General features: G+C 39.8%; 1 protein-coding gene across 2 annotated transcripts; it reads right to left on the bottom strand.

The window, feature by feature from the left end:
• Window positions 1-38735: 38735 nt before the first annotated feature.
• LOC124790099 (cyclin-L1) lies at window positions 38736-108724 on the bottom strand. Of its 2 annotated transcripts, none has more exons than XM_047257663.1 (10): window positions 108401-108724; window positions 105293-105477; window positions 56240-56360; window positions 56078-56142; window positions 55768-55972; window positions 51621-51796; window positions 51362-51466; window positions 49770-49871; window positions 45898-46035; window positions 38736-39012 (listed from the first exon to the last, which is right to left on the bottom strand). In XM_047257663.1, the coding sequence occupies exons 1-10, from the start codon at window positions 108617-108619 to the stop codon at window positions 38871-38873; spliced, it is 1458 nt and encodes a 485-aa protein (XP_047113619.1). In that variant the 5' UTR covers window positions 108620-108724; the 3' UTR covers window positions 38736-38870. The 2 variants fall into 2 exon arrangements, with proteins under 2 accessions (XP_047113619.1, XP_047113620.1); XM_047257664.1 differs by having other exon boundaries at window positions 49770-49865.
• Window positions 108725-144179: the final 35455 nt, after the last annotated feature.

The raw sequence follows: 144179 nt of genomic DNA, 5'->3' as shown, positions 1-144179 counted from the left end.
CGTAATCAGTGCCGTTTGTTGCATTGTAAAATGTTAGTTACATCCGGAGATATTGAACCTAAAGTTGACGCTTGAAACCTCCGACGTTCAGTTGTGTGTTGTAACAAACACGGGCCACGGTCGGCGAGCAGCATCTGCAGGGACATGTTTACGATGACGACCGTGTTTCTCCTGATCTTACACCTCTGGACTTCTTTCTGTGGGGTACGTTAACCCTTTGTTTCCTGACATAAGAAAAAATTTGCTTTTTAACATTAAACGTCCCCTTTGAACAATTATACAAGACTGTGCTTAACCTGACACACAATATTTTGTTAGCGCAACGCAATCTGACTTTCAAAATTCCCTACAAAAGATTGGCCCTGACTAACATTAAACTATACCTTTCACAAATCACTTACCTCACAAAAATCTTCGCTGCTCAAGCTACTGCAATACAGCGAGCGCCACTACTGCCAGCTAAATAAAAGATTCAAACTACTGAAGGCACTAACTACTGATAGGGATAGTTAGCAAATGAAAGATATTAATAGAGAAGAAACAATGTATTTACCTTGATATCATCATATACAAATATAGCAGTTCATGACAAATTTCTAAACTCCGCCGCAATACAGCGAGCGCCACTACTGCCAGCTAAATAAAAGATTCAAACTACTGAAGGCACTAACTACTGATAGGGATAGTTAGCAAATGAAAGATATTAATAGAGAAGAAACAATGTACACTCCTGGAAATTGAAATAAGAACACCGTGAATTCATTGTCCCAGGAAGGGGAAACTTTATTGACACATTCCTGGGGTCAGATACATCACATGATCACACTGACAGAACCACAGGCACATAGACACAGGCAACAGAGCATACACAATGTCGGCACTAGTACAGTGTATATCCACCTTTCGCAGCAATGCAGGCTGCTATTCTCCCATGGAGACGATCGTAGAGATGCTGGATGTAGTCCTGTGGAACGGCTTGCCATGCCATTTCCACCTGGCGCCTCAGTTGGACCAGCGTTCGTGCTGGACGTGCAGACAGCGTGAGACGACGCTTCATCCAGTCCCAAACATGCTCAATGGGGGACAGATCCGGAGATCTTGCTGGCCAGGGTTGTTGACTTACACCTTCTAGAGCACGTTGGGTGGCACGGGATACATGCGGACGTGCATTGTCCTGTTGGAACAGCAAGTTCCCTTGCCGGTCTAGGAATGGTAGAACGATGGGTTCGATGACGGTTTGGATGTACCGTGCACTATTCAGTGTCCCCTCGACGATCACCAGTGGTGTACGGCCAGTGTAGGAGATCGCTCCCCACACCATGATGCCGGGTGTTGGCCCTGTGTGCCTCGGTCGTATGCAGTCCTGATTGTGGCGCTCACCTGCACGGCGCCAAACACGCATACGACCATCATTGGCACCAAGGCAGAAGCGACTCTCATCGCTGAAGACGACACGTCTCCATTCGTCCCTCCATTCACGCCTGTCGCGACACCACTGGAGGCGGGCTGCACGATGTTGGGGCGTGAGCGGAAGACGGCCTAACGGTGTGCGGGACCGTAGCCCAGCTTCATGGAGACGTTTGCGAATGGTCCTCGCCGATACCCCAGGAGCAACAGTGACCCTAATTTGCTGGGAAGTGGCGGTGTGGTCCCCTACGGCACTGCGTAGGATCCTACGGTCTTGGCGTGCATCCGTGCGTCGCTGCGGTCCGGTCCCAGGTCGACGGGCACGTGCACCTTCCGCCGACCACTGGCGACAACATCGATGTACTGTGGAGACCTCACGCCCCACGTGTTGAGCAATTCGGCGGTACGTCCACCCGGCCTCCCGCATGCCCACTATACGCCCTCGCTCAAAGTCCGTCAACTGCACATACGGTTCACGTCCACGCTGTCGCGGCATGCTACCAGTGTTAAAGACTGCGATGGAGCTCCGTATGCCACGGCAAACTGGCTGACACTGACGGCGGTGGTGCACAAATGCTGCGCAGCTAGCGCCATTCGACGGCCAACACCGCGGTTCCTGGTGTGTCCGCTGTGCCGTGCGTGTGATCATTGCTTGTACAGCCCTCTCGCAGTGTCCGGAGCAAATATGGTGGGTCTGACACACCGGTGTCAATGTGTTCTTTTTTCCATTTCCAGGAGTGTATTTACCTTGATATCATCATATACAAATATAGCAGTTCATGACAAATTTCTAAACTCCGCCACCTCTCTCCCCACATCCACCACTGCTGGCGGCTCACCTCCAACTGCCCAACGCTACACGCTGTTCACATCCAGCTGCCGCTGCCCAACACTACAATGGCAGACAACAATGCAAACTAGCCACAGACTGCACACAGCACAGCCAGTGATTTTCATACAGAGGTGGCGTTACCAATAAAAAAACCTAAACAGCCTACTTACATAGCCCCCATGCTCCCCACAAAAATTTTTACAAATGGGATTGGGCAGTGGCCAATACAGATTTGAAAAAAATTTTCATAATTACAATAACAAAGAAATCAAATGCACACACTTATTGATACAATGTTGGTCAAAAGCTAAAATTGTCTCACAGTCCATAAAGACAGTCCTAATCGTACATAACAGGAGAATAGCAGTGTTTTTCTCAAAGTCTGAGCAGTAAAAGAAAATGCACACAGAAGTAGTGGATTTTTATGCAGTCTTGAAAAAGTAGTGTTGTCCTTCCAACAGAAAGACAGTGCTGACTCTTGACATGCAGACAGGTAATGGGCCACAATGGAGCAAACCCACCGCAGAGTCAGTCGAAGTTTTGAAGAATACTGGTAGGTAGGTCATCACAGAGCAGACCCACTGTAGTCCTGGTAGAGAGTATTGGTACTGGTGGGCCACCAGAGGTGCAGACCCACTGCAGTCCTTATAGAAATAATGGTATTGGTGGGTCATCAGAGATGCAGACCCACTGTAGTCCTTGTAGAGATGGCCAGCAGCCATCTGTTGCGACTGTGCAGGTGCACAATCACCATCGAAGAGGCTTGCAGAGAAGATAGCAAGTCCATATACCCCCACTTGTGCACTCACAAAGTTTGTGGAATTGTCCTTAGACCCAGCAATGCTGTTGTCCAGTCCCTTGCTGAATTATTAACACACGTGCAAACACTATCAGTCCCTACTTCTCACATATTATCCATATACTATGACCAACAGAAATGTGTGCAGTGAAATGGAACTTACAAGTTAATAATATGATGAACTGGTGTCAATTACAATTTTATAACATAAGAATACAATTACAAAGGTACAAAATATATCATTAAAGAACATAACAATACAGATAACATTTGTAGTAACAAACTTTACAAAAGAATCGAAATAACATATACATCAGTGTTACAGGAACTATGACATAAGTGAACATATAAAATAATGAGAATAGTTTTCGAAACATTAATTTCACACATGAACATTGAAACAGAACAGAATTGTAAACAACTTTACAAAGAAAATAACATATTATTAATGCAACTTATATTTGAGGATAACAGTATTCCTCCTCATAGTGAATATAGCTTAGTATTAGAAGAGAAAAAAAATTCTATGAAACAGTACACAGAGACAGGAAGAAAACAAATACTCAAGGGTACACAAACACATAGTGGGATAACACCAATAGGAAAGGACAGGGTTCGTTTTCAGTGTAACATTTGGTACTGCAGTCCAACCCAAAACTTCATATATCTTTCCTCTTATTTCATCCTCTGTTTCCACCAAAAAAAATTCTATCTAAGCATGCTTTCTGTATTTATATGTTCACACATTTCTTACTTCAACATTTATTTCCAAGAAAATCCTACCTAAACCTGTTTTATGTACTTTTTTCGTATTAATTCTCAATGCATTTCTTCCAATTCATCGCAACTCATTCTCTTATACAGTCTACCCCCTCTTAAGGTAACTTAAATCTACTGAGCTCAGATGCTAAACTAAGGGACGAGGCAATGCAGCATCACATAACAAATCAACACAAACAGCAATGCAAAAAAATGCAAATTGGCAAAGCTAGCAGCATAAATGAGCAAAAGTCAAATTCAATAACACTATGCCTGGCAAACAGCAGCAACTTATACCTAAACATGACATAGCGCAAGCAGAAAAAATATTACACTAAACAACAATGCAGATAAGGGAAATGTATATTCACATCTTAATGTCTATGTAATTAAAGTGGTGCACCACAAGAAGTTATTCTACCAAAAAGTTACCAATTGCTTGAAAAGAAAATTATGAATGCAGTTACTAGTTCCTTCTTATTGTTCTTTCCTGTCCAAGTGCTCCTTTTTTAAAGAATGTGGATCATAAAATAATTATTTAATAGATCTGTAGACAGAAAGTGTTCACATTAGCAAATGCATTTCATTTTATAAAAGCAATGCTGCAACACAGCTGGAAACCAGATATCAAATGAAATAAGCAATTACACAAACCAAAGCATAAAAACATCATTCAATAGCTATGTGGCATTTCGTAAGTCAGTAGCTCTCAATTCTCGTAGAAAGACACTTGTCATTATCAGGTTTGCAGATGTAAAAATATTTCTTGTCATTTTATTAGGCATTTCAGTAAATATCGTAAATTAAGAGCTAGTGTAATCATATGTTTTCAAGTTCGACCGTGTCGTTTTTGCGATGCTTTCTCTAAAGGAATGACAATGGCCAGGATAATGGCGTTCCCTTTCTTTTTTTTTTTCTTCCTGTGCTCTGAAAGGCACGCGCTAATGACTTTTTCTCCAGGCGTCTGACACAGCTGGGTGCCCGCGACGCATTACGTGCAGGTGGTCACTTAACTTTCGTACGGAAATATTTACGACAGCAATTTTCGCTAAAGTGACAGTCTCACATAAAAATACTTCACAGGTCAAGAATTAGCGTTGCAAATCTGTAGAAACAAAATCCTATGAATATAACAGTGTCCAAAAAATGTTCAGTGGCATTGTGATACATTCACACATGATTCACACATGTCATAACTCTTAAAGTACGATTCTTGGTTTCCAACATCCTTTTTCACAAGTCAAGAGTCCCTACCCACTATTCATTACTCCTTACCTTATTACACATATACGTATCCATCGACACTCGTCAATATTTCGTCATTATAAATATGAAGCATAATCAAATAACTCATATAGTAGCCTCAGCCTATTAATCGTAAACATACCTCAGCAGCATAATACACATCGTCGTCGCAAAAATAACATCATAACACCTCAGTCAAATCACAAAATCGTCGTAGCTTCCTCCAATAATTAAAAAAAATTCTCTGCTCATGTCAAAAGTGTCATCTGCCTCAAACGTACTTTAAAAATCATGAATCCATACCAAATACATCATTCAAAGCTCTCATAGTATCACAATGGTTCCGAAAAAATATGAGCATTTCACAAAGTACAGACAAAATACAATTTCGTAAGTGTGAAGTTATCCAACTGTGTAATTGCGTAAACATCTGTCACTGATGTAATAAAAAAAGTTTATCTCTCAGTTACATGATCAGATAGCTGTGTAATTTGTGTGTTAGAGAAATATGGTACCGATGTGTAAAGTTGTATAAGCAAATACCATATTAGCTAGGGTTCCTTGTGGTTGCCACACACATGGTACACAAAGTAAGCGTGTACCCCCCTGAGGATTAATGTAATTATACCCTCAGGTGTTACAGATTACACCAATGGAATGAAATATATCACGGAAAACTTTCTTTGTAATTCAAAAATCTTTAAAAATAAATGTTTTAAGTACAAAATTAATCACTGAAATGCGTGTCCTGTAGCGCTAAATGTGCGTCTTGTTGCAACATAATCTGTGTGGAAGTGTCGTAGTTATCGTCCTCCGAAAGCTAAGTTCTGCAGAAGCCAATGTACTTACCTCATGATAAACAAAAGTGAAATGCTTTGCGTATAGATATCGTAGTTATAATGCTTATTGGCGTGATGAAGAAAGTACTGTACAGTAACGTAATGTTGTGCCACGAAAAAGGCTGTCTCATTGTTGCTATACCACAAAAGTTACTACTAAAACATGTTTTTCTTTCCAGAAGAATTTAGAAAACTGTGCAGATATAAAACAGATACACCGCAAAAGCAACATTGTAAATTGTCACCCATTAGTAGCGTCGTGATAAAATCGTGTAGCTGTCACATAAACTAACTATTGTCTCATCTGGTATCTCACAGAAAGTACTTTAAATCCGGAATGTATTTTCAAGTAAACCAAAATGTTGCATTAAAATCTCATTAGCAGTACTGGTAAATGTTCTAATCGTGCAACTAACAAGCAAGAATGTACACACACAATTACACTGTGTCGTCTGTTCGCAATAACAATGCATTCGTAATTTCTGTTTAAATAATTTCTCTTGGTTCTTGGCTGGATATTTAACTTCAAACATTGTTGCATGGTAACAGTTTCTAAAGCATACTAGTAACGTGAAGTGAAACGTTTTATGGCAAAGACAAAGTTAAAAGGCAGATTATCTGTCAATAAATGGTTTTACATGAGAAATGTGGTGTAAACCTTTACTCTTCCTAGTACGCAGAGTTTCAACTTCAACGCAATTATCATGTGGTATACGTCGGATTCTGTAAGGTCCATTGTAAACTAGAAAGAATTTGTGACTCAAGTGTTTCTTCTTATGTGACAATGAATGAGCTTTAATGAGAACTTTCTGACCAATACATAATTTCTTTGCATTTGCTTTACCGTTTAGTTTTCTCCGTTTGTCTGCTGCAGATTTTATATTTTTAAGAGCCAAATCAATTATGTCTTTGTGTCGAAGTTTACGTGTATTCGGGAAAGGTACAAGCTCTCTGATTCTGTTCGGAGGTTCCACATTCTTCAGTACAAGAGTAGGTGGTAAAGCAGTGGAATCATGAGGCATTTCATTCAGCACATTTTGAAATAAGTGTAAATATCTGTCCCAATGCTGATGCTTTCTGTGACAATAAAGTCTGCAAAGCTTATTGATTTCTTTCATAATCCGTTCAGACGGGTTACAATGTGGTGAGTACAATGAAATAAAAACAGGTTTGATTTTATGGTTGCGAAGCATGCGTGACCAAACAGCAGATCTGAATTGCGGTCCGTTATCTGAAATGACTTTGCTAACGTGTCCAACTTCATGTAAGAAATTTTTAACAAAGGCGTTGGATACAGACCGTCCAGTGGCTTTACGTAACGGTGTGAAAGAAACAAATTTTGAAGTAAGTTCAACAGCGACTAGAACGTACGAAAATCCATTAGATGTTCTGACAAGCGGTCCCAAGAGATCAACAGCCGCAAATTCTCTTAATTTAGAAGGAATAATAGGAAACAACGGAGCACGATGTGAGACAGTAGATGGTTTTGCCTTTTGACAAAGTTTACAAATAGACAAGACTCTTCGAATTCTTTTTTCCATATTGTTAAAATAACAAGTCGTTCGAAGAATATGATAACATTTTCGTGGGCCAAAATGTGCGTAGCTGAAATGAATGTACCAAATGAGCTTATTAACAAAATCGTCTGGAATGCAAAGTACCCATAGCTTGTCATCAACAGTGCAGCGTTTGAAGAGTATGTTGTTTCTAACCAGGTAATAATGCCGAATCTGTGTGTGTGTCTTTTCATGCCATTTGCTCTTGATGTCCTTCCAAATCGGATCTTTATCTTGTTCATGAGCAATGTCCTTTAAAGATGTGGTGATGAAGTTTTCAAAGGCGACTTTCTGAATGTAAAGAATACTGAAATTTTTCTGGAGGTTGCCTTCTGTGGTACTTTTCTCAAGCCCAGCCGGTGCGCGTGACAGTGCGTCCGCAACAATGTTCTCCTTGCCGGGAATGTAGACTATTGTGAAGCGGAATTCTTGCAGAAACAATGCCCAACGTTTTAACCTGTCATGATTTAATTTTGAAGACATAAGAAATTGTAATGCACGATGATCACTGTATACTTTTACGTGCTTACCAGAAAGAAAGAAACGGAATTTGTTAAATGCCCAAACGATAGCTAAAGCTTCTAATTCAGTAACGGAATAATTTTTTTCAGATTTTGTTAGCACTCGGCTAGCAAAAGCAATGGTTTTCTGAACAGTAGTGTCATTTTCTGTGGCTTCTTGAAATAAATGGGCACCAAGACCGACTTTAGAAGAATCCGTGCTAAGGCAGAAATCTTGTGACAGATCTGGATGAGCTAAGATTGGCGCGTGAAGTAACGCTTCTTTCAAAGAATTGAATTCCAACTGTGCTTGTTCGTCCCAGTTCCAAATAGTATTTTTTCCAGTGAGAGAACAAAGTTTTGGTGTAACAAGAATTTGCATATTCAGAAAACGACGGTAAAAATTTACGAGACCTAGAAAACTGCGGACTTGTCTTTTTGTGGATGGCACTGGAATAGCTCTGATTGCTTCTAACTTTTCAGGATCCGGCTGAATGCCTTCAGAAGAAATAATATGTCCCAAAAACCTCACCTTTGACCTACCGAATTCAGACTTTTCCAAGTTAACTGTAATTCCAGATTCTGCAAAAATATGTAACACGCTGTTGAGGATGCGATTGTGTTGTTCCCATGAGGCTTCTGCTATCAGAATATCGTCTACATATAAGGTGATGTGACGTTTTAAGAACTCAGGTAATATGGAATTTAGCCCGCGAATGAATGCTGCCGAAGAAATGTTCAAACCAAAGGGAAGTTTCCGAAACTGATAACAAACGCCGAAACAAAGGAAAGCTGTGTATTTTCTACATTCTGGATGAAGTTCGATCTGATAAAAGCTGGATCTGAGATCAATGGAAGACAACACTTTTACACCATTAAAATTTTGAAGAAGTTCTTCTAACGTTTGCGGCCTGTCTGTTTCAGGAATAATGATCGTATTGATTTGTCTCGAATCTAAGACAAGCCTGATCGATCCATTTTTCTTCTCAACAACATGTAATGGATTGTTGTATGAGCTTACTGCAGGCTCAATAATGCCCTCATTAAGCATAGATTGTATTTCTGTTCTAACACGGTCCCTATAATGCGCCGGAATTACGTATGGTCTAACACAAAATTTAGTATGCTCACGAACACGAAATTGGTATTGAAATCCCTTGATTGTTCCTGTTTTGTGAGTAAAAACTGTGGAATGTGCTTGTAAAATCTCAAAAAGGTCTTGCCTATCATTGTCATTACAATTCTCAATTGTTTGAATTTTATTCTGAATTAACTTATTAGTGTCAAATGCGCCGTCGATATCATCCCTGTCAGTACTTGCAGAGTGATTGTTAGTGTCTAGTTCCGTAGAAAAGTCCGAACTGTTGTCTAACAGAAGGTAAAGCCGATTAATTTCCTCGTCATGGTTTGAGAGCCAATCTTCAAATTTCAAAGCTATTGACTTACCTTCTTTCTCTAAACTTATTTCAGCATCGTGAAAGTTTAAGATTGCTTTGTATTCATTCAAAAAGTCTACTCCCAATATAATTTCCGTCGACAATAATGGAACAATGAGAAAGTTCATAGAGAAGCTGTGGCTTTGACAAAAGAATTCTAAATTGGTTTGTTGGCGTACATCTACACTTTTTCCAAAGATTGCACCTTGTAATTTAATCTTACGTAACGGAAGTGTGGGGCAATCGTTCGATTTGTTGCATTTGCTAAAGGCTGTTTCACTGATTACTGAAATGGGACTGCCAGAGTCAAGTACTGCCGTAAATTTTATGTCATTTACTGTAATGTGAATCACAGGATATACAATGTTGTTATGTTTTATGTCGTGTTCCTGGAGTAAGATGTCCCTAATGTCTTCCATTTTTACGTAATTACTAGCTACGGCAGCTGCGTCGTCAGTTTCATAAGTATGTTTTGTGGCTGCCAGCGGTGTGAGTCATTGCCTATTGTCTCTTTGTTGGCGCGCGTCGTTATTGGGATTTGGAGACCTAACTTCTACAAATTCACATCCTCGAGAGGGCCCTGCCCTGTTTAAATCCCGCCAGTTCTGATGCAATTCAGGTCTGTCGTTACGATCACATCGTCTGTCGTCATGTCGATAGCTTCTGTAGTTTCTTTCTTGTCGGTTAAGTGGTGGAGAATTTCTCCCTGAATCGTAACTGCGCGCTGGACCGTTGCGTCTAAAGTTATTCTGTCTCCCTTGATAATAATTGTTTTGGTTCCCATATTGTCTGTTTCTCTGATTGTCTCTCTGATAGTCATTACCACGGAGAGGTGATCTTTCCCTGTAATTATTACTACTCTGCCAACGGTTGTCATACGGGTGGTGTCTGTTTTGGTCACGATATGTGTTGTGAGAATAGCCTTGTCGTGTCCAGTTATTATTTCTTTCATCGTGGAATTGTGACAGATGTGACCTGTAATTGTTGTGCTCCTGTTTCCGCGTTCCCCGATTGTCAGTGTCAATTTCCAATTCTTGTAACAGACCCTGAAATGCTTCAATGTCATCTTTGCAACGTCCTGCTAAAATAATATGTCGTAAATGTTCAGGCAATTTGAGTAAGCAAATGCGGATGAGTTCTGAGGGGCTGTATGGGTTTGAAAGATATTGATTCTTATGCAACATGTCTTCAAAATATTTGACAAGACTGGAAAATTCAGATTGTTCAAAGTGTTTCATCATCATGATGCTATGTTTTACACGGTCTTGTGTAGCTTGAGACCAATATGCTGAGAGGAAGGCATGGTAAAACTCTCCTTCACTGTGGCAATCGTGAATTACCGATCGCATTCTTACAGCTGGTTCATTCTCTAAGTAGCCACACATAAATTCTAACCTGTGCTCCAATGACCAGTTGGGAGGGAAACAATGAGAGAATTGATGGAGCCACGCTTGTGGATGAATGTCGTTGGCAGAATTCTTAAACGTTTTGAATTTACGTGTAGTAATGAACAGCTTATAGTCAAAATCATCATGTCGGCGAGTCGCATCTCGGTCATAGTTACCTCGTGTCGGCGGTTCCATCTCAAAATTCGGTGTACCTTGCCAATTTCTTTCATAATTACCGAAATGCCCTGTGTTATTATTTTGTGGCTTTTGCGTATTTCTAAGTTCCTCTTCCCGTGTTGGAGCGCGAGTGTCTTCTGAAATACGTAATTCTTGTATTACCTGTGTCAGCTGATCTTGTACTTCCCGGATTTCTCTTTGGTGTTGCGTATCAATTTGATTCAGATTTTGTTTCAGTTTCCTAATTTGTTCGCTCTGTTCTGTGTCATTAAAGACTACCGGTTTTGCGTCATTCAGATTATCATCTACCTTCGTAGATAAATTATTTAGCTGATCCGAAAGTTGAACTACTTTCTCTGATAATGAACACATTTCCTCAGTGTGTTTTTCTGAACCAAGTTTCAGAGTGTCCATTTGTGTTGAAATCGAATCTACTGTGTCCTTTAAGTTATCCTGAGTTTTTGCAAATTGCGTAACCGAATCGGTAGATGCAACTGAGTCAAATTTAGCTTGCAAGGTCTCATGATTTTCATGAACAATAATTTGCAGTTCTTTTATGGCTGCTTCGTGATTCTGTAATGCATTTTCATGCCGCGAAAAAATAGGCTTAAAATGCTCACAAATTTGTGTTTTTACGTCATTACAGACTTTTTGACATTTCGATTCAATGTTATGTAACTCAGCAGTTAAATCCTCACGTGTTTGTTCGAGAGTTTGTTCCAATGAGTCTAACTTTTTGAGATTTTGTTCCACTGTGTCTAACTGTTGCTGTGTTTGTCTCTGGTGTTGTTCCATTGTGTCTAACTTTTTAAGATTTTGTTCCACTGTGTCTAACTGTTGCTGTGTTTGTCTCTGGTGTTGTTCCATTGTGTCTAACTTTTTAAGATTTTGTTCCACTGTGTCTAACTTTTGAAGCTTTTGCTGTGTCTGTCCCATTTGTTGTATTAATTGTAATAACAATGCATTAGTGTCTGGAATCTGTTCCTCTACTCTTTTCGGCAGTGCATTTGCACCGGCAACATTCACATTTTGACAAGCTGAAAATGTGTCTTGACTTATTTGAGAAAACGGTGAGGATCCAAAACCTGAATCTACAGTATTTGCGAGATCGTGTCGTGTCATTTCGGCTTCCTGAGGCGAGCTATTGCCGACCGGTCGATCGATAATGCTTCCCTCTTCACTAATTGTTTCACTGTCCACGCCATTGTTTGACGCCCGCTCCATTTCCCTGTGCACAGTTACCAAATTACTACTTTGAACATTAGTAAATTCATTACTCGGCGGCGCTGATAAGCTACGCTCGTCATCACTATTATTTCTCAGTTTAGTTTGGAGCCTAGTGTTACGTTTTTCACACGCCATTATTGTCACAGAATTTCACACGACAACACAGAAAAACACAATTTGAAGATCAAAAATAAGAGAACACATTAACATAGCACTAAAATAATATCTAGTTAATTGCAAGCGCAGCTGCGAAATACTTGGTGCAAATCTACATGCATGCCACAACTGTTTTACTATACAACAATGAAAGACTGCAACTACAAAGGAAATTCTCTCTACAATTACGCGCTAGCAATAAACAAAAGCTACACTACACTAAATACACAAACTACAAGAAAAAGTCAGAAGATTCCAGTGAGGTATCCTAGGCTAAGGGTCGACATATTAAACGTCCCCTTTGAACAATTATACAAGACTGTGCTTAACCTGACACACAATATTTTGTTAGCGCAACGCAATCTGACTTTCAAAATTCCCTACAAAAGATTGGCCCTGACTAACATTAAACTATACCTTTCACAAATCACTTACCTCACAAAAATCTTCGCTGCTCAAGCTACTGCAATACAGCGAGCGCCACTACTGCCAGCTAAATAAAAGATTCAAACTACTGAAGGCACTAACTACTGATAGGGATAGTTAGCAAATGAAAGATATTAATAGAGAAGAAACAATGTATTTACCTTGATATCATCATATACAAATATAGCAGTTCATGACAAATTTCTAAACTCCGCCACCTCTCTCCCCACATCCACCACTGCTGGCGGCTCACCTCCAACTGCCCAACGCTACACGCTGTTCACATCCAGCTGCCGCTGCCCAACACTACAATGGCAGACAACAATGCAAACTAGCCACTGACTGCACACAGCACAGCCAGTGATTTTCATACAGAGGTGGCGTTACCAATAAAAAAACCTAAACAGCCTACTTACAAACATTTTCTTTGCAGAATTTATGCTATTGTGGCCTCAAATGACGGTAGAATTTTTTTGTAAAATTTTATTTTATTTTGCACAACTTTTTTCTCTCCTGGTACTCAGAAGTACCGTCAGACTCCATGGACAGAATCACAACATGCGCAGAAAAACGCTCCAATTTTTATAACTTGTACTTTATTCCACGTAAATATTAAATATTTTTACATTAGAAAATTAATTAACAGAAATATGATATTTCTGATTTTTTTTTTAAATTTCGCATAAATTTATTCTAGAGCAACTTCACAATGCATAGTAACTTAGCTATACATTTTTGACAGTGTATACATATCACATATTTAGTGATACCTCATGAAATCGTAGGAAACAGTTCTTTTTTTCATTGCAGCACAAATATACTTTACATGTACTACATTGTGAATGTGGTCTCGACTGAATTTTATTTTTCGCACACATTTCGCATCGTCCTCTTTTACAACTGAACACTACAAAATGGTTTCCTCGGTTGCCAAGACGTACATTCTTCGGAACAGAAGAGTTATCCTTCGTTCTCTTTGGGAGAGTTATTTCATCTTTACCAGTGTTTCTCTTTTTGAGATTTGGCACTTGCTGTTCGTTCATTAGCCCTAGTGCCACAGCACGCCTGAATTCCAGCAGTGGCAGTGCCCCATGTAGATCACTGAAAATGACGTAAGCATTGACAAAAGCAATTTCTATTGCTCCACAGAAGAGACGGTGCCACCATTTCTTTCATCGCTTGTCAAGACCATAAGTTGAACGTAATCTGTCTGCATGATCCACACCACCCATGTTTTTATTGTAATCACATACAATACAATAACTGGACATGGTATAGTCATCTTAGTTCCATCTTTCTGATTTTTTGTCACTACGCTCTGTTCAGTGCCATGGAAGTTTGAAGCAAAATACACTACTTTATTTTCCTTCCATTGAAATACTGTTAGGTCTAAAGATGACTCTCTGTGATTTGATTTAGACATTTTTCTTTAGGTAAATTCCCTGGCAAACCTTTCCTGTTTGTTCTAATTGTTCCACAGGCAAATGTATTTACCGATTTCTGTGTGAGAAAAAGTGGACAGAACAACTAGTGAGAGGTAATGCATTGTTGCTACAATAAAGTGTTCACACAACCTGACGGTACTAATAAGTCCGCCTTATATTTTCCACTTTATCTCATTCACATGTAACGTAATGCTTCAAACTATTATAAAAAAACAAAGAAGGTAAGTACGTACAATGGAAAACTCAACGGAAGTTTCAATAAATTGCGCTCAAATTCAGGCAACACCTTGGAAACAAGCACATACAATCTTCTGCTTTCACAGCAGCGCGCAAAAAACAATTTCAAGCTCTGACCGCCAGAGAGGTCTATGTATTGCACAATAACATCTATGAAACAGTAGAGCAGAGTTACTGTTACGTACCGACAGGCTCTCAGATCACGAAACTGCACCACGAGAAAATAATGAAAGTCAAAACTTACTGGTACTTTTAAGTACCGTCAGGCAACAAAGGGTTAAAGGAGAATGTGTACCGTGATGTGCCTACAACCCCATAGGATATGAAACAACGTATTGTGGCAGCCTGCGGCGACATTACACCAGATGTATTGCGGCGTGTACGACATTCATTACGCCAGAGATTGCAATTGTGTGCAGCAAATGATGGCCACCACATTGAACATCTATTGGCCTGACATGTTGGGACACATTCTATTCCACTCCGTAATTGAAAACGGAATCCACGTGTGTACGTGTACCTCACCCCTCATGGTAATGTACATGTGCGTCAGTGAAAAAGACCAATAAAAAGGTGTTAGCATGTGGACGTAATGTGCTGTTCCAGTCTCTTCTGTACCTAAGGTCCATCACTGTTCCCTTTGGATCCCTACGTAATTCGGTGCTCTCCGATACACACGATCGAACAGCGGAGGAGTGGTACTCAAGCGTCAACTTTAGGTTACAATACCTCCGGATGTAATTAGCATTTTACAATGCAACAAACGGCACTGATTACGTATTTGTTTATATGTTCAGATGTGCTAACAAAACTAACGGGGTTCCATTTAAAAAAACGTAGGTTTGTGTAAAAAAACATACTTCCGTGCATTTTTTTTTTATGGTTTGTATTAACCAATTACACTAGCCCCTCTCCTCACGTTCGGTCTGTGGAATCGATTCGTCAGTATTTGATGTGGTTTACGAAATATGTCCAGCGGTAATGTTAGGTGACTCTGTGTGTGTGTGTGTGTGTGTGTGTGTGTGTGTGTGTGTGTGTGTTATTTATAAAATGGTCCAAATGGCTCTGAGCACTATGGGACTTAACTTCTGAGGTCATCAGTCCCCTAGTACTTAGAACTACCTAAACCTAACTAACCTAAGGACATCACACACATCCATGCCCGAGGCAGGATTCGATTCTGCGACCGTAGCGGTCGCGCGGTTCCAGACTGTAGCGCCTAGAACCGCTCGGCCACCTCGGCCGGCGTTACGATCCGTCTAGTCATCTCCAACTCCTGGTGCCATGCACTACTGGGTGTTGTTATGGTTCTCTGTTCTTTCAGAAATATTCATATACTTTCTTGAGTCCCACTGTCCGTCTTTTCCTTGGCTTGGCACTACGTCTTTGACCTTCCGTTCTTCCGAGTTTTACAGTTTTTCTAGTGAGGCTTCTGCCCTCATGATATACTCAGTGTATATATATATATATATATATAACCAAAATTAGTACTTAAGCTGGAATAAAAAAAGAAAAACAAGTTGAAATTGTTTTATTAGGTAAACAGAAAACGCAAAATTATAATTTATGAAAACTAATACAATTTAATAAAAAGAATATCAATGAGGAACAATCTAACGAACGCAATATACAAAAACATAGAATCACAAATGGACTTATATAAAGTTGTAACATATTTCGTCGAGAAAAGAGATTTTATTAAGAGCTTTCATTACAGCACAAATTTCCGTTTTTCTTGTACGCTGCAAAGCGTTGCATTGCAAAGATATCAGTTATTTTCTTCTGGTATTGTTGGCAATAATTTGCTCATGTTCTCTTTGCTTGTATGTGGTTTTCAAAAAAGAAATTCCTGGGTCACTCTTCCGCACTTTGAGTAATTTTATGTCATGTTGTCCATGACACTTACGCTCGCACTTTGCCGCACATGTAGGGACAAACTTTTTTTTTTCTTTTCATCGTCATTTTAGCCAATTATTATTACAATGTCTGTATCTTACACTACAATGTCCTTCAGACATGCACGCATGTCTGAAAGACATTGTAATGTGAGATAGAGACACTGTATAACGGACGAACAATCAGTTACGTCAAAATTACATTCAACTTACGTTATACATGAAAAGTGTAACAACTCAGAATGTGCCTCTCTTCTTGAATGACCAATGTGTACCCGCCAGTAGAAATGCTGACGTGACTGCTCTTGCCGTAGCGCATCATGAATTAGGCTGCAACCAAACTGACACAACTGCCCTCAAGCAGACAAATTGCGAGATAAGAGATGTGACGTTTTTTGTGTGCCTTGGGGTGCTTCAGACATACTTTTCAGTGACATAAACTAATAACTGCTATTTTTCGACTTACGTCACTTCTTGTTGGGGTGTGATATGCACAGGTTCCTCCTAAATAAATATAGGCTTTATGGAACTGATGATATAGCCAGTCAATGGATAATGTCATATCCAACAAAAAGAATGCAGTAAGTTGCACTTAATAACTTAATTCCAACCAATGTAACCAGGAGAGTGGTCTTCTGGCTGGGGAGAAATTACTTATGGCGTTTCACAAGGCTTAATCCTACGTCCACTATTGATTCACAAGGTGTATCAAAGTGGTATGGCCAAACTTTCAGGATGTATTTCTTACGAAGATGAATAAAATGTGCTATATGGACATGGGTCCTGAAACGCATGTTAGAGTTCATTTTCTGTTTCTCTTCATAATCACAGTAATCATGGTAACACACAGAAACAGAATGTACCGGATTACATGAAGCGTTCTTTTACACGAAATGTTCAAAATACTCTCTTGGTTACGTTTGGTTAGAATGTGTAGTAAGTTGTTACTCCTGGTTCACTGTCAATGTTTGTCGTTCTAATAGAACGAGGGTAATGTTGACATGTGACTCACTTAGTTGCTTGTGTTGACATGCGACTAACTTCATTCCTCTACTAGCATCAAGCACGTAGCATCACAGACTTAGTTTCTAGTGCAGGGCAAGGGAAGTGTACTCAAATGCGGAAATGGCCATTCCCTGTACGAATCAGCAAATGGTAATGGCAGTGGCGTTCAACTTTTGCATCGGGAGAGACGTCCAGAACAACGGTGTCCTGACAGAAGGACGTCTGAGGCATTTGATCGTCGTCTTAGAGAGAGAGAGTGTGTGTGTGTGAAATCTTATGGGGCTTAACTGCTAAGGTCATCAGTCCCTAAGCTTACACACTACTTAACCTAAATTATCCTAAGGACAAACACACACACACCCATGCCCTAGGGATGACTCGAACCTCCGCCGGGACCAGCCTCACAGTCAATGACTGCAATGCCCTAGACCGCTCGGCTAATCCCGCGCGGCTCTTAGAAAGAAACAGGTGGACAAATTCCTTGGCTTCCACGTTTTCCCGAGCTAAACCCACTAGAATTTTAATGGTGGAGGCATTTGAAAGCTCTTGTATACAAAATACCCGATGAAAGAGGTACAGAGTCTTGATGAACATACTGTGGGAGGCTGTGAATACGCAATTCTCCATCGATACATCAGCGCATAGAGGATTCAATGCGATGGTGGTTTCGTACATGTATCCTTAATAACCGACGGCATTTTGAACATTTCATTTAGGAAGGTGTTTCGTATTGTACTGATACTTTTTTTTCTGTATGCTTACCGTGATTAATGTGATCATGAAGGGAAGTATAAAATGAACTCTAACATGGAAATAAGGTGTTTCCAGAGTCATGTCTTCCTCTAGTTGTGGGGAATGTTTCCTTAAAGTTTGACCATACCCTTTTGTTGCACCCTGTATAAACAATCTTCCCTCTAAAATACAAGAAGCAGAATTAGTTCTTGCTGCAGAATACATTAGTATTATAATCAGTCCAAACAAACGTACAACAATAGAAGAAATGGTGACTGGTGTTCTCTAAGTACTGTTGAGTGGTTTCTGCAAACGGCCCCGCTAGCACTTCCAAAAAGACACAACATATTCAGTTCTGCACATCTAGAGGTCCTGCACCAATGACAAATGTAACGCATGGTGACGAAACTTTTAAATGTCTATACTGATGAGAAACTGAAATGAAAATAACACATTTTTTAACTTCTAAAAGAATCCAGTTCAGCCACGTTTGCACTTTGAATCATCCCAAATCTTGGAGAGAGAGAAATCAGTAAGTTATATTTTCCATATTTTCATTCAACGGAATAATGGTCTGTGGTAACTCATCTTTAAGAAAGAAAGTTTTAATTGCTCAAAAAAGTGCTGTAATACTAATACGTAATGCTCACCTTATACAGTCGAGTAGACATCTATTTTAGGAGTTACTACTTCACAGTATACAGCTTGTTCATAAATTAGTTATACGCAAGTAACCCTCTAAATTCTTTCAGTATCATTTCAGAACAACCTTTTGTTGCACTACCCTCCACCTTACACAATACAGTGGCTTGCAGACATGTATGTTCATGCAGAAGTAGATGAAGGCTGAGGTAAGAGGTAACTCCGCCATGATGCCCACAGTACCCTCCACTCGACCGGCCGGCGCGTCATCCTCTGCCGCATGACGACAGCACTTTTGTGAACCAAAACGAGTTAAAAACACAAATTTAAAGACGCTGACATTTCAATGTCTAAGGCCCAGTCTTCTACTGCAGCACCACAATATCACTTGAAAATGCCTTAGAAGGCGGAAACTAGTTGTGAACAAATAAAAACAACAAACGTGGCAAATGACAACTTCTTTTAATAAATGAAGAAATTTATCTACTTTTGTAAAATTTAATCTACAAATCAGAACCTAACTTGAATGAGCACAGAAAAGAAAAGAAAAAAAAAAAAAACAGCCAATGAAATTTTTACCAGATCTTTAATAGCGTAGTGCAGACAGCAAACTTTCAATAGTTGTATAATTACCCAATTTTCCTTATTGTACAATTTTTCCTTTTTACTCTTTCCACTCGATTTCTTCTCTTTGTGTTTGCCACATGTAACTTTCATGAAATAAATACGAGAAGATTATAAGAATGTGACAGTACACAGATTTTACTTGTCAAGAAAGTGTATAAGGTCCTATCACCGTGTGGTGAATGTAATGTATCGCCTTCAAAATAAAATAAGAAATGTGACTGAAAAGTAATGAATGTACTTAATTGCTCTGAAAACTAATTGTTCGGAATCGGGATGCATCACAGCGACCACAGCACGAGCAGAACAAGGAAAGAGGCCGCATAATGAGTTCAATTTTGATTAAGCTATCATAGTGTTGGCCAAAATAAAACTCCTCCGTTACCTGATTTCGTAGGAGTCAGATAAAAGAGTCGTTGTTGGGGAGCAGATGAGCTTGGTGACGGTAGACTGTGATAATATGAAGGAAGCATAATCAGTGTGGGATTTAAAACTCTCTCTTAGGCACACCATAATAAAAGCGCCCCTCCAAAAATATATTTTAAATTAAAATTATATAGTTTTTAAATCATAATGAGTGTGGTCTAAGTTGTTAATAAGAATTACATAATAATCTGAAATTCTTAAAACTAATATGCACCCGCAATTAAATCTAACTTTGGCTCAGAAGGGGGTAAATTATGCTGTCACAAAAGCCTTTGGCCACTTACCTAATCGCATCAAAAGTCTGGCAAATAGCCATATAGCATTTAAAAGGAAATTAAAAGAATTTCTTAATGGCAACTCCTTCTACTCATTAGATGAATTTTTGGATATAGTAAGTGGGTAATTTCCCGAACCCCATCAAAAAAAAAAAAAAAAAAAAAAATTAAAAAATATTGCGTGTCATGTAATATTTTGTGTAATGTAACGTCTTGTATAGACACCTTTTATTAACCTGACACGCTCCACATCATTACGAAGTGTCGTATTCATGATCTATGGAACAAGTACTAATCTAATCTAATCTAATGGTTTGATAACAGGAGTGGAGTTTAGCAAGGAAGTGCACTGTCCCCACTACTATTCATCACTGTTATGGATACTATAATGAAGAACGCCAAGGAGAAGTCAGGTGCACTGAATGCATTTGCTTTTGCTGATAACATCATGATATGGGGTGAAACTGAAGAGGAAGTACAGATCAGACTCGATGAATGGAAATCTCAGTTCCAGAAATATAACCTGAACATCAGCAAGACCAAGACTGTGGTGACGGCAGTCAACAGAGATGAACAATCAGCAAGTCTGAAACTAGGAGACCGATAAGTAGAGTGTGTGGACAGTTTTCCTTACCTTGGAAGTATAATCTCCAATGATAATTTGGGCGGAAATGAAATCACCAACAGCGTGCAAAATGGATCTGAATTCTACCAACAATAAGATCTCTTTTATGGGATGACTTGATTCCAAAACTGGCCAATCTGATGATGTTTAATAGCTACTTCATACCAATATTGACCTATGGTATTGAAACATGTACCCTTACAAAAAGAGAATCGTCAACGCTGCAAGCATCAGAGACGAAATTTCTTAGATCCACCATACAGAAGACCAAGATGGACTTAAGGGATGACGAGTTGAGGAAAGAAGCCGGAATAAAGACTTCCCTATTACATCGAATTGCCGCATCTAGACTTCGATGGCACGGGTATGTGATGAGAATGGAGCGAACTAGAACAGCTAAAAGAAATTTGGAAAGACAGGTGGATGGGAAAAGACCTCAAGGAAGACCTCGAACCCGATGTAAAGACTTGGTTAAGGCTGATCTACTGACCAGAGGATGGACAGTGGATGGCGTCCTCCGTGAACAGGACGGGACGAAGTGGAAGAGGCACATTACCAGTATCCGGGAAACTGGAACTGTTAAATGATGATGATGATGATGATGATGAAGAAGAAGAAAACTCTGCGTCTGACTTTTATGGCTGCGAACTTGTTAATCATATCTTTATAGTTGAGATGGTAGTCAGTTAAGAGGTCAGCTATGACGTGACGAATGGTCAAGCCGTTCAGTCTCTTCTCAGACGAGGTAGAATGCAGGTATGATTTCAGCCTTCTAAGCGCCGAAAACTAGCGTTCTGCTGAACATTTTGTAAGTGGCATATATAGAAACATTCTAAGAGTAATATCGACATTTGGAGACATGGGCTGTAACCTCTCCTTATGTTGAAATTTACTCATTTCGACTTTACATCACTAATCTCACAAGATTTCAAAAGTGCCGCCAAATGCACACATTCTCTTGGGAAGGAAGGTTCTAAATCAGTTTCATATGATGCTTCAGAAATAACGTCTGGTGAACTATTCTTAAGTTTACTAAAACCTATAAAGGAGTCTGAAAGTATTTTATAACTTTCCTTCCTCCTCACTAATTCAGCGTACAAGTTGTCGAGTACTGGGAAAAATGTTTCGACTCTTGAGTTTCTCCCAACCACTCAGAAGAACTTCTTCAGTGTCTGCTTCTTCATCACCATGAAATTTGCATTTCCTTGATCTTTTTTAAGTGCATTCGTAGTCCATATCAGCCATAATCCCTATGGATTGATTTTCACAATAGTCGAATATGCCACAAATAGAGCTAATAAAATCTACAAGTGATTCATTAAATTAATGCGCTATTTCAGTTTCAGTATTTACACTTTTCAGTTTCACATTTACACCGTTAAATCTCTGGAACGTTTCCTTCCAAACTGTCATCATGATAACTGTTTCTAGTCTACGGAGTTCATGTACTAAAACTGAAGCCTCATTTCGGGCAAGTGGTTTTTCACGGGTGTTATTGGTAACATATGTGAGGGCGTTGATAACGTTCTCCCAGTTGTCTTTTAGACTTACACATGCTTTCTCTCTTGCTGACCAACGCGTTTTTGATAAACGTTTAACTGTTTTGCTTCCTGGTTTCACGAAAGAAAGAAATTGATCCCAGCGTTGTGTAGGACCAGAGAAAAAATTAAAAACGTTTTGCACTAAATCGAAAAATGAACATACTTCCTAGCATCAACTTGCACTATTAGTACCAACTAAACTCACAGAATGTAGTAACATCAACGGAATTTGTAGACAGGGCTTTCAAAACGGCCTCAGCAAGGTTTTCAGGCTCCTGTTCCTTGTTTGGTAAAAACAAAAAGTGACGTTCAACAGGCTCACCAATCTCGTTCACATATCTTAGTACGCACTTCATCAGTTATTATGCAAGATAGATAGTTGGGCGTTCCTGTCCTGGATTTTCAAATCGTTCAGCGTGCTCTGGGACAAAAGGATCGAACTCGACTATAAGTTCAAGAGACATCATAAATTGCCCGTTATGTAATGAATGGAATTTTTCAACGTGTCCAACGAGGGATAGTCCGCCATTTATTAGCTTCTTCACTACTGCAAACATCCTTTTCAACACACTGCGTCAGCACATTTTTTCTGTCCCAACGAACAATTCCAAAATGGTTTTCTATCTTTCCAAGTGATTTTTTCCTTGTTGAAATTGGTAACGCAAAATTTTTGTGTTCAATTGATTTTTCATGATGAGATAAAATACGAGAAATATTTCTTCAATGTGAAATACCAATAGTAGCAATTGCGGTCTTCTATCTGAAAACTTACATGATGCACAAAAAATAGCACCAGTGCTACAGGAGTATACTAAGTAATTACACAAAGTTGATTCACTATTTAGTTAACGATAAAATAAGTTTTTGTTTACGCATCTGGTTTTAACACCTATTGACCTTCGTGAATTGGAAAACTCACCGTTACAATTTTGATTGATGCCACGGCGTAAAAGAAAGTCGATTGTTTATTCATTAACACACCATTCCGCAAGATCATCACTAACCTTCTTTTTCGTAATATCTGATTCGATATTTCGGTTTTTGTGAGACCCCAACTCAGGAACAATTTGTTTCTCTTCATTTTTAAATTTACTTCTTTACTTCTTTTATAACTGTAGCAGCACTTACTTGAAATCGAAACCGAACCAGCAACACTGTTTTTTGAATAATATGTGTACTCCACCAAGTGTCTTTAGAACATTAGCTTCTCGTTCTCGTTTTTCCTCCGCTAATTTCCGATAGACCATCCCACTTAATTTTCCAATTTTGTTTCTGTCACTATTATACATGTTAAAGTTACTTAACGAACCTGGCAACCAACACAAAAGAAAATAAGTTTGTAAATAAAAAGCATCGAGTACAAAATCATACCATACGTCACAAGAGTACAAAGCTTTTTACTTTAAACACGACAGTGATCAACTGACTAACTTACTTGACCGAACTGAGCTACGAAATGAAATCGTGGAGAAGACCAACAATGCAGAATAATTTAATTTCATTGTCACCTCTTTCTCTGTTCTCGATGAACAGATATTAGAAGCCGACAGCATTCTCAAAGCTCGTATTGTCATCCTGATAGCTAACTTTGAAACATTACTCAGCAATTTCACAAACACGACTCCATCCGGAAACTGAGTTTTCAATTTCCATTCAGTGACCAAGTAGACCAATAACACTTCATAGCTTGTATTGCCAATTGTCGTTCTTAGGGCTTGTTTAAACTACCAAGACATTTCACAATATTAATGATTTTTATCATTTGTAAATGCAGTTATCTTGAAACGTAGAATGAATAAAGTGCAAAAAATGCCGCCCTCTAAAGCTGCATCCCCTAAGCCCTTAACTAGTGGGCCCATATGTTACTCCGCCTCTGAATATAATATGAAAAAAGTTTTGCATTATCAAAAAACATTGGTCGGACCTTGTGACAAAAAATTTACACTGCAAGTTTCGACTTACGGAATCTGCGTATAATGGTGCGCGGAGCGGATGGCGTGCATATCGACACATCACCAAACCAATCGCTTCACAGCATTATTAGAAACTGAAAGAGAGAAAAATTTCTGTACGTAGCATTAGTTACAGGAACTGTATTCGATGGTTATGAAATAAAATATAAATTCATTAATATATGATCATTATTACTGTCGTAATTACATATAACAAGAAAGAGCGCCCTTGCATTATCGCGGACAGGAGACTATATAGGCCTTGGTTATTCTTTAATTGGAAATTAGTGATAAGATCTTATGGGATCAAACTGCTGAGGTCATCGGTCTCTAAGCCTACACACTATTTGATGTAACTTAAAGTAACTTACGCTAAAGACAACACACACACACCCATGCCCGAGGCAGGACTCGAACCTCCGACGGGGGAGCCGCGACGACCGTGACAAGGCGCCTCCGACCGCGCGGTTGGTTATTCCTTAAGTCGAAGAACGAAAATATTGAGTGATCACAGACATATATGTAATGTATGTTTGTGAGTGAAACAGGTATAATGTACAGTTTTATCTTTGAAATATAACAACAAATTAATTAATTACAAATCGCTTTATCTCTTGCATGTAGTACCAGCGTTTGCTAAGATACCGCTACCTCTTTACGTTTGAGCATAGAATCTGTTCTAAGAATCTGCAGCAGAGGGATGTCAGTTCTATTTTGTTGGTCGCTTCTACTACTCTTCTTGTACATATGTGTGACCTGTGCTTTCGTACAGCCTCTGAATACAGTTTTTTAATCGTGGGATCTACGATGTACTGTGGTTCTAATGGGAGTTAACTCAGCTGCAAATTATGTAGTGTCTGACTGGGATTCCATTGGGCCCTGGAGTCCTGTTTAATCCTAGCGATTTCAGCTGTTTCTCAGTACCAGTGTGCACTAAAGCCACTAATACCTATGTCGTTGAACTCTGTAGTGATACGAGAATTAATCTAGAGCACAACCTCTGAAACTCTGTAAAGGAACATTTGAAAACAGAGATTAGCATTTCTCCCCTTGTTTTGGTTTGTATATCATCCATGCTTCTGACAATATTATTAGAACTTCGAAGGGTTTCATGGGGTCTTTTGATAATAATTTGGTAATCATTGAAAGCATTTCACTTTAGACAATCAAACATGTTTTGTTTAGTTTCTCTATATGCTCTGTTTTACAGCTATTGTGCAGTACGCGACTTTTTTTTAAGATTCTTTATAGTGACTGTAGTCCATGAAAGATCTCATCCATCGTGAACTGTTCTCTATGAGAATGAATGCCACCTGGTGGCACTGTGTGCACACTGGACATGATGTTGTAAGGAAAATACAGGTTACAATAATTATAAGGTTCATGAAATATTTTTGAAAACTGGTATAAGTAAATGGCTAAACGCAACGTAACAAATGATATCAAATGTGCAAGACAAGCTCTCAAAGATTTTGTTTCTTTAATGTGTTGCTGGCAAATTAGTTCAGAAAACTACCGAAAAGGATACCGCCAACCTAAGTTGCTGAAAATGGCGGCGAGCCAGGTTAGAGTAAGCATTTTGTTGGGGGAAGCTAGAGACACATTCAGAGCTTGGTGTGAAGTGATGTAAAAATGACATGTCGCTTGATCCGACTATGAAACTTGATAGCAGTCGACAGGTGCAGAACTTTGTGCACGCCATATTGAATTTCGCCGTATATCAGGTATTATACCTCCATGTTTATGACAGTATGCCATTCCCAGAAAACAGTGCATTGAAGATTTATCGCAAAGTTCTCTCTCATGAGGAACTGTTCTATAGGTTCAAACACTGATGAACCAAGACATTGTTACACCTAAAAGTCAGTTAATGACGCATCAATGGTAAAAGACTTCCGGAGATCCTAACATCAAACATACTGTTGCCAAAAGTTGTATACGTTCACACAGTCCAAAGTTCTGCCCAACAGGGCTGCCCCATATCAACGATACTGTTTGTCATTTGTTTAGAACCATTTACTCATACAATCAGCACCTGAATACCAGGTTAAATATCGTTGCACAACGATTCATCGTGAACGCCCGTGCTGATGACGTTACCATTATAATTACAGAATCCTAAGAAACTGCAAAAGTAGCTGAAATAACGGCCTATTGTAAATAAGCTGCAGGGGCAACGATAAACAACAAAGCTCTTGTAGCTAAATGGAAGTACTCATCCCATTCCACATCCCTTCTCTGAAGTGTTGAATTGGAAGTGTTAGAGCGAAATTGAGAAAAACAAAAAATGAGTTAATTGATGTCAGTTCCAAAGGAATAGTAGAAAAAGTATAAGGTTCCCTGATGCAAAGGAGTGAATGTGTAAACATACTGGTCCTATCCAAATTGTGTTACGTTGCACACATTATACCTGTCAATAGAAAATATATCACACAAATCAAAAAGTCCATTGGCTGGTTTATTCGGAAAGTTGTGTTGTTTCAGGTAACCAGAGATCAAAACAAGTGCTGTATTTCTAGACTTAACATCTGCATATAATACTGTTTGGAGAGATGGAATAATTTACAAACTCTTAAGAGTGATTCCTTGCCAGACTTTAACATCCTTAATACGTAATATGCTGAGTAACAGAACCTTCCAGGTCACCCTAAACGGAAAGACAAGCAAAACAAAACTTATTAACAACGGGCTTCCGCAAGGCTCCGTATTGGCCCCTCTTCTGTTTAACCTCTATATAGCAGATCTCCCAAACACAAAGTCAAGAAAATTTTGCTATGCGGATGACATAGCACTGGCTACCAGAGACAAGTATCTCTTCAATACAGAGAAAGTCCTTAACAATGACGTCGAAATACTATACAATTATTTCAAGAAATGGAGACTCAAGCCAAAACCTAACAAAACTGAAGTATCTACATTCCATCTTAATAACAAAATGGCAAATGAAATTATTAACATAAAACTCGGAAACACCAACCTCAAATATAATAAGTTTCCAAAGTACTTAGGTATAACATTGGATCGCACTCTTTCTTACCGAAAACATCTGGACAACACCACTGCAAAAATTGGAACACGGAATAACATCATTCAAAAACTTTGCGGTACTACTTGGGGAGCTAACGCAAAAACATTACGCATCTCATCTATCGCCTTAGTGTTCTCCAGTACTGCGCTCCAGTCTGGATAAATAGCTGCCACACCAAACTTAATGACAGGCAATTAAATAACACAATGAGGTTGATTTCTGGAACTGTTAAATCAACGCCCACGTACTGGTTACCGGTGCTATGTAATATCCTGCCCCCGGACCTGCGTAATAAAGCGGCCCTACTGCACGAATTCAGAAAGATTGAGACAAAACCAGAACTACCAATTACAGAAGAATTCTCACAACTGCGACACACTCGATTGAAATCAAGAAAGCCACCCATACGCACAGCTGAGCAGCTTCAAAATAATAACTATGACCACATGAAACAATGGAGACTAGATTGGAACCAAAAGACAAATGACCAACTACAGACCTGGTTTGAGAGCTATAACTGCAACATCTCTGGAATGGATCTAAGACGGAGAACATGGTCCGCATTCAATCGAATACATACTGGACATGGCAGGTGTGCGGATTCACTACACAAACGGGGAAGAGCGATGTCACCAGAATGCGACTGCGGTGCCCCTAGACAGACGATCCAACACATCCATGGTGAATGCTCCTTGCGAGCATATGCAGGGAACTGGTCCGACTTCCTGGAGGCATCCCCATCGGCGCTAGAATGGATCTCAAACCTCGATATAACCTTTTAACTGACCAATATAAACATAAATTATATTCATGATTGTTATAAGATTTTAATGTCTAACACTTGATGTATTAATGTTGCATGTATAGCCATACACTAAATAAAATAAAAAAACCAGAGATCAACTGACAAAACCACATAACGAAGGTGGCATAACCTTAACAGGTTGTGAGGTAAAATGTTCAACCCTCATAGCAAAAAATCGCATTAATATCTTCAAATCAGCAGTTGGACTTACTAAAGGCTGGGTAGAGTATTCTGGCAGCAAATATAGCTAACATGAGTATACTAGCAAGCTGCAACGTATATTTTAGAGAAGACAACCAAGTAAGATTCTACACAATGAAGAAAATAATCGAAATCACTTGAGAGAAAAACTCCATGTCCCTCAGTAAATCAGATTAAATACAAAAACTTAAGCTAGAAAATAGTCTGGTCTAGTTTTGCAGATACATCCATAAGTTCAAGGTTGCATTCAGCTACCTACATTTTTATTAATGATATAATCCCAACAGCTGCATGACACCATAATAATACAGTAAAGCTGACTTGTCATCCATAGTGTGAAATGGTTCATACTGCCATACACCAAACAGTAGGCCTAGGTTGCACGAAAATTACAGGTATGTGAAACAGATAAGATTTAAATCAGCAAGTTTGCTATCAGTGACTGTCAACAAAAGAAACAACAAGAAAATAATGTACATGGTTGTCAAAGCATTCCCAGCATCCAAGACAATAACACTTATATGATTCAGATACTGTTTTATAAACTACTTCTTCAGTGAGGGAGGACACACTATAAATGACTTTGACATGTTGACTGCCATGGTCTGGTGGTGAAGCATCCCTCACTAAGTACGTGGCAGTGAGTGTGTTGAACACCACATGATGAATGAAAAGGAAAAAATCATCAACGATAAATGCAAAAGGCAAAAGATTTTACCATTTATACATCTTACTTAAATTCTGCATTTAAAATTAATGTTGTTCTGTTTAAGAGGCACTTTCAAGGGCTAAACAATGAGTTGCGAACAATGGACTCATTTGACTGTGCACAGCATGCTGCACTTTTACACAAATCGGAGCATTGTGGAATAGCTGGCAACGGGAGGCTACCCTCTTATCTTCAGCTAGGAAAGAGGTTTGAATCTGAGTGGGGTTCTGTAGAGTAGTGGGACAGGGGTGTGCCACATGGTCCTGTTTTAGGTCCACCAAGTTTCTTAATACATAAGGGGCAATCAAATGAAAATGAGACAGATGGAAAAGTCTTTCTTTTTTTATATGTCAGTCAATGACTCAAAGCCTCTGCTATTCAGTGAGTGGTATCTTTTTACAAGACGTGAGATGTAATGAAGATTATTTAGCAAATAGGGTAGTGTATAACATAAGCTTGTAATTTACAGAGAACAGATTTTTTGCTCAAAAGCAATCAAATGCAGTACATGCATAGAACAACAAAATATTCATTAAAGTCATACTTTTTAAATTCTAAACGTTCCAATTTGGTAGTTTCCATTCTTATGTCTAGTTTTTGAGCAGTAGTTTTTGTGGAGAGCTGGCACAGAAAGGTAGAGCTTTATTTAAACTCCTCCAGTGTAGGGATTATTTGTCAAAAGAACAATTAAATTTTCAAGAAATACTAAAAGTACACTGATCAGCTAGAGGTTATGACCACTGACCTACTATCAATATAAACCCATCCAGGTGATAACGGCATCTGCTAGTCAGACACACACCTGGTGCATGTAGTGTCAGTGAGCTTGCTTTCCATGTATAGAATAGGGATGGCGCACAATCAGTCTGTCTGACTAAGAGCAGAGTGTGATGGCCCCAAAGCTTGGTACAAGCATTTCAGAAACTGCATGACTTGTCAGGTGTTTGAGGAGTGCTGTGGTGAGTGTCTACAACACCTGGTGAAACCATATCCAGACATCATGAGGTTGGGCAGCCAACCCTCATTACTGATACTGGAAGTTGTAGGCTGGGCTGACTGGTGGAACAGGACAGGCAGCGAACTGTGTGGAGCTAACATCAGACCTTATTGATGCACAGTTTACAAGTGCTTCTGAACACACAGTGCACCGAACAGTCCTAACGATAGGCCTCCACAGCCGATAAAAGATGAACATGCCAATGTTAACACCATGACATCAGCAACTATGACAAAAATGGGCGCTTGACCATCAGCACTGGGTGTTGGCACGGTGGCAGAGCATTGCATGGGATGAATACCAATACTTTCTTCATCATGCTGATGGAGGGTGCGACTCCATTGTCCTCCAGGGGGACAGCTCCTTGACACATGTATGATGGGACGGAGACAAGTTGGCATGGGCTCCATTATGCTCTGGGGAATATTCACGTATGACGATCACGTTTCCTGATAGCAGCTGCATTTTTCAACAAGACAATGCACCATGGCAGGTGGACACCACCAGCTGTTAGGTAGGCGGTCATAAAGTTCCGAGTGATTACATTTAAGACATCAATTAACTTTCAGTGTGGTGTAATTTGATGTAATCTTCAAAACAAAATCCTACATTGCAAACTTTTCCCGAGAGTTTCCAGTAGTTCCGTTACAAGAGACTGCCTGAAATTTATGTACACCATCCTTTGTCTTTTCAGTGACTGACACAATGTGCCGGAATTATTAGCGGCATGTATGCTACAAGCTCAAGGGGTTTGTGGTGCCCACCATCATCGAACATGTAAAGATTGATTGTAACAAGAACTACTGTGATGGACTTCATGATTATCTTTGACTCACAAGGGGAGGCCGCCAATTGCGAAATTCAGATTCGATTCATACTGCGCATAATAAAAGCTCATGGCCAGAGGTGTAATGTGGCAAAGCACCAGGATGCACTTCTCAGCCGTTGTCGAGAAAATCGACAGTTAAAAGAAACCGTTGCAGTGAAATACTCTCTACGACTAGTAATTCTCTACAGCGTCGTGGCGCAGCGGTAAGCGCTCTGGTTCGTAATCCGAAGGTCGCCGGATCGAATCCCTCGCGCTATACAACTTTTTTTTTAGTATTTGTGTTTTATAATTCAAATATATATATAATTCCCGGCAATCAGTTGCAACAATTATGCATATAATAAGTTGTTGAAAGTCGTTTGTCGTGAAAAAACTGGTGACTTTGAACATCATTATGTTTTCCGCAAACAAAGTTGTATTTCACAAATGTTATTAATTGTCTTCATAATGTTAACTACGCATAGTTAACGGAAGACGTAGAAACGATATTCCGAAACGCATACGTATAGCGTAAGTCAAACGTTCGAATTAGAATAGAGACCCCACGAACACAAATTTGCTGTGGCAGGTATGAAATATTAACTACGTTACTCGCTCGTTACACTTGAATGACAGATGTTGAATGGGCCGAAACGAGCAGCCGCATAACAGCGTAGTTGCCTGCTAACTTGGAAAGAAGGTAGATGCGGTCCCTAGCGCAACTTATAACATTGTCGAAAAATCAGTGCGGACGGGAGAGCTTTGGTACACCCTGTTAAAAAAAAAAAAAAAAAAAAAAAAAAAAAAAAAAAAAAAAAAAAAAAAAAAAAAAACGGAAAAATGGAGGCGGTACAATTGGAGAGCGATCCGCCTTCACCAACATGCATAAGCAATTCATTAATACTTTGTATATATATATATATATATATATATATATATTTGAATTACAAAAAAACAAAAAACAAATTGCATGGCGCGGGATTCGATCCGGCGACCTTCGGATTACGAACCCGAGCGCTTACCGCTGCGCCACGACGATGTAAAAAATTGTTAATCGTAGAAAGTATTTCACCACAACGGTTTCTTTTAACTGTCGATTTTCTCGACAACGGCTGAGAAGTGCATCTTGGTGCTTTGCCACATTACACCTCTAGCCATGAGCTTTTATTATGCGCAGTATGAATCGAATCCGAATTTCACAATTGGCGGCCTCCCCTTGTCAGTCTGGTTTCAACCAGCACTTTATGTGTATGTTATGCCACTTATTGTAATGTGCTAACTTCAATAAAAGTGCTTTCTCTGTACATTGGCTCTTCACTTGGTGATCATTCTCCATCAGTTCGCCATGGGAACAGGAATAGCCACATTAGTGACCACTTATGCATTCCGTTGAACTGTGTTTGTGTGTGACACATTTGCATTTTCACGCCAAATCCTGCACAATGGACAGGCACCAGTATTATGACTTGGATTCCGCTGTGGGTGCGCAGACAGTGTTTTTAATAGTGACACTCCTACCTTTCAACGTATACAAATTCCGCACTCATGTGTGCCTACCAGCTCGCATCGGATGTGAATGTGAACTCTAACCTCTCCAGCTTGCAGCCACGTTGGCACGAACTGCACACAGGACATGTGCACTTTTACAATGTGCCGCAATATCCTGACTTGCAACACCATTGACCAGTAAAATGTGCATGCAGCTCTTGTTGTCACTATAAACTGAAGGTAATGGACCAGTGTGTCTTGAGCAGACTTGCAGGGTGCCTCGCAGATGTATACGCAAACCATTCCATCAAATTAGTGACTTTGAAAGAGGGCACATTTATGGCATGAGAGAATGTGATGCATCCATCTGGGAAATTGCTGCTCGTGCAGGACGAAGTGTTTTGGTAGTGCAACAAGTGTGTATAGATTTTTCACATAATGCTGTAGAACATGACAAGATGGGTCAGATCGATACCTCCTCCTAATGGCATTGCAGGATAGATCTGCATTCTCCTCTCAGTCCTGGCACAATAGTGGAACAGTATAACACATCGTACACTATCAGGGGTGATAGTCCGTGGCCATTTATTGTGGCACTGGTTACATGCACATCGGCCACTTCTCCACCCACTTTTGACAAATATGGAGAAACATGCCAGACGACAATGATGTATGGAACGATGTCACTGTGGACAGGAATAGCATCAGATAGTGTTTTCGGATGAATCCAGGTTCTGTTTGTTTGAAAATAATGGCCACATTTTGGTTAGCCACAGACAGGGGAAACAGCATCAGAGTGACTGCATTTGCAAAAGACATACAGGTGCCAACTAGGGGCTTTATGGTGTGGGGTGCTATTGGGTACAACCATAAATCACAGTTGGTGCATGTCAGGGACACGGTGACCGGTGTGACCTACATGACATCATGCAATCCGTAGCCATACCCTTTCTCTACAACACCCCAGACGTCATCTTTCAGCATGCCAATGCACGATCACATGTTGCCGTATGAACACATGCCTTCTTGGTGTCACAGGATGTCAGTCTTTTGCCCTGGTCCATCAGATCACCAGACTTGTTGCCGATCAAAAATGTTTGGGATATGGTGAAACAACAGGTGCAGCACTGTGGCCCAATGCTGGCCACCATAAACGAATCTTGGAACCAAGTGATGCAGAATGGGTAGCTATAATACAGGACGCTATCTGTGCCTTTATACGCGTTGATGCCATCACACATGGACCCTGTGCCTACTAGGCAACAGGGTGCATGCTGAACTGAGGTGACGGGAATGTTAACCATTTCTGCAGCACATACTAATGTACATTTCCTGTTAATATGAATGTCCTATCTCTAGTTATTCAAGGTGTTCTGCTTTTTTCTGAAAGTGAGTGTAATTGGTTCATCTTTGACAGGGCATTGTTTGCGATATACAAGGTGGTCCGTCACTTTCATGAGGACATAGAAGGTCGATCTGTAATTATCACAAAATACTTGCGGATGCCATCTGTAATCCTGCTGAGTTGACAGCCAGCTACTTTCATAGCATGTACCTCATTTGCCAGTATACCACTGATGTCTGTTGTATGAAAGGAACAAATAATGTCATCACTGATTACATGTCGCTTGTACACACCGTTTCTTCACTTTTGGACTTGAACGAACTGGTGTGCCTGTAACAAGGTAATCTGGATATCTGCCATTTGCAACAAGATGATGCTACCACACTGACTACCAAGCCATGCCGTCTCCTTTGTGCCCTACGCTATGTAACACCTCCACAGCTACCCTCCACCCCCTGTTCCACAAAGTCTTCTCGGCAGTTCAGACCTCCCGCATTTAGGCCTAAAGGCTGCTACTCACCTTGTCACTAATGCTTCATTTGGATAGGGGTTAAGTCAGGCTGTTGCTCCTGGATGTGCACATGCTTACCATGTCAATGTTGTAAAGTTTGATACCATGCACAACCTCCACTGGGTCAATTCAACATCCCCAAAGGAGAGTTTCAACATGTTTATCTCGACTTCAATGGTCCACTTTCACCTTAGATGGTTGCAAATACATACTTCTATTATCAACTGCATCGGCAGATGGGTCGTGGTTGTGCTGCTCCCAGACATTATCACTGACACTGTCTCTCACGCATTTTGTCACTTCTTGAACTGCTTGCTTCAGTTGCACATACTGGAAGCAAGATTTACATGCATTGATGTGTTGATACTCTTTTAGATTATATGGGCCAGAGTGGGTTTCATTACAATGACATTATTGTTGCAAGAAAAATATGAAAAAAAGGACAGATCTGAACTGTCACACCTAATCAGTAGTGATATACAAGAGGCATGGGCTAAAATCTTGTCTCACTCCCTTCTGAAGCACTTCTTCCCTTTCATGCCCCTCAACTCTTGTAACTGGAGTCTGGTTTCTGTACATGTTCTACACTGCCAGGAAAGAAATGCGACACCCTCAAGGATAAGATCATTTTATGGACAAGATGCCATGCAGTTCATAACTGTAATAGTAAATGATAAATTCAGACCAAATGAAACACACATCACAGTAAAGGGTACCCAATCAGTTCACAATGTATGCCTCTCTGGTGGCAATGCAGGCATGTATTCTTGTATGTAAATGACGATAAAGGTGCCGAATGGAATCCAGCAGTAGACTGTCCCAAGCATCTTGCGTCTTTTGTTGCAGTTTGGCAATGATCCTTACAGATCGTGGAGAATGAGTCAGTTCCCACTTCACCATGTCCCATATATGCTCAGCTGATAGATCTGGTGGTCTTGCTGGGCAGGGCAGTTGTACACCCTGAAGAGCACAATGTGCTGGAGGAGTCATATGTGGATGTGCATCATCCTGCTGAAAAAGCACATCACCTTCCTGTTGAAGAACCAGCAATTGCAATGGGATAACAGCCTGTGCAGTGTAGCGGGCACTGGTTACTTTGTCCTACAGAAACACCAAATGTGACTGCAAGTTGTAAACTGATTGCCCTCCACGCCATGGAAGCCTGGGGTGGGACCTGAGTGTCAAGAACAAATGCACTCCAAAATTCACCAGGGCTATGCCATATACAAGTATTCCATCACTTGTATACAAGAAAGCACTTACTTATTTTCATCACTGAAGACAACGGGCCACCATTCCACTCTGCAGTCAACTCTTACATCTATTCAACTTCCCGCAAGACCAGTATGCTCTCATTCATATGGTTGAAGCTGTTCAACAGAAGCATGTACTCATCTGTGGGGGCCTGGTTGTATAATAGAATGAGTAATACAAACACTGTTCGCCTCTAAACTCAGAACAGTTACTGCCTTCAGAATTGATATGCAGACAGACAGACAGGCCTCCTGAGCACCATGTGACTGACAGTGACCATGACAAATGAAAAGAGGAGAGGATGATGAATTGTGTCGAGGACAGGGAAGGAAAACGGCTGTGCCCATTCAAAGGAACCATCTTGGCATTTGCCTGGAATGATTTAGGGAAATCACAGAAAACAGATCTGCACGACTGGACTTGTGTTTGAACTGTTATCCTCCCAAATGTGACAAATGGATCACTAACAATACAACCCTTCATTATGCACGTTATACTGATAACCACTGGATGGTCCTTGTGGATCTTGCATTTATTTTTCTACTGGCAGTGTATATAACCTTTCACTCCCTGTATTTTACCCTTGCTATCTTCAGAATTTCGAATTTTGTATTCCAGTCAACATTCTCATAAGCTTTTTATAAGTCACTGGATCATTATTGCCTCACTCATTCCAAAGTTTCCCCAGAAGCCAAACTGGTCCTCCCCAAGGTCAGCTTCTACCAGTTTTTACTCTTCTGTAAGTAACGTGTTAGTATTTTGCCACCATGACTTGTTCAACTAATAATTCGCTAACATTCACACTTGTTTTCTTTGGAATTATTACATTCTTCTTAAAGTCTGAGGGTATTTCCCACCTCATATCTTGCATATCAGATGTAGTATTTTTGTCATGTCTGTCTCTCTCAAGGATATCAGCAGTTCTGAGGGTCTTGTTCAGCTTAAATCTTTCTGTGCTCTGCCAAATTCCACTCAGATACAACAACAAAAATGATCATTTATTAACAAAATTATTTAATTACAGATAAAAAAATCTACTCAAAAGTGCTGGCAGAAAACACAAACAAAATATGGTTTTAATTGGCAACCTTCAGAGCCAGTAGCTCCTCCTTCAGGCCGAAGGGGGAAGAAGAAGGGTGAAAGAAAAGGACTGGAAAGCCTTTCCTTCTCATTCTGTACAATAGGTCTCACCTGACCTGCGGTTCTGGGTGACTTTCCCGAAATTTATCCCTTTCCATACACTTTTCCAGTCCTTTCTCTTCCCCTTCAAACCTTCTGCCTGAAGGAACCATTGGCTCCAAAAGCTTGCCAATTACAACAGTCTTTTATGGGTGTGTTCTGCCGCCGCTTGGTGAGTAGACTTTTTATCTATCTAATTAAATAAATTCCTCTCACAGTATCATATCTCCCATCTAGATCTACTTCTCTCCCCTTTCTACAATATTGCCTTCAACCGCATTTCCCATGTATAGCCACTCTATACATTCCTTCCACTTTTCCCTTCTTTGCTTGCTACTATCATTTTCCATCAGAGCTGTTATTCAAAATCATACACCTGCTTCTGTCTTCTCCTAATGTCTCTCTAATTTTCCTACAGATAGCATCTTTCTTTCTCCTAGTCACAATTCTATAGACTTGTATTCATCCTCTTATCTTTTCCTGCTTACCAGCTTTGCACATCCTGTCAATCCATTTTTTAGATATCTGTATTCCTTTTCGCCTGCTTCATTTTTATGTTTTCCTCTTTCCTCAATTAAATTCAGTATTTCTTGTGATCTCCAAGGACCATCCCTTTATCTTTCTAATCATCTGTTGCCTTCACTATTTCATTCTCTCAAGGTGAACCAATCGTCTTCTACTGTACTCCTTTCCCCTGTTTCAGTCAATTGTTGCATAAGGCTTCCTTCCAAATTTTCAACTTACCCACATCCCATCTCCTTAATTTCCTAACCTTTTTGCAAATTCTTCAGTTTTAATCTACAGTTCATAATCAAAAAATTATGATCGGAGTCCACAGCTGCCCATGTGAATGTGTTAGTCTAAAATCTGGTTCCGAAATATGTGTCTTTCCCTTATAAAGGGTCTTTCATATAGTACACAATTTTTAAAGAGAGTGGTAAAATTTTGTTTTCAAGTTTACAGCACTGTATTAATTACTTTTAATATCAACTGTTATTCTAACTACTTGATCAATTGTTGTTTGCGTATTCCATGATCTGTTGCCATGGAGCGGTTCACAAAGGAGGAACATGTTATCGTGAAAACCCATCACAGAACTGGCAAATGCTATGCACAGAATGTTTGTAGACTTTGAGGGATCTTTGCACGTAATAATGCTCCTACAGCATCGAGAGAGCTGAGACTGATAACGTAATCAAGGAAACTGGGTCCGTTGCAACCATAAAATCGCCTGGATAAAACCATACACTTCATATGGAACAAAACATTGCATTGGTGCAGGGTAGTGTACTGTGAGCCTCAAAGAACTTTGAAAAAGGATCTTCATATACACCCGTACAAGATTTGGCTGACTGGGTATCTTAAACCTATAAATTATTCGAAACAGAAAAATTTCAACAAGTAGATTGTCACAAAACAAGAAGAGGACAACAATTTTTGAAGAAGAATAATCTTCAGTGACATATTTTCATCTGTGTGGGCTCATTAACCGAGAAAATTGCTGTATATGGGGCCAAGAAAACCCTAGGATGATCCAAGAAACGACGACAGCCACATGTATCCACTGAGAACCACAGTTTGGTGTGGCTTATAAGCAGGTGGTGTGAATGGCCTCTTCTTTCTTGAAAATTTCGACATTAGATAATGCAGCAAATGTTAACAGTGAAATGGTCAGAAACAATTTCTGGCCTGCTCTGGATGAAGGTGATACAGGCAGTATGTGGTTTCAGCAGGACTGGGCTACACGTCGCACATCCTGCTAGACAATAACTCTAGTCCATGAAAAATTCCCTCAGTCTGTTATCTCACTTCATGGCGACCTGGAATGGCCTCCCAGATCTTGTGACCTTACTCCATGTGATTTCTTTTTATGGAGTTGTGTGAATTCCAAGGTCTACCAGAACACACCACAAACCGTTCTTTAACTTAACATGTCATTAATGACCACAAGACACACGTCCGTGGGAGGGTCATCACAAACTTCATAGACCAAGTAACTGCCTGCCAAGACAGTGGAGGTGGACATATTCCTGATATAATTTTCCTCACTTAAATGGGAATGTATGTAGACGAAAGTAAAAAAAAAAAAATATTTTGATGTACTTTTGAGTTAATTATTGCATTTTTTTTTTAAATTGTGTAATATATGAAAGACCCTATACATCAAGTTGAAATCTTATAGTATCTCTTCCACATATACAGCTTTCTTTCATTATTCTTAAATCAAGTGTTAGCAATAGGGAAGGGTAGACACAAACGAAAAATTACTATAAATATAAATTTTAATGTACAAGAAATTTACAATTTTCACACAAAATATTAAAAAAAGTATCACGTCGCACTTCATAGTGTCCATAAATAGGCAGTCAAGTATCAGACAACTGTGCACATTGTCTTTGCTATCGACGCTCCTTTGGCCGATCTTCAACACCACGCGATGAATGTCTACTGCGTGATTTTCCACTAGAATAATACCTGTCATAATTTTCACCACGGCGACTTTCATGGCTTCGAGAACGTGAACGATGCCTCGTCTTCTCCCTGCAACAAATACTATCATTAAGTTCCTTATGAATAGATAATAGGTGATAGTTAGTGTATCTGTTAGATTAGCTTTATCATAATCTAAATCAAAACAAATTTGTAAATACTGAACTGAACCCATCCTCTTTTGTCTTTCTATCAAGTCAGTGTCAGATCTCTCTGCTGCTATCTCCTGGGCAAAACGGAGAGTTACACACTACTATGTCGTCGTTGTTGTTGTTGTTTGTGGTATTCAGTCCAGAGACTGGTTTGATGCAGCACTCCACGCTACTCTATCCTGTGCTAGCTGCTTCATCACTCAGTACCTACTGCAACCTACATCCATCTGGATCTGTTTAGTGTCTTGGTCTCCCTCTAAAATTTTCACCCTCCGTGCTGCTTTCCAATACTAAATTGGTGATCCCTTGATGCCTCAGGACATGTTCTAGAAACTGATCCCTTCTTCTAGTCAAGTTGTGCCACAAATTTCTCTTCTCCCCAATTCTATTCAATACCTCCTCATTAGTTATCTGATCTATCTATCTAATCTTACGCATTCTTCTGTAGCACCACATTTTGAAAGGTTAATACTATTCCTGTCTAAACTATTTATCATCCACGTTTCACTTCCATACATGGCTACACTCCACACAAATACTTTCAGAAAGGTCTTCCTGACATTTAAATCTATACTCGATGTTAACAAATTTCCCTTCTTCAGAAACACTTTCCTCGCCATTGCCAGTCTACATTTTATATACTCTCTATTTCGACCATCATCAGTTACTTTGCTCCCCAAACAGCAAAACTCCTTTACTACTTCAAGTGTCTCACACCCTAATGTAATTCCCTCAGCATCACCCAATTTAATTCCACTATATTCCATTATCCTCGTTTTGCTTTGGTTGATGTCCATCTTATACCCTCCTTTCAAGACACAGCCATATCGTTCAACTACAGGCCCTTTGCTGTCTCTGGCAGAATTACAATGTCATCAGTGGACCTCAAAGTTTTTATTTCTTCTCCATGGATTTTAATTCCTACTCTGAATTTTTCTTTTGTTTCCTTTACTGCTTGCTCAATATACAGATTGAATAACATCGAGGATAGGCTACAACCCGGTCTCACTCCCTTCCCAACCACTGCTTCCCTTTCATGTCCCTCTACTCTTATAACTGCCATCTGGTTTCTGTACAAATTGTAAATAACCTTTTGCTCCCTGTATTTTACCCCTGCCACCTTCAGAATTTAAAAGAGAATGTTCCAGTCAACATTGTCAAAAGCTTCCTCCAAGTCTACAAATGCTAGAAACGTAGGTTTGCCTTTCCTTAATCCCCATGTTCCAACATTTCTACGGAATCCAAACTGATCTTCCCCGAGGTCGGCTTCTACCAGTTTTTCCATTAGTCTGTTAAGATTTTGTGTCAATATTTTGTAGCCGTGACTTATTCAACTGATAGTTCATAATTTTCACATCTGTCAACACCTGCTTTCTTTGGGATTGGAATTATTATTTCATTTACTGAATTTTTATATTTCCTTCTTTTATCAATTAAATTCAATATTTCTTCTGTTACCTAAGGATTACTAATAGCCCTTGTTTTTGTACCTACTTGATCCACTGCTGCCATCACTATTTCATCTCTCAAAGCTACCCATTCTTCATCTTCTGTATTTCTTTCCCCCATTCTTGTCAATCATTCCCTAATGCTCTCCCTGAAACTCTCTACAACCTCTGGTTCTGTCAGTTTATCCAGGTCCCATCTCCTTAAATTCCCACCTCTTTGCAGTTTCTTCAGTTTTAATCTACGGTTCACAACCAATAGATTGTGGTCAGAGTCATTATCTGCCACTGGAAATGTCTTACAATTTAAAACCTGTTTCCTAAATCTCTCTCTTACCATTATACGATCTGAAACCTTCCAGTATCTTCAGGCCTCTTCCATGTATACAACCTTCTTTCTTGATTCTTGAACCAAGTGTTAGCTATGATTAAGTTATGCTCTGTGCAAAATTCTACCAGGTGGCTTCCTCTTTCATTCCTTACCCCCATTCCATATTCACCTACTACGTTTCCTTCTTATCCTTTTCCTACTATTGAATTCCACTTACCCATGACTATTAAATTTTCATCTCCCGTCACTATCTGATGAAATGTATGATGAGATAAAAGAAATTACTCAATCTCTTCATCATCTGCAGAACTAATTGGCATGTAAACTTGTACTACTGTGGTGGGCGTGGGCTTCATATCTATCTTGGCCACAATATTGCGTTCACTATGCTGTTTGTAGTAGCTTACCCACAATCCTATTTTTTTATTCATTATTAAACATACTCCTGCATTAACTCTATTTGATTTTGTATTTATAACCCTGTATTCACCTGACCAGAAGTCTTGTTTCTCCTACCGCTCAACTTCACTAATTCCCACCATATCTAACCTATCCATTTCCCTTTTTAAATTTTCTAACCTAACTGCTCGATTAAGGGATCTGACATTCCACGCTCCTATCCATAGAACGCCAGTTTTCGACGTCCTCCTGAGTAGTCCCCGCCCAGAGATCCGAATGGGGAACTATTTTACCTCCGGAATATTTTACCCAAGAGGACGCCATCATTTAACCATATAGTAAAGCCGCATGCCCTCTTTCCCCTTGCTTTCAGCCATTCGCAATACCAGCACAGCAAGACCCTTTTGGTTAGTGTTACAACGCCAGATCAGTCAATCATCAAGACTGTTACCTATGCAACTACTGAGAAGGCTGCTGCCCCTCTTCAGGAACCACACTTTTGTCTGGCCTCTCAACAAATATCCTTCATATCACTGAAGCATGCAAGCCTACCCACAAATGGCAAGGTCTATGGGTCTATGGGGGGGCATAAATAAGTAGGTTTGTCTAATTCAACCACCTGAGAGGATACACTTTCTGTATGTCGCTCATATGTCCAACTCTCATATTATGGCTCAAAAATTGTGAGCAACACAAAACACTTAATTTCATCTCTCTCTCATTATCTGTTTTCTTTCCAGTCTCTTTGGGACATACGCACTTGTGCCTCCCATATACAGCAAGTGCTGGTAACATTCCACATGTAAAAACAAAGAGGGAGAGACTATGACGACTTCAATAGGATGACAAAAAAAATTGTGCAAATACAAGCTGTTCCATGGATGCAACGAAGGTATGGTCCCCTTAGCTCACTCACAGGTTATCCGCCACGTGGCCATATTAACCCCTGAATATAAGAACCCCTGCCCCCTTTCTCTAAGAGCCTTGATGACAAAAATTTATTTTTTAAAATAGTCTGATTAATCATAATTAAAAAAAAAAAGTTTTACTGACAAAGTATCTGCCTAAATAGCAAATGTTATACCTATTCTAAATTAACGCAATTTACTGATTTCTACACTTCGATAACACAAAGAGAAATTTCTTCAGAGAAACATTGGATTTTGCTTCTATACTGGCTTGAAAATGTTACTGTCTCTCTTGCTTTCAAACTCATCTGCCTGCCACTCTCTCACTGGCTATATAGAATCAGCATTGGCCACACCCCCCTCTTGTTTCCATCATATGGCACGGATGGCAATGACGACACTGCAGCACAGAATGTGTCAGTTGCCTTCGGCTCCTATCTAGCCTCTTACTATCTCTTGCAGACACGAATATTATTTTTGAGTATTTGTCCAACTTAAAAGTTGGTTCAATTCCTACTACAAATGGATCCACTCGAACTGTGGTTAAAAACATGATAGATGTTCCTAGAGTGCCAAGGTACATGGTACTGATTCCCACGGTTGGCAATACCACTTCATTTGCTGCCCCGTCTCTACTCCCCCCTTCCCCTCCTCCTGCACTCATTCTAGTTCTCAGTCAAGGGGTGTCATTGTTTCATATGTGACAATAGCAACTAATATATGAATAAAATATCGCAAAAAAGTTCAGTCCAATTCTTGAGCTTCTGCTTGCCTCGTAATGTACTGACCTCTGTTGGTACTAAATTAGAATTATAATAATAGTAAGTATCTGTTGGTACTGTCTCCACAGCGGGTCTCGCCATCTTAATTTATTCTCATGAGAACAATTAGTTTAATATTTGTTTTAGTTGTTAGACAGTTCATTCTGAATCTGTATCACCATCATGTGCTAAGGCTGATAAAAACCTGGGAACGTTTTTACCTGATATTCTAATACGTGAACAGGGACTGAATTTCTCATCTGTGACCCATTTAGTAAATGATTACGGTCTCTTCTAATCAAATAAAATATCAATCTAGGTTCGGAATCAAGAAACGTTTTTTCATGGACAGTATTTTCACAACTGAATGTTACCTTTACTTAAAAACCAACATTAATGTTTGCATGTGGTATCTATACAAGTATGAGAACTTTTATAGCAAACATGTTCAAATGCAACTAAAGGTTGCAAGATGACAGGTTTTAATACTATTTCCTCCTGCATTTCACAAAACTGTCCAATTTTAAACAGAGCAACAGATTTGTTGTACTGCAGTTTCTTGCGATCCCTTGCGCTAATGTTGCGCTAGTCAAATCTCATGTTGTTGTTTGAGCGACACTGATTCTGCATCAAGCACTTCAGAATATCAGACAATCTTGGGCCTGTTCGAATGCAAGTATTGTCTATCCATAACAGCCCTTCCAAATTCGAAATAAATTTTCACGTAGGATTTAATGTCCTGTTGAGGGCACAGTCACTGGGGATTGAGTACAAACCCAGGTTGGTGAAAGAAATGGGCTATTGCCTTTCAAAGAAACCATTTGCCTCAAGCAATTTAGGGAAATCATGGAGAAATTGCATCTGCATGGCTAATAGAGAATTTGAACTACTGTCCTCCCGAATACATATCCAGTACCTTATTACTGCACCACCTCACTCTGTAACAACTGTTTACATATACAGAGTGAGGCAGCTGAAGTCATAACACCCTTTGTATCTCCCCAACCGTAATAGACACAAAGGTGCCGTTTGGACAGTGAATTGCAGGGACAGGGGCTACTCGAATACATCACAATTCATGTTTGTGCTATTTTTTATTACAGAGATATGAGGCCATCTTTGGTTTTTTTTTTTTTTTTTAATGGAACCCTATGTTAAATTTTTGCATAACATGATGGGCTTAAAAAGACGAATAGGTGAATAGTTTTTGAGACACAGATAAGTTCTCGTATTGTGTTTGTCCTTCGAAGTGGCGTTGTCCAATGCGACCTTTCCTGTTGTGTAGAGTACACGGTAAACGTCGCGAGTCGATCCTTACACAAACATGCCCATTTACCTGACAATAGTAATACATACTGCGATATTTTGTGCAAAAATTAACTGAGGATGTCGCGCAAATATTATTCAGTTATTTGACACCTGTGATACCAAAATAGTAGACAACATACAGTATTAAAATACAACAAGATGTTAATACGTTTTAAGTAACAGAAATAGAAATACAAATGTAAATGAGGAGGCCCTTATTGGTCACAATTATTTTGTAGGTATTTTTTTTTTTTAATCTGAAAATATTTACTATTGATCACAATACGAAGCAAATACACACAAAGATGCTAAATACATACTATACATGACATAAAACTTTACTGGAGCATGTGCTCAAAATGCTTCCCCTCTGCTGCAATGCACATTTGTAGTCGGCGTTTGAATGATTTGTGAATGGCTGCGAGACATATTATGCAAATTCACATTATCGTGGTTGGTGAAAGTCGCTTCATCAGTAAAAAGCACCTGTTGAAAAAACGTTGGATCATCTTGTAGGCACTGCAGAGCAAACCGGCAAAATTACTGGCACCGTTCGAAATCCACACCGGAGTGTGCTTGATGTATTGAGAGGTGAAACGGGTGAAATCTATGCGGGTGCAATATGCGTAGATCACTTCTCTGACTTATATCACATTCCGAGGCGATATGTCGCGACGAAACAGTAGGGTCGTTATGCGCAAATACTAGAACGCCCTCTTCATGTACCTCGCCAGCTGCAGTTTTCTGCCTTGTCCTCTGCATGGTGTTCCATATCCCGATTCACGTAGTTTCTTGCAAATATGTGCACGGAGCTGACGTCTAGGACGCTCCCAATCAGGATACAGCTCTCCATATCGCTTTATTGCTCTAACAGCATTTTTTCTGCTTTCACCATACACTAGAAGCATATCTAACTTTTCATCGTTGGTGCACATGTCTGTTCCAAGAAACTGCGATGGAAATGCAATGTCTCATTACCCCAGCAGCACATGTATACCCTTCTCTCCAGATACTAGTGCATCACCTTGCGGTGTTATCGAGAGGCAGGAAAACAACGCCTTCCTCGTTAAGTTTCTCAGTGTTCAACAGGAAAGGTTGCATTGGACAACACCGCTTCGAAAGACGAACACGATACAAGAACATATCTGATCTGTGTCTCAAAAACCTTCGCCTAAATATTATGATATACACATATTTGAAACAGTCTTTTTAAGCCCATCATGTTACGCTAAAATTTAACATAGGGTTCCTATTACGGTTGGGGAGGGAGATACAAGGGGTGTTATGACTTAGCTGTCTCACCCTGTAGAAGACTGTTGCGCAAAAAGCTACGAACTCGGAGGGAATACTTTTTTATGTGGTAGGTTAGCACAGACCAGTCTTAAAAGAAAGTCTTTAGGTGTTATTGCTCCTAATTACAAAGTTAATTGGTCCTTGTGCACTTTTTCCATGAAAATCAACTCAATACAGTACACGTGAATGAACAGCAAGTTCTTCGATTATACAGAAATGGTACCACATTCTGCTTGGTTAACTGTTATGCACTTGAGGCCAGAATAAATGGTAATGCTGAACTATTATGCATGGTTTGTATACATTAATATAGAAATGGGAGTATTATAAATCTATTACCTGGTTGCTTTTCGTGACTTGTGTGGTGAAAGACTTGGAGAACGAGAGTAGCTGCGCCGACTTTTTGTCCACTTACGATTCTTCCTCTCATGGGAACGCGACCGAGACCGAGATCTTGATCGAGACAGAGATCGTGTCCTGCAACGGAAGGAAAAGTATTTTTTGTAAATCAGCGAAACAGCGTAATTTTCTGAGTCAACAATTTCCCCACAATTCTGATAGCTTATATCCTGTAATTCAAAGAAGTGAAAAAAGGAAAACAGTTTATTGCTAACTGTTTCTTATTAAAATTTTAACACATTTTGACTCCGTTAAGGATAATAGTAATTTTTTTAAAAAAAAAAAAAAAAAAAAAAAAAAAAAAAAAAAAAAAAAAAAAAAACTGATAACTTCAGTAATATGCAAATGGCAATTAATAACTAAAATGTGGATTCTAAATAAAGGTAGAGAGAAACTGGTAATTTGGAAGTAAAGTGGCATCTAATTTTTACTGCTTTTTCAATAACTGCTCAAAAATACATGAGAATAGGAGTTTAGCGAACAGATCATAAATGCTTCATCAATAAGGAAATCCAATGACGGACAGAACAATGTCCATTGTGAGAAACACAAAAGTAAGTTAGTCCATCCTCTGGAAGATGAACTGCACAAGGATCAACAGTTCACTATGAGACTTCTGTCTGTGCACTTTTCAAACATTTTTCAGTCACTGCGACATGAAACTGACTCCCCTTGAAATAGACACAGCATTCTCTGAAGTAGATGCACACACCAGCACAAAGCAACATGAATGGCAGCCCAATTCTGATGACTCAATCTACTACTGTGTGTGGTGTTTTAGGTCTGAGAATATGTACCAAGTACAATTCAAAGAAGTGTTGTGGAGCACAGAGGGTAGCATTTTCATGTTTGACAATGATCGGCTGACATAGTCACTGCAGTACAACAGCTCATTTGACACTGGTGGTAAACACTTCTCATACCCATAAAGTCATACCCCACCTCGTATGATTCTCACGTTTTTGTACCTGAATATTTTATTTCTTTCAATGGATATGCAAGATGAGAAACACCAATTATAACTCTGTTGTTTTAACAAACAAATGGTAATGATGTTAGAACAAACTTCAATATACATACAAGAAAGTTTACATTTTGTGTCATCTCAATTGACCAACAGTACTTACTTTCCTGGCACATGAGTTCTAAACCCGATCTCATCAAGGTAAGTATATACTACACTCCATGACTGCAACCAATGAGTTCCTGATCTCACAAAATAAGTAATATTAAACAAAAGTAAAAACTCAACCTTCTGGAAACCTGTAATCATAAGACAAAAGTTCATTTTTGATCTGGTAATGATCCTCAAATGCTTGAATTTTAATTTTGATTTGAAGCAAATTATAAATGGAGGACTCAACACCGATTGAAGTTTACATTCCTCTTAAAAGCGCCATTATTTTAATAAATGGCAAACAAATTTAATTATACACTGTATTCCCAATTATTTGTGGGCGGATCATTCACCCTTTAAAAAAAAAAGGGGGGGGGGGGCCACAAATGCCGCACATACGGGGATCATCAGCAGCGGAAGATTACTCCGCTGAATGGTGTCTGGGTGCACACAGACGTTTGCCACTGATGCTGCTGCTGCTCCTGCTATTACCCATCCACTAGCCACTGTTCAGAACATGCACTTGAAAATATCTCAATTACTCACTCATCTTGTTCCCCACATTACCCTGAATAAATGGGAATATACAGTATTTATGCACATCAACATTTTCCAGGTATAATCTTCAATGCAAAGTACATACAAGGTTACACACAAATAGGCTGTATCAATGTGTCCTAAGGCCTACTGAAGTTTCTCCCAATTTGCTCTAAAGTTCCTACTGAAAGAGTTTCTCGCTGACTGACAGACCGCACGATGTTGCTGAGTGGCACTTGTTTCCTTTCAGTTTTCTTTGAGACAACAGTTGATTAATTATTAATCTTTTACAATGCATTATAGAGAAAACAGAATCCTCTGCCTCTTGATATAGAATCAATCTTTGAAAATCCAAAGGTGTTTCAAAAAGAATGATCCAATTTTGGACAGTAATTATTACCAAACATGGGACTACCTGCAAGTAAATAAGTGTTCTTTGAGTGGGTGTGGCCTGGAGTTTAGAAAATTGTCCCTAGATCTCAGTCAATGCATCTTCCAAGTTTGCAATCACAAGTAAGATAGTGTCCACTCAACAGAAGGTATTTTGTGCACTATAATTTGGAAAGAGTCAGTCAGTGATTTCAGCCCAGTGAGCTACTAGTTGGCATTGATCCGCGTGCAACCCCCCCCCCTCGCCACCCCACACAAAAAAAAAAATCATTCATTGTTGGTATCGCCAATTTGAAGGGACTGGATGCCTGTGCAAAGGTAAGAGTCCAGTTTGAGCTCACACTTCTGATGACACGGTGGAAAGAATTCAGCAAACATTTGAGCAGACTCCACAGAAGTCTACTCCCCCGCAAGCAGAGGACTGGCAGGGCCTCATATGATTGTGGTGAGTGTTAAGGTATCATTTGGTCTATCAACCATACAGACTACAATTACTGCAAGCACTTCGGGTTTGTGATTTTTAAAAAAAAAAAAAAAAAAAAAAAAAAAAAAAAAAAAAAAAAAAAAAAAAAAAAAAAATTAAAAAAAATAAATAAATAAAAAAAGACGGGTTGAGTTCATCGATGCTCTGCCAGAGGACATGGAAGACAATAAATTTTTACCATGGCTAATTTTCAGTGATGAAGCAACATTTCATGTTAGCAGTAAGTGAACTGACATAGCGTGCGCATATGGGGATTCCATAATCCTCACAAAATTACTGAATATGAAGGGAGAGGCACCTGAAGTGAAGGTTTCTTGTGCCATTCTCATGAACAAGCGTACATCCTTGCTTTTTTGAGGAAAACACAGTAATTGGAATGAGCTACCTTCAAACGATACAGAACTGGCTTTTTGCACAACTTCAGGAGGGCTCCGATGACTTAAATTTACAACAGGATGGAGCTCCACCACACAGGCACAACATACATTATTTTTTCAATGACACTCCACCTCAATGCTGGGATAGGGCGCACGGGACGCTGAGACACTGCCTTGCATTCTTGGCCTCCCAAGATTGCCAGGCCACGACCCTATGTGATTTTTTTCTTGGGGGAATACGTGAAGGAAAGCACATTCACCCCCCTTTTACCTCATGACATAGAAGAAGTGGAGAACAGAATAACAGCCACCATAACTTCTCTAAAATCAGATTGTGAAGAGTTTATGACAAATTTAGCTATCTGCTAGATGATGTTCATGCCGGTGGTGGTGAACACACAGAGCATTTGTAATAGCATACCTAAAAATTTTATAGTTTTTTTTTAGTATTTTGCAATTTATCCCATGTTAGTAGTATGTTTTTATCAATAAATATAGAGTTTTGAAATCAGGTCGTTCTTTTTTAAACACCCTGTGTAATGTAAATGGATGAATAAAAACCTATCTCACCAAGCAGCAGCAGGAGAACACACACACAAAGGTAAAGAAATATGCAAGCTTTCGGTGTGTGTGTGTGGTTTGAGGTTTTCGGGCGCTAAACAGCGTGGTCATCAGCGCCCATGCAAGCTTTCGGAACCAGTGGCTCTTCCTCTGGCAGAAGAGCAACTCAACCCTTCTGCCAGTGGCTCACTGGCTCTGAAAACTTGCAAATTTCTAAACCTTGATGTCTGTTCTGCCGCCACTACGCAAGTAAATTTTTTGTACACCCAATTATGTTACTTTCCAATGTAAGGTACTTAACATTAAAACACTTAAATTCTAATTATGTACTTAATGTGTCCCCTACCTGCTGGCTTTTGACTTTTTATGTTTCACTGGTGGTGGTGAATGACTGGGAGATCTCGTACGGCTTCTGCTCCTGTGTTTGTCTGAACTGTGATTACTGCGGCTGGAATAAACACAAAACCCTGCAGTTCAAGCAATATAACATTTATTTAGTTCTCTCTCTCTCTCTCTCTCTCTCTCTCTCTCTCTCACACACACACACACACACACACACACACACACACACACACACACACACACACACAGAGAGAGAGAGAGAGAGAGAGAGAGAGAGAGAGAGAGAACATCCGCAAGTTATCAGACAATACTTATTTTTAGGGCCAAAAGAGAGAGAACGACGGCAAACTTAATGGTCAGCCAACAACTCAGACTATTAACATCAAAGCTGCGAGTACGAGGGTAAATCAAATATAAACAGGAACTTAGTTCCCAAAGTTGTTAGGGCTGAGCCTACGCTTCTATTGTGCTAGGGTTAAGTCCTCAGGAGTGGGGAGAACAGGACTTCTACATTCCCAAATAATTCGTCACTAACACTCATTGTGTCTGAGCAAACATTGCACCCCTCCACTGTGCAACACATAATTATGAAATTTATTACTCTTGCAAGAGTTCAAGAGATGGAAATTTTTCAGAGATTAACTGCACAGTTTGGGGACCAAACAATGTCAAAGAGTCGTGTGTGTGTGTGTGTGTGTGTGTGTGTGTGTGTGTGTGTGTGTGTGTGTGTGTGTGTGTGTGTGCGCCTCTGAAACAAATACTTCAAGGAAGGACAACAAATGGAAAATCAGGAACATGATCACAATCCTTATACCAGCACTACAAATGAAAACATTTGTGCAGTTAGAGACATTCTTTAACATGATCGACAGGTGAGAGTATCAGAAATTGCATTGGCCTAACAGGCCAGATTAATTTAATGGAGCTGGAAACTGATCATCACAAAAGTGTGATTCAAGAGACCACCTTCCTTCACGACAACACCAGGACGCATACTTCAGCTCTCATGGTCTCAAAACTACAAGAAATACACATTGCCTCATTGTCAGCTAACAGTAGAGGCATCATTCAAACAGAATTTGTACATCCAGGCAGAATAATAAATTTGCAGTACTGAAACACTTCCTTATTTCAAACCAATTAGTTTCCCTTGACCTCATCAGCTTTTCATAATTTTTTTTTTTTTCCTTCTTCCCCAATACAACAACACTATAGCAAATGCAGTAACTGTGTCGTCCTGTTTCTCTCTAAAAAGCTTGACTCAATGTTTGAACAACCTCCAAATTTTCCAGGTTTGTAATGTATCCTCAAAACCGAACACACACCTGAAGCGTGCAAAATTCGATTTGATTTAAAAAACCCTTAGGATTTGACTCACTCAAGATCATGCTCATTGTAAAAGAAGGCTTCTCGGAGAAATTAATTGAAAACATATGCTGAGCAACATATTATAACAAACAGAGCCTATTTTCTGTAAATAAAGGTAGAACCAGTAACCCTACATTAATGCCTTAGTCAGAGAACTTATAATAGATGGATACTGTTCATAAGAGGTAAACATCATCTAAATGTAGATGATGTTCAATTTTGACTCACCTTGTTTTTTTGGACTTTTTGCTGTGCTTTGAAGGTGGTGGGCTATGGCTTGGAGATCTTGTTCTACTTCGACTCCTGTGTTTTTCAGAGTTGTGATTATTTCGGCTGTAAATAAATGAAGTAAAATGGAAAGAGCCACAAAAATGTACAGCTGTACTTGGGTCACAAAAATAACATTATATTTTACATGTGTTTGAAATTGTTGTCAGTGATTCAGCTGACAGATATATAGAAATAAAGTATTTCAATCAAAATATACCTGATAAAGCCACCCCATCGTGGAGAAGTATGTCGAGCTCGTGAAGGTGAGCCAGGGCTATTGCTCCCTGCACCACCTCCAGTACCTGTACTATTTGTACCTCGAGCTTTTAATCGCGCTTCTTGGTACTGTTTCCTAAGCTCCTCCACACGCCTCTCCAACTCTTCAGAATTTGGCTGCAATTAAATATCTTCAATTATAATCAACAATTTTGTAATTTATCAGATGACTCTTGAAAATACATGGATAAAATATTTCTCAAATATTAACACAGTAAAACATTATACGCAATATAAGCACACAAACGAATTTCATAACTTAATTTCTGTGACCAACGTCATCCATTTATGTTACAATTGCCTGTTCTTATCCCTTAGCCTCCACTGTGAATTATCAAGTTACTATTTTTAACCTGTAGATCTGTTGACATTTTTTGATTCTCCTCTTCTGCTGAGAACACTTAGCTGATCACATGTAGAAATTTCAAAACAGTATTTTGGTCTAAAACTAATAATTCATGTTACTGCATTTCGTTAGCAGTCACTACTCACTGCATTAAATGAACAGGCTGCATGGGCATTAGTCTGAATAAACAAACACACAAGACAATATTTATCTCAAGTTGTGTTTCTTTTTACAATGCAAGTGGTATGTCCTCTAGAACAACACCAACCATCAACGATAACTGTTGCCATGAAGGCTCTTGTTTACTACAGCAGTGAACACAAGCACCTACAGAAACTAAGGGTACAGTAAACTGTTAACTTCATCTTCAAGTTTTTAACATTAACTTCCATATGGTATCATGAAAGTCTCAAGCTAAACTTCTGGCTGCCGCATTTTGTGACAACAGGACTATGTCAACATTGTTCTTGTGCACTCTCTACTGTGTGGAACAACAAGACGACGGAGTTGCATCACAAATATGTAAGATACAGTCACTTATAATATGAGGTGCCTCTGCAGGTAAGCAATCTCAGTATTATGATTCTTTCCTGAGATTAACTATATCAAATGAAGAAGGATGAGGCACGAAAGTAGCCATGTCTTATTTAAAAAATAACCCCAGCATTTGTCATAAGTAATACCTGCATCTACAGCCATGCACTGCTAACCACACTGTGCAGTGCACGACAGAGGGTATTTTCTATTGTACCCATAATTAGAACACCTTCTTTTTCCTTTTTAAGTATGGAATGTGGGAATAATAATTACTTAACTGCTCCTAAGTGCACTGTGATAGGTCTAAACTTGACTTTGCGATCCCTACAGGGGCAATACATAGTGTCTGTAGTATATCCCTAAATTCATAACTTAAAGTTGTCTTTAGGAAGTTTTTGTCTACCTTTAAGCATTTGCCAGTTCAGTTTTTCAGTATCACTGTGATGCTCTACCCCCAAGTCAAATAAACCTGCAATCATGCATGCTGCCCTTCTTTCCATATAGTGAATTCAACATCTCAGTGTCCTCATTGTATCGCCTTATAGACAAAAGGGGCACTCCCAATTGTACTGATTACAGGATATAGTCTACAATGTACAGAGATATGGCCAGATTCCACATTTGAATGCACTGGTACTCAGAAAAACTGACAACCTTAGAACACAAAGTTTGCAGAAGCCCATTTATACAGCGTTCCAGCTATCACTGACAGTACTTGTGAGTCAAATCCACTGTTTTGTATTTTATAGACAGTAGTCACATTGTTTTCGTATGCTTGTTAATAATCTCACTGTTAACATCAAGTCATCACCACTTTCAGTGAAGATATTTTCTTTTTTTGTTTCGATGATTAACTACTTAATCACAGCATGCATAAACTTGTACCTGACCTGCACATATGGCTGCACCTTGACATACGATCAAGTTTTGTTCCCACAACTGCTGGAGCAACACTTGTCTTTGTTGAATACTGTAACTGCATGCTGTAGAAACTGAATTATCTGTTCCCTGTGAGCTAATAATAAATAGGAGCAGCAGACCATTGAAAGCCCCAGACTACGACACTTCAAAGGGACTTGCACACTACAGTGCTGTCACTTTATCGAATGATTTTTAATTAATGTATGAGGTGTGCAAAAAAAAGTAATGAGACAAACAACACTGAGCGATCTGGCAACACTGTGTTGTTCTACTTTTGTAGATTGGTGTGTTCATCCCTTCCAGATGTTCAGTCTGCTTTTCAGCTCTATACAGCCATCATGTAATTTCTGAGTGTGCAATCAGTGAAGTTGTGCTTTTTTTGTGTTACAAAAATGGAACAGCAGAATTTAGAGCAATGTTATGCAATCAAGATTTGTGTTGAACTTGGAACGTACTTGAGTGTGTCCTTTTGAAAAACAAACAAGTCTACAGGAAATATTCCTTATCAAGAGACAAGTTTTTCACTGGCACATATCATTTCTGGAAGGCTGATAACATGTCTAAAGATGGACCACACTGAGGGGGACCTTCAACTTCAGAAACATACAAAGATGTTGAACGCATTATGTTTTCTCTTTTGAGATCCGACTGGCGTTCGGAAGATTTTCAGCATACATTAAACTTTGACCAAAGTTTTGCAAAAAATTTGTGCCATAAAACCTCACAACCAAGCAGTACGCTCTAAGTAGCAAGTGCACTTATCTTGAAAGGATTTCCAATGACCTCGAGTGGCAAGGTCATGTAATCACAGGCGATTTTTGGTTATGATCCTGGGACAAAGCAATAAAGTGAGGACTGGTACACTGAAACATCTCCTCGGCAAATAAAAAGCCAGGATCAGCTAGTCAAAACAACACAGATTTGGTTTTTTTGGTAGTAGGTGTACCAAGCATAAAGAAGTTGTTCCCCCTGGACAAACTGTCAAGCAAGTATATTACAAAGATATCCTTGAAAGGCTCAGGAAAAGGATGAATCGAGTGAGACCGAACACTGTAGACACGTGGATGCTGCATCATGAAAATTCCCCATGTCATATGGCCACTTCCATCAATTTTTGACCTCTAAAGGCATTCCTGTTGTTCCACAACCCCCTTCCCCCCCATTTACCTGATCTGAGTCCTTGTGACTTTTTTCTTTTCCCAAAACTGAAAAATGTCTCAAACAGACGTCTTGGGATTCTGGAGAACATTTGAAAGGATGTGACTGACATTTTAAAGGCCCTCTCAGTTGGAGCCTTTCAGTGCTGCTACTGAGACTGGCAACAACTACTCTGCCAGTGTATAGCTGCTGAAGGAAACTACTTTGAAAGCAACAATATTGTTGTTTGGTAAAAAATTTATCTCATTTTCTCACACACCTTGCATGTTTGTGACTGTGTTCTTGGGGAAAAAAGCTGTTCTCAAACTATGCCCCAGTGAGATATGGAAACTCAACGTAATTAACAGGCAAAAACTAATTCACATGATAAAAGACCTCCCAAGACACCTAAAACATTGTACAATTAAATAGAGGAAGTCTGACTGTCAGATAGGTGGCACAGAATCAAACATGTAGATACAAAATGACCATCTTAGTGACAAAAATCAAATACAAAGAATAAATAAAATTTTTAGGAAGTTGCAAGAACTATACTTCAATCAAAATAACAAAGTGATTGATAGTAGAGCATGGGAGGGGGCGATGTTGGTTAATATTTGTCTGTATACACAATATAACTGTGCCAGCAACAGGCGGGCATTTCCACACTGGAAACACAATGTCCATCAACATATAGTATTGGGTTTACTAAGAAGGTGGAAAAAGTCCTAACACTCCTCTGTGCACTTGCACAACTAGTTTAGGGCAGTCTGTTGAGTAGAATACTCATCATACATAAACCACACAAACCAGAAAAAGCAACACCACTGTTATATTACCGCTCATAAGCACTGTCTGCAACAAACTATGGCAACTGGTACCTGATTAGCAGAACAATATTGAAACAATGAGCATAACAGGAGGTGTGACCACAATTGTTCTCTGATTGCTTGTTAATTGGTAGCTGTCCTGTATGATACCCGCTACCATTCACTTTGTAATTCTGATCTGGGTATAACACCATATATCACCACATAAAACTGCTTAAACGTAACTGAAGCAAAGTTTAATAAAAAGCAGAGGTAAATCGATATCAATTTATACTACAGGTAGTACTACTGGTCATCTATTTTCGTTTTGTTTATACCTTCTTGCGGGCATAGAGGCGTAAAATGCGCATACACACATCTTGAATGTCTTTTTCTTCAACACGGAACAGGCTGTACCAGGCTGGGGATTTTGGAAGTGGAATACCTAGTCGACGGGATGTTAGGTAAATGCAAGCACAAGCAACTGTCTCTGGCTGATACCGTACAAAGACATCAGTCCGCAAAGAATCATTCATGTAATTCCTGCAAAGAAACAATGGTGTGATCCTTTTTAGTATTCTGTAACAGTAACAAATTTAATAATAGATTAATATAACTCTATGAAAATGTGTGACAAGTTATTCTTACCATGCCAACTGCATGAGAGTTTGGTGTTTTTCGAAGCACAGAACTTGCAGGTACATTACTATTAACTGAAAGAAGAAAAATATTTCATTATTTATACAATTAATGATGAAATATACCAATAATAATATTGAAAATCTTAAACTTTTACTATCACTTTCTAACCTTGTGAGGATGTTTTACATGAACACAGAAACCAAGCTCTTTTAACACTCTCCTTTCTGCCTTAATGACCTGAGTTTTGAGAGCTATATAATTCTGGTCCAGTATCATTGGCTGGATAGTCCTGTAACATACAAAAGCAACCAAACTCTAAGCAATAAATATTCCGAACTATAGCATGACAGCAACAGTTAAACAAAAAATTCTTTTCTCCAAAATAACATGAACACTTCTTCTGGTCTGTAGTAGGTTGTAACACACACATTGTGTAGTTGGATGAAATGCTTCAAATGTGCTGTAAACAGAACAGTGATTAATCATTATTAACTGGCATAGGACTTTAATGATGTGTAAATGCCAAATCTTAAATACTTACACATAACCTATAACCTAACAAAATCTTCTCTTTTGCTTGAAACAATAGGCTTTATACCATTAACTTTTTTGTGACAGCGACACCAAGGACAGTAATTAACTTACACAACAGTGTCAAAACTAAAAATTAATAAACAGAACAGTTTCCATCCACAAGGTGCTTTGCACAATTCTCTTTGAAAATCCAGAGCAAGTCCCCTAGCATGTTTCCTTCTGTACACAAACAGCACTTTACTGACAATAGTATTCCTCTGAGCCAACACCTTACCAAGTCTTAAGTTTCGTTATAACTGCTGCACACTTCCACTGAATTTCTTCTTTCTTCATTGTTGAACACTCAAGACAACTTTTCTTGAAGCAACTCCAAAAGTACGCCAGTGAAGTACTGTATCACATCCATCAATAAATCAGCGGCTGATGTGGGAAAAGTTGAAAATTCACTCCCATAAATCGGCTTCTGATTGAGAAAGTCAAAACTTCACAGCGATGAATCAGTTTCTGACTGGGAAACAGTCAAAACTTCACAAGTCAATGTTTCTCTTAAATGTCAACAGCTTATGTTTAAGTTTCACAACATACCTAGTTCTACATACCTTTCACAAAAACCATCACACGCACCTTTGTTACCTGGTTTTGCACTATACACAAACTGATTTCCATTTTCCAAAAAGGAACTTTCATGTTCATTCAGAATATTCACTGCACTCTGTGGAATCTATTGGAAACTAGCTGTGGATAAAAGGTTAGCCCTCAATACTTACCAAAATAATTTCCACATGTATGGAATTACTGCTAAAACTACATTTTGCAATTTGAAGTGATTAACACAAACTTACATGTAGACTCAAAGTAATTTTTTTTTTTTAAATAATTAGCAAAATTCTCAGAAGGAATCTTAACAACAGAGAAATTGTTAAACAGGGCAATACATTTTCATGTAGATCTTTCCTTACACTGGTGTTAAGTAACAAATACATACATTCTGGTGAACACTGTGGCCTTCTTTTGGAGACTTTTAGTGCCCTTTTCATTGCACATAGCAACTAATTTGCAGAATGTGACATTCAAACCCATTATTGTTCTGGGGAAACAATAACCAAGCCAACAGGTTTAAAGAGAAATCCACTGCAAGACAATGTGAGATATAAAGCTAATAGAAATATGTAAACACACAAAAAGTTAACAACTTATAACACTTCTTATAGTTAAATATGTTTTCAAATGTGATAAAAAATGTAGAGAAAATGATGGCAAGAGGAGAAAGAGCAAGTTTGAGGGGAAAGGAAGTGGGGGGGGGGGGGGGGGGGGGGAAAGAAAACATACAAACACATTTCATTTCTGTGGCTTACATTTGCACATTATGTCTTCCACAAGCATGGTTTGACCTATAATGTATACTTACCAACAGATCAGTTATTTTGTTTCAAAGAGCCACAATTTCCATAAAATGATGAAGGAATCAACTAAAAAATTCATTCTTTTCATTGCATCACTCATCGTAATCAGTTTCTGTGACATTTTTGAACAATAATGGCAGCAAAGTGTTTGAACAGTCAATGAGTACACAGTTAAGAGTATTGTAATACCACTTTATTTTAACCGTATAATAACTAAGACGATGATGATGAGGAATTTGATCTGGCCCACTTGCAATCTCTCTAGTAGTCCACTTATGACACTATGTTGAAATGAAACAAAAGTTAGTGCACAACACGCATTATATGATTACAATGAAAATATGTACTTTGTAATGATACTAAAAGCAAAACAGACTACATCCTTACTGTTTGAACATCTTCCTGTAACATTAGACTGATTCACCTACATTCTTTTCTGGGTACACAATGGTACCTTTTTTTGCTTTTTAAAACTCCCAATGAGATAAGATCATTGAATTGCTGCAGTAACAGCAAAACTATTACATAACTCTAAGTGGGAGAAGATTAAGATTTTAGTGAATCTTTTAACATTGTTTCTCATAATACTTATCCCTCTTCTAATTGAACCAAAGTTATGGTTTTTTCCCCCTTAGAATGCTTATCATACAATTATTTCATATATTTCTATATTCACGAACATTTGACAAATTTTGTTACTGGTAATTCAATAGTGTTTTTGTTTACCGTTGGCTGCCATGATCAAAAAGAAATGGAGCTCATTAGAGAGGGAGCACAAGCTCATATTTATTAAGTGAATCACCTGTGTACTTTACAAAGAAATCCTGATAACAACTGGCTAAGGCGATTTGTCGAAGTCACGGGAAACCTAGCTCCTGACGGCTGGACAATAATTTCTTGTGGTTCTCCCAACGAAAGTCTAGTGTTTTACCACCTAACCAATACCAGCAATAATTAAAAATTCCTGTAAGGAGTCAGTACATACTCAAATAAAACCACATGGTTCCAGAGACTGTACCAAGTGTCAAATAGCTGTGATGTACATATGCAGACTGAACAGACATCGCTTCGGTCTGCATATCTACATCATAAATGTTTAACACTTGGTAAAGCCTCTGGAACCATATTGTTTTATTTGATCAAAGTACCTAGAACTGGATTTCAGGCAGGATCCCCTGTTTTGTTCAATGCTCATGTGCTATTCCAATATAGCTGGAGAGCCTCTGCAATGCTGTTCCTATGGGACTACGAAGCTGGCTGAGGCATAAATGGGAATTAAGATCAAGTCTGGGCTAGACTGTGCAATCCTGTGCAATCGCGCAAAGCTACTCGGTCAGGGTAGAGTAGTGGTTAGAGTGTATCTGCCTAGCGAGCAGCTGACCCATGTTTGAATCCCGGTCATAGTATAAATTTTCATTCGTCACTTCAGTCTGCATATACAGGGTGTACATAAAGTCTGGGAACACTCAATTATTTATTGCACAAGAACCAAACACAATATATATAATTCCAATCCCAAAGAAAGCAAGTGTTGACAGATGTGAAAATTACCGAACTATCAGTTTAATAAGTCACAGCTGCAAAATACTAACGCGAATTCTTTACAGACAAATGGAAAAACTGGTAGAAGCGGACCTCGGGGAAGATCAGTTTGGATTCCGTAGAAATGTTGGAACACGTGAGGCAATACTAACCTTACGACTTATCTTAGAAGAAAGATTAAGGAAAGGCAAACCTACATTTCTAGCATTTGTAGACTTAGAGAAAGCTTTTGACAATGTTAACTGGAATACTCTCTTTCAAATTCTGAAGGTGGTAGGGGTAAAATACAGGGAGCGAAAGGCTATTTACAATTTGTACAGAAACCAGATGGCAGTTGTAAGCGTATAGGGGCATGAAATGGAAGCAGTGGTTGGGAAAGGAGTGAGACAGGGTTGTACCCTCTCCCCGATGTTATTCAATCTGTACATTGAGCAAGCTGGAAAGGAAACAAAAGAAAAATTCAGATTAGGCATTAAAATTCATGGAGAAGAAGTAAAAACTTTGAGGTTCGCCGATGACATTGTAATTCTGTCAGGGACAGCAAAAGACTTGGAAGAGCAGTTGAACGGAATGGACAGTGTCTTGAAAGGAGGATATAAGATGAACATCAACAAAAGCAAAACGAGGATAATGGAATGTAGTCAAATTAAATCGGGTAATGCTGAAGGAATTAGATTAGGAAATGAGACACTTAAAGTAGTAAAGGAGTTTTGCTACTTAGAGAGTAAAATAACTGATGATGGTCGAAGAAGAGAGGATATAAAATGTAGACTGGCAATGGCAAGGAAAGCGTTTCTGAAGAAGAGAAATTTGTTAACATCGAGTATAGATTTAAGTGTCAGGAAGTCATTTCTGAAAGTATTTGTATGGAGTGTAGCCATGTATGGAAGTGAAACATGGACGATAACTAGTGTGGACAAGAAGAGAATAGAAGCTTTCGAAATGTGGTGCTACAGAAGAATGCTGAAGATAAGGTGGGTAGATCACGTAACTAATGAGGAGGTATTGAATAGGATTGGGGAGAAGAGAAGTTTGTGGCACAACTTGACTAGAAGAAGGGATTGGTTGGTAGGACACGTTTTGAGGCATCAAGGGATCACAAATTTAGCATTGGAGGGCAGCTTGGAGGGTAAAAATCGTAGAGGGAGACCAAGAGATGAATACACTACGCAGATTCAGAAGGACGCAGGTTGCAGTAGGTACTGGGAACTGGGAGATGAAGAAGCTTGCACAGGATAGAGTAGCATGGAGAGCTGCATCAAACAAGTCTCAGGACTGAAGACCACAACAACTATATATATATATATATAAAAACAAAGATGAGGTGACTTAACGAACAAAAGTGCTGGCAGGTCGATAGACACACAAACAAACACAAACATACACACAAAACTCAAGCTTTCGCAACAAACTGTTGCCTCTTCAGGAAAGAGGGAAGGAGAGGGGAAGACGAAAGGAAGTGGGTTTTAAGGGAGAGGGTAAGGAGTCATTCCAATCCCGGGAGCGGAAAGACTTACCTTAGGGGGAAGAAAGGACAGGTATACACTTGCACACACGCACATATCCATCCACACATACAGACACAAGCAGACATATTTAAAGACAAAGAGTTTGTTGGCCCAAACTCTTTGTCTTTAAATTTGTCTTTAAATATGTCTGCTTGTGTCTGTATGTGTGGATGGATATGTGCGTGTGTGCGAGTGTATACCTGTCCTTTTTTCCCCCTAAGGTAAGTCTTTCCGCTCCCGGGATTGGAATGACTCCTTACCCTCTCCCTTAAAACCCACTTCCTTTCGTCTTCCCCTCTCCTTCCCTCTTTCCTGAAGAGGCAACAGTTTGTTGCGAAAGCTTGAGTTTTGTGTGTATGTTTGTGTTTGTTTGTGTGTCTATCGACCTGCCAGCGCTTTTGTTCGGTAAGTCACCTCATCTTTGTTTTTATATATAATTTTTCCCACGTGGAATGTTTCCTTAGGGAAACATTCCATGTGGGAAAAATATGTCTTTAAATATGTCTGCTTGTGTCTGTATATGTGTGGATGGATATGTGTGTGTGTGCGCGCGCGCGAGTGTATACCCGTCCTTTTTTCCCCCTAAGGTAAGTCTTTCCGCTCCCGGGATTGGAATGGCTCCTTACCCTCTCCCTTAAAACCCACATCCTTTCGTCTTTTCCCTCTCCTTCCCTCTTTCCTGATGAGGCAATAGTTTGTTGCGAAAGCTTGAATTTTGTGTGTATGTTTGTGTTTGTTTGTGTGTCTGTCGACCTGCCAGCACTTTCATTTGGTAAGTCACATCATCTTTGTTTTTAGATATATATTTCCTACGTGGAATGTTTCCCCTATTATATATATATATATATATATAATCATTTTGACGAGAAATCTTAAAAAGTTTTTTTTCATGTATACCGCCACATTGTAGTTTGGAAATTTGCCGATAGTCAGCGCTAGTCGCAAACATGGCGAGTTCAGGTGCAGAGCGAGCTGTTTCATGAAATGGCCTCCCCGATCACCAGATCCCACTCCGTGTGACTTTTTTCTGTAGGGATACATTGAAGATCTGATGTATGTACCGCCTCTACCATGTGATGTAGCGGAGCTCTGGGAGAGAATACGGAAAGCGACTGCTACAGTCGACAATGTCATCTAGGACGGGTATGGCAAGAATTTGATTACCGTATTGACATAAAAAAAATAATAAATAAAAAAAAACTTTCCGAGTTTCTCTTCAAAATGCAATATGTATGACATTTGTACAATGTTTAGTTCTCGTGCAATAAATAATTTAAATAATTGAAATTGGTCCTGGACTTTATGCACACCCTGTATATACACCAATATCTACTACCCCATTTCTTCTGTTCTGAACACTGGTAATAGTCACTGAAACATGTAAGTAGCATGTCACAACAGTTTATGTGCTGCTCTTTGCGTGATGCACTGAAAGCAAATGTACACTGTTTAATAAAAGAATGTGTACTGATCAATTAGTTCTTGCATTAGTATTGGGATTTTCATTAACATTTCTATAACAACTTAGTGAAACCTCATGCCAACACACTGACAAAATAATGGGTTTATAGAAATATTTCTTAAGTAACAATGTATCTCAATCACCTTAAAAAGTTATATATATCTATGATTATATGTGTGTAAAGTACTCATGGAAATTATGAGAGTTGAAGGGGACCCAGATACAATTAGATACTCAGTTGGTACCATAGACACCTGTATAGTGATTCTAGTGGATGTGGAACACGGTAGAAGAACAAAAGTATGGAACTTATAAAAAATAGCTGATATGCTGATGTTTCTTGAGGGTGCTACATTCCATGGATTCAAGTTCATCTGAGGTGTTTGGAACATACTATTGTGCAAATGGCCATGCTTTTACAGGAATATCTGACAATTCATTATAGCTGCTGCAACAGACTGTAGACAACATTCACGGTAAGATTCTGAGTGTAAGTAACATGGGTAGTGGAATAGGAAAAGGCAAGGAGATGCTATACTCCAATATTCAAACGCATTTTTCAGTACACAATTTTAGCCAAAAATAGAATAACATTCTCTGCAATATGGGACAAAAAAATTAAAGTCAAATTTTGTAACACTGTATAATGCAGCGCTTTTAAGAGATGTTCAAAAAGGTTAGTTTTCAAATATAAACAATGGCAGGATGAAGCAGTATACTGAGTAACACTGTGGCATATTCATGCAACATAATCGTGCATCTTAATGCAGGAAGGTGATTCATCACGAAATTCACACTTTTCACAACTACCAGGGTGACACAGATAAGTGGTCACTCTCTGATAACTACAGCTGTTAGGTCTCAAGGTACTTTATAGCAACGGTAATGAAATGGATATGCAAACTGATTTGAATACCATAACAAATGGCATTAAGTAACTAAAGGAAATGTCTCGACAGCCTCTGCTAATAAGCTGAATCCCTTTTTGCAATGTTACAAACTCCATAAGCAAATTAGTTTCAAATTCCTTTACTTTTTATGGTCCACTTTATATTACACACAAAATACCTGGAAATCATACACATGTGCATATGACTAGTGTGAAGCCGCAAACATGACAGGTTCCCTTTTTCCACTTCACATTACTATTTATCAGATACATAACAGAAAGACAGTAACAGGTTCCCCTTATATCCTATACATTATTCTTTATCTGATATATTACACTGAAGCAGGAAACCTGAATGTGACAAACTGCAACACAGAAGTTCCTAAATTGTAAGGCACATTAAATGGAAAGCAAATGGATTATAATTATCATGTTGATTTCACAACTTTCAATACAGCCTTTTTCAGAAGTTCACATATCATATTTCTACAAAAATTCTGTAATGTGAGAAATTTGTCATACCAGTCATCACAGTAGTATCACATTGAAATCGGGTTCACCTGGCTATCAGACAAAAAAATTTCTAGCAATGTAGTAAGCACAAAAAGTCTAAGTACCGATCACCTAGCTTGAGGGCAAGGAATTTTTCACATCTACTTCAGAATAACATGATTTAATTTGCTTTGAAGCATCCCATTGCAGAGAGGCAGTACAGCAACCAGAAAGACATGTTACAGACAATAATTTCCAGTAAATTCTTCTGTAAAATAGCTGCCTTCTTCAGTAAGTTGAGGAAATGTGAAGTTCAACCCAACAGATACAAATATTCCATGGTTTAGTCTCGTGAGTATGCATGCAATTATCTTACTAATGAGTAATGGAAGCTAAAAAATGGCTCTGAGCACTATGCGACTTAACTTCTGAGGTCATCAGTCACCTAGGACTTAGAACTAATTAAATCTAACTAAACTAAGGACATCACACACATCCATGCCCAAGGCAGGATTCGAACCTCCAACCATAGCAGTCGCTTGGTTCTAGACTGTAGTGCCTAGAACCGCATGGCCACTAGGGCCAGCTAATGGAGGCTACATCAACACAACAGAAATAATGTAGAAATCAAAATGTTACTGAGATGGGACAATTAAAGAGTCAGAAACTTCCCTTAAAGATCAGTCTTCAATGTGTATAGTTTTAAATATCATTTACAAAAGGGTATAAAGCAAATATCGAATCAAACTTACTCCGAAAACCTAAATTTGGAAATTTACACCCCATAAGAGTACAGATGAATCAAATGTGATTGTTTAAATGAGAACTACTCATAGTTTAAATAAATACAAATGTTTCTGTGACAACAGATAGTTACAAGCAGTGGAACAAACAGGTGAAAATGTGGAGGAAGTGATAAGGCTGGAATACGACTTTTTGGTTAATACTGTTCTGGATGGCAATACTTCTTACAACATACAGGATTCACTACTCTTGGTTGAAGTAAGTCGTTAAGTACCTATAAACTTTACCACATATCAAACCATTTTTAGCTACAATACATCCGTGATGAATAGTAGGAGATCATAAAACAATGACTGCGGAAAAGGAGGCTCAAAAGGACAATCTAAAAAGTATATTTTAACAATGATATAATATTTATAAAACCAGTTCATATTTAATTACCTGTCAGCTGCATTATGAAAAACCACTTTTGTTATACGAGTTACAATGAAGTACTTTTTCACCAAGTTTGATTACATCAGAACAGTTGTGCACAGCAACTGTGGTATATTTCAAAAAAAGGAAAAGGAATATCAGCAATCAGCTGCAAATCTGATCTGTATTTTATTGCAGACCTTCATTTCAGCAACTGAGTAGCTACCTAGCTACCTTCAGTATGTTAAAATCGAGTCACGTACACTTGTCAAGTTTGTGATAACTCGTTACTACTAACAGGTACAGAGACAGACTGTAATTCAATCTGTCTACATACCTTTTGGAGTCTTATAGTAACGTGTTGTCACAAGCTTGATGAGTCTGTACGAGTTGGTCTTCACGCACTGAAGATTGCTACCCAATAGCTGAAATCTACATCTGCAATACAAAGCACATTTGCGACTGACTTCCAAATGCCTTCTCCTTCTTGAAGCATTTTTTCCTCTCTGTTCTTCCACAGTCATCAACTGGTATCAATCATCAGAAGTTTCATAAAGGGAGAGCGCATGCAAATGCATGAAATTTATTAAAGTAAAGAGTAAGTCAAAAAGTAAAGACAATTTTTTGAAAAGAAATTTTTTATTGGAAAAAGAAATTGCAACCAACAGAACTTCTCAGCATAATCTCCCCCAACCACTATGTATTTTGCTCATCCCTTGAAAGACACTCTAATTATAGCCTAGAAGCAGCTTTGTGGCACTGTGCACAACCACTTATGTACTGCCTCCACAACCACGTCATCTGACAAACATATGGATTCACACAGGTGATCCCACGCCGGACCAAAAAGGTGGAAATCGATTACAGCTAGGTCAGTAGTGTAAGGTCTTGTTTCAGCAGCTTAAAACCGCAATTTTATATGCACTTTATTGTTTCTCAAGCTGAAGCAAAATCAAAATTACAACTTTTGAAAGCCTTTGTTCCAATTGTGGGTTTCATATCTCACTGTAGCTGTCAATCTTCTCTGTTTGCCCCTAGCAGAGTAAGTACTCAGCAATGGGCCATTTACATAACACAATGCTGTCATTATCAACAATCTTACAGAAACCTGGCTTTTCGTAATTTTTTTCTGTAGGTGGTGAAGAAATCTTGCTCTGTGGTTTATAGTGATGGAGCCACATCTCGCCAACGGTTACTATGTGACTGAGGAAGTCTCCTCTTCCGTCTTTGAAACATCTTAAATGTAATTTCAATATTTCCGTACGTTCCTGTGTGAGAGTCAGTTGACATGGTTCCCAACAAGCACAACTCTGTGACTGTTTAGAAGTTCATAGACAGTTGTAGCTTTCACTCAGTTGCTTCACTGGTCCTATGTTTTCAAAACGCTAACCGACCTGAACACTTTTCATTGCAATACACACATATGTCCATATTTAAAGCATTTCAGCTACCCATAAATATTTCATTCACTAAAACAGCTACCACCATACTGCAGTCGCATCTGTGAATACGTTTCTAAGCTGTAGTTCCTTCCCCATAAATAAATTTAATCACTTCCGTCATGGGGCACTATTAAAAAAAAATGTTCTGAAATCACCATGAATAGAGCAACTCACTGAAGCAACACAGCTATTACAAAAAAACAACAGTGTGATTAAGATAAGGCATGCTATTGTTGAATCAGTCATGTCCACTTATGAGGTAGGAAAAAATTGCCTTTACTTACCGACTTGCTCTCGTATCTTCTGACATGTCTGATTTAGAGAAATCACACAACTGACTAAATTTTATAAAATGTAGTATATACATATCAACCATTCCAGCATTACATTTACAATGTAATGCACGCATGCAGTGCGTGCCGCTCACATGCGCGCACGCAAAACACAGTTTACTATCTCTATCTTAAGGCTAATCTTGGGACCCGCTACAAGAATTTTGTTACAGTTTTGGTTAGAACACTGACTGATTTACAAGGAAGGTTTGTGTAAATAATCTATGCCAGACATGTCATCTGGCCATAGATACTTCATGATACCCACGCAAAACTGGTATGGGTCGATCGATGGCTCAGTCTACAATAGAAGTAGTTAGGCCTGCAAGAGTAGTACGTCAACTGAAAAGTATTTGTTGCATAGGTTAAGAGGAAAATAAATCAAATAAAAGGTTGGCAGTTTCAATGGGAAAGACAATGCATTGATTTCAGAAGGTCAAAATTAGAGAATGTGAAGCTGGACTAATTCAGTGAATAATTAGATTTTCCTACATGGCAAGCAGTGTGAACAGTAGATGCTCCAATCACCTGAGACACTTATGTTCTTGGCACTTTCACACAAAATTTAAGCAAGCTATTGAACACAATCAAGCAGTTACATGACACCACACTAAATACTAACCACAATTGGCAACGAAAAATGCAGAAATGTGCAACATTTTGAAGCTCCAATTTAAAAACTAAACTGGCATCAGCTTTGTGAAGAGTATTTTCAAGAGGTTATAAGCAAGATGCAATAACATTTTTCCCCCCTACACCATACAATCTGCCTCCCCATTGCAAATTTGTCTATTTCATATACTCTATTACAGTGTGTTCTCTTCTATACACACATTAAAACTAATTCACTGATTTTTTGATTTCAGGAAAGTTATTTCATGGTACCCAATTAACTATATCTGAAATTTGTTCAAATATAAAAGAAGTGTGAGCTCTCAGAACTCACAACCTTGTGAGAGGTGTATGAAGCTTTACTCATATGAACAATGAGCCTACACCACACGTGTGCCATAATTAAGATTAAATTAAAAACATGTTCAGTGATTTCATGTTTCCTCTCATATTTAAAAAGCTTTTAAAATGAATTCAACTGGCTATGATGTTTAATAACTGCATGTCAAACACTATAGAAGCTGACCAGATACTTCATTCCTAATAGTAATGTTTCCTAGTATCGTCATATTCCTGTTCTAGTAACAATATAAAAATAAGATGTCTGAGCAGTTTGAAGTCTACTTTTCTAAACTTTCTATTAATATCATGGAATACATATTCTCAGTCTTCTGCAGCTCCATCTATGCCCCCCTCCCCCCTTTTTGACAGGACCAGATCCTATTATCCCTCCAACAATGAAAATCTGAATGTGCTATGGAAAATAATCGTGAACAGACAACACACCGAATAACCTGGGAAAGTGGTTGGTGGAATTGTAGGAGCGCTCTACTCATCTGCCACAGTGGTTCATTTTACACTAAAAAATTAGCTGGTTGTAATAAATTCACTAAATTAGAAGCTTTGTTGTTGTAAGGTGGAAGGTTGGTGTAGAGAAGTACTAAAAAACAAGACTTAATACTGTTCTTAAAATTTTTGGCCAACTTTTGGAACTGTAGGATTCCCATTTTATAAACTGCCAAACAACTTCATCTGAAAACGAAGATCAAACTTTTCTAAAAATTCTGTGTATTTTGTGAATATACTAAATAATATCTGAAGATAATGATGTGCTTTTGCCTGAAGCAGCAACTCAATTATGATGCCACAGAATGAAAGTGGAATGAAAACATCTGAGGCATTGTTAATAATCCACACAGACAGAGTTATATTATACAGTAAACTGGATAATGCACAAAGAAAATTATTAGAAGGTATTAGATGAGCATTAATACAATGTGCAGAGTATGAAGAGTAGTTTGGGAAGATCAAACACTGATCTGCAATAGAATGAATAAGAAATACAAGAATATTGAATCAGAAAGCATAAAAGAAGAAAGCAGGGAAGAAAAATGTTCCAAAAGAGCTACAGTAACCAAATCATAAGTAAATGACTGAAAAGTTAAAAATATAGTGAAACTCACTGCTATGAAAAATGTTTATTTCAAATGGATCTCTAATGAAACTAAAATATTTGTAACAGAGATGGAGGAAAAAAAATGAAGAAGACAAGATATAGTGGGATTACAACAGTCCTCATAAGTATTCATTAATTAAATGGATAGATAAAAAATCTACCCACCATGCAGCAGCAGAACACACATATAAAAGATGGCTGTAATTGGCAAGCTTCTTCAGGATAAAGGGTTGAAGGGGAAGGAAGAGAGGTGAAGCAAAAGGACTGGAGAGGTCTAGGAAAAGGGGTACGTTTCGGAAAAGTCGTCCAGAACAGCAGGTCAAGGGAGTTCTCAGGTTCTAAAATCTCGTCCGAAGCGGTCCCCAACAATCAGTCTTTCCTTCTCGTCCCATACGGTAAGTCTCCCCAACCCGCCGTTCTGGGAGAGTTTCCTAAAATCTATCCTTTTCCTACACGTCTCCAGTTCTTTTCCTTCACCCCTCTTCCTTCCCCTTCTGCCAATTACAACCATCTTTCGTGTGTGTTCTGCCACCACTTGGTGAGTAGATTTTTTATCTATCCAGTTAAATTGGTCAATAATTTATTGTTTTCACTGTTATAAGTATTCATTAAACAACATCAGAAAATCTGTTTTCATATCACAACTGTCAAATATTAGCTTTTAAAGAATCTAGTGTGATTTAAAAGCATCGAAGTGTGTATGCACCTATTTCGTTCTCACTCCATTATAGACACACACTAGTGACTATACAGAAAACGAATAATTAACATTAAATTATACATGCATCATAAATGAAGTTCATATTAAATTCTCAAAATCATTAACATGAGATCACAAAATTTAATTATTGATCACACTGTGAGCTGTACTTGGTATGTACAGTGCATTATGTGCATTCAATAAACATTGTCATGCATTAACTTTATAAAGATCATTATCTTGCAGCAGACTTACTTACACTCAACCTGTTGGCACAACTACATAAACTTATTTCAACATCATAAATTTAATGATTAAGCTTCATGCTGAAATTCTCTGCCACCTTTTTTCCTTACAATATTACAGACTAAATATTACATAAAAGCAGCAGAGATGAACTAGCCATTCTTGAATGATTCAGATTATTAAATTGAGATCCTTTTCTTACATTGGATCAAGCATAATGAAGCATCACTACAAACCTAATCACCAGGCAACTTCTCACTGACAGAGTAGTAAGCGTTAACGTCTATATCATTATTATTTTTGTTATGCTACTGATGATTTATCATCATGTGCACACAAACTAATGTTAAAATTGGAATGCCCATTTTCTATAATGGGTTATCAAAATAAGAGAACAAAACATTCTTGTTGAATATCTATTATTGATCCACTCACGTTAAAGATCAAAAAGTTCCTAGATAAAGCCATGTTGCACTCAAGAAATTGCCAGAAAGCAAAATGAATAAAACACACAACAGCTCCTAACTTCCTATTTTAATTCTAGTATTTGATTTTCCTCCATGTACTAGGAAAGAGGAGGAGGGCCATCAACGTAATGTACAAGATTTTACCATAACCTCACTCAAGATATGCACTTTTAACAGAAATATTCCAAATGTTATGGCAGTTTCTAACTATAACCCAAACCAAATACAAAACCACAGGTGTAGTGGGCAAAACATCAAATGTCATTTCATAGCAACCTGAGTACTACAGAGCATAGTAATAATCAATATAACTTCATGAACTGATGATAATGTGCACTTTTGACATAACATTAACGTCAAATTCTGTCCAAGTCATTCTTAGCTTCCCTGCTATGATACAACAATGACGCTTCTGCAAATTGTGTGTGTGTGTGTGTGTGTGTGTGTCTGAATGATATTTACATCTGCTGAGAAGACAATATGACAATATTTTCCTTTATTACATCTCACAATTACCAGAATACAATGTCGAGTCATAAAGTGACAATACTGACTGGAAGAAGCAGTAAGAATATTAAGATAAGAGAGGGCCAAATGTATGCTTAAAACCACTGTGATGAGCGGGTGGAATGGGAAGATAATAATTAATTCAATAAGAACAAGTATTCCTTCCCTTGTTCAAAGATATATGTAGTTACTGAAGATAAATTCTCCATTAGATCTTCTCTCGAAAACCAAATGCTACTGCCATTCGGTGAGTGGCCTCCTTTGCTCTTAAACTATTTATACTCTTCCAGAACTCTCATTATTATTACTCATGAATTTCATATATTGCTTAGGCCCATTGTCACGTAAACCTAGCTTCTATATTTAATATTTTGCCAACCATGTTATGCGATTCTTCTTTCAGTTACTTCTTTTTGCTCTGTGATACGAAAAATTGAGCAAGTACTTTACTGAAAGAATAAAAAGATACAGCAAGTCACACATAGACATCACTGAGCAGTGAGATGGAAAAGCCTGGGTCAGTCCAAAAGTGTCACTACTAAGAACATTTAATATCACTTCTCGAAGTGAGCAACAAGTAAAGAATATAAAGTGATAAAACAACTCATCATTGCTATAGAGCAGGACATGGAAGCAAGATGATAAGGGTTTCCGAAGAATAACGGGTTGTCAAGGGATGAAGTGTAAGTTCATCCACTGGACAAGGATACAGAAGAAAATTGTCTGTGTCATGACATTCTACAGTGACTCAAGGAGAACAGTGAAAACTCCAATCTGGATAACGTAACCATTGAATTATTTCACTAGAGAACAATTGGACTTTGGAAGCAAGATGACTCATCTGGGGAGGAAAATGTGCTGTAACAGACATACTTTCAAAAAAAAAAAAAAAGTGTGGTTGCAATTTCTGAAACTGCAAATCTCTCTTATTACATAACAGAAATGTGCAACTGTTTGACTGAATTAGTTCTCAAATCAAATGCTAAAAATTGTTACTCCTAGCAATTTTTTCATCATTCTATCTTCTGGAAGCACTCCACAGTTATTATTATTTTTGCACTAAAGGAGACAAATATTTTGGTTATCAGAAATCAGAAAGAAAATTTTCAACCTTTCACTTATTCAACAAGTAACTAGAATACTACTTACCATTAAGAAGACATGTTAAGTTGCAGACAGGCACAATTAAGAGACACTTACATATAGCTTTCAGTAACAGCCTTCATCAATAAAAAAGAGACACACACCATTCACACCACATGTGCACACAATCACCAACTCCAGCATCTCATCTCAGGTCAGAATGCAATATCACGAGGGATGGAAGCAGCAATCTGGAGGGCATGGAGAGGGGATGGTGGGGAGAGAGACGAATGCTGTCTGGTGGAGTGTGCAGGGATTAGGATGTCAACAGAGACAGTCACGGGGTTGTGAGACAGGGATGTGGAGTAAAAAGGAGCACAAAAGGAGAGGAGCGAGGAAAGACAGGTGGATGCATTAGCAGACAGCTGCAAATAAACTGGGTGGGTGACGAGAATGGGGATAGAGGGATTGGAGGCTGTTGGATGGAGGGTGTGGGGACAGTATGTTACCGTAGTTTGAGGCCAGGATAATTACAGGAGGGAGAATGTGCTGTAAAGTTAACTCCCATCTGTGCAGTTCAGAAAATCTTTTGGTGGAGGGAAGGATTCAGATGGCTTAGGTAGTGAAGCAGCCATTGAAATCAATTATGTTGTTTTCAGCTGCATGCTGTGCCACAAGGTGGTCTACTTTGCTCTTGGCCACAGTTTGGCAATAGCTGTTCATCCTGGTGGATAGCTGGTTGGTAGCCATACCAATATAAAAAGCTATGCAATGATTGCAGCAGGGCTGATAAATGACATGGCTGCTTTCACAAATGACCTGGCCCCAGATAGAGTAGGATAAACCTGTGACAGGACTGGAACAGGAAGTGCTGGGTGGCTGGATTGGGAAGGTTTTGCACCTGGGTCTTACACAAGAACATGATCCTTGTGTCAAGGATTGGGAGTGGCATAGGGATGGACTATGGTGTCTTTGGGTGGGCAGTGGAACACCACTTTAGGAGGGGTGGGGACATCCATAACATCCTAGCCCATCCCTATGCCATTCCCAATGCCAACCCCTTGCCATAAAGACCAAATCCTTTAGGAAGAGCCAGGTGCAAAACCTGCCCAATCCACCCAATCAGCACTTCCTATTCAAGTCCTGTCACATGTTTATCCTACCCCATCAGGGGATGGGCCACCTGTGAAAGCAGCCATCTTTTTATATTGGTATGACTACCAATCAACTGTCCACTAGAATGAATCGCCACCACCAAACTGTGGCTAAGAGCAAAGTAGTACAACATGCAGTTGAACACAACACATTTGATTTCAATGGCTGCTTCACTACCTGAACCATCTGGATTCTTCCCTCCACTAAGAGCTTTTCTGAACTGTGCAGATGGGAGTTATCCTTATAACACATTCTTCACTCCTGCAATTATCCTGGTCTCAATCTATGGTAACATGCTGTCCCCACACTCACCACCCAACAGTTCCCAACCCCTCTACCCCCAATCTCATCTCCCACCGTGTTTATTTGCAGCCCTACGCCAATGCATCTGCCTGTATTTCCCTGCTCCCCTTCTTTTCTCGTTACCTCCCTGCCTCCCAACTCTTCGCCTGTTGACATTCTAGTCCCTGCACACTCCACCAGACAGCATTCGTCTCTCTCCCCACCCGTAAACCATCCCTTCCCCTCCCTTCCCTGCCCCCTCCAGATCGCTGCTTGCATCCCGCATGACGTTGCATTCCAGCCCGAGATGCTGGAATTGGCAGTTGTGTGTGCATAATGTTTGCTTGCTTGCATGTGTGAAATGTGTGTGTGTGTGTGTGTGTGTGTGTTTTATTTATGACTGTGACCGAAAGCTATATGTTCGTGTCTTAATTGTGCCTATCTGCAACTTGACGTGTCTTCTTTACAGTAAGTAGCAACCTGCCATTTCCTAAATTCTTGATATGCACACCTGGAACTTCCATTGTTTGAAGTAAATAGAGTACACTTACGAAGATGAAGTCCAGTGACACTGCAAGCAAGTAAATTTTGTGTTATCCATATCTTAACTTCGAAGAACAGTTTTCTTTGGAATTTCTGAAGATGACACAACTACACCTATGCACTTAAAACACTGAGTGTTACAACATCACTCATTACATGGATTAGTAGTCATAGTTATGTATTGATATTTGCACAGTATTTGTTGTAGGTAGTCACTATCATATTAATGACTTTCACAAGCCAAGCTTTCATCATTTGATTTTCTTAACTTCTCAATCCTCAGTTTATGGATGATTTTGACTATACACCTGTATTCAACTGAAGAAATCATTTATACAGTCCTCCTCCAGTTACTGCTAGTCACACAAAGCAATAGGTGCTATTTACATGTCTCTATAGCAAACTTCAATTAAAATGCTATTATTTGCACTTGTAATTATTCTTGTTTGGTTGTGAGTAGTCAACACATTTTAATCACACACTTGTCCATCTCCGTAGATGGAATGGTAGTAGCTATAGTAACCTGGGTAAGGAGCACCAATGTTCAATCTTTGCACTGAATTGATTTAGTCCTTCCACTACATGTTTTGTAATACAACTTCAGGTGTCTATTCACAAAAATGAAGACCACATAACTATTTGCCAATCAAGAATCAATTGGGATTTAAAAAGGTCACTTATGTTTCCAAGAATGCAATGCTGAAGTGTGTACTTTGAGCCTACAATACAGATACATAATTCAAGACAACGATAATCACAAAACTTTTTAAGAAACAGCAATTTAAATTAAAAATTAACCATACAGAAGTTAATAAAATAGAAATCAAAACCTTAGACACACAAATCTACAGCAGTCCATATGGAATGTTGAAGATTCATATTTCTAAGATTATGATTGCAATTTCTATTTTGTTTGAAAGAAGTTTTGTTATTGTTATTGACTTAAATGATCTATTTATGGCAAGTTTAAAAATACTGCCATTAGCAACATACCTTGGCAGTACATTCAAGCTTGTAACCTAAAAATTTCTCTTACATGCAAGTGGCTCTTTTATATCCTAAATGATTCTTTATTGATAACCATATAGTTATGTTGTCTTAGTCTTGTGAACAGATACGTGAAGACTTAAGACATGTTCTGAAATGTGTAGTGAGAGGAATAAATTAATTCAGTGATTACAGTCAAACATTTTACTACCACCCACAACATTTTACGTTAATCCTCTCACCCATCTCCAAAACGTACACACATAAAATTATCTTAGCAGATGAGATAGCCACTGGAAACATTAACAATAAATACACACACCATTACAAACCTGATTGCCCAACTCCATCTATCAAGTTGCCTGGAGATTTAGAATTTGTAGTGTTTATTTTTTGTAAATCAACAAAACAATATTAGATGTAGATTGAGAGAGAAAGATCGAGAGATTAAGATTAGCAGAGCGCTTGATTCTCTCGTTGTGGACCACTGGGGGTGCAGAACTGAAGAGCCAGCAGGCGTGGCCCTAGCCAAACACCCCCGCTACCTGGGGTGGGCGCGCCAACTCACCAGCAGACCAACATCTGTGGAAACGAAGTACAAAAACACTCTGAGCAAAGGTATGGTTCTTGCGGCTTTTAGTGGTCCCCCCTCCCTTCCCATCTACATAACCAGTTGTGCCAACCACTCAAATACAAGAGGTCTACTGGTATAAGATTTCTTCCTTCCAAATAAAAAAACTGAGAGAAAATTTGTTCAAATAAAATTGATGATAGTAATATCAGTAATTTGATCTAGTAGCAGGAAGGAAATAATGTGGGACAATATCTTTCACTATGTAGATTCAGTGAAAATTCTGCTATTAATTACAAGCAATACTCAATGCATCACAAATATTAAACCCACAGTATGTGATTGGCACCACTGTTTCTGGTATGATGAAAGGGGAAATAACTGATTGTGAAGAAAGAACCCAAGGCAATTCATACTTCACATAGAAATTACATTACTTTTAAGATATTGGTATTTTCCAATCCTAAAAAAATTAACAATAACCTTACAATCATTTCATTGTAGCTCACTTGGAACACCATTACTCTTGAAATCATTTTATGTACCAACAGTGCCGTAACAAAGGAATGAAATTTGTCCGACAATAATATCATGGATGAAAGCTTCAAATCAAATCACCCCACAACACTTTTCTCTCCTCTCATTGCCTTTGTTTTACATTTTTAATGAAAATACCAATATCCAAACATGAAATATGAAGGCTCTTATACTTTTAAGACACCTAACTGCTAGAATTTAAAGTATTTCTTTATGTACAGAAAACATATGATACATTAATACACAGTAAAAAAAAGACTGCAAAATGTTACTGCCATATTATTTGGGGTCATCTGCTATATGAATGATCACTAAACTAATTAGAGATTTAAACAAATATTGATTAAATACAACTATTATAATAATTCATTAAGTGTTGACTAAGTCTACACTAATATTAACAAAATAATGGTATTATGAGTGTGCAAACACAATTCTGTAACAACAAAATAAGATGTTATGATGCAGTGAAGTATGTTTACAATGCAACCAAATGGCGAAATATGCAGAGATATTTCTTATGAAAAAAGGCAGTTACGGAATTACTCTGGAATTAAATTTTACAGAAATACTGTAATTTCGAAAGTGATGCAGAGGATCACATATCCACTGATTTCACATCTGTTCACATGTAACTGTGCTGTGTGTGGAAATCCACTGAACACTGGTGTCATGTGCAGCTACATTCTTTCATGGATGGTGTACTGAAGAGACAACTGACACTACAATGACAATTACACCCCCAAGGTTTACAACTAGGTGCTTGCAATGTGCATGAGGGAGTTTCAAACCCCTCAGATCATCTCTTAACTAAACAGTGTAAATTAACGAAAGGGAGGAAAGTGGACACAAACTATGCAAATTTCACTGTTTTACAACTTGTAGCACTTGGCAACAGAAAATTGCACCACATTTGTACATTACTACGAAAGAGACAAATTTAGTGCAGTTTATATTACAATATCTTATAATCCGAATACTTTATATCTCAAGAGCAAATCATTAAAGGCAATTTTAATTATGTTTCTGCACAGTTAAAATGTACTGGCCTGGCAAGATGAGACAACTTCCAAAGCACATTAAGCATTTGAGCCAACTATTAGAACACAAAAGAGCAATAACTTCATATTTTAAAGTAAAAATATTTCAAACAGTAACAGTGAGACTGCTGAGAACTATAGAGACATTTCCTCATGAGGGCACTGCCAAAAATTAGGAAAAAGATGTAATATAAAGCTAAATGTGCCTGCAGAAAATGAACAATAAGTGAGAAACAACATAGCAACATAGATGTTGCTATTTATCCCCTTATATTCAAACTGCCCATAACTGAATATAAGTTTATGTAATCAATAAGAATATTTTTATATGAAGATTTCCACATTCTGCTATAATGTTACCGAAGTTGACATTTCTATGCGGTCAATCTCAACCTGTCTGCTTCATAAATCACATTAAAGTCTCCATGTTTTATCAGTCTGACCTGAATCTGTATTTCAGTTAGCAAAAATTTTCATTCCTTGTAACACATCAACTGTTTTATATCTTTGCAAACACCCTCTGCATCATGACTTCTTCACATAACCAATATATCCCGACATTTGATATGAATTCCTGCATGAAGATCTTCTCCAAACCCGTCCCATGTATTACAGTCCTTAGCTATCTATACACATACATGTTGCTCCTTCACATTTTCAAAAGACCTCTCAGTTGTGTCATTGTCTCTGTCTTCTCTTGTCTGGAGAAAAAACTAATTTGCTTGACAATAGCACTCCAAGTCATCTTCTTGTTTCAACTATTTATTTTGCTGTACATCTAGCCACTGCTAAATAAAAAAAGAATCTTCAACTGGTTCTCTAACTAAATTGTAAATTTTTACAATTTTGTTCCTGAGCTGTCAATTAAATGTTACTTTTGTTTTATTACAACTAATTATCAGGTCCACTTTCAATGCCAGCAGTTAATGTACATGATACACGTATATCCCACTTGCATTTACTTCTCATTTTGCTCCGTTTAGGAATCTAAAGGCTTACTCCAGAAAAGTTGCAAATTTTGTGATGTGGAATCCTTGCTTGACCCTGCCCTCAGTTTATCACTATTCTGATGAAGTCTAATGAGAGCTGTAGTTCTAACATTCAGATTATTATCATAAGCTGAATTGATGCCTTCTTTTTCAAGAACTGCAAGTGCAACTATTCTTAAAACTGAGTAAAACGATCTCTCATCCTCTACGAATCTCATACAAAGTGGTAATCCATACTTCTCCTCAACTTTATAATTTCATTCACAATAAGCATGTGGTTCATTTCACTACAGCCATTCTAATGCCAGTTTCTCCCTTTACCTTATTAACATATGTTTCTCTAGCCATTTGGGCCCATTTTAGTAAATAACCTGTAACACAGAGAACGCTGATATGTCGATAGTTATAATCTCATTTTGCTCTTATCACACAGAAGTGTAGAAGTTATGGGGTACTATTTTCTTCCACAGTCATTCTGTGAACAATTTTGAAAGTTCCTTTTGTTTTACTTGGATGTCAACTTTAATCATTTCTATTGCCTTCCTTGTCTTAATCTCTCAAAATGTTCTGTACATCTCATTTGGTATTATTCCCTTATTTCCCTTATTAACTATATGTGCTTCAGGTTTACCTTGAACTATAAAACCACTTACAAATATCTCAGAATATTTTTAAAATTTTCTCTCAGTTATTTACCCTGCTATCGCATTTGATGAAATGTGGTGTCCAAGCGTCCATTTACACATTCCTTTTCGCACATACAAGAGTCTGCAGAGTTGTATCTACTGTAAAAATTAGCTACCTCACAATGCACCCAACCAAAGAAAAGTCTACATCTGTGACAAAGTGCCAGCAATGACATACAAATGTTGCCAACAGAAGCTGCTTTCATGTGGTGATGGTAGCTGCAGCTGCTCACTTCACAGCTCCTGCAGCACATTGACAAAGTGATTTTGAGAAAGCGGAATATGACTTATTGCAAAATCTGAGCATATTTTACATCACTACACTATTAAGTTGCTAAATCAACACTTAACTTCCTGTTAAAAATTATATTTCCTGACAACTGCAGTTTGAAATGCAAAAGCAAATAAAATTTTCACAACAAATTATCAGTCGATTTTAGCAACCTAATAAAGCAGTGTTATGAGATGTGCTCAGAGTTCACATAATGCTCACAGGTCTCCTGTGTAGCTTGTATCACATTTTAAGCCACTTGGTGCAAAGAACATGAGCATGTCTTAACTGAATAATACGAACTGAAACCCTGTCTTGACAGCAGAAGTAAAGATTATAACAAGAAAATGTGTGATACAACATTTAAAAAAAGTATACTTCAAATTACAATAATGTAGGAAACAACAATGGATGAAATTAAAAAAAAAAAACGTGAATTCACAGTATTGTCAAAAAAGAGAAATCACTGACACCTCGAAGAGCAGTGTTACTGGCACTGACGTTTTGGTGAACTTCCATTCACCAGTTCCATGGAATCTTTGACTAGCCAATAACTTCTAAGAAAAAGCAACTGCTTTTCTCATCACAGGGTCTTATGTTAATTTCTGTTGTACAAGGCCCAACAGTAATTGATAACTACCCTTGCTCACTGACAATTTCAAACTGAGTATTCGTCCCCTAAGAGAAATTATTTTCAAAGAAATGTCATGTTTCCCCTCTTCCCTGCCTGTTCATCTATATTTTCAGCCATAACAACTGTTTTCTTCTTAAAATGTTTTCACTGCTATGGCATGTAACGCAGCAGCCCCAGAGAAAGCAAAAATAACTGATTTCCTTTAAGTGCTCGACACCTCTATACCTTGCTCTAAGTGTATGCAACAGGCTCCACTGATGTGCACTTTGAGGAGTGTGTAGCCACATCCAACTTTTATTGTTTATTTTAGTGCACACTTCAAGGAGTATGTAATTAATGTGCACTAACGTAAGAGTGGGTCAGCGGCTAAATGTCAGGTGACTAATCCAAAAGTATAGGCTTCAGTTCTCAGTTGTTCATAAGTTGTTGTTGTTTTTTTTTTTTGTTACCTCTTTTTACACCTCAGGCAATGATATGTTAATGATAACAAAGTACAAAATCAGAAAATGGAGAACCACAATTGAATGATGGCAACATTACGAAAAGGACAGATTCCTCCTCCTCACAATAAGGACGGCATATTAAATTGCAGACTGGCATAACAAAATGACTGCCATACATTTGAGCTTTCAGCGAAAATGCCTCCTTCTAAAGTACAAAACACACACACACACACACACACACACACACACACACACACACACACAAACCACATCTCTTGCCAATGCACCTGATGTGAGAAGCAATCTGTGGGTGGTGGGGACAAAGAGGAGGTTGTGGTGGGGAAGGGGCAGGGATAGCGGGGTAGGGGTAGGGGAGGTTGTAGTGCTGCTTCTGGGAGCATGAAGGGACATGTCGGGGACAGGAATAAAAGGCTGTGTATTGCACTACGGGGAGCAAGGAAGGGGACTGGCAGGTGAAGAACAGGGACAAGCGAAGGTTGAGGCCAGGGGGAGGGGGGTTAGGGACTGCAGGATATATTGCAGGGAGAGTTCCCACCTGTGCAATTCAGAATGTATGAAGGATCCACATGACTCGGGCTGTAATAGTCACTGAAGCGAAGCACATTGTGTTGGGCATCATGTTCAGCAACTGGATGGGCCATCTGTATCTTAACCACCATTTGTTGGTGGCCATTCATGCGGACAGACAGCTTGTTGCTTGTTATACTGACACAGAGAGCAGCACAGTGGTTACAGCTTAGTTTATCACACAACTGCTTTCACAAGTGTGTCTGCCTTTGATGGGATAGGTGATGACTGACCAGACTGGAATAGATGGTGGCAGGTTGTAATGTTGTGTGTGCCTCACTGCTTTTTTTTTCTTTAACTAATTTGTGCCTGATTTTATTCTGAGAAGCTCAGTAATGTATGTAAATACCGTAAATGTAAATGTGATTCAAAAAGTACTTGAAGTGAAGTGAAGCGCAGCTGGACAGCAAGAAACTCTTTAGCGCGCAATCCCCGCAATGATAGTATTAGAGAATCTTTGAGTATGGACTCTGAAAAGACAATTGATTTTATTAAAAAAAGACTGTTAATCTGTATCCTGTGGAAAAAGGACATGTCGCTAGGCCGTTGCTCAGAATGTATTGTTACATTTAATGAAAATTGATATTTTAGTGATAAAACCGAGTGAGGTATGTGTATGAGTTGCCAAACATTTATGTATACAAATTTTCTGGTAGTGAAGAATAGAAATATCTTGTTCCTGGAAAAGCAGGTGAACTTCATTGTCGCCGTCTAGCAATCGACAGAATTGCAAGGGTACAAAGTTCACTAAAATACAGGAAAAGAAATGCATTCTCTGAAGTTTTCATTCAATAAGTAACAACCTCTTGTAATTTCTTAATTACAGTAACTGGATTATGTTCTTGTACAATAGTATGGTGCTGAACTCCACTGACCAATTTTGCTGTAGCAGGACGTGTAGTTTGAAGGAATGTGTGTGCCAAGCAATCTCCTTTTTTCACAAAAAGCAGATTGCTGTTTGATCTTTCTTACTTACAACAGTGGTCCCTTAGGTATGAAAAGCTACGAAAACTTGGGCTCAAAGCTATCCGCAATACGGCCAAGTAACTAACAGAGTCGTATTTTAAACCTTAAAGAACAATAACTTCCTCCAAATTGCAATAAGTCAATAACTGGTGCAGAAGCTGATCATTCAAGGAGGCAGCAACCAAAATTCAGGTACCAGTTACGACAAAGTAAAAATCTCAATCAAAAATCAACCTACCTACCCCCCCCTCCTCTCTCTCTCCAAACACATATGTCATTTTTATAAGGTGGATGTATGGGACAGGTCTTTCATTCAAGTCTATTGCAGGGAGAGAGCATGAAGCGAGGGCTTGGGAGCAGGGGTGGCATAGGTTTGGTGGGCGGCAGAATACCACTGTGGGGATGATAGTGGTAGGGCATTCTACATTTCAGGGCATGATGAGAGGTCATCAAAACCATGGCGGTGATTCAGTTGCTCCAATCCTGTGTGGCACTAAGTCACGAAGTGAGTGCTCCTTTGTGGCCACACGGTTGGAATGTGGGAGATGGTAGGTGACTGGAGTAATAAGGCACAGGAGATCTGTTTCTGTACAAGATTGAGAGCGTAAGTTTGGTCTGTGAAGGCCTAAATGGAACCCTTGGTATATCTGGACACACATAGCTCACCACTACAGATGCGATGGGTGCAGGTGGCTAGGTGGTATGGAAGGGACTTCCTAGTATGGAGGTCTTAAGTCCCACAGAAATTATCAGTCCTTTCCAAAAGCCTTGTACCTTTTGCCCCTCTCTCAAATTCAATCATGTTGGATTCCTTTAAGGAATCCTTCTCCTGCCCCTACAGTGAAGACACTTTTTCCACTGACTCAACCCAAAGCAATGTTGAACCCTACTTGACTGTTCACTCCTCCATCCAACCGTGATGCAACCCCACTGTTTCCAAATCATCTCCTGTTAATGTTACAGAATTTATTAACCTCAAACCTTGCCTCAACATCATTCACAAAATCCCTCTACATGGAAGAAAACCTTAAATTCACAGGAAGAACTGCAACCCATCACCTGAAAACTGATCCTGACCTTATAGTACTACCTGCCAACAAAGGCTCCACCACTTTGATTTAGAACAGCATAACCTGATGGAAGGATTTCGCCAGCTGTCAGATTCACTGACCTCCAAACCATGCCACAGTGACTCCATTCCAGAAATCAAATGATTTCCCATCTCTCCTCAAATACTCAGCCCCATCCCAGAACCTCTCCCCTCTCTTTCACTCCCTCCCCCAATACTCCCTGCACTCCTACCTTCTACATGCTTCCAAAGTCCATCAACCCAACCACTCTATTTGCTTCACCTGGCCCTTCTCAACCCAACACGCCACCTTCCTTGATGCTGATCTCCACTTTAAAGACATCTGCTGCATCAGTACCTCCAGCTATAACAAACCTACCAACCACCAGCAATTCCTCCACTGTAATAGCTGTCACCTCTTCCAAACTAAGAAGTCCCCTTCATATCGCCTAGCCACTCACATGCCCACCATGTCTGTCCATCTCTAAATATACAGTGTCTCACTGAGGCCTTCACAGACTGAAGTTACCCTACCAACCTTGTACAGAAACATATCTCTCATGCCTTGTCTCTAAAGTCACCTACCATCTCCCACATTCCCACCATCCAGCCACAAAGGAGCACTCCCATCACTACTCAGTACCACTCAGGACTGGAGCAAATGCCCTGTTCAATGAGGGACATCCTACTCACTACCCTTTCCACAGTGGTATTCTGCCACCCACTGAACATACACAATATCCTTGTCCATCGTTACTCCATCCCTGCTCCTAACCCCTTGCCTCGTACCTCATATCCCTGCTATACACCGTGGTTCAAGGCCAGTCCTGAACGTCCTTCCACCATTACCTGCCCAAGTTCGGTCACAAGGATCACCTATCCTACCAAAGGCAGAGCTACAGTCACTTTACACACAAACTAAGCGCAACCACTGCGTTGCTTTTGGCCACTGACAAACGGTCGTTAAGAGACAGCTGGACCATCCAGTTGCTGAACATGCTGCCCGACACAATGTGTTTCACTTCAGAGACTATATCACAGCCTGAGCCATCTGGATCTTTCATACAAATACCAGATTTTCTGAATTGCACAGGTGGGAACACTCCTTGCGGTGTATCTTGTGTTCCCGTGAACCCCTGGCCTCAACCTTTATTATTCCCTGTCCTTCATCCACAATATCCCCTCCCCTGTTCCCACACGAATGGAACCACTAGCCTTTTCCCCCTCCTCTACTACTCTCCTTTTCCGCAACCCCCCCCCCCCCCCAAATCTCAAACCTCCCAATTGCAACTAGCAGCCCCACCCTGTCCCCACCAAGTACCTCCATGCTCCCACAGGCAACACTAAACCCTCCCCAACCCAGTTTCCTCCTTTCCCCACCACGCACTGATTGCTTATCCCATCAGGCGCAGTTGCTTGCAGTCTGACCTCAGTGGAAAGAGACCGTGGTAATGTATATCTGACTTGTGCTTGCATGAATGTGTATTTTTTCTACTCTAGACAAAGGTCTTTTGGCTGAAAGCGCAAATGTATAACTGTCTTTTTGTTGTGCGTCTGAGACTATATGTTTCTATATGTTGAGTATCAGTCTATCCATTTCATAGTATTGCAGTTACAAAATACAAAAAGTTTTATTTGTCTACATCAGAAATTTATACAATGTTATGAGCAGGACAATAAAAATTGGCCATACCAGTGTATAAATTTGTGATCTACACAAGTAACTTTTATACTGAAAGCTAAGATCAATATTCAACACACCTCCCTATGTCACGTGATATGTATGTATAAACACCAAGCTGCACCTTTGTTTATAGCCCATACAGGGTCCACTATAACTGGATGTTTAAATCTGTAGCAAAGATTAAAGGAAAGGAAAGTTGGATCACCATGTTCAGTAAAGGACTGGGCTATAACTTCCAAAGTTATCTTTTGACAAGCTAGAGCAAGTCCAGCTGAATCACTTAGTGGCTTAGGTGTGTGTGTGTGTGTGTGTGTGTGTGTGTGTGTGTGTGTGTGTGTGTGTGTGTGTGTGTGTGTAGCTCAGCAAAGGATAACTCCGAAATCTAGCAGGTTTTCTCTTTTGTGCGTGCCTATTTACAGCTCAACAGTCCTGCTTTTCGGGGAGTGGTCTCCATTAATCCACAAGTTTCATTTTAGTCATACTTAAATTGTTTCTAACTGTTTCTCTGGTCAAATTCTCCTATCATCAAACAGTTTTCTTCAATTCAGCATACACTATCATGTTCCTATTAATGGTTGTTTGAAACTCTCCCCTTCTCTTTAACTACTGCCTTGCACTCTTACAGAATTTCCTCCCTCTGGTTTCTTCATGTATGCAACATATTTTGTTGTTTGCAAAAGAGATACAAATGATCACAGTTTCAGTAAAATTTGATGATTTATTCAAGAGAAAGTGCTTCACAAATTGAGCAGGTCAATAATGTGATGGACCACCTTTGCCCCTTATGCAAGCAGTTATTCAGTTTGGCAATGACTAATATGGAGTTGAATGTCCTCCACAGGAATATCATGCCAGAGTCTGTTCAACTGATGATTTAGATTGTCAAAATCCCAAGCTGACTGCAGGGCCCTGCACATAATGTTCTAAACATTCTTAACTGGGAGAGATCCAGCTACCTTGCTGACCAACGTAGGGTTTGGCAAGCATGAAGACAAGCAGTTGAAACTCTTGCGATGTGCAGGCAGGGATTTCTCACAGCATGTAAGATCAGGATTGTTTGTCCAGAAACAACAAAATGAAGCATAGATTATTGTGACTATGCTGTCGACAGCACCACAGATGAAATGAAATAGCACCCCACACCGTCACTCCGGGTTGTTGGGCCGTATGATTGGTTGGTATTCCATCGCTGTCCTGGGTGTCTCCAGACACCTCTTAGGTCTGGAATATCATCGGGAGGATATGATAGGTACTGCTCTGAACTGAGCCCCGGTGACTAGAGAATATGTGTCTGGAAATGCCCTGGACAGCAACAGGACACCAACCTAATTATCACCCACCATACGGCCTGATAACCAGAAGTAATGGTCTGGGATACATTTATTTTCACAGAAGGATCTCTTTGATTGTCATTTATGCCATCCTTATGGCAAAGTGAAAGGTTGAGGATATTCTACACCCCCTTTTGTTGCCCTTCATAGCAAGTCATCCTGGCTTTACATTTCAGTGACATAATGCCCACCTGCAAATGACCGGAGTTTCTGCTGCTTGTCTTCGCGCTTGACAAACCCTACCTTTATCAATCATTGCAAAGCCAAATAAATGCTTGCAAGAGGTGGTCCGACACATTACTGACACGCTCAATTTGTGAAGCTCTCTCTCTTTAATAAATCATCCAATTATAATCATTTGTTTGTCTGTACATGTACATCACATTTACCATTTCTGTCCCATCTGGGTAATTCTTTCATGGAGCATATATTTTCTTCGAGCGTATACTAAATTTTACTTGCAAAAGAAGAAAATGTAAAATATCAGCAAATTAATCGGGCAAAGGGAAATAGTGTCATATAAAGAATGAGACTGACAAATGCAAAATTGAAAGCAGGAATGACTAGAAGATAAATGCTAGACTGTGCAAACATGCATGACTAAGGTGAAGACAGATGCAGCCAATAGGAAAATTAGAGAAACCTTTTGAGGGAAAAGAAGAAGCTGCTTGAATATTATGAGCTTAAATGGTAAGCCCATATTAAGCTAAAAATGCAGGCAGAAAAGAAGAGGGAATATGCAGAAGGGCTATAAGAGGGAAATGGAACTTCAAGGCAATATTATAGAGAAAATGGAAGATTCTAAAAAGAGAAGAGGACGCACATGAAGATGAGATGGGAGATGTGATACTGCAAAAAGAACGTGACAAAGTCAAAAAAAGACACATGGGTTAGATGACATTCCCTGAGAACTTCTGAGATCCTTGACAGAACATACCATTTCACCTGACATCCATGATACATGAGACAGGCAAAATAACCTCTCATAAATGTAATAATAATTCCAAAGAGGCAGGTCCTGACAGGTGTGAATATTACTGAACCATCGGGTTATTAAGTCATGGTTAATACTGGCATAAATGTGTTACAGGAGACTAGAAAAACCTAAATCAATTATAGTTCTACAGAAATGGAGAAACACATGACACAATACTGATCATACGACTTATCTATGATAATTTACAGGAATGGGGGAAAGAAATACAGTAGAAGAAGAATGGGTAGCTTTGAGGAATGAAATAGTGAAGGCAGCAGAGGTTCAAGTAGGTAAAAATACGAGGGCTAGTAGAAATCCCTGGGTACCAGAAGAGATACTGAATTTAACTGATGAAAAGAGAAAATACAAAAATGCAGCAAGTGAAGCAGGCAAAAAGGAATACAAACGTCTCAAAAATGAGATCGACAGGAAGTGCAAAATGGCTAAGCAGGGATGGCTAGAGAACAAATGTAAGGATGTAGAGGCTTATCTCATGAGGGGTAAGATACATACTGCCTACAGGAAAATTAAAAAGAGGCCTTTGGAGAAATTGATGAAATGTATGATGAGATAAAAGAAATTATTCAGATAGTGAAGCGAGACGAAAATTTAATAGTCACGGGTGACTGGAATTCGAGAGTAGGAAAAGGGAGAGAAGGAAACATAGTGGGTGAATATGGACTGGGGGAGAGAAATGAAAGAGGAAGCCGTCTGGTAGAATTTTGCACAAAGCATAACTTAATCATAGCTAACACTTGGTTCAAGAATCATAAAAGAAGGTTGTATACCTGGAAGAATCCTGGAGATACTAAAAGGTATCAGATAGATTATATAATGGTAAGACAGAGATTTAGGAACCAGGTTTTAAATTGTAAGACATTTCCAGGGGCAGATGTGGACTCTGACCACAGTCTATTGGTTATGAACTGTAGATTAAAACTGAAGAAACTGCAAAAAGGTGGGAATTTAAGGAGATGGGACCTGGATAAACTGACTAAACCAGAGGTTGTACAGAGTTTCAGGGAGAGCATAAGGGAACAATTGACAGGAATGGGAGAAAGCAATACAGTAGAAGAAGAATGGGTAGCTCTAAGGGATGAAGTAGTGAAGGCAGCAGAGGATCAAGTAGGTAAAAAGACGAGGCCTAGTAGAAATCCTTGGGTAACAGAAGAAATAATGAATTTAATTGATGAAAGGAGAAAATATAAAAATGCAGTAAATGAAGCAGACAAAAAGGAATACAAACGTCTCAAAAATGAGATCGGCAGGAAGTGCAAAATGGCTAAGCAGGGATGGCTAGAGGACAAATGTAAGGATGTAGAGGCTTATCTCACTAGGGGTAAGATAGATACTGCCTGCAGGTAAATTAAAGAGACCTTTGGAGAAAAGAGAACCACTTGTATGAATATCAAGAGCTCAGATGGAAACCCAGTTCTAAGCAAAGAAGGGAAAGCAGAAAGGTGGAAGGAGTATATAGAGGGTATATACAAGGGCGATGTTCTTGAGGACAATATTATGGAAATGGAAGAGGAGGTAGATGAAGATGAAATGGGAGATATGATACTGCGTGAAGAGTTTGACAGAGCACTGAAAGACCAAAGTCGAAACAAGCCCCTGGGAGTAGACAACATTCCATTTGAATTACTGACAGCCTTGGGAGAGCCAGTTCTGACAAAACTCTACCATCTGGTGAGCAAGATGTATGAGACAGGCGAAATTCCTTCAGACTTCAAGAAGAATATAATAATTCCAATCCCAAAGAAAGCAGGTGTTGACAGATGTGAAAATTACCGAACTATCAGTTTAATAAGTCACAGCTGCAAAATACTAACGTGAATTCTATACAGACGAATGGAAAAACTGGTAGAAGCTGACCTCGGGGAAGATCAGTTTGGATTCCGTAGAAATGTTGGAACACATGAGACAATACTGACCCTACGACTTATCTTAGAAGAAAGATTAAGGAAAGGCAAACCTACGTTTCTAGCATTTGTAGACTTAGAGAAAACTTTTGACAATGTTGACTGGAATACTCTCTTTCAAATTCTGAAGGTAGCAGGGGTAAAATACAGGGAACGAAAGGCTATTTACAACTTGTACACAAACCAGATGGCAGTTATAAGAGTCGAGGGACATGAAAGGGAAGCAGTGGTTGGGAAGGGAGTGAGTCATGGTTGTAGCCTCTCCCCGATGCTATTCTATCTGTATATTCAGCAAGCAGTAAAGGAAATGAAAGAATAGTTTGGAGTACGTATTAAAATCCATGGAGAAGAAATAAAAACTTTGAGGTTCGCCAATGACATTGTAAGTCTGTCAGAGACAGCAAATGACTTGGAAGAGCAGTTGAACAGAATGGACAGTGTCTTGAAAGGAGGGTATAAGATGAACATCAACAAAAGCAAAATGAGGATAATGGAATGTAGTCAAATTAAGTCGGGTGATGCTGAGGGAATTAGATTAGGAAATGAGACACTTAAAGTAGTAAAGGAGTTTTGCTATTTGGGGAGCAAAATAACTGACGATGGTCGAAGTAGAGAGGATATCAAATGTAGACTGGCAATGGCAAGGAAAGCGTTTCTGAAGAAGAGAATTGATTTAAGTGCCAAGAAGTCGTTTTTGAAAGTATTTGTATGGAGTGTAGCCATGTATGGAAGTGAAACATGGACAATAAATAGTTTAGACAGGAAGAGAATAGAAGCTTTCGAAATGTGATGCTACAGAAGAGTGCTGAAGATTAGATGGGTAGATCACATAACTAATGAGGAGGTATTGAATAGAATTGGGGAGAAGAGGAGTTTGTGGCACAACTTGACTAGAAGAAGGGATCGGCTAGTAGGACATGTTCTGAGGCATCACGGGACCACCAATTTAGTACTGGAGGGCAGCGTGGAATGAAAAAATCGTAGAGGTAGATCAAGAGATGAGTACACTAAGCAGATTCAGAAGGATGTAGGCTGCAGTAGGTACTGGGAGATGAAGCTTGTACAGGACAGAGTACAATGGAGAGCTACATCAAACCAATCTCAGGACTGAAGACCACAACAACATGATAATGGGCTGAAGAAAAGCATTGTTAACAGGATGCACTCTTTGAAATTCCGGAGGTAGGAGGAATAAAACACAGAAATCACAGACTGCAGTTAAGAGTCAAAGGAAACAAAAGAGAAACAGTAGCTGAGAAGGGAATGAGACAGTTGTAGCTTATTCCCATTGTTATTCAATCTTTACATCGAGCAAGCTACAAAGGAAACCAAGGGGAAAGTTAGATAGGGAAATAAAGTTCAGAGGGAACAAATTAAAACTCTCAAGGTATTCTGATGACGTCAGCAGACCTCATACGTACAGTTTTAAACATGCAACTGAGTGGGGCACATCTTCATCCGCACAGAACCATGGTGCCCAGGTCCATGTAGTGACATTTAGATATATGTTCTTACCCATGTGCAAATCTGTGTTCAGAAGTGCCACACACACGCATCTGCATGTAAATTGTAAAATCTACTCATAGATATGTGTGCAAATGTGAGGTATGGAGTTTCTTCAGTTTTAATATCTCACATGGCTTGTGTGCGGCAAGTACATTACTTGCAGCCGTGTTGCGTGAGAAAGCAGATCAGACAGACATCATCATCACTAATACATCACTAGGTGCAGCAGCTATCAACATGAACACGAATCAAAGAAAACATGGTTTTGGTTGAACGCTTTGGAGTCCAGCCACTTACAAGAATGATGGGCCTAGGAAACAATTTTTTATGCCACTACTTGTCGCGTTACTGGCTGATATGTAATTCATATGTATTCACGAGTAATACATACTAAAAAAGGACTAAGCTTCGAAGATTTATTTTTCATTACTTTGATAGATTCAGTCTTTTGACAGATTACAAATTTTAAAATAACAACAAAGTACAATTATCCTCCCAAAGAAAAACAATTGAGCAACTTCTCTCTTGAACTTCCAAAATTTTTTGCTCTCACAACAAAAGTAACTTATTTGTAGTAGAATTACAGAAAACTGTGAAACCTATTAAGTACAGTCATGAAATTACATCAAAGCAATCATATTGACCCACTCATTCACCACTCCAGCTGTTATGTTCGCTAATGTTTCTTTCGAAATAATTCACGTCGAGAAAATCGCAGTCCGACCTATACTCGGGCTTCGTCTCTAAATTGTTAAGAATAAAATACCATCACAATCATACTTCTTTGATTACAGTGATGCGAGATGACGACCAAAACGGTTAAAGAATGACAGTGGAAAACTTGATACGTCGTCGAGGACAAACTCGGCTAGAACATACTGTGATGAGGAAGAGCATTTCTGCAGAGGAAAATCTTTTATTTATGAAACTCCTGAACATAACTTGGAGAAAAGTCACACAGACAGCCACGTACTTTTTTTAGCGGCATCACTGGTCAAGAATGAGATAAAGGAACTGCCACTGTTACTATCCTACTGTCACATAATTACCATATTGGATGTAAAATGTGTTAAGGGAAGTATTGTCTTGATCTGGAACACAAGTGAGAAACCTTGCAAATGAAGGAGACAAAGGAGAAAAAGTGTATTGAAGCACGGGACAGGGCATCCGCCTGACTTTAACACATATTTTTGTCACACAAATTAGTCTCTGTAGTTGAAGCTTTTAGCAAACCTTGGCAGCTTTTGATCTACAGCAAATAAAAGAAAGTCGTAGTACCACGAAGTTCGTACATAAATGGAATCGAGAAGTCTGACGCTAAGCTTGCTGTCACAAACTTCCTTCAATTCCTTTCTAAATAAGCCCTGTAAGCTTTGTACTCTCCCCCCTCCCTCAACCACCCCCCCTCGACAAAGTTCTGATTTGTTTTAGGAAAACTGGTTTGCACAACGCAATCTTCAGTCTTTAAATTTTTATTTATACAATATTTGGATCTCACTTTCCACAAGCACTGTTGCTCTTTGTGCATTTTATAAAGCCTGCCAAAAAGTTCTTGATCCAAAAATGGGAATTCACCATGATCGTGTCATGTGCTTAGTTTCTGGCAAAAATCTGTGAAAGAATGCACAACAATCCTATCTTGTACTGTACTGTAGGCAACTGACTGAAGAATCCTTGACGGAGCACACAATCTGTGAGATAACACCACGCGCCAGGCACATAGGTCTAAACATGCTGGTGAGCATGTAGGAGGTATAGTGTTCATCTGACCAGCAGCTTAACTGCACACTTGCCTCTTTAATGAAACTGCATTCACACAGACGTACTTGTGCACAGGTCTGCATGGGTCACCCCAAATCAATCAGTTAGGAGTGAGTGTGTGAGTACCCCTATTGCAATTGTGTGTGAAACAGCAAAGGACTTGGAAGAGCAGTTGGATGGAATGAATAATACCTTGAAAGGATGATACAAGATGATCTTCATCAACAGTAAAACAAAGGTAATAGAAAACAGTAAAATTAAAATAGGTGATTCTGAGGAAATTCAATTAGAATGGATTTTGCTACTTGGGGAGCAAAAGAAGTGATAATACTCAGTAAAGAAGAAAAGCTGTAAAAGGAAAAAACTGTTTCTGTAAAAAGGTGAATTTTGACGACATGAAATTTAGGTGTTAGTCTTTTTGGAGCATAGCCTTGTACGGATGTGAAACACTTACGCGCTATTCGGGCAAGTAGAGAACAGAAGCTTTCGAAATGTAATATTATACTATGAATGTCAAAAAACTCGATGGTTAGATCAGACAGCTGAGAAGGCACTGAATTTATCTGGAAGAAAAATGTATAGCACAACTTGAGTAAAAGAAGGGATCAGCTGATAAGAGCACATCCTGAGGTATCAAGAGACTGCCAATGTAATAAAGGGGAGGGAGGGAGCAAGGGGCAGTGAGGGGGGGGGGGGGTGTAAAAATTTTACAAGTAATTTCTTTCTAACTTGGTAATTGTTTTACTCTGCATTTTAACTGTTTAAAAGTTCGTATGTGGTTTAAGACCATCACATCCAGTACAATTTCTTTATTATCTGTTAAAATATAGACTATAAAATTTTTAGTTTCATTTTGTCCCTCCAAATCCATTTTTATTTCTGGAAGAATATGTTAAAAACAACCACTGCACTTCCCCAGCAAATTCCAATAACAAATGAAATTTCTGATACGAGAACTGAAGTGTTTCATTACTTTTACCATTCTGTCACTCTGAATTAAAATCCCTCTATCATCTTCTAACAGTATTTGCCGTAATTTATCAGCTCCCGTAACTCCTCACAGAGGTCGTCATCGTCATCGCCGTCGTCGTCAATATTCAAATGACCATAAACCAATCAAAGACACTGTACACTTTAAATGAGAGTTAAACTTTTCAACAATTTATTACATAAAAATAGGCACAAATTCCAGATGAAATTCCAACAAACTTCAGGAAACTGATGTTTGTACAGACACCTGTGTAGATAGCCATGCATTATCACGCCGCTTCCGAGGTTTGAGCAGGTGCGCTGGAACTGGGTTCAAATCTGCCAGATGGACTAATGATGAGGACCAGAGTGCCGGTCAGTCTGGATGTGGTTTTAAACTTCTTTTCTCACAGCCGAATAGGTGAATACTGAACTGGTATCCACAATCTGCTTCACTTACACAATTCGCAAACATTTAATGTTCTCACACAATATAACATGCAGACAGTCGGGATAGATATTCAGTCACGCAGATAAAGGAGTGGTGACAGAAGGGCATTCAGGCACTCTCCCCAACACTGACAATGCTAAATCCATCAATAACCAGGGTCTGGGAAGAAGTCAAAAGAAGAAGTGGTATCTTTGTATAGACATGACTGTTTCACTTCAACATCCAAAGACTGACATCATAATGAGAGATTTCAACAATGTTTGTGTATATTCTTTCTGAATACAACTACTTGAAAATTCACTGTGTAAGTACAGTCACTGGACTATACATCTTTATAAAGAAGACAACAGTTTATACTAATTTGTTTTCCCTTTCTTGGGATAAGTCATGCATGGATAATTTCACCAACAGTAAATTAGTAATATGAGAAATAGGAGGCAGATGGAAAAATGAAAGGAAATAATTCTGCATTATCAGATATACTACATCACAGAAGAAAAAATTAACTTCATATCTCTGCAATATTTCAGCATTTCGTAGCAAGGAGTTTTTACAATGTCGACGTGTGTTCATCTAATACAGATACATATTACATTAAGTTATCTAAGTCAAATACAAAATGTTTATTACAGCAAATGTCAGTTGGTCCACTGGTGGCGCTGTCATTAATTTTGTTATCTCATAACAAACCAGAAGGTAAAGGTTATGTTTATTTCTTTGCGTTCAGCAATGTCAAATGGATCTAAAGCTATTATTCAATGTCCTGTTAAAATTATTTATCTAAACTAGTTTAGAAACTAGTTTAGAAGTTATGTAAAAAACTGTGTGAACTATGGAATAATTATGTCCTGAAAACAATAACTATCAGCATTCTTTGGATTCATACTGATCAACCACATTATGAAACATCAGCTACCACACTGAAACAGCAGCTAAAAATACACAGCTTAGATTCTTTTGTGTTCTTAACTAGTAATGTGGTTACAGTTGGATTCATTGATCTAACAAAGTTACTCTTCTTACCCACAGGTAAAAGAATGTTTGAAATAAGAATAATATCCATGACCTAACAAACTATTCTGATTTAAACATGGAGACCATAATGGATACAGCAAATGTAATACAGCTGCCAATAACAGAAAGTGGATACCAAATTTCAAAAAATGGTTCAAATGGCTCTGAGCACTATGGGACTTAACATCTATGGTCATGAGTCCCTTAGAACTTAGAACTACTTAAACCTAACTAACCTAAGGACATCACACAACACCCAGTCATCACGAGGCAGAGAAAATCCCTGAACTCGGGCGCGGGAAGCGAGAACGCTACCGCACGACCACAAGCTGCGGACACCAAACTTCAAATTCACACAGCTAGGCAAAATTGATTCACAGCTACGAGAATAAGAGGAATGAAGCAGAACGCTGATTTTCTCATGTCTTCCGTCCATCTTGACTTTGCTTGTTACTGACTCTTCATTTTATTTCCATAGCCTTTTAAATATTTCTTCTGTACTCTAGCTCCCAAATGTAAAGATTTGGTATCCACAATCTGTCTTACAGTCAGCTTGGTTTTAAGTCAAACAACTACCTACATAGTCCTGAAGTATTAATTATACACTGCAATTGGGACTGTTTAATACAAAACTCACTGATAAATGGCCCTGTGTACTTTGAATGTGAGTATATATTAATCATAATGTGGTGCAGTTCTTCTTCTTGTCTCCGTGCTTGCTAAGAAAATGGGATGAGAAGTTCCGCCTTATGCAAGACACCTTTTTTCTTTTGTTTCACCCATACATGTTTCAGCACTTTTGTGCTATCATCAGTGGGTTCTATTTTTATTTTTTATTTTTAACTGTAAAGTTGTTGTTAACATATTAACATTTTCGTCATTTACAACATTATGTAAAAGTTGCATTTATAACTTAATTGGCGAAAAGGAACATACCTTACATTATATTATTGTCCTCTTGTTTTGGTAGCTGTTATGCTACACAATATGTTAACAACAAATTTACAGTTAAAAATAAAAAATAAAAATAGAACCCACTGATGATAGCACAAAAGTGCTGAAACATGTATGGGTGAAACAAAAGAAAAAAGGTGTCTTGCATAAGGCGGAACTTCTCATCCCATTGAGTATATATTTGTGAATATACTGACAAATGAACATGACATTCTCAAATCTGTGAAACAGATACTTCTTTTTCACATTAAAACACATTGCGCTGTATGTAACATGCCAAAAAACCATATACTTTTTGAATGGTTATTTAATGTACTTCAATGTCCTTATTTATTTTTTCCATTGAGAAGTAAATAGAAATAAAGTGCTGCACTCTTATGGTCTCCAGTTTGCAGGTATACTGACATCAAATACCATACACTTTAACACAAAAAGTAAGTAAACAAATGACGCATCAACATCAAAATGTCAATCAACAGGAGGTTAAACTGTTGGAGCATTTATTAAATGCCTAAAGGGAAAGAGTAAATATTACCACTCACCATATAGTTGTGCTGAGTAGCCGACAGGCACAGAAACAAGACAAAAACTTTGCTGAGCTTTCAGCGAATGTCCTTCAATATTAACTAAAGAGAGTACACATACACAACAACATTCTGCACTGTTACAGATGACTAAACTGTAATGGCACTACTGACATTGTTTGAAAGCTCAGCAACATTTTTAGTCTTGCTTGTATGTCTATCAACCACTCAATGCCTCAATTATACAGTGTGTGGCTCCTCTGTTCCTTCCATTATTTGTATTTCACCCACGACAGTCCATATCAAAGCTAAAAACAGTAGTGACATGCTCACAGGCAACATAAGATAATTATTTATACTGTATCATTCTTTTAACCAGTTACAGTTAAAATAAAAAAATAAATCACTGAAAAATAAGATAAATATTAGTGATTATGCCTAACATTGTGCAATGTGTGCATGACAACTAGGCAGTAAACAATTTTAAAAGTAGCAAAGAGATCCAAGACACTTTACAAATGACATGCACCCCCCCCCCCCAGCCACAACACACATACACACAAAACAAAAGACCAATTCACTTCTTCTAATAACAACACCAAAAAACTAAAAGTAGTATGTAAAACTGACAAGCTGAAGGAAGACACACAACAATGAATGAACTTTTATTCAATGAGGGTGTGCGTCCAGGTGTTTTGCGGAGTTGATGTTTCCAGGAACTCAGCAGAAAGCAAGGCGGTACACCAAGAAAACCTGAGATGTCACATTTATTATACGTGTAATTGAATAAGTATAGGCAATAACTCATCAAATAGTATAGGTGTTGAGCCATCAAAAGGCACATAAACAAAATGAATTTTGTGTGTGTGTGTGTGTGTGTGTGTGTGTGTGTGTGTGTGTGTGTGTGTGTGTGTGTGTGTGTGTCCGTAAAGGGAATTGTTGGAAAATTTCCTCATTCTTCATTATGTGCTTTCAATAACTCAATGCTCCAACTACCTAGTAAATCATTATCTTTACTCCTTAAAATATTTTACGTTTCAACAGGACTCTACATACCCGTACTTATACATCTTTATTTTCAAAAGATATGACCCAATTATTTCTTATTAATGGTACAATATACTAACATCAAAACTGTTCAGTTCGCCCACAACTTGAACGAGGCTCATCTCTGTATTAAATGATAAAAGCTGTATTTTAAATACCTTAAATATATGATGTAGCATGCACAATAAATACTTGCATAACGATAATCTGGCGCAACTGGCTTTTCTCTTTACGTGATTCGTGTGAAAGATGCTGCATCCTTCTAGGAGTACACAGTTCATAACTGTTATTAGTTTACTTTGCATAGGGAAGTGGTAATTCCAGCAATTAACACCCCAAGAACCAAATTTAAAATGCAGAGTGCTTTCTTCAGCCAGATAGGTGCCCCTCAGAAAAAAGTCTTAACAGCTAATTTAGTTAAGTACTAAGCCTCTTTTACTTTTTCTAGAAAGTTTAAAACTAATTATTTGTTACAACCAATTCCTCGAAGTTTCCTTATTAGATGGAAATTGTCACAAGCCTGTGGAAGGAAAACTGAGGAAGGGAACAATCGACAAGTATCTTTTACCAATGCCTCATGGCAAATATTGACTTTGTTCAAACATTACTGATACTGTCCAGTTTGGCAACAAAATTATTATTACCAATTCAACTACTGGAACATGAAGCCAATGCTATATTAATACTTCGAAACCAATAGATAATCTAATTATAATGCAAGATTTCTGCAACTAAAGTCAGTCATCATTTAAATGTGATGCTTTGTATTTCTAGGTTGTGAAATGATACGTCAGATGTGGGCTAGCTAAGGCAATAAATCTGAGCACAAAATTCAAGTTATGGTGACAGACTGATATTTAACAAAGCCCAAGATCACAGTCAGGTTGACAGTTTTACTTGCCGCAAGTAAGAAAAGTTGTGTGATCAAAATGAAAATACAATTTCTAGAATTATGATAGCTGAAAATTACTATAGGCCCACATGATGTATTAGCTTACTTCCTGTTGTACAAATTTGTCCCACCAGACAAAATTTTCCTCACCAATTTACTTGGTCTCAGGCTTACAGTTTTGAGGCTGTCATGTTAGAAACTATACTTTTGCAAAAGTTACTATGCACACACTCGATAAGGAGACTCTCAGCAGCGTGATTGATGGGATTTATGAAACCAAACAATAACAACTGCTTTCTGCTTGTTACCAACATTTGATGAAATTTTGTATGTACAGATTTGAATAACCCATAGTTGTTGACATGTTAGAGGCATTAAATACTGAGTTTTCTATTACGAATTTCAGTGTATCAACTGAGCTACTCCCATCACCCACATTGCTCACAGTACTTGTATAGTGGATGTAGAGTAGAACAGGACAACGCCTAGCGAGGGCCACTTTCTCCTCTGTGTGCAGGCTGAGAATTCAGCTGTTTCACACAGCCAGCTGGGAGGATAAGTTTAGAAAACTATTAACAGATAAAAAAAAAGCAGCAACAGAATGATATTCATCACAGGTTATTTGTGGTTATGTTTAGTCCTAAATGACTGCCTTAAATTTCCACAGCTTTCCAATTGTTCTCTCTTTTTGGAGTGCATGTTGTTGTGGCACACTGTTCTGCAATGTAGTTAGAGATCTGCATTAGAATGGAAGGATATAGTTTAACTGCCCATTGTTGAAGAAAGTGAATAGGAGAACATGAGAAAATGCTTGGCTACAGTTACTGAGAAGTTTCAGCAGCAAATCATGTACTGTACCATGAACTTACTTTTATTGTTATAGCCAACACATCATGAACTTATTGGATTACAACTGCTGTTATACCAAATACACTGTGCATTCATTCAGTAGTCGTATAAATAAATGGCACAAATGCTTCAACTCACTGCTCTAAAATGTCACCCATCTGGTTTTCTCACACTGCATACTGGCAACCACCTGTTGACACACACCACACATGCATTCCCATCACACCTAATTTTGCGAAACACATGAAAGCAGTGCCCCTAATATCAATGCTTCTTGTTAACTTTCCCCACAATCTGAAGATCCCATGATCAACTCACATCATACACCACCAAGATACATCTACAGAATATTCATGAACAGTCCCCTGTTAGCTTTTACACAATCGTCTACGTCATGATTAAAAAATATTTTTTAAACACGCCAATACAAATAATTTTAAATAGTGCCAGGAAATCTGTTTTGCTAAACTAACAGTTTCTATACATGATACTATGATGTCAAAATGGTTTTACCTTATAGGTGCAAAACAATAATCCCAAAAGAAAGTTTTACTGGAAGGGGAAATTGTATTTTCCAAACCTAAAAAAGGACAAAAAATAGATGCAAAAAGAGCTGAACTTCTACTTCCCAGGGTTTCTTAAGTTGCACTCTAGCATAAAAATTGCTCACAAACTTCCCAACTATTCAAAAACAAAAAAGGTAAAAACTATTTCCACAACTATCAAACTGGTAATAGTATCTAGTCTGCTGAGGAAGAATAATGGATAGTAAAGTTAAGGGTAGGCCAACTTAGGGTTAATAAATTGTCAGCAAAATGGACAAAACACCCCCACCCAAGTGCCCAGATATGGTGGCCATGTGTGTGAGCTGTGTGAATTTTGTGTGCGTGTTTTAATTCGGGAGTACTATTGGCTCAAAATTTTAGACATTTAGCAGTCCTTTTCTTTGTGCTCGTCTTCAACTTAATGGTTTCTCTATATGCTGAGCAGTAGCCTATCCTTTTAACATTACTGTTGTCCCATGTTCTCATATACTTGTTGCCCCTGTTCACACTACATGAAAGATCTTAATACACTATACATGGTGTCTCATTGAAACATGCCTGGGAGGGATCCACGGGGCACGCAGTGCATTTGCCGGCTGCTGCTGCTGCTGCTGTTTCTGCCGGTTCTCTCAGATGCCAATACTCAACGCACACCCCCATGCACTGAGTGTACCGGTTTTTCTTTTGAGTTGCCTATTGCCAAGTTAAATTTGCTTCAAATATTGTTGCTAGGCATCATTATTGCAACTGCACCGAGTCTGGGGCTGTCCCTGCCCATCTGTCGCTGGGCCTCGTCCTCAAGACAGAAACACAGCGTGCATATCTTCTTTACTGTGTGACAAATGTTCGGATGTTTTGAGTTTCCTGTCAAGTTTGAATTTGGTATGGTACACACCAAGGATCAACAAGTGTTTCGTGTGCTGAACTATGCAAAAACAGAATGAAATGATAATTAAATAGACACCTTAGCTGCAAACAGGCGTTGATATACTTCACTGGGGACATATTGAAAATGTGTGCCCCGACCGGGACTCTAACCCGGGATCTCCTGCTTACATGGCAGACGCTCTATCTATTCATTTCTAGCAAAGCTGCATGGTCATCCACGGTATGTGTTCTTCCAAGAACAGATACTACCGTCATATATAGCAAAAACAGAATCATGTGGAATGTCAACTTGAATTCATACGAATATTTCCCAGTGTGCATTTTCCCAATGATTTGGTGGTAAGCAGATTAGTGGAGAAATTTCAAGAGACTGGATGTGTGTTACACAACCAAAGGCCTCGAGAACCTAGTGTTTCATCTGAAAATAAATTATATGAGATAGGGGAGGCATTGGAAAGAAGTTTGAGAAAATCTCTGTGCCATTTGGCACTGCAGTCTGGTGTTATGAGTAGAGACCGGATTATATGAATCATAAAAACATTAAAATATGAGATTTTCACTCTGCACTCCGCTGCAGAGTGAAAATCTCATTCTGGAAACATCCCCCAGGCTGTGGCTAAGCCATGTCTCCACAGTATCCTTTCTTTCAGGAGTGTTAGTTCTGCAAGGTTCGTAGGAGAGCTTCTGTAAAGTTTGGAAGGTAGGAGATGAGAGACTGGCAGAAGTAAAGCTGTGAGTACCGGGCGTGAGTCGTGCTTCGGTAGCTCAGATGGTAGAGCACTTGCCCGCGAAAGGCAACGGTCCCGAGTTCGAGTCTCGGTCGGGCACACAGTTTTAATATGTCAGGAAGTTTCACATTAAAATATGCTGAAAAATTCTTAAAAATGCAAGACAAGTGTCGAAATATGCAAGGTCAAATAATAAGAAAAACATGGTAGTTACTAGGTACATTATATCTCAAAGTCCAACCTGTGCATATCAATTATGAGGAAGGGCGCCGGCCAAGCATAAAATCAGTACAATTAGAAAACCGATATTTTCTGAATACTTTCTGGCAGAGGTTACGAAGGGGCCTTTCTGGAATTATTTTCTAAAAATTTGCAAAATGGAGACACATGCCGTGTTTCAAGAACTGTTCCTTCTTTGCTATTGTTGTAGGTAACAATCAGATGTGATGCGAGTGGGTCGCAGTGAAAGAATCAATTCGCACAGGACCAATTTCAAGATATGTCGCACCAGAGCGGCACGCTCAAAAACAACATATAATCATGAATTTTTTAACAGTATTATCTTTTAATTAATACTATTGGACCAAAGCATCATTTATGATTTATTTTATGTTTTCCTACTACTGTAAACATAAACGAACCAGTACTTTCCCAAATGTTCAGTAGTAAGACTGTGTCTTCGATCACTCAAAACATTTCTATAAGCACAAAAGGACCATTCTACATCAAATGAGGTAACTGGGCAATATTTGAATTTGGGTGCTATGTTGGCACTTATTGTTTCTGGTAAAAGTTCACCCATCCCATTAATAAAACTATCAATATGGCACAAGGGTTCAAAATGTGGTTTATTGCTTAAAATGTTTTCAAACTTTTTTTTTTTTAAGTTTTCTTAAGAATACCTCCGGGTAATGAGGAGTTCACTAGAATAATTTTATTCATTAACTGAATAGATTCCCTTAACGCCAAACCTTTAGTTTAAAGCTTCCCAATACTTGCAGATATGTGGGAAAAATGAGTGCCAATCACAAAAATGTCTTTTTTAATACTGGAATCATTAAAAGCTTCCTTGCACTGGCAAAATACCAAAGCCTCTGCACTATCGAAGTAATTTACTACCCCTCTAATGGCCTCGAAATGTTCATTGTAAAATAACACAGCTTTTACCCATGTACCCCAATGAGTTACCACCGGTGCGAGCAGGAGCCTTTAGAAATACTTTCTTTGTGAATTAAATCAGTTTATTTACATTCACAAAAGTGGAATGTATTACTTCAGTAATACAATGTACTCCATGAACAAAGCATGTCACATGAATCAAACTGGTATAAAATACTCGGAGGGCTTTTCCTGCTTTGATCATAAAGGGAGCAGCTTCTAAAATGAACACAAACACCCTTTCCTCTTCGGAAGATTCTGGAAATCTTTTTCTGATACCCCCATCCACAAATCTGGCGATCATAGAATGATTTACTTTTTCCAAGTTCTCCGCAGGCCTGTAAATAGGAAGAAAGAGGCTCTTCTTTTAACGCACCAACAATTAAATTTGCAATGTAACAACCACAAGTGTCTGTAGTTTCGTCAACTGAAATCCAGATAATGCTGTCCTTGAGTTCATAGCGTATTTCCTCCAGAACATTTATGTAAATTGTCGGTACATGATTTTTATGCAATGTTGATTTATGTGGTATATTTTGATTTAAGCAATATTTGCGCAGCAAGCCTCTGAGTATAGGGTTTGTAAGTTCGTGAGAAGGAATTTTGCTTGCGATGAAGTCTTCACACAGATCCATGTTAAACAGACTTCTTTTGTTAACTTTGGACAAATCCCTGCTACTGCAAGTTGTTGTTTTCAGAAGTTGTTGTCATGGTCCTTTCTTCTGCATTCCTACGATATGAATACTTGTCTTGATGTGTTGACATATTCAACACTTTTTTTGTACGATCCTTTCTCTCGCAAACTTGACAATATGAAACAATTCCGTCATGTTAATGTTCCAGAGTGATCAGCTATCCACGAAATGATGTTTCCTTTTTCAGGTGGCATGGCGCCCAACACGTTACACACTACACATCGTAAACACATTCAACTGTGTACAAGTAAATAAAAAGCTAAGTGAAACAATGGACAAGTAACTAGAAGCTTGGATAGTTTTATTTAATTGTTGCTGACGCGTACGGTGTGACAGCGAAGGGGATTAACTGGTGGTGCGCTGCACACAGGGGCAATGACTCTGTCTGCCTGTTCCTCTTCTTTAATGATTTCACTAGGCAGTTGCCTCCCGGTTAGTGACTGAAAGCAGTTCTAGGTGCGGTCAATCTGTGAGACATCAAAACTACATCGAGCTAGAGACTGCTCATCTAACTTTTTTAAATATTGTAAACATAGAGCGAAAACATGCATTGTCACTTGATTTTAGTACAATATGCAAAAACCGGTGAAAAGGAGTCAAATATGCAAATGTATATAAGCCAATTTCTAGCCACGAGCATCTGCTCACAGAGCTGTGCACAAACTGAAATTGAAACCATACAAAATACAGCAGTGCATCAACTGAGGAACTGAGATACTGTTGCTCGATGTCATTACTGCAACTGGCTGTTTCAGTCTGTGCACAATGGGGAAGTTGACCCTAAGATGCCTTTTTTCCTGATGAATCATGGCTCCATTTGTCAGGGTATGTAAATTCTCAGAACAATTGACATTGGAGCTCCGAAAATACCCACGAATTACATCAACAACTTCTGCATAACATGAAAACAGGAGTGTGGTGTGCAATTAGTGCAAGCTGAATTATTGGACCAATCTTTTTCCACAAAACAATACAGTCTGACAGGTATGTGAACAATACACAAGACCACACATCGCCTGTGACAGCAATACAAAATGTTTTGGATGATAGGATAGTTGACTGGCCCCCTCATTCTCCAAATCTAAATCTATGTGATTTTTATGCTTGGGGAATGATGAAAGACGAGATGTATGCAACCAACCCTCCCACACTTGAAGAGTTGGAAGGCAGTGTTTGGCTAGTCACGCCCAAGATTTCAGCAGCCATAATTTGTCAAGTGTTTGCTAATGTGTTCAGGAGATGTCAGGCTGCTCTTACCACAGAGAGATATCATTTTGGGCACACACTGTAAATAAAGGTAATCTTAAGTTGGTAAAATGGCAACAAGGTTTACACTTAACTCAGAGAAACCACGTGTGCTGCCGACCACCCACAGATTGGTGTCCAAAAGCTGGGTGCAGTGGTGGGCGGCGACCAATCTGTGTGACCTGTAGACCCCTCCCACGTGTCTTTCGTGAGACACTGTACTTGACTACAGTTTAATGTCACAGTATTACCATAATAACTGGTTTCATTCAGCTACAAAACATCTACTTACCTTCATGTTTCCAAGACCATTCTAAACCAAAGGACCACTTCCCGAAAAGTATTGTGACACTGACAGAACAGCCTGATTCACTTAAGATAAATGATTTCTAATTATGGGTGAAACATGGTTCAAGGGCTATTGTTAGTAATTATTGACACTGGTCTGAAATGATTTGGAAACACACAAGATTAGAAGATATTCTGCAACAGAATGAAGCCAGCTATCATTGTGAATAGATGACATCCTCTAACAGAAAAAAGCACTATCCCATTTTGAACTGTGAGAGTTTTCATTACATCATCTTAAAACCCGAATTTTTCAAGTTATTAAAAGGCAGGCTGCAAAGATTAAACATACGAAATTATGACTAGCAGCACAATTTATTTTTTCCATGATAAAATCATTTCATTTGTGTGTTAAATGAACCCAACTCAAATTACCCTTGTTGTCAACAAGGATATGACAACTCAAAAGTCAGATTAATGAAAAATAAACATTCTCACCATTTTTGGCATCAGGAAAATGGGTAACCATAAAAATCATCCAAAAGAAAAGAAAAACATTTGCCAGAATCACTTGGCCTAAACATTTTTTGCTATAGTTTTTTCAAGGGTACCACTCTACTAATCTGAAACTGCCAATTGCTAATATTTGAACTTTGTAACTACACACGTTACACTAAACGGACAACACTTTCGGAAGTGTACACTTCACTCACGAAAAGGAAACAGTACTTACCCGATCAAAGAATTACTTTATTATGATCTGTACATCCTCTTCTGAAGAAAATAAGAAAATTGAAAGTTATAATATACAATCTGTGCCAATTAATGAGATAAAAATCAATCTCATTTGTTCTCAGCGGCTCCACTTTGTTTTTATTAATAATGATCTGTCATAATAGTTATTTTCAACTAACTGCATCACTAACATGTGCATTACAGTGCACATGTAACAAAATAATTAATGATGCAAGTGTAGAAGCAATTACTCACTCTAAAGTGTTTGGCCTTTTGTTTCAATGCAATCTCGTTAAAATTCCACAGGTGCTTGGGGTCCTGGGAATATAAAGCACCATTTTACATCTAGTCACACCAACCCTTTTAAAAATATTTGCCCCAATCAAGGGCAGAAACTAAAAGCACACATTGCACAATGTTGAAAATATGCTTTAATATATTACCAAAAGAGTGAAAAATACTTACTTCTGCCCCTTTACTTGTTTGATGTGATGGAATACATTAATCACATCACGTATTCTCCTTGGAGCTTCCTCTATTTTGGATGCTAGGCAAATGCAGCCCATAGCAGTAGTTTCCATTGCATGGCGTACAAAAGAAGTTGAATAATAAAATCGTTGAAACAGAACTTGTCCTGTAGCCATTGCTACCTAGAAAGCAAGTACAAAGTGATCATTTTCTGTGAACAGTTGAACAGCACAATTGAAACCTTTGCTCTGGTTACAGAAAAAAAGCTTTAAACACCAACTGTTTGCTGCATAACACAGGGAAGAGAAACAAATAAAACAGAAGAAAAGTATTAAAGACTGAGGCTGACAAAAATAATATTATCAACTCTCTTTCAAATACTGAGTAAGTAGAGTAGCCACCAGAATAACAGGTGTAAAAGAACAACAGACTTAGTAATGGGAAAAAAATCTGCTTCATCTGCTTGCTTGGTGGAAAACTTTACGATTACTGTCATGGATGTAAAAACATTAACAAATAACTTCTGTGGAAAATGGTTTAAAATTTTTTTACAGTATTAAAGTTATCAATAATTCATAATTATGGAGCCTTCCCAAGCATTTTTAAAGAAACACTCTTGACAAATCAAGAATACAAACACACTAGCGCAGTTCAGTGGAATTTACAATTACACTCATAAAAACATTTAAATTTACAGTGATTACAATGTATATCCATAACAGTTGTCCAAAAATAATTTTCGATAATTCTTTTTAATTAGTTATGCACCAGTATTAAGACACTGTTGACCACTAACAAGACGCAGGGCTTAATATTAATGGAAATAAACCAATAAAAGTATTTACCAACTTGTTCACAATTGAATGTAATACTTCACAGAAAACAGAAAGCTATTTGCTTTGCAACAACTTCTAAATTTCTGCATTTTTTAAAAGGTGATTGTACAGCAACACTGAATGAAAACTTGCTCAGAAGTAACTGACAAAGGGAAATCTGATAAAATAAGGAAGTAATTTCTCACAAACTGCTTTTAAAAGGATTGTAAAGGTCAGACATTTCTTTAAAGGAACAGAAACAGATTTTCAAGCCACACTTCGGTGAATGCTGGGATGGCTCCTCTGAATAGGCCATGGCTGATTCCCTGCCTTATCCTCCTGTTATGATATCCTCTTATGTTAATGTTTTATACATACAAATTTATGCACGTTTCTCGCATAACCAATACTACTGTACTAAATATTCTGTGGACAAACAAACAAGCACTGCACAATCTCCACAAGTTTAGGCTATGTTGTTTTTGCTCACTGATCTGATATTGCATTAAGTAAGCCCTAGTTATTAAATTCTTACAAACTGGAGATAACTTTATCCTCAAACACAAATTGACAAGCCTTTCACTCTTCTATTACATCACAACCACCACAGCAAGAGCAAAAATAAAGCAAACTGGAAAAAAAAAATCCTGGTAGTAAGTAGTAGCATCCCACTTAATTTTTCTATGGCTGCACTTTATTATGTAATATGTGACAAAAATAGACGGCAGTGATGAATTTTATAAGATGCAAGTTTTTCAGTCACTACACATATGAAGACATTGGGCAGCTAGAGCAATGTATCAAGTTACTGCCAACAATTTTGTTAAGAGTTGGCAAAGACAACAAATGTGGATGCAAAATAAGGCTTGAACTGTGTGTAGCCAGATGTTTTCAGTCGCACCAGATTTAATACAGCTTTAATTATAAAAGCTAAAACTACAAAGCACACTCAGAAACATTGTATTACACAGTGCGCAAGTACCTGACAAGTATTTTGATGACTATGACACACAAACTGTGCCAAACGCTATGGGTGCCCACTACGTAACTTTTACCGAATTATCTCCTTCTAAGCTAACATAGACTTCGGCTAGGCCTACCTTCAGATCAGTCTTGTCACCACAGTGAATAATTAGGGGGTGGACCACTTTCACTCCAGTTGGCTATCCAACAGAAACAGAACACAGCCTATGTTTTTTTGCATTGCAAAAAAGTCAGTGAAGTGAACGCTGTGTCCACCGTTGTAGTTGTTTCATAATAACTAGTAGCTACTGCCAATACTGATCATAAAAAATGATTCAAAGTGTTCTTTACCACTGTGTTTTCTCCCTCTTTTTACAGATACATACTCTCACTCAAAGCACCTTAAAACTTGCAACACTACCGTTTTTCTTTGACCAATAGCATTTAATTTCATGAAATAACAATTTAAAAGGTGCATGTGGTTACAAATTGATTTGGAGTGCTTCCCAAGCATAGGTTAGGCTGGAAGACGATAGTTTGGTTGTGAAAGTGTCACAAAACCAGGTTTTTCAATATTTGGTTGTGGTGATCGACTAATCTGCAGCAGTGTAGCCCGAGTCACATGTTAGGCTACTGTTCATTGTGATAGTCTGAAAGTTTCATGAATTTTTATTAACTCACATGGAGCATTTCGTAAATACATTTGCGTCACCATTAAAATTTTAGGCAAGTACTGCGTGGAGCAATAAATTTGTACAACGGTTACGTAACATTAAGTCGACAATTTCTTGAATTCTCCGGTTAAAAAAGAAATATTCAAACCGTCAAACTTGCGAGACAGAACTTCTTCTAGCCTACTTATCACACTGCTATGAAAAATTTAATACTTCATAAGACGTTACAATAACGCTATCGATAAAATGGACTACGTAAAATTGGCGCTGACACAAGTTCTATTACAGACGTCATTCAGATTTTTTTACCTTAAAGGAATTCACATTTTGGGCAACATTTAACATTTGGCATACAACAAAAAACAGTAAAATTCCAACGTTTATTATCGAAACGAACAGGTTTTCTATTATTTTAAATGCACAGAGCCGTCGTCTCATCACAAGAGCGATATTTTCAAATTGTGCTGGTCAGCCAACATCTACCTTTTTCACATAGTTTACAAGATTTACAACGTTATAAGAAGAAAGTACAACACACCCGTATGAAGATTTAGGTCCAAGCCATTCGCAAAACAAGGTCGTCGCAAGGATGAACCAAAACTATGATACATTAAGAAGAAATAATGTTGTAATATAGTAAAAACAATACTCACTTGAGGTAGTTTGAGCAAAATCCCAGCTGTCTGGATTAATTCACAGCCTAATATCCTCAAATCAGTTTCTGTTTCAGCATCAAGTCCATCCAACTGAGAGGGGGTTGGCACGAGTTTCTCGTCGGGTAATAAACAGTTCTTCAGAGTTAAAACTATTTTACCGTACGGTTTTTTCACTGAATTCGAAACGGTAGCACTATCCTGTTTTGGTGTACCCATTGTTTTTGTACTTTAAAACAAAGTATCACAAATAAATTACAACCTTCGTAATAAAACAAAATGTCCGACCATTGCACATTTCAGATCCACTTCCACTCATTCGCGTGACCTCTATCGACAACAGGTCTACCAACCGAACTAAAGTGTCGTCAGAGATAAATGTTAACAGCATCAAACACCCAGAAAGGGCGAAAGTAGTATTGCATTATGTTATTTTTGAGTTCAATCATGTATTGCCCTATTAGTTTTCTTTGGATGTTGATGAACTTCTCAAAGCAGGTTCGGCTGCATCGCCTTCATCCACAGTAAGTACAAAAATATTGGTTTTACAAATGCAACCACCGTTTATCTCGCTACAATCTCTTTAATTTGCTCGAGACGCGTTTCGTATTTTACATACCGACATCTTCAGTGGACTTAATAATTATTCGTTTTTCTGGCCGACGTCTGCGTTTCATCTCATCTCTATTTTTTGATCATAGGTAAGAGATCGCACTGTCACTAGAGTTGCAAAATATCGACACATTTTCACGTCAAGGTCTTTTTGTTCCATAGTTTGCATTCATACTTCGTAAGTTCGTAAGCAAACTGCTATTAAACAGGACTACCAGTTTGGCGGTAACTTCCAGATTTTCTTACGAGAACTGTGTATGATTTCTGTCGTAAATGTGTGCTCGCCTGATCGGAGATATAATGCACAAAAAATTGGCAGGTCAACAGCAATAAAATAAGAATTCACGTGGAACATAAAAAAATGGCACGACACAAATAGGAACAAAAAATCACAACAAGCACGGATATCGCAGTTCTCTGGTAATGAGAGAGTAAAAAGTGACAGTCAGGATTCATTTAACACTTTGTTTCACCGTAGGTCAGAAGAAAATCCACGGGTGGTGTGTGCTATGGGGCTGCAGTGCCAACCCCTCCCTAGCAGAACTACGCTTGTTACTTGTTTTCTTTTTTTTTTTTAAAAAAAAAAAAAGATTTCTTGGGACGTTGCTTTCAGTCTTAACAGTCTCGAAAATTTTCTCGCGATTGTAGTTGGTTTTGTAACAGATTAAGGAAAACACCTTCGTTTACGGCAGAGAACCTGATACAGAATGGCGAAAAAAAGTTACGTGAACTCAGCCTACCCTCCCGAAACCAGAATCTTTGCTGTTGCTAAAAAAAAAAAGGGTCATATATGCATGTAGGGTATATAAAAATTCAATGTCCAGACTGACGGATATGATGATGGAGAAAAAACAAACATACTTTTTGTTACACAACGAGATGTCAAGTACTGAATCACTGTGGAGGTTCCTGGTGAATCAGTGGCTGTGACTGAGAATAAAACAATGTTAAACGTGTTTCAGTCCTTTAATGTTCTTATCAATGCTACAGCGAATGTTCAAAATGTGAACATTTAATTTCACCCCAAGGCCAGTACTGACTTAGCAGGGCGTCCTCTGTTCCATGAAACATGAGGTGCGTGTGTTACACATGTGTGTCTGCGACAAGAATCTTGCAAATAATTCCTTCTCCGAGTCCACAGGAGTAGAAAATACTTTGGTTTGCGTGCAGGCCTACCTCCAGAGAAAGATGTATAAAACGGCGAGGTCCGGGAACCTTGCAGGCCAAGCTACAGGTCCTCTCCAGCCGACACCCCATCTGCCGTAAGTATGGTTAATGACGCACGCACTGGCTCTGTAAAATTGGTCGGGCTGCTGGAACCACATCCTCTGTAATACATGGGGATACAATTCCAGTAACATCTACAGGTCCTCTTGCACATACAATCTGTATATTGGCCCCTTGATTTGAGGATGTAACATGTAGGGGCCAAGGCAGTAGTCAGCCTAAATACTGTCCCATTTGTTCACTGAAAATTGTCTCTGGCAACCTCGTACAACTGTTGCACATGGGTTTGCATCTATCCATAAGTGAGATTTATGACAGTTGTCACACCCATGGTGTAGGGCTAGTGTCTTTGATTAGTAATTCGAATCCTGCCGCTGCTTAAATTTTGATTAATAATCAGCATTGGCGGCCGAAGACTTCCAGCATAAGAAGCCACTCTCATTCTGCCAATGGCCTTGTCAAGAGGGTGGAGGAGTGGACAGAGGTTCAGGGCATTCTCTTGTCCTAGGGATGGGAAACTGCCCCTAAAGGCGGAAGAATCAGCAATGACCAACAGCATGAGGATGCAGAAGGCAATGGAAACCATTGCATTAAAGACACATAACATATATCCACAGGACATGTGGCCTGTAATTGAAAAGTGTCATGATGATCTCTCCATTGGCAAAATATTCCGGAATAGTGCCCCATTCTGATCTCTGGGAGGGAACTGCCAGGGGGGAGGTGACCATGATAAAAGGACTGAATAATCAATGGAAGGATAACATTCTACGAGTCGGAGTCTGGAATGACAGAAGCCTGTCTGTGATAGGAAAACTAGAAAATCTGAAAAGGGAAATCTGAAGGCTCAATCTAGATATAGTAGGGGGCAGTGAAGTGAAATGGAAAAAAGACAAGGATTTTTGGTCAGATAAGTATAGGGTGACATCAACAGCTGCAGAGAATGGTTATAACAGGAGTACGATTCGTTATGAATAGGGAGGTAGGTCAGAAAGTGTGTTACTGTGCCGGCCGGTGTGGCCGAGCGGATCTAGGCGCTTCAGTCTGGAATCGCGCGACTGCTCTGGTCGCAGGTTCGAATCCTGCCTCGGGCATGGATGTGTGTGATGTCCTTAGGTTAGTTAGGTTTAAGTAGTTCTAAGTTCTAGGGGAGTGATGACCTCAGATGCTAAGTCCCATAGTGCTCAGAGCCATTTGAACCATTTTTTTGTGTTACTGTGAACAGCTCAGTGATAGAGCTGTTCTTATCAGAATCGACAGCAATCCAACACTGACAACAATAGTTCAGGTATACAAGCCGACGTCGCAAGCTTAAGATGAAGATATAGAGAAAGTATATGAGGATATTGAAAGAGTAACACAGTATGTAAAGAAAGATGAAAATCTAATAGTCATGGGGAAGGAGTGGAAGCAAAGGCTACAGGAGGATATGGGCTTGGGACAAGGAATGAGAGAGGGGAAGGACTAACTGAGTTCTGTAATAAATTTCAATTAGTCATAGTGAATACCCTGTTCAAGAATCATAACAGGAGGAGGTATACTTGGAAAAGGCCGGGTGATGCGGGAAGATTTCAGTTAGATTACGTAATGGTCGACAAAGATTCTGAAATCAGATACTGGATTGTAAGGTGTACCCAGGAGCAGATATAGACTCAGATCACAATGTAGTAGAGATGAAGAGTAGGCTGAAGTTTAAGACATTAGTCATGAAGAATTAATAAGTAAAGAACTGGGATACAGAAGTATAAGAAATGACGAGATACGCTTGAAGTTCTCTAAGACTATAGATATAGCAATAAAGAATAGCTTAGCAGACAGCACAGTTGAAGAGGAATGGACATCTCTTATAAGGGCGATCACAGAAGTTGGAAAGAAAACCACAGGTACAAAGAATGCAACTGCAAAGAAACCGTGGGTAACAGAGAAATACTTCTAGACAAAAATAGAAGTCGCTGAGGAATTAGATAAATAGGAAGTGCAGGGCGGCTAAGATGAAATGGCTGCATGAAAAACGTAAAGAATCGAAAAATGAATGATTGTCGGAAGGACAGACTCAGCAGATAGGCAAGTCAAAGAAACATTCGGTGACATTAAAAGCAAGAGTGCAACGAGAATTCCACTATCAAATGCAGAGGAGAGAGCGGATAGATGGAAAGAATACATTGAAAGGCTCTATGAAGCGGATGATTTGTCTGATGTAAAAGAAGAAGAAACAGGAGTCGATTTAGAAGAGATACGGGATCCTGTATTAGAATTTGAATTTAAAAGAGTTTTGGAGGATTTTAAGATCAAATAAGGCAGAAGAGATAGATAACATTCCATCAGAATTTGTAAATTAATTGCTGGAAGTGGCAACAAAACGGCTATTCACGTTGGTGTGTAGAATGTATGAGTCTGGCGACGCACCATCTGACTTTCAGAAAAATATCATCCACACAATTCCGAAGACGGCAACAGCTGATAAGTGAGAGAATTATGGCACAGTCAGCTTAACAGCTCATACATCCAAGTTGCTTACAAGAACAATATACAGAAGAATGGGAAAGAGAATTGAGGATGCGCTAGATGACGATCAGTATGGCTTTAGAAAAGGTAAAGGCACGAGATAGGCAATTCTGACGTTGCAGTTGATAATGGAAGCAAGACTAAAGAAAAATCAACACACGTTCATAGGATTTGTCGATATGGAAAAAGCCTACAACAATGTGAAATGGTGTAAGATGTTCGAAATTCTGAGAAATATAGGGGTAAGCTATAGGGAGAGATGGGTATTATACAATATGTACAAGAGGCAAGAGGGAATAATAAGAGTGGACAACAAAGAACGATGTGCTCGGATCAAAAAGAGTGTAAGACAGGGACATAGTCTTTTGCACCTACCGTTCAATCTGCACATCGAAGAAGCAATGATGGAAATAAAAGAAAGGTTTCGGAATGGAATTAAAATTCAAGGTGAAAGGATATCAATGATACGATTCGCTGATGAAGTTTCTATCGCAAGTGAAAGTGGAAAAGAATTACATTATCTGCTGAATGGAATGAACAATCTAATGAGTACAGAATGTGGACTGAGAGTAAATCGAAGATAGACAAAAGTAATGAGAAGTAGCAGAAATGAGAACAGAGAGGGACTCAACATCAGGATTGATGGTAACGAAGTAGATGAAGCTAAGGAATTCTGCTACCTAGGCAGTAAAATAACTAGTGACAGATGGAGCAAGGAGGACATCAAAAGCAGACTAACAATGGCAAAACGGGCATTCCTGGCCAAGAGAAGTCTACTATTATCAAACATAGGCCTTAATTTGAGGAATAATTTCTGAGAATGTACATCTGGAGTACAGCATTGTATGGTAGTGAAACATGGAGCAGAAGAGAATCGAAGCATTTGAGACGTGGTGCTGCAGACGTATGTTGAAAACTAGGTGGTCTGGTAATATAAGGAATGAGGAGATTCTGCGCAGAATCAGAGAGGGAAGGAATATGTGGAAAACACTGATAAGGAGAAGGGACAGAATGATAGAACATCTGTTAAGACTCAGGGAATGACTTCGATGGTACTAGTAGGAGCTGTAGACGGCAAAAACTGTAGAGGAAGACAGATATTGGAATACATCCAGCAAATAATTGAAGATGTAGGTTGCAATTGCTACTCTGAGATGAAGAGGTTAGCACAGGAGAGGAACCCGTGGCGGGCCGCATCAAACCAGTCAGAAGACTGATGACCCCCCCCCCCCCCCCCAAAAAAAAAGAAAAATCGTGCATTCACAAGTACACCGATCCTCATCCGTAAGCAGAAATGGGCATACTTGTGCATGCTAGGAGCTCATTCAACACGTGTTTCTCATACACGGTTCAACTAACGAAGTGTGTTTGATACTGGGTCCATCATATATGCCCAGCAAAGAATATTTAATTATTTACTGGTATCGGACACACGTGCATATCATCAGCGGCATCTTATATATACTATTTTCTTAGCACATGCCAAGACTATTATCAACAACACACGCCTCTTAGGTATATACTAAGAAAGTGCCACAAACAAGGTCTCCCTGCCAAGAGTCGTTCGGCGCATTTTCTTTGATGTTTCGGCGGATATTTGCAATTTCGCTTTATCAGAGTGTAGCTGGAATCAGCTCAAAGAAATACTGCTCATCACGTCATTCATACAATGCTTAGTATCGATGGAAAGCGTAGATTCGTTTTCCATTACAAAACACAGTTATTTTGAAAATCGAATTTTACTTGCCTCTTAGATAGAGCGTTGCCACATTAGTTTAATGCGAAATTTTTTCATCGGTGTATAATAAAAGAGATACCAAAACACGAAAAATATCCTGTACTCCAGCGCTGCTGCACGGCGGTAGCGGTCAGCACGGGCCAGAATGGTGCTATCGTTGCTGATGTACTGGTTATTATTCGTGTTTTACTGTCCCTGTAAACACATATCGATTAAACGAATATCACACTAGACTAATACTTGGAACTGGACATGCAAAATTCCTCTTAAAAAATAGTTTTGTTTTAATGGGAAACAAACCAATGCTTTTCATTAACACTGAGTTTCACAAGAAAGACATGATAAGTATTAATCATCCTGTGGTGCAGTTCTTCTTGTTGTCTCCGTGCTTGCTAAAAGAGTGGGATGAGAAGTTCCGCCTTATGCAAGACACCTTTTTTCTTTTGTTTCACCCATACATGTTTCAGCACTTTTGTGCTATCTTCAGTGGGTTCTATTTTTATTTTTAACTGTAAATTTGTTGTTAACATATTAACATTTGCATCGTTTACAACATTATGTAAAAGTTGCATTTGTAACTTAATTGGCGAAAAGTGAGTGTAATCATAAGTAACATACCTTACATGATGTTATTGTCCACTTGTTTTGGTAGTTGTTCTGCTACACAATATGCAACTTGTCATCTGCAAACAGCAAAACGTAATTTACTTTCTGTTTGTTATGCATTTACGAACGGAAATAAGACTGTATCACGTTTTCTTTCTGTAACTTACAGTTTTGAAGTTGTGGTACGTTTTCCTGTGTTCTTGGCGAAGTAAATAGGGTTATTTATTTGCCTGTGTTCGCGTGACAATGCAGTTTTTCCGATTACTCAAAACATAGGCGGAGTTTTCGCTGCCATTGCGTGTTGTTGTGGCTGTGTGGCGTTCATTTGTTTCGTAGCGTGTTCTGCTGGGTGAGGCGCGCGAGTTTGAATTGTATTTGGTGTTAGTGGTGTGTGGTTTGTGTGGGTTTGCGTGTGTGTGATAAGTACTGGGGCAGAGAGAGAGAGAGAAAGAAAGAAAGAAAGAGATTGTGGCGAAGAGGGTTTTGTTGCACAGTGATGTGTATTCATTGAGTACTTTCTTTCCTTGGGCTATTGATTTTTGGATGTGGTATGTATGGGTGAAACAAAAGAAAAAAGGTGTCTTGCATAGGGCGGAACTTCTCATCCCAATGATAAGTACTATTTATTTGAGCAGACTCCAGCTACAGATTGCACAAACGAAACACCACTTCTACAATACATTCAAGACACACCAAAGTGAGCATTTCATTTCAAAAATAAAGCCCCTAAAAATTGTGAAACTCATAAAATTGCTAAAAAGCACTGAATTCTCCACTTTGTTAAAAAGAAAAGCAGCAAACTCCAGATCAATGGACTGGTGTGGTGGATCTGGGTAGGAACACTCGCAGCGAAATAACTAAGGCAGCTAATGAAGATATACACACTTCATTACTGGCCTCGCAATACCAACAAAAGCCCCTGCCTGCCTCGCGATACCAACAAAAGCCCCTGCCCGTACAACTATTGTTCAGAGCGAACTGACTCAACAAAAAATATTTTTCTCACAGGCGCTCTCACCGCTGACCGGGGAGTCTCCTTCTCCCTTGCTGTGGTTATTCATGGTGGAGCAGCCGCAGAGTGTGGAGTACTTTGGACATGAGGGGAGGGGGGAGGGGGGTCGTCAGAGTCTCTATTGAGAGACCGTTTCTTGGCGAGAGGGTGAAAGAGAGTGTAACATAGTTATCCTCATCCCTCTTTCAGTACACATGGTATTGTGCAAGGTGGGAAGGAAATCGCTGGGCTCGGCCGTTGCATGACTTTTGGTCTTCCTTCGAGTAAGGGAGATAGGGCGAGGGTGGGACTTAACAGCTGTGGTCATCAGTCCCCTAGAACTTAGAACTACTTAAACCTAACTAACCTAAGGACATCACACACATCCATGCCCGAGGCAGGATTCGAACCTGCGACCGTAGCAGTCGCGCAGTTCCGGACTGCGCCTAGAACCGCGAGACCATCGCGGCCGGCGTGGGGTTAGGCAAAAGGGGTTGGAGGAGCCATAGTCACAATTCTTCCAACCTCCACAACTGTGCACGCGAGTGGATGCTGCTTCTTAGTAGCAGTGAGTGTAAGGATTCCATCATCTGACAATCATGAGGTGATCATTGTGAGTTCGACGTTATGGGGAAGTTGCAATTGCGAGTGAATTGTCTGGAGAGGAAGCTGTCATCGACCTGCCATTGCCTGTGCCATCCTTCGGCGCCGACGAAGTTGTCGATCAGTTTCATTGTCACGTCTTCTGGTTGAAACTGCTGTACATCGAGTTTCAGTACAAAAGTGTTGCATCCGTTCGATGTGTCAGATGTGCAAGCTTGGTCTCGAGACCCATGAGAACTGCCATGTGTGTGTGCTGTACCTTCGTTGGTTGTGCTGCTTGTATCCCTCAGTACCAATGAAAGTTTAAGACGGTTCACTGTAATAGTAGTCGGTTTCCGATGGAAGAAAATGTTGGAGGTGTTATTTCTGCGTTTTATGTCTCTGTGGGGGCCTGAATATGGTGCCTGCAAAGCAGGGCAGATCGCATCAATCAAACAACATGGCGTTGTCACAGTCTTTTAGAGATGGATGTACAAAAAATTTAGGTGAGCTGTGTGCCTGCAGAGGAGGTATTCTGAGACGTGCTGTTTAACTCTGTGGCCTAGAGTAAGTAGTTTCTCATCTGTCAGCTGTTGTGTCGTAAGACAGTTGGCCAGGTGAGTGGCTCACCGTAGAGGATTTCCAATACTGAAGCCTGGTGGTCTTTCTTATACACAGAACGAACGCCTAAAAGTACGCACAGCAAGGATTCTTCCACTCGCCACCGTGGCACATGAGTGCTGTTTTTACTGTATTGTGCCAGCGCTCCATTAACACACTGCTTTGAAAGTGATATGCTGTGATGCAGAAGCGCTGGACGCCGCAAAGATTACAGAGGTCGGTAAATAATGCTGACTCTAATTGACGACGTTGGTCGGTCGTGATGGAGGCAGCGCACCCGAAACGTGAGACTCGTAACTGTACAAATGCTCTTGCCTTAGTTTCTGCCGTGATGTCAGACGGAGGTACGACTTTGACCCAGTGAGTGACTGTGTCAGCTGCATAGAGGATGAAACAGAAGCCTCCAGATCCTGGGAGGGGCGCTACTAGGTCATGGTGAACATGTTCAAAGCAGCCCTTAGGTATCGCAAACTAGCCACATTATCTTATAGCAGTGGCAAGCTGTACAAGTTTGGGTCCAATTTTTTCAGTCTCGTTTGACTTTTGGCTATACGAAACGGTCAATTATTAGTTTATTATTAGTGGAGTGGAACAAGGAGTTCGTCATATTCCTCAAGAATCAGCGGATGACGTAAGGCTTGCTACTAGCCGGATTTTAGCGACATCCAAGCCGCCTAAGTCAAACATCAGCAGAGAGGAGAGACAAGGACTGGAATTGTTGCAGAAGTATGAAGACTGGAGGATAGCACATATCGGATTCTCAGACGGGATCCCACATTGGCACTCAGCAGGAAGACAAGGGAGCTACTAAAAAACTCTGGCCTCTCCGACGAACTGGTGAAGATCTTGCGGCCGAGAGCACCTAGGCCACCAAGACTGTACGGTTTGCCAAAGGTTCATAAGGAGAACGTCCCGTTGAGACCGGTTGTTAGCGCTATTGGCTCTCCTACGTACGGGCTTGCAAAACATTTAACTAAATTGTTGGAGCCTATAGTTGGTCACTGCCCACATCATATTAAGAATTCAAAGATGTTTGTTGATATCATAAAACAGATGAAGATAGGCCCAAATGATATCATAGTCAGCCTCGACGTGGTTTCTCGGTTCACCAAAGTACCTGTGGATGGCACATTACAACTGTTGGCTGCTCATTTTTCCTCAGAAATTTTGAAGTTGTTGCTTGACGACCACTTACTTTTTATACAGTGGAAATTATTATGAAATGACGGATAGAACAGCCATGGGTTCGCCACTATCACCAGCAGTAGCGAATTTTTTCATGGAGGATTTTGAAGAACGAGCGTTGAGCAGTGCTCACCTCCGCACATCATGCTTCTATAGATACGTCGACGACACCTTTTTAATCTGGCCACATGGCAGTGACACGCTGCAGCAGTTCGTCGAACATTTGAATGGTGTACATCAAAACATAAAATTTACAATGTAGGTAGAGAAGGAAGGGGAGTTACCTTTTTTAGATGTGTTGGTGGAGCGAAAACCGGATGGACGACTGGGCCATTCTGCGTACAGGAAGCCAACGCATACAGACTTATATCTGCGTAGCCACAGCTTCCATCATCCGTCTCAGAAGAGAGCTATGCTGAATACTTTAGTACACAGAGCCAGGACTATTTCAGACAAGGACCACCTCGGCCCCGTGATTAACCATTTGACGACTGTTTTCAAGAGGAATGGTTATTCTGCCGGTGAAATTAAATCAGTATTGTCCAAGAAAGTAAGACACGATGCCGGTCATATACAAGAAGAGGACCAACACATAGCGCGGCTTCCATTTTGCGGTGCTACAACAAGCAGGATAGGCAGAGTCCTAAAGAGGCAAGGAGTAAAACCAGTTGTCCGACCACCTAGGAAAATTAAGGAAATGTTGAGACCAGTCAAAGATAGTCTCGGCTTAAGGGTGCCGGGAATTTATACTATTCATTGCGAATGCGGCAAGAATTACGTGGGCCAGTCGGTAAGAACCGTTGCATCGAGTACCAGCGCCACCTGAAATACAGGTATTTGGAAAAATCAGCGGTGGCTAACTAACGTCACGAATTTTTTTTTTTTTTTTTTTTTTTTTTTTTTTTTTTTTTTTTTTGGTGGTGGTGCTGAAGTCTGATCAACTTCGTTGATTTTTACTTCTGTAGGGAATGGAAAGGGTAAAAATTTTCTCTTTATTTATTTATTCTTCTTTCAGCTTTAGTTTTGGCACACAGAAGGGTCCTTTAACTCGCTGCTTTTGGTGTATGTTTGAAAACATGTGTGTAGAAGTGCTAAAGGACTACATGTCCTTAAATTATGGAGAATTACGTAGGGATATCATTTACGGAGGCTCAAATACTATCACCTTCGGTACTTTATATTTGTGGTTGCGTAAGGGTTCTACCGTACCTACTGTGGTGAGTTGTGGTGTACTGTCACGTATCATGTCCAACTTCCGAAATAAGGTTCGTGCCTTCTCCTTGACCTTGTCTGAGAGGTAAGATTCGCTTAAGGCTCGATGAATGTCATGATTCCGGATCCACCATTGGGCTCCAGTGATCCATCGTAGGCATCTGCTTTGTACAACCTGTAACTTCTTGTAGTTAGTGGCACACGTAGTACCCCAAGAGGTCGATCCATACAAAATAGATGGTTCGACTGTGGCATGGTACAACTGGAGTTTCGTGCGTTGGATGAGGTATAAGCTCTTCAGAAATGGGAGGAGAGCTCCCAGCATTTTGAGGCCAGACGTCTTCTTCTCCATAATATGATGACTATACAACAGTTTGGCGTCCAGATGCACTCACAGGTATTTTACAGTTGTTGCCCAGGGGAGTGGCTGGTCTGATATCCGTAGGCGTTCATTGACGAAGGGTCTCCGACGTGTGAAGACAATAACTTTGGTTTTCTCTGCATTGACCTTTATTTTGTTCCTGTGGCTCCAATGGTCCACTAAATCTTGTTGGCGCTGCATCCGCGTGACGAGGTGGTCCATTCTGGTGCCTGCAGTCAGGAGCGCTGTGTCGCTGGCAGTAACATGTGGCACCTTCGGGAGGTCGTTAATATATAAATTAAACAGCAGTGGAGATATGACCGATCCTTGTGGAAGTCCTTCAAGGACAGGCCGTGTTGTTGAATTCTTGTCATCAATGCGAACATATAATCTGCGATCCTGAAGAAAATTGTCGAGAAGTTTTAAATAGCAGTCTGGTAGGGGAGTGGTACGTCGGAGCTTGACGATCAAGTTGCGTCGCCATACTTTATCGTAAGCCTTCTCTATATCGAGAAAGACTCCAATAGTATGTCGTTTCTTGTTGAAATTGTCTTGGATAGATTCCGTGATGCGCAGTAGTTGTAACTCAGCCGATAGCTTCGCCTGGAAGCCAAACTACTCTGGGCGGATGATGTTGTATGCCACAAGGATGTCCAGCATGCGTTTCAGTAGGACACGTTCCAGTACCTTTCCCAGCGTCGGCAGTAAACTTATGGGTCTGTAGCTGTCAGGGTGTGAGAGATCCTTGCCCGGTTTTGGTATTGGCACTATTCTGGCAATCTTCCATACCTCTGGGAAGTATCCAGTCCTGAGGCAGCTGTTCACTATCCGGGTGAGAAGCACAATAGGCTTTCTCGGTAGGTGTTTCAATTCCGTATTGCTGATTCTATCTGTTCCAGGTGAGGTGTGTGCTATACTTGATAATCCTCAGAATTTCCTCCGGCGTTGTCGGCCGGGGCGTTCCGAATAGCTTCCCATTCCGCCGCTGTGTCCTCCTGTGCACTGTGGAGTGCATCATCTCCATCCTCCGTGGGGGGCGTAGTCATCTGTTGTTGGTATGTATCCGCATACAGCTCTGCCTGCGCCAGTGAGTCGTACAAGAGGCCATGGGGTCCTCGAATTGCCCTTTTGGGGGGCTGTTGCTTTCTGAGACTTTTAACTATTCGCCATTCATCTTTGGTGCGTAATAGAAAGTTGTCCGTTTTGAGTTCCCACGTGTGTTGCTTCCAGTCCTGAACCTTCCGCTGGAGTTCTCGGGTTAGTCTGTGAGTCTCCCGTCTATCATCCGGATGGCGGTAACGGACCCATCGTTTCCGAAATCGATTGCGCCTCGTTTTAAGTTCCTGCAGTGGTGGTGGAAACTCGTCATAATTGACTTCTGGTTGCAGGCGCTCCGTGAGTGCTCGTTGTTTCGCACTGTTAGTCTTCTTCGCGAGTACTGCGATTGCCACATCAATCGCTTCTCTGGTGGTAACAACCTGGGTTGGTCGCACATTGTTGTTGAGGTACGTTTGGAACTGCTGCCAGTCGTAAGTTCTTGTCGTCGGCAGTCGGAGTTGCAAAGTAGCCCTCTCTATGAGTCCTAACACCATGTCTGTGGCCCGACAAAAGATCATCCAGCGTCCGCAGATGGAGATTCGGGTTGATGTTCTTGATTATGGCGATGTCTAGAACATCAGGGTCTTGTGTCTGGACGTAAGGTATCCTCGTCGGTTCCCGTGGTCCGTGGACGGAAACATGTAAATTCTCAGCCAGTGCAAACAACATATGTCCTTTTGGGTTAGTCTTACGGGAATTCCAGGCAACATGTTTAGTATTAAGATCCCCTCCAAGGAGGATCTTGTCGTAACCCTCTGTAACGGCGTAAAGATCTTCTGGGTGGAGAGGCTTCTTTGGGCTAAGGTAAGCCGCAATACGAGTAATGTTTCCGAGCGTCGTGTGGATTGTTACTGCCGTGGCCTCTAAAGTCTGGAGTTGGGGTAAACGTTCTTGGTGGTGACGAATAAATTTTTTGATCAGAACTGCGGTCCCTCCACCCCGTCGGTCCCGTCTGTCCGTCCGGTAGATGTGCATGTTCCTCAAGCGGAGGTCGGTTGACTCGCGATGTGTTTCGGAGACAAATGCTACGTCTATCTTGTGGCGATGTAAGAAGTCCGTGAATTCTATTTTCTTCAGTTTCAGGCCGTTGGCATTCCAAATGCAGAAGTTAAGATTCCTCGTGTGATGCCGTCTATCCATTTAGGGTGTTTGAAAAGCCGTCAGTACGCTTTCTACAGGCGAGAGGATAGACGTCAGCTTCTGCTGGAGGGCGGTGAGTAGTTGAAAAGCGGTGGCTGAGCATAGCCTGATTAACAAGCATAATATTTTATTTCAAGAAATGAGAGAAATAGCCCACGCATCGAATTACTGGGACTCTGTAATCCGGGAAGCAGTCGAAATTAGACTTAGCGATAATAACTTTAACAGAGACAACGGTTATGCACAAAGCAACACCTGGGAGAGTGCACTGGATAAAGAAAAATCGCAGAGGAAAACTTCCCGCACTTTACCTCCTGATTCAAGGGATAGCGCTGCAAGCAACGCGGGATAGAAACTATATCTATGGAAGTAGAGGGCACCACGTCACTACGCGCCATATCGCTGTTGCTATCACGTATTCCAGCCAATCAGAAGCCGTCCTTTGCGTATAAAAGTGGGAGCCTCGCCAATTCACGACAGTCAGTTTTAGCCTTGACGACGACCATGGAGGTAGTGGTCGAAAGCTTGGAGTTTCGTCCTGAATTGACGCGGCATGTACACCGAGAGACTTTTACATGTACACCGAGAGACTTTTATTCAATTATTAGTTCAGTTGTGGGATGACAGCCCGTGTAGTCGGTTGAAAACAGCCTTCCACATGTTGAGTGGGACAGGGATCTCATGCGGTTTTGTGACTCGTCACACAAAACTTGCAGACAGGCGCCAGTCACAGTGCGGCGAACTATTTTCAACTCAGTCATGGTTTTATCTAGGAAACTGCATATTTGTTCGTCTACTGTTGTTCTTCGGCTAGCTCACTGTATTCGATATCCACTGAGAGAACGTTTATCTGGGAGAGGTAGTCTGTAACAATGATGTCTGCCCCGTGGAGGTTCTAGACGTCGGTCGTAAATTGTGCGATACAGTGCAAGTGTGGAAAACACCGTGGGCAGCAGTCTTTCGATGCGTTACGAATGGAATCCGCTATAGTTCAATTCTTTTATCTTGGCGGCTCGCGCATGCCCGTCCAGACGCGGGAGATTGCTGCGTTGCCATTTGCACACGACGCACGTGTCAAGAGAAGCAGCGCCATGGTATAGCATAGTTCACAAATTTACGTTTAGGGGGGAGCGCGCAGTTCATGAAGTAAAGCCACCAAGGCCGCATTAACCCTTTCGCTGCTACAGAGACGTGCTCCCTGCATTCCGCGCTGTGCGCGATTTTGTCACTGCACTGCTCGCGTGTGCAGACACATACTGTTCCCACTGCTTTGACACACTTATCATCCGATTTCACAAAAACTATTAGGCCCAAAAATTTGATTTTTACACATCTTCTTGACTGATACCTTCCCCCCATAAATGACTAAATTTTGTTTCGATGTTCAACGCAGTTATTGTGCAGCATTAAATGTAGTAAACCATTGCACGAAATTTTGAAGAGTTTGCAGAGGTAAAAGTCCATAGCGTATACATTCCGTATGGTCGATTTTAGTTGCCACAATGTTGAGAATGAAATGTGGACAAGATACCTAAATTTCATATAAAATTTACTGTATAACAATATCTCATTTAATTTAAGTACCACATAGGTGTCGTATGTAATATTGAGAAATGACAAAATCGCGCACAGCGCGGAATGGGGAGAGCAAGTGTCTGCAGCACCGAAAGGGTTAATGAAGAGACAAAGCACTAGAAATTTCAAAAAACTGCATTCAAACGAATAAAATTCGTGAAGTAAGACACTTCGATATTGTTTTTAAATAAAGAAAATATTATGCGCTGCACAAGGTTTGAACTCGTAACCTTTCGTTACTTTAGCCATTATGCTAACGTTGCTCGTCGGGCTGTAATATTCCATGAAGACTCTAACACGTCACGCAAAATACTGACAAACACTTGGTATGACTATGAATTACTCATGCTTCGTCGAAGTACAATAGGAAATAATCAATTACCGCTGTTCTTTATTGCGAAAAAGCGGTTCGTAAGATTGATACAAACACCTTTCCTTGCTATCGTCTGAGTTAGGAGTCTTATTGCTTGTTTGGATTAAGTAATTAATAGAATATGAAGCAATTGGTATAAAGAATGCTTTTTCCAAGCTTTCTATAAAAGAAAGTCTGCTATCAAGACATTGCTTTTGTCCTATTACTTTATTTATGACTGAACGTTTCTAAAACTGGAGACACTCGTCCCTGCTCTGCACTGCAGTCGAGATCTGGCAACGTCGTTCTCTGTTCATTGGCTGACTGTGTTTTGTGACGTCAGCTGCGCAGAACGAACCTAAACTCGGCCGCCAACATGAATGACGCGCACTTTAGTGACCGGTGATCACCATAAATGGTAAGTTCTCTGCCCTCTAAGTCATGTTTGAAATGACGCACCGTTGCATGTACTGTCACATTCCCTGTTGTATGCTGACCACTAGCTCTGGGGCTCAAATAGTTTCTGTATAACAAAAATTGTAGCGGTTGCTGCATTCCTGCTACTGGTATCGTCTGCTGAAGCACTGCTCCGATTGCCGTATTGCTTGTGTCAGATATGATTGACAGTGGAACTGTTGCAGCTGGTCTGCCAACATCGTAGCATGGGATAGGTTATCTTTAATCTGATTAAACACTTGTTGCATTTGCAGCGTCCATATAAGATTTCTTTTGCCATATGCAGTGCACAGTGCATTCGTCAATGGAGCCTAATGGCAACCGCAAGAGGTAAGTGCTGTCAATTTATACTACTGGCCATTAAAATTGCTACACCACGAAGATGACGTGCTACAGACGCGAAATTTAACCGACAGGAAGAAGATGCTGTGATATGAAAATGATTAGCTTTTGAGAGCATTCACACAAGGTTGGCGCCGGTGGCGACACCTACAACGTGCTGACATGAGGAAACTTTTCAAACGATTTCTCATACACAAAAAGCAGTTGACCGGCGTTGCCTGGTGAAACGTTTTGTGATGCCTCGTGTAAGGAGGAGAAATGCGTACCATCACGTTCCCGACTTTGATAAAGGTCGGATTGTAGCCTATCGCGATTGCGGTTTATAGTATCGCGACATTGCTGCTCGCGTTGGTCGAGATCCAATGGCTGTTTGCAGAATATGGAATCGGTGGGTTCAGGAGGGTAATACTGAACGCCGTGCTGGATCCCAACGGTCTCGTATCACTGGCAGTCGAGATGACAGGCATCTTATCCGCATGGCTGCAACGGATCGTGCAGCCACGTCTCGATCCCTGAGTCAACAGATGGGGACGTTTGCAGGACAACTACCATCTGCACGAACAGTTTGACGACGTTTGCAGCAGCATGGACTATCAGCTCGGAGACCACGGCTCCGGTTATCCTTGACGCTGCATCGCAGACAGGTAGTGTAGACCAGATGTGGCTTGAAATCAAAGAAATAGTATCGGCAGCAATTGAGAGATTTATGCCAAATAAATTAACAAACGACAGAGCTGATCCTCCTTGGTAAACAAAACGGGTCAGAACACTGTTGCAGTAACAACGAAACAAACATGCCAAATTCAAACAGACGCAAAATCCCCAAGATTGGCGATCTTTTGCAGAAGCTCGAAATTTAGCACGGACTTCAATGCGAGATGCTTATAACAGTTTCCACAGCGAAACTTTGTCTCGAAACCTGGCAGAAAATCCAAAGAGATTCTGGTCGTATGTGAAGTATGTTAGCGGAAAGAAACAATCAATGCCTTCTCTACGCGATAGCAATGGAAATACTATCGAAGACAGTGCTACCAAAGCAGATTATTAAACACAGCCTTCCGAAATGCCTTCACAAAAGAAGACAAAGTGAATATTCCAGAATTCGAATCAAAAACAGCTGCCAACATAAGTAACGTAGAAGTAAATGTCCTCGGAGTAGTGAAGCAACGTTTTTCGTTGCGACGGAATCCATCCTCTCACGAAATTCCAATCACCAACTTTCTCCTCCGAATGCGAAAATATTTTGTTGACATCGACCTACATAGCGACATACGATCACCACGATAAAATAACGGAAATCAGAGCTCGTACGGAAAGATATAGATGTTCGTTCTTTCCGCGCGCTTTGTTTTGTTGTTGTTGTTGTGGTCTTCAGTCCTGAGACTGGTTTGATGCAGCTCTCCATGCTACTCTATCCTGTGCAAGCTTTTTCATCTCCCAGTACCTACTGCAACCTACATCCTTCTGAATCTGCTTAGTGTATTCATCTCTTGATCTCCCTCTACGATTTTTACCCTCCACGCCGCCCTCCAATGCTAAATTGGTGATCCCTTGATGCCTCAGAACATGTCCTACCAACCGATCCCCTCTTCTGGTCAAGTTGTGCCACAAACTTCTCTTCTCCCCAATCCTATTCAATACTTCCTCATTAGTTATGTGATCTACCCATCTAATCTTCAGCATTCTTCTGTAGCACCACATTTCGAAAGCTTCTATTCTCTTCTTGTCCGAACTATGTATCGTCCATGTTTCACTTCCATACATGGCCACAGTCCATACGAATACTTTCAGAAATGACTTCCTGACACTTAAATCAATACTGGATGTTAACAAATTTCTCTTCTTCAGAAATGCTTTCCTTGCCATTGACAGCCTACATTTTATATCCTCTCTACTTCGACCATCATCAGTTATTTTGCTCCCCAAATAGCAAATAGCAAAACTCCTTTACTACTCCGCGCGCTATACGAGATTGAAATGATAGGGAATTGTGAAGGTGATTCGAAGAACCCTCTGCCAGGCACTTAATGTGATTTGCAGAGTATCCATGTAGTCGTAGATGCAGATGTTCTCTGGGCCCTCGCCTCTGCACATTTCTAAGGCAGGTGGAAAAAACCCTCTTTTTCACAGTTTTAGTAAACACTCGCATCGTATAATCCTGTCGTGAACAGCGCGTGGGCTTCCCATATATAGACACCTGCCCGGCGAAACAAACGCAATAACAAAAAATTGGACGTAGATTGAACCAAGGGAAGGCAAGGAGGGAGAAGGCGACGTTATTGCGACGCAGAAGTTTACTACGAAAGCTTTGATTGACTCGAACAAGCAAGTACGGAGTGTACTGACCACTCCCATTGGCCGATTCCAGTGTTGGTGCGAGGCAATGCTGTGGTACAGCGGAGGACGTTCATGACAAGAGAGTCAATTGCAGTTGGATAATTGAGGCTCACTTCTCTTGAGAGGTGTTGAGTGTCGCATGGGGTGCTATACGCTCTGTGGTGATGCAGAGAGAGATGTTTCTGTGGCCAATTTTGGTCCACTGGGCTCTGTTTCAGTCATATTTATGCTGATTCCCTCGTAGATCTCCAAAGTGGAGAAGAAGAGACGAGTCATTCTAGCTAACGTTCTTGCAAGAACTTTGAGGGCCATATTGCGTGTGTTGCTCAGCCTTGGCGAGTGTACAGAGTCATTTTGTCTTAGCCTAGGGACACAGACAGTAATCCGCTTCATGGAAATTTACGGAAATATTCGACTGGTTAAATGCAATCAGAGGCCAGCGTAATGTTATTAGGTTGACAGTTACAAGACACGTCGCATGCAGCACTCGGCTACCACCACCTCACACATCAAAAGGTTTTTGAAGCATTGCTGAGGCACTAAATATTGAAGTCACTAGTGGGCTTTCGCTTGAGAACTGCTTGAGCTTGGAGTAATTGCTAGAATTCCCTTATGTTCGGGACAGCCAAGTCATCCTGAGATTACGTTTACATTAAAAATCAAAGACAGTGGAAGAGTGCAAGAAGTTCCCTGCCCCCATGTACAATGATTAAAATAAAAAGGAAATTTGCAAAAAAAAAAAAAAAAAAAGAAAAAAAAAAAGGAAGCCTCAGTGCCACCATGACTTTGGGTCCTGAAATAAAACAATTTTTATCAGCAAAGTATGCTGATACAGTAGCGCCATACTTTACTATCATTTATAGTTACTCACTTGTAGAAAGATCTGTAGCCAGCCGCTGTGGCCGAGCGGTTCTAGGCGCTTCAGTCTGGAACCGCGCGACCGCTACGGTCGCAGGTTCAAATCCTGCCTCAGGCATGGATGTGTGTGATGTCCTTAGGTTAGTTAGCTTTAAGTAGTTCTACGTTCTGTGGGACTGATGATTTCAGATGTTAAGTCTCATAGTGCTCAGAGCCAAAGATACCCAAAGTAGATCATCCTAAGTCTTACATTCGGATAAGCCATACAGGTGATAGGAACCATTGCCAAGCTACAGTAGCTTAGTTTATGTTGTCAGACTGAATGTTTCTGACAGAAATTTCAGTTGAGATTCCTGCTGCCACTTTTGTCATGTATTTTCGTACTAAGTTTTGTTAAATTTGATGAATATACTTTTCTTGCCTTATATTTTGACAGGGGATCTTCCTAGGCTGTATAGGATTTTCCTAAGATTACTATTTTCGCATCCCGAAACCGAATGTGTACGGTAATTTACCTAATAAAAAATTCCAATATACAGGGAATGGCTGTTTGTTTATCCTAAAATAGAGGTCCCCCTTCCTCCTTGACATATTTCCTTCCGAGGTCTAACAGTGGGCGTGTCTGGGATCTCCCTACCTGGTAGGGCCTGAGTTCACAGGTTTTGATATTTTCCTTTTCAGAGTACTCCTTGAGTGCTAAGTGTTGGGGTAGATTACACAAAAACCAGTGCACTCTGCATGTTAGAAAACAGATAAGCCAAAACATTATGATCACGGCCCACTGCGAAAATGGATGTCAGCTGGTGGCGTTGTGGGAACGTGGTGATGTGGTAAGGAAGGTATGTAAGCGGACGAAAGACGGCTGTGGTATAATTCTATATGCACCGCAGATGTGGAAATCCACTGTGGTCAGCGACTTTGACACAGGGCAGTTTATTATTACCCAGGGCCTGCGAAAGAGTGCCTTGAAAACGGCGGAGCTGGTCGAATGATCACGTGTTGCAGCTGTGAGCATCTGTGGAAAGCGAAAGAAGGACAGTAAAACTCCCACTAGACGCTAAATGGTTGGATGTCCCTGACTCTTCACAGACTCCTCTGTAAAGTAGGATATGTGACGATACACGGCATCTCTGCCGAAAGAGCACAATGCTGGTGGCATACCCGAGTGTTTTGGAGCCCACAGTTCAGTGCACAGTGTTGAACATGGGGCTTCCCAGCAGGTGACCCTACTTGTTTGTTCACATGCTGACGCAACAACATTTTCAATTGCGGTTGCAGTGGGCACAGGATAATCGAGATTAGACCGCGGGTCAAAGGAAACGTGTCGGCTCTTCGCGTGAATCACGTTTTTGCTACACCAGGTCGATGAACGTCTCCACAAATACCATCACCCAGGTGAATGGCGACTCGAAACATGTACCGCGCATGGACGCACGCCGTTGAGGGCAGTAGTATGGTACGGGAGACATTCCCCTGCACTTACATGGGATCTGGTACCAACTGAAGACAAGCTGACAGCTGCTGACCGCCTGCGTTGCTTTATACTTGATATCTTCTACATCTACATCTACATTTATACTCCGCAAGCCACCCAACGGTGTGTGGCGGAGGGCACTTTACGTGCCACTGCCATTACCTCCCTTTCCTGTTCCAGTCGCGTATGGTTCGCGGGAAGAACGACTGTCTGAAAGCCTCCGTGCGCGCTCTAATCTCTCTAATTTTACATTCGTTATCTCCTCGGGAGGTATAAGTAGGGGGAAGCAATATATTCGATACCTCATCCAGAAACGCACCCTCTCGAAACCTGGCGAGCAAGCTACACCGCGATGCAGAGCGCCTCTCTTGCAGAATCTGCCACTTGAGTTTGCTAAACATCTCCGTAACGCTATCACGCTTACCAAATAAGACTGTGACGAAACGCGCCGCTCTTCTTTGGATCTTCTCTATCTCCTCCGTCAACCCGACCTGGTAGAGATCCCACACTGATGAGCAATACTCAAGTGTAGGTCGAACGAGTGTTTTGTAAGCCACCTCCTTTGTTGATGGACTACATTTTCTAAGGACTCTCCCAATGAATCTCAACCTGGTACCCGCCTTACCAACAATTAATTTTATATGATCATTCCACTTCAAATCTTTCCGCACGCATACTCCCAGATATTTTACAGAAGTAGCTGCTACCAGTGTTTGTTCCGCTATCATATAATCATACAATAAAGGATCCTTCTTTCTATGTATTCGCAATACATTACATTTGTCTATGTTAAGGGTCAGTTGCCACTCCCTGCACCAAGTGCCTATCCGCTGCAGATCTTCCTGCATTTCGCTACAATTTTCTAATGCTGCAACTTCCCTGTATACTACAGCATCATCCGCGAAAAGCCGCATGGAACTTCCGACACTATCTACTAGGTCATTTATATATATTGTGAAAAGCAACGGTCCCATAACACTCCCCTGTGGCACGCCAGAGGTTACTTTAACGTCTGTAGCCGTCTCTCCATTGATAACAACATGCTGTGTTCTGTTTGCTAAAAACTCTTCAATCCAGCCACACAGCTGGTCTGATATTCCATAGGCTCTTACTTTGTTTATCAGGCGACAGTGCGGAACTGTATCGAACGCCTTCCGGAAGTCAAGAAACATAGCATCTACCTGGGAGCCTGTATCTAATATTTTCTGAGCCTCATGAACAAATAAAGCGAGCTGGGTCTCACACGATCGCTGTTTCCGGAATCCATGTTGATTCCTACATAGTAGATTCTGGGTTTCCAAAAACGTCATGATACTCGAGCAAAAAATATGTTCTAAAATTCTACAACAGATCGACGTCAGAGATATAGGTCTATAGTTTTGCGCATCTGCTCGACGACCCTTCTTGAAGACTGGGGCTACCTGTGCTCTTTTCCAATCATTTGGAACCTTCCGTTCCTCTAGAGACTTGCGGTACATGGCTGTTAGAAGGGGGGCAAGTTCTTTCGCGTACTCTGTGTAGAATCGATTTGGTATCCCGTCAGGTCCAGTGGACTTTCCGCTATTGAGTGATTCCAGTTGCTTTTCTTTTCCTTGGACACTTATTTCGATGTCAGCCATTTTTTCGTTTGTGCGAGGATTTAGAGAAGGAACTGCAGTGCGGTCTTCCTCTGTGAAACAGCTTTGGAAAAAGGTGTTTAGTATTTCAGCTTTACGTGTGTCATCCTCTGTTTCAATGCCATCATCATCCCGGAGTGTCTGGATATGCTGTTTCGAGCCACTTACTGATTTAACGTAAGACCAGAACTTCCTAGGATTTTCTGTCAAGTCGGTACATAGAATTTTACTTTCGAATTCACTGAACGCTTCACACATAGCCCTCCTTACGCTAACTTTGACATCGTTTAGCTTCTGTTTGTGTGAGAGGTTTTGGCTGCATTTAAACTTGGAGTGAAGCTCTATTTGCTTTCGCAGTGGTTTCCTAACTTTGTTGTTGTACCACGGTGGGTTTTTCCCGTCTCTCACAGTTTTACTCGGCACGTACCTGTCTAAAACGCATTTTACGATTGCCTTGAACTTTTTCCATAAACACTCAACATTGTCAGTGTCGGAACAGAAATTTTCGTTTTGATCTGTTAGGTAGTCTGAAATCTGCCTTCTATTACTCTTGCTAAACAGATAAACCTTCCTCCCTTTTTTATATTCCTATTAACTTCCATATTCAGGGATGCTGCAACGGCCTTATGATCACTGATTCTCTGTTCTGCACATACAGAGTCGAAAAGTTCGGGTCTGTTTGTTATCAGTAGGTCCAAGATGTTATCTCCACGAGTCGGTTCTCTGTTTAATTGCTCGAGGTAATTTTCGGATAGTGCACTCAGTATAATGTCACTCGATGCTGTGTCCCTACCATCCGTCCTAAACATCTGAGTGACCCAGTCTATATCTGGTAAATTGAAATCTCCACCTAAGACTACAACATGCTGAGAAAATTTATGTGAAATGTATTCCAAATTTTCTCTCAGTTGTTCTGCCACTAATGCTGCTGAGTCGGGAGGTCGGTAAAAGGAGCCAATTATTAACCTAGCTCGGTTGTTGAGTGTAACCTCCACCCATAATAATTCACAGGAACTATCCACTTCTACTTCACTAAAGGATAAACTACTACTAACAGCGACGAACACTCCACCACCGGTTGCATGCAATCTATCCTTTCCAAACACCGTCTGTACCTTTGTAAAAATTTCGGCAGAATATATCTTCCCCGGCAGCAATATCATATTTCAGCAGGATAACTGCCTATATCTGAAAGTGCTACAGTGCTTTGAGCTGCAGGATTGTAAATTCACATTGATGTCTTGGCCACCAAATCCGCCTGATGTGAATCCGGTGAAGCCCACATGGATCGTTACTGGGCAGCATCACAGTGCACACAAATCAGCGGCCAGTTATTTACAGGATTTACATGACTTGTGCGTAGACGCCTGGTCCCACACAGCTTCACAAATCTACCAACGACGTGTAGAACCAACGGTACACGGAAACGGCACTGTATTGCGTTACAAAGATGGCCCAACAAGCTATCAAGCAGGTGGTCATAATATTTTGGTTTGTCAGTGTAGATTCTGAGTTAGCCCTGTAAGTAGGCGGTTTAGGTTTTTATGCTGCTAACGCCACGTAGCGCTCTGTATGAAAATCACTGACTGTGCTGTGTGCAGTCTGTGGCTGGGTGGCATTGTTGAAATATTCACCATTGTAGTGTTGGGCAGTTGGATGTGAACAGCGCTTAGCGTTGTACAGTTGGAGGTGAGCCGCCAGCAGTGATGGATGTGGGGAGAGAAATGGCAGAATTTTGAGAGCGGACGATCTGGACGTGTGTCCATCAGAAAGAGTAAATTTGTAATATTGGATATCATGAACTGATATATACATATATATGACGGCTTTGGAACATTATTAAGGTAAATACATTCTTTATTCTCTATCAAAATCTTTCATTTGCTGACTATGCCTATCAGTAGCTAGTGGCTTCAGTAGTTATAATCTTTTATTTAGCTGGCAGTAGTGGCGCTCGCTGTATTGCAGTAGTTCGAGTAACGAAGATTTTTGGGAGGTAAGTGATTCATGAAAGAGGTTATTGTTAGTCAGGGCCATTCTTTTGTAAGGATATTTGAAAGTCAGATTGCGTTGCGCTAAAAATATTGTGTGTCAGTTTAGTGTTGATCAGAATAGGTAAAGAGCGAAATGTCTGAGTACGTTCAGTTCTGCTCAGCTGTTTGACAATCTGTAAGAGGTTTATCAGCACAGTCATTCATAAATTTTTCTAAGGGGACGTTTCACAGCTAGCTTGGATTCTGAAAACATCGACAATGTGAAACCCAAATCACACTTTCATCATCAAGGCAGTCAGGTAGATGGAGTGTTTCTCGATTTTCCAAAAGCGTTTTGCTCTGTACCACATCTAAGTTTATTATCAAAACTACAATTATAGGGGGGTATCAAATGATATTTGTGGCTGGTTTGAGGATTTCTTGCTATGGAGAACGCAACAGTTCATCTTGGATGGAGAGTTATAGATGTAGAACAGTAGAAGTAAATTCAAATGTGCCTCAGAGAAGTATGTTGAGATCCTTGCTGTTCAAGTTGTATATTAATGGCCTTGCAGATAGTATTATCAGTAACTTCAAGCTTTTGACAGGTGATGCAGTTTCTATTATGAAGTGCTATCTGAAAGAAGCTGCACAAATATTCGGTCCAATCTTGTTAAAGATTTCAAAGTGGTGCAAAGAATAGCAACGTGCTTTAAAAGTCCAGAAATACAAATGCAAAACTGCGCGCTTCACAAACGAATAAACACAGTATCCTACGCCAGTAATATCAACGAGTCACAGATGGAAGCGGTTAAGCCTTACAAATTCCTGGGTGCAACAGTTTGTAGGGATGTGAAGTGGAACGACCATATAGTCTCAGTTGTAGGTAAAGCAGATGGCTTATTGGAGAAATGCTAGGAAAAATGCAGTCAGTCTACAAAAGAGACTGCTTACAGACCACTCGTGTGACACATACCAGAATATTGTTCAAGTTATTGGAACCCAAACCAAATAGGGCTAACAGGGGCTATTGTACATATACAGAGCAGGGGAGCACGAATGGTCCCAGGTTTGTTTGACCTGTGGGAGAGAGTCACAGAGCTGCTGTTGAAACTCAACTGGCAGACTCTTGAAGACAGTCTGTTTACAAAGTTTCAAGAACCAGCTATAAATGATGACTCTTAGAATATACTACAGCCCTAGCTTATCGCCCCCACAGGGAGAATGAGGACAAGATTAAATTAATTACAGCTAAACCTCAAAAGCAGCTACACCTGCTGCATAGGAGGCACAAGAGTGAATGTGTACTGATGCACAGTTGTTAACGCAAGTTGTGAGTTAACGAGCATTTCGCTCTCATTTAAGTACAGGGTTATTACAAATGATTGAAGCGATTTCACAGCTCTACAATAACTTTATTATTTGAGATATTTTCACAATGCTTTGCACACACATACAAAAAAATCAAAAAGTTTTTTTAGGCATTCACAAATGTTCGATATGTGCCCCTTTAGTGATTCGGCAGACATCAAGCCGATAATCAAGTTCCTCCCACACTCAGCGCAGCATGTCCCCATCAATGAGTTCGAAAGCATCGTTGATGCGAGCTCGCAGTTCTGGCACGTTTCTTGGTAGAGGAGGTTTAAACACTGAAACGTTCACATAACCACACAGAAAGAAATTGCATGGAGTTAAGTCGGGAGAACGTGGAGGCCATGACACGAATTGCTGATCATGATCTCCACCACGAGCGATCCATCGGTTTTCCAATCTCCTGTTTAAGAAATGCCGAACATCATGATGGAAGTGCGGTGGAGCACCATCCTGTTGAAAGATGAAGTCGGCGCTGTCGGTCTCCAGTTGTGACATGAGCCAATTTTCCAGCATGTCCAGATACACGTGTCCTGTAACGTTTTTTTCGCAGAAGAAAAAGGGGCAGTAAACTGTAAACCGTGAGATTGCACAAAACACGTTAACTTTTGGTGAATTGCGAATTTGCTGCACGAATGCGTGAGGATTCTCTACCGCCCAGATTCGCACATTGTGTCTGTTCACTTCACCATTAAGAAAAAATGTTGCTTCATCACTGAAAACAAGTTTCGCACTGAACGCATCCTCTTCCATGAGCTGTTGCAACCGCGCCGAAAATTCAAAGCGTTTGACTTTGTCATCGGGTGTCAGGGCTTGTAGCAATTGTAAACGGTAAGGCTTATGCTTTAGCCTTTTCCGTAAGATTTTCCAAACCGTCGGCTGTGGTACGTTTAGCTCCCTGCTTGCTTTATTCGTCGACTTCTGCGGGCTACGCGTGAAACTTGCCCGCACACGTTCAACCGTTTCTTTGCTCACTGCAGGGCGATCCGTTGATTTCCCCTTACAGAGGCATCCAGAAGCTTTAAACTGCGCATACAATCGCAGAGTGGAGTTAGCAGTTGGTGGATCTTTGTTGAACTTCGTCCTGAAGTGTCGTTGCACTGTTATGACTGACTGATGTGAGTGCATTTCAAGCACGACATACGCTTTCTCGGCTCCTGTCGCCATTTTGTCTCACTGCGCTCTCGAGCGCTCTGGCGGCAGAAACCCGAAGTGCGGCTTCAGCCGAACAAAACTTTATGAGGTTTTCTACGTATCTGTAGTGTGTCGTGACCATATGTCAATGAATGGAGCTACAGTGAATTTATGAAATCGCTTCAATCATTTGTAATAGCCCTGTATATGGCCAAAAGAGAAAGCCTTCAGGAATTATGAAATGAACCCTATCGTGCAGGACCGTGTGCCACAAAGAGCACAGATTCGCCACCAGATGGGAAAATTCACACGCGTCTATTGTGCTGAATGAGGCCTAAGCACTGTAGTGTGTGAGTGAGACAGACGAGAACCTATGCCATAGGGAAACCCCATAGAAGCTATTTGTGGCCAGGGAGACGTAGCAGTGTTTAAGATGGTGGACCTAAGATCGGCGATAAAGGGAAACATTTAATTCTGTAGTATTTCGGGGAATGAAGCCACGGTAATTTTAATCTACCATCCTCCATAAATTTTTATGGTTATCCCAATAAAACTTTAATATTGATCATACCTACAATTGTTTAGGATTTACCGTTAAAGTGAAATTAACAAATGTTGTAACACAGACCTGAATGCTAAAATCTGAACGCTTTGGTAGATCTTAACGATCGCCATTTCATATAGAAGCACGTCATTAGAATGACAAATGTTGTAAATATCAACTCTGTATCTGTATTTGTTTAAAAGATATAATAGATTTAAATTGTCAGTATTTTCAGTTAAGCTTCAGATCATCATTTCCTCCACACAAAACACATTGAACGATGACAGCCTGACACCTTATTGAATCATTAGGTAATAGAATAATTGTTGCAAAGTTTATGAGCGTAATAGTTTGTGGTGTGCGTACTGTAAGACCTTCGGTACACACACCATCAGATTATTTGACTTTGTCGCTCTAGCGAAGTAGGCGAGTGTCAGCAATATGTCTCGTGGTCTTATCGTGGCGTCTTTATCTTCTGCCGTTAGGTCAGACGATAGAAATGCCACTTGCACACTTAGAGTAGCAGATTGACGGTGACCAATTTTAAACAGAACCTGATTAATTTTCACACACATTTATTAAAATAATAACTAGTATAGAAATAACTTAACTTGGTTCTGGATGCCATTTACAATTGACAATCTGAAGTTCCTTTGGTCTTGGTACGTTAACCTTATTCTCACATATCTCTGATACTCGACAAAGTGTCTATACATTTATCTTCATGACTATGTACAGGAATATGGTAATCTTATTAGGCGCAGACTGAAACTTGACTATAGACTGGTACAGACTAATGCAGACTGGTGCAGATAAATTCAGAATGACTAATCGGAGGTCTGTACACTCGTTATAATACCTCGCGCGTTCAGGTATCACTGCGCGAGTGTGATCCGCGAGGAGAAAAGGTTCTACATTAGCAGCAATCTCATTGGCTGCGTTACTTATTAATACGCGGATCGGCGGAAGCAGAATTTGGTCCGTCTCTATGACAGCGCCATCTCGTAGTGCGGAGACTAGAGGTGGGCCAAACGATTATTCTGGAGTAACCGTTATCACAGTTCCAGTTATTCTTTGATAACCGTTATTGTTAACGGTTACTAATAACTGCCAAGTTATTTTTCGCTAGCGAATACCGAATACTCCGAGGAGCTACAGTTAAATAACGACATAGTAGGAATCCATCAGTTTAGTTATCAGTATAACGGCGAGTAGTGTGAAATGGCAGGGATGTCGTATGAATCGTGTCATAACCTTAGCTTATTAACTCCAGGTACATTTTAGTTGATGTTAGAACGATTATTAGTGTTTCATATTATATGTTTGTAGGTTATCGGTCGCTATTAGAAATTTTATCTTCGCAGCTGCAACAGAAAGTACGCGGAACTTCGCCACAGCACTGTTTAAGTAAAATGTTAACAACGTGCGTTTTTAAGTATGAAGTAAAATGTAAACTGAGTACTGTAGGTTAAATTCGAAGCTTAATTTCTTGTGCTGCTCACATAATAGAATAAAGTGTACAGCCTTGTAATACAACAAGAAATCTATGTAATGTGACAGATTCGTTTACTCCTGTGGTGTAAAAGATAGTCCTATTGGGGAAAGAGTGAGTACGCTAATCCAAGTTTTATGTGACATTTGGAAACTGCTCGATTTCTCCAGCTACAGCATGTTTATAACATATGAAGACATGCGGATCGAAAAGGTTGACAGTGTTACATTTCTGGGACTACAACTCGATAATAAATTCAGTTGGGAAGGGCATACCACATTTTGACACTCTATTATTTCATAAGGGAGCATATTCTGTGGTAACTCATCAAACGCAGCAAAAGTTTTTCGCATGTAAAAGCGTGTAATAAAAATCGTTTGTGGTATAAATTCAAGAACATCATGTAGGAACCTGTTCAAGGAACTTTGTATTCTAACCACTGCTTCCTAGTATATTTATTCCTTAATGAAATTTGTTACAAGTATTTCCAACCAATAGCTCAATACATAATATCAGTACTAGAAATAGGAACAGCAATCTACATAAAGACCTAAAATCTCTTACCTTGGTCCAAAAGGGGTCCAATATTCAGGAACATGCGTTATCAATAAACTGCCAGCAAGTCAGCAACCATTAAAAACTTGGTTTCAGATAAAGCATGGTTTACAGTGTGTTTGAAAGACTTTTTGATACAGAAGTGTCTGATTCCACCCGTCATCAATATGCTGGAAATGGCTATTTTAAGTGTGTCTATGACGTCACTACATACACATAGCAACAAACACGTAGATACATATAAATAATACAATAACGTCTCCCACCAAAAATGCAATCAAACCAACGGGACAACTGCGGGAAGTTGGGGGTTTTAGGGTGAGGACAAGCTAGTAAAAAAACACACCATGATCCCAAAACACAAAATGAAGAACAAAAAGAAAAAAATACAGCATTCTGCTACACCAACAAAAATCTGTAGGAATCTGACACTTCCCTTGAACAGTATAGGTCAACCATAGGTGACTATACCAAAACACCAATACCCACAACTAAAAGCACGAAAATTGGAATCGGACATTTCCCTTGACCTACATAGGTAAACCTCAGATGACGATACCAAAACATCAACACGTACAACTATGAAAATGGGAATCGGTCATTTCCGGTGACCTATATAGGTCCACCACAACTACTGATGCCAAAAAACCAACACCTACAACTGCGAAAAATGAAACCACAATCCCAAAAGTCCACAAATCAGTCATCCCTACATAAATTAAATCACATTCAGTAATCCATAAATACACAAAACATCACAGCTAGAAAAAAAAATGATAATTACCATCAGCAAATTCCGGCACTGCAAACTAGATCGGCCAGCCCCCCCCCCCTTCCACACACACACACAAAAAACAACTCATAAACACCGTGCCGTAATGACATTCACACACCGCAACACCTTTTTACGTCGCAGCAGACGGGTGGATTCGGACGCTTCCATTGACCCCTCCTACTCTGTAGATGAATATTGTAACAGAGACTGATAGACCAGCTTAGGTAAAAATTCTGCTATATTTCAGTTTTGACAGCACTTGGTTGCAACAGTCAAGATCGGGTATTCTGTGTATGATAAATTTGTTAAAAGTGCGTAACTGTGTTTTATTCTGACAGTGTATCAATTCTGTAAATATTAGCAGTTACTGTAATATATTCACATATTTTGACAACACCCTGACAAATGATGAGGATAATAATTATTATATTCAACTGTATTATGTTATACTTCCTGACATGTTATTTGTCATTCGCGATGGCCAGCGGCTATTTTCGAAGAAGTACGTAAATACTTGTTCGCTCCAGTAACTATCCTCTCTGAAATATCACCGGGGTCTAAGACTGGAGTCACCGTGTCAGGAACACAGACACACAGTTATTCCGTTACCAACTTCCAGGTTACCTGTAATGGTAGCCCGATAACTGCCAGAGAGCGAGAACTGTGAGCCAATAACGATAACTGCCAGAGGAAAATACCGATCTCTGACAGTTATTTCCATAGTCGCTCGAATTCCTTATGGTACCTCTCTTTATACTACCCGTCCAAGCTAAATTGACATATGAGGTGGTGGCTTAAGGGAACGACCGTACTTGTTAATGACTGTACTGCAGCTCCTATCAGCCACCGCTCGGACATTAACTTCATTTAATTGTTTGTGCTAAAAGTAACGAAGACGCACGATATAGTACACAGTTCTTATTAACAGATGGCGCGCAGTCTCACAGTTATTCCCATGGCCTATAGAACGCCTGTAAATATTTGTTAAAAGTGCGTAACTGTGTTTTATTCTGACAGTGTATGTGGGTGACTGGAATTCGTCAGTAGGAAAAGGGAGAGAAGGAAACATAGTAGGTGAATATGGATTGGGGGGGAAGAAATGAAAGAGGAAGCCGCCTTGTATGCAGCTTTACTGTATGATTAAATGATGATGGCGTCCTCTTGGGTAAAATATTCTGGAGGTAAAATAGTCCCCCATTCGGATCTCCGGGAGGGGACTACTCAAGAGGACGTCGTTATCAGGAGAAAGAAAACTGGCGTTCTACGGATCGGAGCGTGGAATGTCAGATCCCTTAATCGGGCAAGTAGGTAAGAAAATTTAAAAAGGGAAATGGATAGGTTAAAGTTAGATATAGTGGGAATTAGTGAAGCTCGGTGGCAGGAGGAACAAGACTTTTGGTCAGGTGATTACAGGGTTATAAATACAAAATCAAATAGAGGTAATGCAGGAGTAGGTTTAATAATGAATAAAAAAATAGGAGTGCGGGTTACCTACTACAAACAGCGTAGTGAACGCATTATTGTGGCCAAGATAGACACAAAGCCCATGCCTACTCCAGTAGTACAAGTTTATATGCCAACTAGCTCTGCAGATGATGAAGAAATTGATGAAATGTATGACGAGATAAAAGAAATTATTCAGGTAGTGAAGGGAGACGAAAATTTAATAGTCATGGGTCACTGGAATTCGTCAGTAGGAAAAGGGAGAGAAGGAAACATAGTAGGTGAATATGGATTGGGGGGAAGAAATGAAAGAGGAAGCCGCCTTGTAGAATTTTGCACAGAGCATAACTTAATCATAGCTAACACTTGGTTCAAGAATCATAAAAGAAGGTTGTATACCTGGAAGAATCCTGGAGATACTAAAGGGTATCAGATAGATTATGTAATGGTAAGACAGAGATTTAGGAACCAGGTTTTAAATTGTAAGACATTTCCAGGGGCAGATATGGATTCTGACCACAATCTCTTGGTCATGAACTGCAGATTGAAACTGAAGAAACTGCAAAAAGGTGGGACTTTATGGAGATGGGACCTGGATAAACTAAAAGAACGAGAGGTTCAAAATGGCTCTGAGCACTATGGGACTTAACATCTTAGGTCATCAGTCCCCTAGAACTTAGAACTACTTAAACCTAACTAACCTAAGGACATCACACACATCCATGCCCGAGGCAGGATTCGAACCTGCGACCATAGCAGTCCCGCGGTTCCGGACTGCAGCGCTAGAACCGCACGACCTTCGCGGCCGGCTGAACGAGAGGTTGTAGAGAGTTTCAGGGAGAGCATAAGGGAACATTTGACAGGAATGGGGGAAAGAAATACAGTAGAAGAAGAATGGGTAGCTCTGAGTGATGAAGTAGTGAAAGCAGCAGACGATCAAGTAGGTAAAAAGACGAGGGCTAATAGAAATCCTTGGGTAACAGAAGAAATATTGAATTTAATTGATGAAAGGAGAAAATATAAAAATGCAGTAAATGAAGCAGGCAAAAAGGAATACAAACGTCTCAAAAATGAGATCGACAGGAAGTGCAAAATGGCTAAGCCGGGATGGCTAGAGGACAAATGTAAGGGTGTAGAGGCTTGTCTCACTAGGGGTAAGATAGATACCGCCTACAGGAAAATTAAAGAGACCTTTGGAGAGAAGAGAACCACTTGTATGAATATCAAGAGCTTAGATGGCAACCCAGTTCTAAGCAAAGAAGGGAAGGCAGAAAGGTGGAAGGAGTATATAGAGGATTTATACAAGGGCGATGTACTTGAGGACAGTATTATGAAAATGGAAGAGGATGTAGATGAAGATGAAATGGGAGATACGATACTGCGTGAAGAGTTTGACAGAGCACTGAAAGACCTGAGTCGAAACAAGGCCCCGGGAGTAGACAACATTCCATTAGAACTACTGACGGCCTTGGGAGAGCCAGTTCTGACAAAACTCTACCATCTGGTGAGCAAGATGTGTGAGACAGGTGAAATACCCTCAGACTTCAAGAAGAATATAATAATTCCAATCCCAAAGAAAGCAGGTGTTGACACATGTGAAAATTACCAAACTATCAGTTTAATAAGTCACAGCTGCAAAATACTAACGCGAATTCTTTACAGACGAATGGAAAAACTGGTAGAAGCCGACCTCGGGGAAGATCAGTTTGGATTCCGTAGAAATGTTGGAACACGTGAGGCAATACTAACCTTACGACTTATCTTAGAAGAAAGATTAAGAAAAGGCAAACCTACGTTTCTAGCATTTGTAGACTTAGAGAAAGCTTTTGACAATGTTGACTGGAATACTCTCTTTCACATTCTGAAGGTGGCAGGGGTAAAATACAGGGAGCGAAAGGCTATTTACTATTTGTACAGAAACCAGATGGCAGTTATAAGAGTCGAGGGGCATGAAAGGGAAGCAGTGGTTGGGAAAGGAGTGAGACAGGGTTGTAGCCTCTTCCTGATGTTATTCAATCTGTATATTGAGCAAGCAGTAAAGGAAACAAAAGAAAAATTCGGATTAGGTATTAAAATTCATGGAGAAGAAGTAAAAACTTTGAGGTTCGCCGATGACATTGTAATTCTGTCAGAGATAGCAAAGGACTTGGAAGAGCAGTTGAACGGAATGGACAGTGTCTTGAAAGGAGGATATAAGATGAACATCAACAAAAGCAAAACGAGGATAATGGACTGTAGTCGAATTAAGTCGGGTGATGCTGAGGGAATCAGATTAGGAAATGAGACACTTAAAGTAGTAAAGGAGTTTTGCTATTTAGCGAGTAAAATAACTGATGATGGTCGAAGTAGAGAGGATATAAAATGTAGACTGGCAATGGCAAGGAAAGCGTTTCTGAAGAAGAGAAATTTGTTAACATCGAGTATAGATTTAAGTGTCAGGAAGTCGTTTCTGAAAGTTTTTGTATCGAGTGTAGCCATGTATGGAAGTGAAACATGGACGTTAACTAGTATGGACAAGAAGAGAATAGAAGCTTTCGAAATGTGGTGCTACAGAAGAATGCTGAAGATAAGGTGGGTAGATCACGTAACTAATGAGGAGGTATTGAATAGGATTGGGGAGAAGAGAGGTTTGTGGCACAACTTGACTAGAAGAAGGGATTGGTTGGTAGGACATGTTTTGAGGCATCAAGCGATCACAAATTTAGCATTGGAGGGCAGCGTGGAGGGTAAAAATCGTAGAGGGAGACCAAGAGATGAATACGCTAAGCAGATTCAGAGGGATGTAGGTTGCAGTAAGTACTGGGAGATGAAGAAGCTTGCACAGGATAGAGTAGCATGGAGAGCTGCATCAAACCAGTCTCAGGACTGAAGACCACAACAACAACAACATAGAACGCCTTCCAAATGGTCTACCCTCTCCTCAGTTCCTAGCCAGAACTCCGATGAGTTGACGGGAAAGAGTAGTAGTACGATCTTCGGTCAACAGATGGCACGAGGCACTATTGACATTAGACAGTTTTTGAAATAATTGCCTGTATCAGAGGAACGGTAATCGTAGTAACCGTTACTTCTCAGTAACCGGTTATTTCTATCAGTTGCGTTATTTTTTGCCACCTCTAGCGGAGACGGACGAGCGCTGCGCCTGCGCTGTTGTGCTTAGCGGGGCGCGCTCTAGTGGGAAAGTTGTGTACGCGCTGACTACGCGGAACTATGTACACAACATAGTTATTTTTGTTCTTTATTTATTTATCAGAAAGCATAGTGGTGCAAGGCTACTGGCAGTGCCATTCAATGTTAAGAAGGAAATTGTATTCGTTTTATGTAAAAGAATTTAACGTTTATTATGTAATGGATATTATTGTTACTTTATTACGAACGTGAAAGTGGTCAAGCTTTGATTATCTCAATATGTTAAAATCTAAAATAATGTAGAATAAGCTGTGGCCAATCAGATGGACGGCTTCAGGAAAGGGAACTGCCATAGTCAGTTGAGGGAAGATGTTCGGCGCGCGGGAAAACGCGGCCGCTGGTCTAGACACCAAAGGGTACAGTGCTGGTGGAGACACGAAAGCGGGCAGTCGGTCTTTAGGTAGCTAGGAAGTGA

The sequence above is a fragment of the Schistocerca piceifrons genome, chromosome 3 (assembly GCF_021461385.2).
Source record: "Schistocerca piceifrons isolate TAMUIC-IGC-003096 chromosome 3, iqSchPice1.1, whole genome shotgun sequence".
Classification (NCBI taxonomy): Eukaryota; Metazoa; Arthropoda; class Insecta; order Orthoptera; family Acrididae; genus Schistocerca; species Schistocerca piceifrons.
Note: the sequence above shows the minus strand (reverse complement) of the source record. Positions and strands in the feature narration are given on the sequence as shown.

Bases quoted from the DNA above. Each gene is read 5' to 3' on its own strand.
- LOC124790099 (XM_047257663.1), bottom strand. From the start codon at position 108,619: ATGGGTACACCAAAACAGGATAGTGCTACCGTTTCGAATTCAGTGAAA. The intron at 55,973-56,077 runs GTAAGAATAACT...GTTTCTTTGCAG, and splicing joins ACTCTCATGCAGTTGGCATG to GAATTACATGAATGATTCTT. The intron at 51,797-55,767 runs GTATAAACAAAA...ATTTAATTGCAG, and splicing joins GCCTCTATGCCCGCAAGAAG to CCAAATTCTGAAGAGTTGGA.